The following is a 144,179-nucleotide window of genomic DNA, read 5'->3' as shown; positions in this document are numbered from 1 at the left end:
TAGAGCACTCATCATAGCTAAGTGCTTAGGTCAGACCGATCTTCCATACGTACTTGTATAATGCTGAATTTGATTGACTACAAATCCCCCTTCAAGGAACAGGAATGACTGAAAAGTTCAGGGAGCACAGTCCTACCTGAATGCTTCCTTACCCGACCCAGCTGGGCAGAGAGAAGAAAGGCTTGGTTTGGTCTTTTTTAGTTTATAAGAAGCCTTATCTAATGGGGCTGAGTGGACATTTTACAGATGAAATAGGAAAATTAATTTACTTAATTTTATCATCAATATCCTTGAAAAAGCTCAAGAGAATTGCAATGCCAGACTCTAGATAGAAAATTATTTCTGCAAGAAAACAGATGCTGAGCTGCAAAACTGGGCCCTGGAAGATTAGCCCAGGTCCTCATAAAGCAGGCTGGGACTTCTTTTAAAGAAATCTTCCAAATGTAATTTGAACAATTAGCTCACCTCTGGTATTTCTAGATCCCTAGACAGTCCCTGTGAAAGAAAAAAAATAGGCCAGCCAATGTTTTGGCCCTACAAAGAAGCCATATTAGCGACACTGTGACAGCCGCTAATGAGACAGCTATTACTGCTATTGATTTTCTGTGGAAAATTGACAGAATTGTGTAGCCAAGCCTGATAAAAGGGATATAAGATTGATTTTTATACCAACTGTCTGTGTACCTTGGTCAGTCATTTATACTGGCAGATTGATGGTAAGTGGAATAGTGATCATTTTGGAAATCTGACTATCAGCAATTTATAAATTCCAATTAAAGACTTCTATTACAAGCTCTTAGTATGCAATAGCAACTACATATTAAATTGCAAAGTTCATTTTGTGAGGCTAATCTGCCTTTCTTGACACTGTCTTTCCCGTTCTTCTGGGGAGTAGATTCCAATGCTGATGACAAAAGACAAATTTCAAGATTTGCTAAAGCTTACGTGCCTCCTACTCAAATGGAAACCTTCTTCAGCAGAGAAGGGGGCCAGGTGAAGAAAACTGGCTAATGTCTACTCAACAGATGCCCCACTGTGAAGACTTTAAACGTCTGGTGACGTTGACCAAGGCTTACATGATAGGCAAAAGTGATACCCCAAAGCCCTAAAACTGTGAAGCCTTATTATTGTATCTGTACAAATGAAGTAGTGGTGTGCTTGAGCGTGTGATAGGCAAGCCATTAGATGTTATGTCTGTCTGTGATCCCTCAAAGAGCTGACAAAGGTTGAGGCGAGACAACTGTGGTACTGCCTCGAGCAGGACGTGCAAACCAGGAAACGGCTATGACTGGCATTAAAAGACTTGCAGCATGAACTGCACACACTGTTGTATAAATTTATTGAATAATCTTAATTATTCAGTATATTTCAATATTCAATATTATTGTGGGCCTTGGTATGTCAAATAGTGTAAAATAATCCAGAAGTAGTTTAAAGCAAGAGAGGTAGAAGAATGTGACTGAATGTTACCACAAGCCTCAGCCTGACTTCAGTCATGCTAATTTAGGTTAATAGGAAATAAAGTAACAGGAAAGCATTAGAGGCAAAGAGTGTCAGACGTGAACGATAAGCCATGATGCACTGGATTAACAGAAAGAAGCTGGACTGCAAACAGCAAGGAGGTATATCTGCTGACCTTAAAAAGACAGAGATAATTTCATATTAGAGATAAGCTATTAAAGGAAGAACTCAACCCATATCTGAGCTCATGTTCAAGGAAAGATTCCTATCTGCAGATGGCTTGGGAGCTTCCTTAGAGCTCAGGTAAGTTTAGGTAAGATTTCTCCCCTGCCAGAGAACTGCCCCCCTTATCAGCAAGTGATCTTTAAGGCAGGGCTCAGAGCTTTCAGCTGTAATTCCCACTCCTGTACCTGCTATCAGAAATTTAGTACCAAAGCCTTATAGAAACTCTTATGCCTTAGCAATATTGCATTGTCCTTTTTCTACTCTTTTTATCATGTGTTCAAAAACAAAAGTAAAACTCTTTTCCATCCACAACAGCGAGCGCATCGTTTCTGTGGAGTGCGTTCCTTGGACTTTCTTCCTTTCAGCTCAAGTTTACAGATCAACATCTGCTAATGACAGGACCCCACTTAGCACATGTTTAGCATATGGATAATACAATTAAGCCATTAGAAAAATGCATCGTGGGAATAGGAAAACTAATAAAAGAATGTATGCTGCAATGTATAGGGAAGCAACTGAATTGTGTAAAGGATGATCACCAGCTGCACCTCGTGGCTGATCAGCTTTCTGTTCGCACCAGGTAAACAAATCTGCATAACAAATCTGGTGTCAGGCTGAAGAGAGGAAGGCAGAGGGAGCATGGTCATAGAAAGAGGTGGCTTTAGAGCAGGCTCCAGCACAGCTGCCCATGCCTGTGGGTGAGCAGTGCTAATGGTGACCAGAGCTCACTGTCACCAGTGGCTGGTAGGAACCAGCCCTGGAAGGGGCATTTGACATTCAAGATGATGAAAGGAGCCTCCTTCACCTCCTCAGCTGGTAGCTGGCAGCCAGGTATGCATTTCCATTGACCCTGTGAAGACAAACTAAACCACCCAGAAGTTGGAGCTCTGGGAAGAGACGTGCCACGAAATGTGTGAGGTGGAGAGTCTGTCCCCTGCAAAGCTGCAGCCAGGCCAAGCAGACGTCAGGCTGGAGCTGCCCTGCTGGTGCAAGGAAGGCAAATCTCATTGTGAAACACAGCCATCAGGTCAGCATCTGCGCAGGGCGCTTAGAGAGGACCACTTGATGGTCTGCAAACCTCTGGTGGGTGCATGGGCATTGCTCCAGCATGCCCTGGAAAGCACTGCAGAAATCCCTGCGCCTATGGAGATCTGAGCAAGCGTTTCCAGCAGGCCTCTTGGTGGAATTTATTAGCTCAGATAAAGCCTGATGTCTGTGTTGGGGGACAGGGAGCAGGAGTTTGTCATTAAACACTGCTGGAGCACCCATCTAAAGGTGCACGCTCTGCATTAAGCTGCTTCCCAAATAACTGCTTTGGCCTGTCTGCAGTTGCGTGGCACAGCACGGCCACAGCTCGCCAACTGCCACGTCTGAGCCGGCTGCCTTGCCGAGATGGCTGCGGCTGCATGTCCTGTCTCTCTGCAGCAGTGCCCACAGGTTCATTGAATTTTGAACAGTCGGACAAACTCAGCCAGCCATGGTCCTTGTAGCTGTGGTCCTTGTTGTTGCAGGGGAAAGCTTTCGCATATGAATTGGGTGAATCCACAGCTTGTGAGACAAAAAAAAATAAACACAAACATATTACATAGAAAATCTTGTGATTTTTAAGTCAGTCTGTTCCCTGGGGATCAGGGCCAGTGGTATAAATACATCTAAATGAAGTTTACCTATCCTGAGTCTGGTCTATACAGCATCTACCTGCTTTTCACTGTATGACCTAAAAATCCAAGCAGGAGATTTTTCCCCAGCCATTAGCACTGGCCACCTCTCTGGCCAACTGCATGTTGCCATGCTAATGGTGCCACTGCCTTCTCCGCAGTCACAGCAACGACCTTCTGTGATTTTTACCCATCCTTTTTTTTTTTTTTTTTTTGTCTTTCCCAACCTCCCCTCTCTTGCTCACCCTTCTCAACAGCTCTGTCACGCTGGCATTATCTTACCATCTTGCTTGATTAGAAACCAGTTTGGTTAGGTTACATGAAGGATAGAGTCATGACAGGTCTTCTTTCCTTCTCCTGGAGTCTGCCTGCATACCACACCGAGCATCCAGCTTCCAGGCCCAATGTGCAGCTGGGCATCCCATCAGCTGCTGACAGTCACGTTTCTTCACTTGCAGTGAGGCTAGTTTCTGGCGATGTTGGAGCTGATTAAAACTCTTCACAAGATCAGCTGATTAATCGAGACAACAGAAACATTGATCAGCAGGAACCATCAAGTCATGAATATTCAGGAGGCCCTAAAGTAAAATTTCTTTAATAAATGACACCCCCTCTTTCATGACGTCTGGAAGTGTCTCATTCATGACTACTGAGCTAGCAGCTTCCCCTCCAGCCTCCTTGCACAGCAGAGTCTGTTCACTATCATGCTCAGGAAATACACTGCAAATACTCAAAAAGAGTGACAGAGATTTGTCATGCACTGATTACCTGTCCCAAGAGAAAGCAGTAACCTAACCTTGATAGAAGAAAATTGTTTTTTACAGTGAGAACCACCATTCACTGGAGCAACGTTCCCAAGGATGTAGCAGAGTCCTGTTCTGGTTTTGGCTGGGGTAGAGTTAATTTTCTTCATAGTAGCTAGTATGGGGCTATGGTTTGGATTTGTGCTGAAAACAGTGTTGATAACACAGGGATGTTTTCGTTACTGCTGAGCAGCGCTTACCCAGAGTCAAGGCCTTTTCTGCTTCTCACCCCACCCCACCAGCGAGCAGGCTGGGGCTGCACGAGAGGTTGGGAGGGGACACAGCTGGGACAGCTGACCCCCACTGACCAAAGGGCTATTCCAGACCATATGGCGTCATGCTCAGCATATACAGCTGGGGAAGAAGGAGGAAGGGGAGGGACGTTCAGAGTGATGGCGTTTGTCTTCCCAAGTCACCGTTACGCGTGATGGAGCCCTGCTTTCCTGGAGATGGCTGAACACCTGCCTGCCCATGGGAAGGAGTGAATGAATCCCTTGTTTTGCTTTGCTTGCCTGCAGCTTTTGCTTTCCCTATTAAACTGTCTTTATCTCAACCCACGAGTTTTCTCACTTTTACCCTTCCGATTCTCTCCCCATCCTGCTGTGGGGGAGTGAGCGAGTGGCTGCGTGGTGCTCAGTTGCCGGCTGGGGTTAAACCACAACAAGTCTCCATCACTGGAGGTGTTCAAGATGGGCCAATCCCAGGGTGCTAGATAATAGGCTCCCTTTCCCACAAAAGGCTGGACCAGATGATCTTTTGAGGTCCCTTCCGCCCTGGGCTGTTCTATGATTCTGTAATAAAAGTGGATGGGATCTCCTGAGTACATAAAGCAGGTGATCACGCTCCGCAGGTCTCTGTTTCTCTGTTGGCTTTGACCAACTGTACCTCTGAACCCACTGCAGCCTGGTAAAGTGAGCAAGGGCAACCTCAGAGCCCCCTTGGCCGCAGCGTCTCTCTCTTTCCCAAGCAGCAGCAGCAGCCAGGACTTTGCAGGAGCTGCGAGTTTTGCAGCATGCCGGCACCCCAGCCCCGTGCAGAGCAGCTCTGGCAGCAGAGGCAGGGGCAACGTCTCCGAGGCTGAAGTCCTCTTCTCTCCCCTTATCATGAGATTAGATACAGGTAGTTTGGCATATTTCTGTATACAGAGAAATCTAATTGGATTCATTATAGCAGCATTTGCATACATTAGCATCACCGCTGACACAGGGTGGAGTTATTATTATATAACTGTCCCCATTTTGCAGGGCCGTCAGTCAGCCACCTACGGCACTGGCAGGAGGCATTTTGTTGGTGGAGAGACTACTGCAACCTGCTGTCCCTGCCATTTGTTTGACAAAGAGTATTGTATCAGCCAGGAGACTTAGCTGTCTGTCACCATGATGACATATATCTGGTCTATCATTAAAAGGGAAATCTCTTTAAATGTATATGTGTGTAAATTAAAAAGGTATTGTTTCAGCAACTTCTTAGCCTAACTAAATTCTGAGCAAAGGGAATATAAATTTTCCATTACACTTTTTGTCCTGTTTTATAAATCATAATGGAAGCTGTGAGCCCTTTCATATATGACTTTAACCAGTCATATATGACTGGTCAAAATGACTTTAACCAGTCATTTTGCTTCAGCACATGCTGAAGCAAAATTTCTGATGTCATCAGTTATTCACAACGTTCTGTAATGTATCAAAAACTATAAGCTCTGTAGCACAATCAGTAAGTAGTTGGTGTATTCTGAATTAGAAGACTTTTCATAGAATCACAGAATCATTTAGGTTGGAAAAGACCTTTAAGATCATCAAGTCCAACTGTTAATCTAACACTGCCAAGTCCACCACTAAACCATGTCCCTGAGCACCACGTCTACACATCTTTTACATACCTCCTGGGATGGTGACTCCACCACTTCCCTGGGCAGCCTGTTCCAATGCTTGACCACCTTTTCAGTGAAGAAATTTTTCCTAATATCCAGTCTAAACCTCCCCTGGCGCAACTTGAGGCCATTTCCTCTTGTCCTATCACTTGTTACCTGGGAGAAGAGACTGACACCCACCTCGCTACAACCTCCTTTCAGGTAGTGGTAGAGAGCAATAACATCTCTCCTGAGCCTCCTTTTCTCCAGGCTAAACAACCCCCGTTCCCCCAGCCGCTCCTCATCAGACTTGTGCTCCAGACCCTTCACCAGCTTCGTTGCCCTTCTCTGGACACGCTCCAGCACCTCAATGTCTCTCTTGTAGTGAGGGGCTTGACGGGATTGGAGTAAATACTCTGACTTCTAAAAGGTTTTAATGCATTTTTTTCTGTTTTTCTTTCACTGGAAAATGAACATACAGGATGAACGTACGCTCTTAGGAACTTGATGTTAATCTCATCCCCTGACAATGACATCATCCCCTCTGTGTGCCCATATGAGGTCAATTCTGTTGATGGAAGAAGAAACAGAAAATTTGTGAAACAGAAATTGTAATTACTTTTTGATACAGATTTTGCCTGGAATGTTTTACAAACAAGACAGATATTAAATTTAAATTTTTTTTTTTTTGCAAATAATACTACGTATTTGGTATGTGAATACGTCTTATAAAGAAAACCAAAAACAGTATCAACCTGGGAGGTGCACTCTTTTATCACACGAGTTTCCTAACAAACAGGACTGAAGATCACAGATAAGGAGCAAAACCTGAGTTATTAATGCCTGTGTGTATAGTACCACTAATGAAAATCACAGAGCAGCTCTTCAACCTGCAGAAGCCAGGGCTTTGCAGAGACACGTCTTCCTGCTGCACCGGAGGACTTTGCTGATGATTAGAGTCCCACGGTCCTAGAGAGACTAATCAGTGACAGCCGCCTAAACTGGGTGCTGATGGGTCCTTCCAAGAAGATGGGGATAAGTATATTTGTGACAACCTCTGTGATAAGTGCAAAGCAGCCCCTATTCTCAGCCTCATTACGGATAAAACTTGTGATGGGGAACTAATGGGAAAGGTGGTGAGATACTGTCAAACACCTGTCAAGGCAAAAGCCAAATGTCATTTCCTAGACAATGCTGCTGTATTAAACAGGCGCTGTAACAGAGTGCATTATGCAAAGGAGGCGCAAGATGGACAGTCTGGCAGCAATTCAGTTACTTTGGACAGGCGGATCACTGCCAGTTTTTCTGGAGGACAAGCATTTTGCTAATTGATAGGAAATGCCAATGAAGGAACCTGTGAACCACAGACCAAAGTCAAAACTTTGTTTGATTGAAGAGATCTACCAGTTACACTGAAATATAAGATGACACTGTACTTTTTGCTGAGAGGTTTGGAGCAAGGCTGTTTTCTTCTTTCTGGAGATATAATGAGGATTAAAGAGAGAAGACACAGTGATGCTCTCACATTCCCATTTAGGACACCTCTTCTAACAAGACCGGTTTGGTACAGCCCTAGCCATTTCCCAACAGTGGATTGCACATCTGTGTAACATATAACATGTTCGATATGCTCTCTGGAGACTTCCTTATCACCACAGAAAAGGACGCACCACACAGTGAAGTGTGGAAAGAATGTGAGAAACCATATTAAAACCTGAGAGGAAGTGCTTCAGAGGGCGAAACGTGGCTACCAAAGTGAATTCGACCATGACGTTCTTCAAAATATGTTCTGGGCTCTGTCATGCCCACAAACAGAGAGGACCACGCTTTTGCAGAGAGGATATCTCCTGCCAGATATTTGGAGTCTGCTGCAAAGCTCCCTCAGACACAGAGCCGGATCATCCAGCAGGGGAAACACTGAGCTCCATCTACTTGCCAAAAAAAAAAAAAAAAAAGTGTCAGACATAATTAGAAAAATACAGGGGGGTTTATTAGTCACAACTTGTTAAAAATAAATAGCCTTTAAAAAAAACCCCATGATTTGGAGAGCATAGAGCTAGCACTTTAGAAACAAACTGTTCTGCCCTTTGCTCTCCTTGAAGGAAGGTAGATGGGAGACCCCACCGCAGAGCGTCCCCACAGCCCCGTCTCTGGAGAACATGGCACCGCAGAGGTAAAGAAGCTGTAAGAGCAGCCATCACTTCCCTCCAAGATAAGGATGCCTAATAACTCACTCAGCAGGCCCCTCTTTTTTGGAAGTGCCATTCTTAAAGGCTTACAATTAGTCAAGTCTGACTGAGGAAAATAACGTTTCCTGGGGAGTGGTAACCAGCTGAGAAAGCTGGTGGCCCAGGATGAATCAATTAATCCTCATCAGCCAGTCCCCAGAGCAGTAGATCGGCAGAGGTCACCAGGGCTTTGCATGAAAGCCCACTTCTACTGAAGCGTGAACCACTGTGCACTGCTACCCCGGGCATTTTTAGAGGATGGGTCCCCATCTGTCCACCAGCGTAAAATCCTGGCATGACTAACCTGCTTGCAAGAGAGACCACCGAGCTCGCTGAGCCCTAATGTGAGATTGTTTCGATGGGTGCCTCAGTCACATTTTTACTAAAAGCTAAACCTGCCGTTCGTGGGGCTCAACCGGAGGAACGCCGGCTGTCAGCAGCCAGAACCAGCATGCTCTTGGCAGAAGGGAGGGCAAAAGCATCTTCACCCCAGGGCCCACTGCCTAGAGCCTGGTACTAAAGAGAAGCAGCATCTCGGCTGCTGTCACTGATATTTCCCCAAATGTGTGTCTCATATAGCAAAATAGCTGCACTTTTTAACCCCTTGGTGCCTTCAGCTGCTGTTCCCCAGTGCTGCTGCTAATGCACATAATAGAGGAGGTTCGAGGACCCGGAGAAATCTCAGCAGCAAAGGCCAGGGTTGGGGATGCCTGTCAGGAGGAGAGCAGTGCTTTTCCCGTCACTGCAGAGAGCTCCTGCTGCGAGCAGATTCCTCAGGGAAGGGGTGCCAAAATCTAAAGGCACAAAAGCAAAGAGGGTTGTGCAACCATCAGGCAGTGTCGGATGTGTCTGCTAAAGAAAGCAGGACGGTACGGCTGCAGGCATGCTACCGAGGGGCCTCAGCTCTCCCACTGCAATGATCCGGGCACAGTCACTGCCGAACAAGAAGAGATAGGAGCAAGCACACCGTTCCCCGCGTGTCAGCAAAGGGAAACAACAGTCAGATTAAGCCCTGCAGACTTCAGTCAGCAACCGCTGCTTATGCTGAGAATTTCGGGCTGCAGATAGAGGTCGTGTAGATGTTTACATACAGCATTTTAAATCAGTTCCTGTGACTCATCATAATACAAATATTTTCCTCACTGGCATATAAAGATTACCTGCGGAACTGCAGCCACATTTAACTACTGCCAGGTTGTAAATATCAATAATTAAATAGTAACCATTCTGAAGATCACAGGAGGAGACAACAAACTAAACTTATGATGCTGTGAGAAAAGGATATTTTCCTAAAATAACTCTGAGAATGTCTTAAAAAAAATCTCATGAGACTGCGTGTTTTCCATAATGAATCTAGTAACTCTTCAGCTTTCGAGTGAAAGCAATATAAAGGATTAAACCAACTGTACGTTTAAAAATTCAATTAAGATAAAAAACCTCATGAAATGGCACTTTCATTCTGCAAATACCTGCTCTCTCCTGCTTTACCCAGCCACATTTCCCACCCAAAAAAATTGATTTGCCAGCTCCACAAAGGCAATAGCACAAGAGGAGTGCAGCAGAGTCTGTCTGCCCTTTGCATCATCGGGAGAACTGAATGCTGCCTTCTGCCTTTCAGCTATCGATGTGCACGCACTGCAGAAAACCAGCCTGGCTTTCCAGCATACAGGTTGTGTTTAAAAGGACTGGGATGAAAAAATGTCAATTGTAAGCCAAGCAAATAGTCTATGGCGTTTATTAAAAAGATAATAGGCCACCCCACAATTGATAACTACAGTTATGGCTCTAACGCTTCTTGTTTTACAGGACAGAAGGAGGATTGGAGAGTGTTCCTGAAACACAAAACCGGGCAGGCCACCATTTCAAGGCAGATTAGGTAGCTACATAATGATCTGTATGAAATGAGCTGGTAATATCACCCCACTTTTGGAGGCAGTAGATACTCCCATTAGAAAAATCATCATCAAAGCTATTGTCTTTCTTACCAGAGGCAGACAATTCAGTCCCAGGCCTCTGTCTGTTCCCAGAAATGGTCCCTCTGCGCAGCGTACGGACGGGCAGGGATGCGGATGCCCGGGCTGCGCTCCTCAGGTGCCGTCCCTGTGCCGCTCAGGCAGGCACAGGCGGTCGCCCTCCCGGGGTCTCGGGGCAGCACTTCTACCCAGGCAGCAGCTCTTGTAGGTGGAAGAGCTGTAGCGGCACACGCTAACCTGGCACCGCAAACCGTTAACAGCCATGTCGGTAAAACTCCCCCAGACATAGTCTTATTCCAGGATCAGGGTCTTTTTTCTTAACTTTACCACTGTGGACTAGAAATCAAAAATCCTCTGTTATTCCAAGGTGGGGTTTCCCATGGGGATTTATACCGTGCATCCATATTGGATTACATGTACTAGAATAAACATACTGGTAACTAGTAAATATCCCTAAGCTGTTCGGAAGTATAATGGAGACAAAAAAGCCTGGGGAAGGGGGAGAGAAAGGGAAGGAGGGAGAAGGAGAGGAGGCAAAGGGCTGGTCGGTTTAACTGCTCCCCAAACTAAGAAATCTTGGAGCTACGTCTTTCAAGTAAAGTTTTCAGGGGATGCAGACATCCCTTTCACATGTACTTTATCAGTTCTGGGAAATCTGATGAGACTCTCTTTCTGAGAAAGCAGGTGGCTCTGCTCCATCCAGCTCTTTGAAATCACCTAATGAGATCATTTCATCCAGGAGGCAACCGAAGAGCCCGTGCCACACAGCAGCCGCCGAATGGCAGAGCAGTCTGAGAGTGAAAGGCATTCAAGGTTTCAAAACCACATCCTCCCTCATCTCGACATGATTGAATCAGCGATGAGGCGGCACCTGCAAGAGCACTTGACAGCTCTGAAGACAGAGTGACCGGTCCCTTGGTCAGTGATCAGCGGGTGAAATGGAGAGCAGCTCCCGCGGTCCCAGGGAGAAAGTAATGAACCTGCCGTCTGCTCTGTGACAGATAAAAACTAGATTTCGCTGCTGAGTTCTCAGGTGATAAATTCAGGTTAGTTTAAGGCAGGAAATCTGGAAAACACTTATGACTTTTGTCGGCTGTGAGTGCACGCGGGGACGCTGGCAATGCCCCTCCTGTCCAACTGGAGCGACCTGAGAAATGGCCACACTGTAGAAGTGTAAAAGCCAAGTGGAGACCTCACACTTAATTATCTTAAAGGTCATGTAACGTCATACAGCAAATATCATCCCTATAGTGTCAGGAGATCTGTTCTTTTAGCCACTAATCTTTGTATGCCCTTAAAGAAGCAGCCCGTCTGTCTTCTCAGTCTGGCAGGATTTCTCGACAGTGTGTAGCTCCAGTACATCTCCCTGGCTCACGGGAAACCAGCCGGAGTTCAAACCCTTTTCCTAGTTCTTCACTTCCTACTCAGAAAGGAAGGAGTGCCGTCACTAGTAAAACAAGCTCAAAATTCAGGTGCTGGATTTACAGACCTTCCTTGGGGTTGGTCTTTGTCTTCTCCTGTTGTTAGCCCTTAGTAGATGACTTATGCCATGATCAGTGCTCTTGACAGAGCCCTCTTTTCTCCCCTCACCTCTACAGCAGGACTTTGGGGTTTGGAGAGCTGTTTTCTGTCCTCAGCTACAGCTTTTCCCAGCTGCCCGCAAGTGATCATCCAGGGCACAGAGGAGCTTGAGGTGGGAAGGGTGTCCCTGAGGCACCACCAAGCATCTTCAAAGCACAAGATCCTGGGTTGAATAAAAGCGGCTTAATACAGTAGCTGTTTCCCACTGAGCTACAAAACACCAAGATAACAAAAATAACAACTGTATAAGTCAGAGTTTAGGTTGCTGTGCTGCAGTGAGATATCAACTTATTTGGGTTTGATGAGGATAATGCTTTTGCTTGTTATACAGATAGTGTAGGATTTACATTCACTTGAGGATAAGCAAGTTTAGAAACGCTGAGTATTTGAAAATGCATTACTGGCGGGGCAGAGAGGGAAGCTCTCCTTGAAGGCAGAGAAGAACAGAGACCTAGAGCAGACAGCCAGGTCACTAAGTCCTGTCCCCTGCTGTCACACAGCCCAGATCGTGTCATCCCCTCCAGACGCTGGCCACTTTTCTTTGGCAAAATAGCAAAGCATTTGCTCTGTGAATAACTTGAAGGGCTTATTGCAAAACCTCAGTGTCCAGGTAGGGAGAAACTTTCCAATTTAGATCTACTCTACGTCCTCTCTGCATGCTGGTTTGTGGGCTGATACTGTCCTTTCAATAGATGGGTCTCTTCTTCTCCAGTGTTTCCCCTTTGGTGTATCGACAGGCAGGGACAGTGGTTTGCTGGACTCGTCCTGCAGCCACGCAGGAGGCTGGCAACCCCTAGGCAGGCTGGACACGTCCCTGAGATCACTGACAGAGCTCTGCAAGGAGCCTACACAGTCACCCCTCAAATGGCAGAGCATCCTTGCTCTCCAGCCCATACTGATGGGACAAAGTCTCTGGGTCTCTCTGATGAAATTGCCCTGGTGCAGAAGGGAAGAGAGCAGGAGCCAGAGGAAGGTCAGGACGGGGCATGTGAGCCTGCATGGCGGCTGAGGCAGCCTTTCCTTCTGCCCACCACTAAACTTAACTATGAGAAAAGAGTGAGTTTTCTATCATGATTTCTCCTTGTTGCCATTGTCTGTGCTGTGTTTAAAAGAGGTTCATACAAATATTTAGGTAACATGCTTTAAACATCACTGCATATTGTCCCAGTGTGAAGAAATAATGTCAGGGCTCTGACATTATTTCTGTCCTTGTGGGACACCTTCTACTGTTTGTTTGGGCCCTCCTATGTAGAAACCGTCCCAATTAGAACCACACTGTAGAGGTTTGTGACTATTCCTTCCCCTCTGAGAACAGCACCAAGGTAAAGACCTGTGCCATCTCTGAAGGGATGCAGTGACTCCATCCCTGTAACGTGTCCCCACATCATTGTGCCCAGGGGGAGGATCCTGCAAACTGGCAGCCTCACCCGGGAGGCACCAAGGGTTGGCACAAGTTTTTGTTGTTCCTGTTCTGCAAAGGTCCCCAAAGCGCTCAAGGACATTCTTTAAATTCCTTTCTCCCAGCCCGTTGTTTGATAGCCCATAAATAGCTCCTCTTCAAACATAATGCTGAAAGCCCCAAATAATGAGCCAACAGTGAAAATGTTTCAGTGTTTAAACACTTCATTGTATTTGTGGAGGCCAAAAGCTTCAGTGCTCTGTTCAGCTTTAAATTAAAAAAAAAAAACTTATTCAAGAAATGCTATCTCCTTCCTGAGATTCCCATAAAACAGGGCTGTTTTCCTTTAGTCATCAGAAATATATCTACAGAGCACAAAAGGTTGTGAAAATAGCAAGGATGAGCTGAGCTGCAGCAACTCTGTGTGCTTTCATGAAGTCGGCTTGGAGATCATGGCCAGGGTTTTCACATTCAGATACCTAAATATAGGGCTGCACATACTCACCATGGCTGGATTGCCAGGAGCCTTTATGTTCAGAGCTGGAACATGATCAACAATTTCTAAAAAATCAGTCTCTCTGTGATGTCTAATTTTGGGTACCAAAAAGCAAATTTACATTGGAACACAAGTTACTTATGGAAATATTGAGATTTATTTTCTTTCATGTGTCATTCATGGGATTACTTTGTTCCATAACTGTGAAGGCAAGACCAGGGAGCAGCAACCTGAGCTTTCTTAGTACTAATATCATATAATATTACTTTATAAATATCATACCAATACATACCAATAATAACCTGGTTATCCCATCCTGTTCACTTAGCACCTCCTCATAGCAACATGAAGTCAATTTTCTGGCTTTAAGGCAAAGCAGAGCTTTTGGAGAAAGCACTTTCCGAAGGGAAAGAAAAATGTTTTGCCTTCCTGAAGACTTTCCACCTGTGCCAGCATGTGTTGTGCTAACTGCCCCGTTCAGCACTAGTCCTGCAGTAGTCGCTGGGGTGCACTTCTGCTGTACACACATGCACAATGCAGCATTCTTGAACGCCATGCCACTGGTTAGCATTATTAGGAGTAATTTGATGTCATTAGGTGATAATCCACGGCTTATAACAGAGTAAAATGCCTGTTATCAACTTGCCTCTGGGATCTAGAAATGCTGGCTAGTCTTTTTTATCCTGCCAAACCTGACCCCTCTGTAACACAATTAACATTTCACGTTAAACGGCCCTTAGTATCAGGGATGTTTATTTAGCCCCTAACCTAGCCTTACTCTGAAGCATGTGTTTACCTTTCCACCTGGGAGTATTCCTTTTCAATGATACGACCTGTGTGATTAGTCTCAGCACATGCTAAATTGCTGCAGTAGACGAGGGTCTCCAGGAGAACCCCCCTCCCCTTCCCTGCTTCGCTGCCAAGGGCCTCTGCATCCCTCCCATCCTGGAGCAGACTAAGAGACTGAAGACATATTGCACTCATTTTGGTGATAGCTGCTATAAATGTTAAGTGGACTGTGAGGCTGGGAATATCCTGCGGAAAGCAGCCATGATAATAAGTCATGATAAAAGTATTAGAAATGCCTCATGGTTTGTCAGCTAATGTATCTTTGCAGAGGAAATAAGCAGAAGAAGCAGAAAACTCGCCTCCAGTCTGGTCACTCTCACATAACTTTCTTGCATTGAGAGGAGGTGGTTGAAGGTGCAATTAGGTCTCGTTGTGATCGTTTGGCTCCCTGTCCCTGGTACTAACCCCTGCAGTCCACTGAAACGCAGCCCGGGAATTCAGAGGTGGGACGCTCCAGTCCCCACTTTGCAGAAAAAACACCGTCTGTCTCCCCTGCTCAGGCTGCTGCCGTCACTCCTGCTTCCCAGCCGGGGAGAGACTTGTGCTTCCCAAGGTCTCCGCTCCCACTTGCCCCAGCAGTGCTGCATGGTCATGGACCGATGCATGGAGGAGCTTGTTATTCTCCTGGACTGGCTCTGTCTCCTGGTTCTCCCCTAATAAAATGACTTGTTGGTTTAAGATGAAGCTGTCTCTCAAGTCCTATTCCGATTTTAGGAAATTAGAGGATTTGGTTTTCAACTTAAACTGTAACTCTGACAGTTTGACCAGTTACTCGATCAAATGCAAGACCAAACACTTTTCTTCCTTCTGTAGGGTGTAGATTCAACTTTTTCCAAACATCTTGCTACTTTTATCTAATCATTGACTCACACATGATGCAGGAAACAAAATGGGCAGGAGCAGTGAAAGATGTGGCCCCTAAAGATTTGAGGAAGACCTTCAGCTGGTACAGATGGCATTTCTCCAGCTGGACAGTGGAGCGCTGCAGCTGTAGAGCAGCCAGGCAGCCAGCCCTCATGGTGCCTGGACCGGGGGGACCTGGCACGGTGCATATCACAGCACCCAGGCTGGAGAGGGAGGCAGTGGAGGCATCCTCAGCCAGAGGAATCCAGAGTCGAAACAAACCCAGGCTCACCCTGCTTTGAAGGAATGCCAAAAACTACTCCTAACACAGAAAAATGGATGCCCCTTAATCCACTTTGCAACATTAGGTCCATAAACACAAGAAAACTGCAGGTCCTTTTATAAGCAACAGGGCAGACAAACTTCACAAAGACCACAGACAAACTCCATAAAGACCACTAGGCGCCTCCCTGTTGCTGAACTGGTTACTCGGGAGGTGGTCTTTGGCTACAGTGATGGGATCTGTCAAGTATCTAATCACAGTTGCACACATTCCTAAGTAATGCAAATGAAGGTGGGTTTGGTTTAATATGTAAAACTACTTCTGCCTCCTGCTCACAAACTGTATCTGGTGATACCCAAACCTAAGAGCCAAGTAAGGATTTAGATTCATTTCTAGACTAATATTAAGGAGTTGGAGATAAAAGATATGTTTTCCCTTCTTTTGGGATAAAATCTGTTATAAGACAGTCTCATCTTCAGAAGTAAGATTGCTCTCGTATAGCAGTCAGAAGTAGATCAGGCTTACAGACATAAAGCTCCAGCTGTACTGAAAGGGGAAAATGATGCTGCCAACTATTTGACTATCAGTTCAGGAAAGGGAATCCCCTCCAGGCCAATGTGGAAATGATGGGTGAAGAGAGAGTATCTTTGCTGTGGTGATATTAATAGTTCATTTGCAAATTTTTACTCAAATCTATTCACTTCAAAAGCTCAGCTTGGGGACTGTGAGAGAGATTTTTCAACAAAACATTAGTCTCAATTAACTAAATGTAACTAAGATAAATGAGCTGAAAAAAAAATGAAGCAGATAAAACTGGTGAGGCCATTAAATCCATAAAGGGAAGATGCTGAAACTTGGAAGGCACCTGAATATAACCCTGCAAGTATTCCAAGGCAGGGTCAGAAAGGGATAACGGGGCCCTCCCAGGCCGGAGATGCTGAGCGGCCAGACGGTATTGACACAGACAGTCAAATAACAGAAGAGCCCACAGCAAACACTGTGCACTAAGGTGGGAAAGAATTTTAATGAGCAATTTCAGTCTCATACATGCTATAAAAAAAGGACTTGGCATCGTTCCCAATGACAGTGCCCTCCAGATTAGAGGCTAAGTCACAGCATCCTCAAGGGAGGATGAAAAGAGACAGCAGTAGACTTTCTTTCTTTCGTTCTTTGATCCTGATATACTAATAGTAACGTGTGCATAAGAGCTATGTTGGAGCAAAAAGAGCAAGCTGAAGAACAAAAAAGAATAGAATAGAATAGAACCACAATAAAATAATGTTAACTGATTTTAAGGCATTAATCCAAAGTTTTATGAACACCTATAGCAGGTTGTGCACTCTTAGGTAAACGGTAACTTATTTAACCAATAGTGCCCCTTTAAAAGACTATTTTCTGATGTCTTCAGAAGGACCAACATCCCAATTCTCTCAGACTAGGCAGATGTACAAAAGCAAGCAATATCTTGTGGGATGACAGGTTCTGCCCTCAAAAACACAATGGAGGAAGCGGCGTGTACAGTGAAGGCAAAAGGAACAAAATGCTCTTCAGGCATCAGGGGGCATCAAAAAGCTCAGCTGCCTTCTGCAAAATATCTGCAACATGTTATTAGCCCAGGGTAAAAGAGTCAGATGCTTCCCCTAGGAGCCATTACACCCCGGCTGGGCCGGGGGCGGGGGGCTGGCAGATGGCTGCTGGGGACGCCTTTCTGTCCGGAAAACCGGGAATGAAAAGAGTGTGCCCCTGAGCACAGCTGATCTCTTAATGACAGACTCATCGCCGCTCCGTCCCCAAGCCCGGCGTGCTGCGGGAGCCCTCCCACCCCGGGCAGTGTCAGCGCTAGAGCTGTCTTTGCTCTCCCGAGCAGAACACAGGCTGCCGCAGCGTCTTCATGGCTTTGATCCTGCTTTAGGCTAAAAAAGTATGATATGATAAGTCAGCAAAACTCATGAAAAAGCCTATTAATACCATTGTAAGGCTGAAAGAGCAATGTGCATGTTATTTCCCCAGCTCTGCACCACGATGTGCCATGCAAGCCCTCCAGGAAAGCAGCATTTTTAGTTTTTTCAGCGACTGTGCTGCCATGCTATTGTGGGCTCGGCCCCCTCGTGAGAGCAATTTCCCAGCCAAGCTGCGGAGCCAGGGAAGGCCAGTTTGCTTCATCTGTTACTGCCACCACTTGTTAAAAGGACAGATCCTCTCACCGCCGTGCTGTTCATTTCCATTTGATCCTGTTCATTATTTCTAACCAGCTTTTTATAAACCGGTGTCCTGCAAGAAACCCCAAGATTGAGCATAATGGAGACCTAGGCACGTATGGTGCTTATAACCAGATAAAGAAATACCAGTTAAACTGCGGATGGCTCTGTGGGATGCCAAATGTGCAACCTCGCTGCTATTGAAGTGGCTTGAAATATAGGTCTTCAACAATCCTGAGCCAGCACACGCAGCCAGGACCACCCTGAGTGTCACCTGGACTTCGGACAGACACATTCATCCTTTCAAACTTTCCCTTTGAAATAATTGGGAACTAGAACACTGGAAAGCAATTAAATGTTTGAAAGGAAAGATATGCAAGCTCTTTGTTCCCCCACAAACTTGTGAGTAGTGACATTTTTCTACCTATTTGGAGAAGTTATTGTTACTTTTGAAAACATAAGGTAAATCTTTTACAGAAAAGGCTTTAAACTATTGGGTTTTTTCCTTTTCTTTTTCCCTAGGTAGAGCCAAAAATCTTCAGTGTTTTCTACATCAGTAGCTTCCCTCAGGTTTTTCACTTAAAGGTACAATTTTGCCTCGGTAGATTATTTCTATTATTTATTTGTGCATTTTCCTGTAAACAAGACTGACTGCTTAATGGAAAGTCATCTCCCGTGTTTCTCAAATGAGAAAGTAGCTGCTGTCCCAGAGGCAGACATGAGTAATTGCTTGGTAACAGCCAGTGCAGGGCTTTGCTTTTCACCACGAACCTATCCCCTACACAGAGACTAATTAGCTACTGCCGAAAGGAAAGGGAGACTTGCAGAGCTGCCCCGCCACTCTCGTTCCCAGTGATTTGCAAGGTGTTTCCTTACACCTCCTGGTCTCAGACCAGCCATGGCCCAAGTCCAAAACCCTCCTTAGCATGTTTGGCCACCTGCTCTATACCCTTCCTCTGTGATAGGCTTTAAAAGCACACTGCATTTTTCCTGTCTCTGGAGCGAAATAAAATCCTCAACCCTCAACTAGCAAGGATGAGCTCTTCCAACTGGGCGAGGGGCTTTTGGTTAATCAGCGAGCAGTGGGGCAATATTGCTGGGGAGGCACTGGACCATCACTTTGGTCACTGTATTTCCAGCAAAATATAAGGGAGAAGTGGATAGGACAAACAGACACGTGGCTCCACTCTCTCCTTTGTGGGCCCCCCATGCCTATCCTCACCCAAGCTGTCATGCCAGGTTGACTTTGCCTTTGAAACTTTAGGAAATCAAGAGTTTAGATCAAATCTCTCTCTGCTGGGTTCTAATGCAATGCCCTCTGTGAGACAGGAAGACCCAGCTTATAGGGCTACGTAAATACACGTATGCTCAGAGTAGATATTAGGTGGAAATTTCAGGAGGAAATTATCTGTGACGATGTAACTAAATACTGTGTTGTAAAGGGTATATATGGGGCAACTGAGCTCAGGCTGCCTGGGAAGTTATGACTTGGTTATTTCCTAGCAGCTGCATGTTTGACCTTGGAACTGTAGCATTTCTTTACCCAAGTTTTCACATCATATTAATAGGGAACTTCAGTAGCTTCAGTCACAGACTTGACAAGTATCTCCAGTGACCATGTCCCTTGTCTTTCAGCTTCATTACACACGGCAAGCATGAGGGAGATGGAAAAAGTGAATGAGGTTTTTAATTGCTTTGGAAAGAATGATGTCTGTTCATGTTCGAATTTATAGAGAGTCACTTGTTGGGGTATCTGGCATTTAGCCTGTGTAAAACAATAATGAAAGGGTTAACTGGGAACATCATGGATAATTATTTTAAAATTAATAAATATGTAATTAATTTCCAGTCTGCACTTTGCAGTAATCCAATCTTGCTCCCACTGAACACCATGGTAGTTTTGTGATTCACTTTGAATGATTCAGGCTGCAGAGCTATCATGTAAGGTAAAATCCAGCAATTAAATAAACTCTTTATTCTGAAATACCAGGGACCTCTCCAAAGATGCATAGTACTGTTACTCCCATGATACAGATGTAGATGCTGATGTTATGGAGTCACCCAGACGGTCAGGTGATGGACAAGAAAAGAATAATTCATAGCCTGCTTAAATAAATGAGCTTCAGTGAAGCTACAGATTGCATTTCCAATTAATAACTTATCATTTTTATAATTTACAAGGGAAATTCAGCTGCTTCTTGCAATCAATTTTTAAATGCAGTTTGGAAACTGTATTCCAAATATTTATTCCAAAATGAAATATTACCTTATCTCTTAACTGTTAAGATATCTGTTACTGTCTTCCCTAAATCCCCAAATTAGCTCAAGGGCTCTCAGCAGCACAGGTAAAGCCATCCACTGCGGGGAAGGGCAGTGGCACCAGGCAGCTGCAGTACTGCAGCAAGGGGAGAGGGCGAAGGGGGCCAGGACGGGATGGGGCAGCCGGCACCGGCAGCGCTGGGGGGCAGGACGGGATGGGGATGGGGCAGCCGGCACCAGCAGCGCTGGGGGGCAGGACCCAGCCCTGCACTCGCCCCAGGCCTGATCCCCACCTGCTCCTCACAGCAGGGCACTGGGGTTCCCCAGTTCCCGCATCAGAGATGCTCTGAGGAGGCCGCATTAGTTCTGCTGCTGCAACAGCCTCTATGGGCGGCACATGGCCTCTCCTAGACCAGGCTTGGCATCTGTAGATTTGTGAAAGCCCTGATGAATCAGGAGTGAATCTTCCCGATTTTCTCTAAAAGTGCCTGGCAAACACAGAAAGCGCATTCACAGCTGCATCTTCCAACACAGCCTCGGAGCTACTGTTTGTTGGGTCTTTTTCCCATCAGGGCACCTATACCAGCAGTTTGAGTTGAGGCATCTTCCCAGCCCTCTAACACGCTCTCATTCCCCTTGGACAGGCTGTATAAAGCCATGGGCATTTGCTTTGCATCATTGTTTTGGGTCCTGGTTCCCAGCTGAACATCGCTTGGACTTCTTGTGGCATAAAGGCACCCGGACTCCTTCCGAGAGCAAGATGCAGGTTTCTGGTAGTTACTCCGTAGTAGGGACTGCTGATTTTGTCTCACAGCAATTACTTATTTCCCCTTTGTCTGATAACTCAAAGTGGTTCTGTCGGAAATTATGTATTAAAAGCTCAGCAAACTGAAAATTAGCAGTGATTTTCTTTTTTTTTAATAATAAAAGCAACCAGAATTTCCAAAAATACTCTTCTCATTTATGTATCAATTACAAGGCAGAAACTGCTCTTGAATTATCATTGCTTGTAGGAAACTGCCTTAACTTTACAGATAGCAGAACAAAGTGCTTATTTTTGTTATCATGAAAGAAAAACTCCGCTGTTCTTCAGCCTGCCTGTATTTCAAAGCCCATCTGAAGCAGAGCAGGAGGTGCAGCAGTTTCTCCCCGTCAGTTGAAAATACTGATGATGAATTGCATATATGCCCCCAGATCTCTGCCCCTCCTCCAAAAGCCAATCTCTTGGACCAGGCTGAACGCAAACAGGGCTGCAGAGGACCACCTGCTCTCCCTTGTGCTACATAATATCTTCTCCAAGCCCAGATGCATCTGGAAATTTAGTGAATCCAAGTTCAGAGGAGGCAACTAAGGACAGTGGGGTATAATGGAGTGGGCTGCAGAAGAGGATCATTTATTTTCCAGTTGCTAGACTGCTGCGAGTCTCTCTCCAAAATGCGCCTTTTGCCTGTTTAGCAAATGCCCCAAAGTAAATGCTATTGTGCGCTGTGCAACAACCTTTCTGGCTTCAGCTTACACCAGACACAGACTGATTTGCTTAGAGGAGCTTGGGCAGCAGCAGGTGCTACAGAGCAGGAGCTCTCAGGGTGACTAGGAAGCCTTTCTTCCTGAGCACCTTCATCTCTTCCTTCTGTATGAAGTCCCACTTCTCCAGGTTCGTGAGCGATTTAATCAAGTTGGCAGGTTAGTTCATGGGATATATTTTCCCATCTTTCGCCTAAATCTAGTTCACGCTTTGTAGCTCTGGAGACCTCTCACCAATATCACGTCTCACTGCTACTTTGCAGCTAATGTTCATGGGTTTTTGTTGTACGGCTGCAGAGGGAAAACTATCCAAGACCAAAGTTTATAGGCCAAACTGAGGTCACATCTTTCTCTGTAATAAACAGCCTTCCAACATGACTGCCCAATTTCTTCCCAGAGTAAAAAAGCTCCTTTCTACAGCTACCTTTTGTTTCCTGCTTTTTGCCCAATTATCAACCTAATGAGCTTTCCACTTATTCCATTACTCTGCATCACAGACTTTGTACTCTGATCTGAAATTTTGCCAAATGCTCTAAAAAGCTATTGCACTCCCCTTGTACACCATAACGTTAAGATCTTCAAACAATTCCACTACATTAATGAGTTATGACCTTTCTTCCTAACACTACAATCACTTTCCCATCTTCTGCCCCTGCCTCTTGGTTGGTTTTCCATCACCTGTTTATTCTCTTTAGTTAAGAAAACGCTGAAGGAATTTCTTAACCACTTCATGTACCAATTAATATCTCTAATTTCCCTGAATGTTTCTATTTTCCAACCTTTAAGGTTTTTCTTTAAATATCAGTTGGCAAGTAGCAAGCATCGTTCATGCATTTGAAGTTTCAGCTGAAATCCACACAACGTCATTATATACTATAACAAAAATGTATCGATTGGTCTGATTGAAACTAGTGAATCAAATGTAACTTTCACTGTATGCCAAAATGGATACTCTAAGCCAAATCAGAGATAAATCCCATTTCAGACCTGGTCCTCAGAACTGACATTTCAGGGGCAGCTAAATTGCCAACCATTTTGTGTTTGTATCTTCATTTAAAAACAAAAACAAAACCAACCAAACAAAAAACCCATAAAAATTAAAATGGATGGAACCAGTGTATATTTGCAGTCCAGCTTAAATTATCGAGGTAGTCCCTTTTAGTCCAATGCCCGTCTGGTTGCTTAATCACCTGGTTTGAGAAGTGAGATGGAGAGATTGGCAACAAGAAAATATGGTGCTGGCAGGAATGAGCCTGTTATGAAAGATGTGCAGAGACAGGGAGACCCAGCATCTCCAGTTAGGTTTGAGTGGCTGCAGAGCACGTGCCAGATGGCACACACATTTCTTCCATGTCTGAACCGAATGAAAACCAACACAAGTTCAATAAGGCTTTGCTGCATCTGAATGCCATCTATTTATACGCATAGTACATCCAAGCATTAAGCCGATAAAGGCTACTAGACACTCCCAAAATGACATGATTTCGTTTATCAGAGGGATCCAAAGGCAGCTGAGAGTCTACTTCTGCCGTATATGAAACGTGGTGTGCTTCTGGAGACAGCTGCTGGCTTTGGCTGTGGCAGCAAGGGGGGACCTATGCAAGGGCCCAGCAGCCCAGTGACCCCTGTGAAGGGAAAACAAAGTTATTTTCATCTGGGCGCTTGCGTAAGCAATAGCGCAGAGTCCCTTTTGCCCTTGGTCCCTATCCCAACCCTGAATACCCACATCTGGGCTGGGAATGTTGTTCTTGCTCCTCCAGCCCTGATGCTAAGCTGGGCACCCACATGGGTGGCCAGAGGGCCGGCTGGTCACTGCAGCGCTCCAGGGCCACCACACCGTGCCAGCATGGACAGCGGGGTCAAGAGCAGTGAGAGCAGAGTACCGCTTGCCAAGTGTGCCTTGGGGGTTATATGATTCAAGTGTTTTCACTGAGTGAAATGAGAGCAAAGAGGTAAAGGGTATCAAGAGGCACTTTTGACCAGAGGCTGATTGGAGAAGCATCGCTCAGACAGGTCAGGAGGGAGCAGAAAGAGGAAATAAGGAACAGTGCAGAAAAAATGTGGAAAAGAAAAAGGGAGAGGGGAAAAGAAGAGAAAAGCATATGAGGTGGTTTCTGTTGCTTTTTATTAGTGTTGCAGACTTTATATTTCATAAGAAAGGTATCTCAGTCATGTTACAATACCCCAGTAAATCAGTACACGTCCTCACGGTTGCAGAGATGCCATCTTCTAAGTCTCTGCTTTCTCCCTCAGGTTTTGTAGATTCCATGTCAGTATTTTGTCCCCAATTCCTGAGACACTCTTACCAGCTCAGCACTTCCAGTTCTGCCTGTTTTTACTCTTCTTATCTGGCATGGTTTCAGTTTACATACTCTCACAGCTCAGCAGCAGCTTTCTTGGTAACAGCGAACCAAGGTCAGGCGGCGATGCCGCACAAAACCAGCCAAGGGTCATGGCCAGCCCGAGTCCTGTGCCGTGGACCATGCTGCGTTCCTGAGCCTGACTGCATGGCTCAGGAAGGTCGTGTGGTCCCTCTGCGACACTTCACACACGTCGCATAGGAGGGAAAACTGCATGGGCCAGATCCCACCTGGACTGGCTGATGCAGCAGACTGGTACCCGTGGGGATGCACATCTCTTTCTACACATGTCTTGAGATGCATCAGTCAAGATGACTTTCACAATGATCTTATGAGCATGATATTCTGTGCACACAATAAACTGAAATACAATCTATATGCATATACTTTATATATACATCTGTATATATGTAAATTCTCTCACATTTTCTGTCTCAAAACATACAGTGTTTGTTTTGATCTGAACAAGATACCCTGGGAACCTTTATAATCAGGAAGAAGTCATACAGCTTCAGTTAGACTGCTAAAGTATAAATGCTCATCCCGTGTTAAACACAGTTTTTGAGGTTTACAAAAAATAATTCAATGCTTTCTTCTTCCTTTATGTCAGAATTATTGCCAGACAAAAAGTAGAACCACGCCCCCCACCCCAAAAAAGCTGTTTCCCTGGTATCTAGCCTCACTGCAGATCTCTCAAGAAAACCACAGCTCCACTTTTATAGTAAGATTTTAAGGCTAGAGCTGGCCTGTTTTAGTCATGGCCATGTTGAAAGGAATTGTTTAAGGGGTCAGAATTTCAATCTTGGGCATTAATTCACAGACACTCGGCAGAACTGTGTCCAGCTTCTTACTATTCACTGGATCTGATTTTTGCTGCTGTTCCCCCCCCCCCTTTTTAATTTCTACATATTGAAGTCTGATTTTAAAAATAGTTCTTCATTTTTGTGTCATTCATTTATGAATTTGGGGAGGAGGAAGGCAGGAAAAAAACCCCAACATCCTCTAACCAATTTGAACAAAATGAAACATTGCAAAAATTACCACTTTCAAGCTTTCTGAGTGTCATGGTTTAGACACTGAGAAAGATATCAGCTTATCAAATATCAGCACACTCATGCATATTCGCCTCTTGCCTCTTAGGTCAAGTTACAATAACAAAATAATGTCTTCTGGTTTTCCTCCCCACTGAAAATTGTTGCATACATACCCTTTTCCTTCCATTCAGAAATCATGGCAATCTGTAAAATCCTGCCGTCTGATAGCCATCAGAAGTATAGTTAATGACAACACCATTCACAGAACTTAAGTACGAACATTTCAAAGGGTACCTGATTCCAGAAGGGAAATAAAACTCTTGATTTGCAGTCCAAGCATGAGCCTGAACAGAACTTAATTACATTAACTACAAAATGCTTATTACAAGATTATTATTTGTTTAATTTTAATATTCTGGTATTTTTTAGTTGTAATATAGAGTTAAATTTACAAAGACTGATTTTAAATTATCCTGTGAAAAGGATTAGAAAATTAAAAAATAGTTATGCTAAAATGACTTTATGATAATGGGTGATGGTGAAGAATTTGAGTGCATTACACAGCCATTTGCTTTGCAAACCCCAAAAAATTACCAAGGTGGTCTCAATGACACTCCAAATGCTACTGTTATGTGGCTTATTTCTTGTGTTTACCCTGTAAAAACAGATCTACAAACCGCATCGTCACTTACAACATCTATTGCAGCTGTCAAAAAAGGAAAAAAAAGGAAAGGCAAAGGAAACACAGTGCATCCAGAAGGGAATTTAGGAACACTGGACTGGGCCATTGTTTCTGGGGAATGGGAGACAACCACATAATAAAATTGCTTTCATAAGTTGATCAAAAAACATCTTTAATTTAAGTGACAGGAAAATCATCGGGGGAAAATTAAGGGACATTGGAGGTTAAAGAGACCAATTTTTGTCTTTTTGGTCCTTACCCACACAGCCACAGTAGCCATAAGGCACAATAACTCGTCAGCCTCTCAGCTGCACAATTACTTTTAAGCTGTTCCATTTATATGTAATTTGATTTATGGAGCAGATCATGCAATTAATACAAGGAACGAAAACTAATCACTAAAGAAGATGATGCTTCTGCTGCCCCTGAACTGACTGAACAGCCACCACCGCGGGAGGTGGGAGATCCACTCTTCACCCCGTAGGCTTAGCACAACAAGCTAAGTGCTCACAGAAGGCAAATTTTATTTTGGATAGATTTAAAAAAAAAAACGTAGTTTGTATTTCTTCATTTCCCCCTGTCAGCTGTCAGCTGTGCCTTGCGGAAATGAGTAACAATCTGTGATGTTGGGCACTACAGAGATCTTAGTAGTTTGTGAAGTAGTTTTCCATCTAGCTTTTGTACCGGCTCTATACAGCGTTAGAAAGTTCACTTTGCACTCAAGATCTTCCGGCTCAGCTTCGCCACTCTGCCTTTTGAAAAGGGGTTGACGGTGTATTAGGTTTGATTCGTCTTTAGTAAAGTAATTCTAGTGTCAGGCAAAAGTAACAGTGGCTAATTGTGTCTATTTTATATTCAGATGCCTTTGAGAAGGAAGGGACCTGTACTTGTAACCATTTCTTTTCACAATAATATAATGAATAAGAAAGTAAGAGCTTTACCATCAGTGACCTAGGAGCACCAAGGACAGAGATGCTGGCAATTCAGGTGCTGCACACATCCTGGAATCTGGACTTAAAAGCTAATTTTAACAGTTTGAAAATGTACCATCCTTTTGCTTTTTGTAAAGGAAGTGAGAGCTGTTTTCCTGTTTTCAGCAATCATCAGTGTATCTTCAGCATTCAGGATAAATTCAGAGAATCCAACATACTGCTTTGATCACAGATAAAGTACAATCATACAATTTGGAAGTATATTAAATATTTAAGCATCTGATAATTTTCTAAAATGCGTATTTCTAGATTTCTGAGACTGAGGAAATGAAAGGAAGAGAGTGGAAGAGATTAATTATGTTACTAGCTTGGGGAAGCAAATCTCCATGTTGCATAATGACCCTTTGTATCCCACGTATTTAAAAACCTCATGGAAGTGCTTTATAAATCTAACTTCTTTTCAATAGGCAAACCTGGTCATCTATTGAAGGTAAACAACTAATATTCTTTGGAGTACAATTATTCCAGAAAAATCTTTCATCAAAAAATGTAATCCAGAGTGATAAATCATTTAGAACAATAAAATCACTTGCATGAACAAACACAGCTTCTGTCAGTAATTGTGCTTGCTTGCCCTAGGCATAAGTTTGTTACATATGGGAAGTGATAATACTTGTGGTTACAGTTCCCAGTATCACATTTTCCTTTCCCAGTTCACACTTACTCACAGCTATGCTTATCCAGTAGCAGCTAGATAAGATGCAATTCCAAACATTTATAATCCATCTCTTGCAAACAATAAACCACATCAAATTAGCCCCTGACGTGCTTTGTACTAGCAAAGCAATTTGCAGATCTGTCATGAAGTATCAGTACTGTCATTTGTCAGCAGTCAGTATGGCCATTTTTTCTGACAGTGGTACCTGCAAGGGCTTGGTTATGTGAACTTATAGTGGCTGTCATGTAACTGAGACACCCTCAGGCAAAAAGACAAATTCAGTGTCACTTATTTCCCCCATTTCTGAGAGCTGGAGTACATATCCATCTGATTCGACATCATGAGACGTCCCGGAAGCAACATCAGGAATGGTTGAGACCACTGATTTCCACTGGTGGTGTCCATTGCACCCTACTCATTATGGCATTTTGGGGGACCCTGAACCCAGCCGTGGCCTTGAGTAGCCTGTTTCACTTGTTTAGCTGTGTATATTTCTACTTACAGACTACCCTTCAGGACAAGACCTCTCCACATGCCAACCATCAGCCCTTGAGAGCAGAGTATGTTTCTTTCCTCGGTACATTTGTTTTTCCTTTTTTTAAACCTCCTCCATGGGACAGGCTTCTTGCTCTTAGTGGGATCCTGTCCCCATCTACTCACCTAGTGCTATGCCTAATTACTACAAAGAAAATTCAGTGTGTCACTTAACTTGAAAGGTAACAGCAACAAATCATTTACTTCCTCATCAACATTTCATAATTACTACGTATAACTTTCTTTGTACTGTCATTTCCACATCCTTGAAACAGTCATTTTCACTTCACATTTCTTTAAAATTTTTAGCAAGTTGGAGATGTTCAGGCCCTCAAATTTTACGGGTAGTCAACACGAGATACTATTAACTCAGATTTGCCTCTGCAGTCCATGTGCCAGATTCAACCAGCAGGTAGGTTCTACCAACGTGATCATTCTGAAAGGTTTTTTTGCCTGACAATCGTTTTCAGCGAATAAAAATTCATATTCTGTTTTGCATAGCCACCTTTGAGAGATGACAGAGGTATAACAGCATGTTAGGAAAAAGAACATCTGCTTAATGTCAAAGTAGTACCCACTCACTTGGCAAAGACTGTCATTAGTATCAGCGGTGGATGCAGCCACTACTCTGTCCTCTCAGCCGTGTTAAATGATAGGAACCAAAACCAGAGGGCTGAGGCAGTGGCGGGCAGCGGCACATGGAGCAGAAGGATTAGCAGGAAACGTACACATGCATTAGAAAAGATGCCATGAAATTTTTGCTATCACAAAACAAACAAAAACAACAAAAAAAAGAAAATTAGTCTATCATAATCTTTTCTGTTGACTTGAAATAGACTTGAAAAAAATTCCACAACTCACATTGGATTCCAGTTTAAGCACAAACTGGTAATATACTTTTTTCCAAACTAAAATACAACTAGGGCACTAGCTAGAATAGAAATATAAATGATTACTTAGCTCAGGTCTGATCTTACAGAGTCAGCAAAAATAAGCCAAGTAAGATCAGGACCTTAACCATGGGGGGAAAAAAAAGCAAGTATAATATGCACATCTCTATGTTATATAAAATCTAGCGCACCTGTATTGGCTTAGTAGGTTGTATTATGCTCCCTTCATGCTTGTATTTAAGGAAAAAGAATAACAAGATATTTGATTTTAGCATGCAAAGATTACAAGAAACTGAAAAGATACAAAAGCCTGAAAGAAAGCAGGGCTGCCTGTGGGCTCTGTTACCAACCTGGATGACAGGCATTTGAAAATATGTTGCTTGGTCATTTTAACATTAAGATGTGAAATATCCTCCCCTGCACAGGAAGACATATTATTTATACTGTTCTTTCCTGCAAATATGTTATCCACTCTTTTTTATCCCAAAACTCACTACAAGCCCCATATGCTGCATCATATTCAAAACCCCAAACACTTGGGTTTTGCATATAAAGCCATGGTATTATTTGTGCTTTTGATTTAAATATTAAAGAATTGAGGGGGTTTTATTTTAGATTCTTATAGTAAAGCAAAATTTATTCAAGATTTACAGTTGAAAAGTCTCTAGCGGCATATAATGCCATTAATTAATGTGGTGTTTCTCTGACCTGGAACCATCACATATTTCTAGGTACTTCACATATCAATGAAGTAACCTATCACATATCAATGAAGTATCAACTAACCTAATTATCATTAAGGTTTCTTACTTAAATCTATGTTAATTACGTTTTAGAAAAATGAAAATATAAAAAGCTCATATAACATGACAGATGCTTACATTACAAATGCCTTTCACTTAGAGCCCTTCAAAAACTGCAAGAAATTATCATGCCTAGCAAACTTGTTAGGAATGCCATCTTGTGGTTAAAAGCTGTATATAACAACGATTCGAGGTAATCAACTAAATTTTTACTTGCAAAATACTGTTTTTGCAGAAATGAGCTATTCATGTATGACGTTTCAGAACTGTATAGTATTCTTTTATTAATCATTCAGGATGAAAACGGCTGTGAATATGGCTTTCCCGTCCTCATCTGTATGCAATGATAATTAATTATGCAGGGAGCACTAGTTTCATTAGGAGATGGGATGCATTTATTAGCATTTTAAACAGAACCAGATTGACACATATACTTAATAAAAAAGTCCACTAAATGCCTACTCTATTTAGATATAATTTAGTGAATTAGTCTAAAATGTACAGAAAATACATACATTTTTCTCAAAAGATGTTTCCAGAGCAGAACCCTATGAGCACACTTTACCTTCTCTAAACTTTATGGAGCATCTTTGGTTGGTACATAAAAGGTCAGGTTGAACTGTAAAAAGGAAGCATTGGATTTTTCAATTTGTCTTACACAGATCTTATTGTGAGCTGAAAATGAATCGAAAATGGCCGTTGGATCACAACTTGCTCATGAAAGCAGAGAGAAATAACAGGTAAACAAGGATGGAAAGAAGGGGTCCAAAAGCATCTAATAAGCTTTAAAAGATCTCTAACTTTTAAAAGCTTAGAAACATGAGTAATAATTAGCTACATTCAATACAGCTTACATTTGCATAGGCACTTTCCTACTATGTATGTTCACCTCATTTTCATATTGAAAGTATATCTCGCCCAAACCATCACAACACATATTGTATAACGAAATTTAAAACTAATGAGCCATATCCTAATAGCCATGAGTCAAGTCAGGGTGTGCATTAGTAGTCCATTTGCAATTCTCTAGAGACAGAAAGAACAAGGCTAAACATACCCAGTAGCCTATTTAGCGCACAACTTGTTCTGTGTACTGGTAACACTATAGCAGAACTGCAACAAGTTCACAATCTCGAGCACTCAAACCTCCGTGAAATACTGCTTATACTTTTGTTAGCATGCAAGTTACTCCTGGGGCAGCCAAATAGGACTGCTGTGATTATTTAGTTTGACGTCTTGCATAACATGGATCTGACTTGCCTGAATTAGTCCTCTATCAAATCACATCTTTTCAGGAAATCATCTAACACATCCAGACTAGAGAAATCTTTACCATTCTGCGACGTGCCTTTATTTCTCCTTGCAAGGTGTCCAACTTCTACTTAAAATCACTGGATCACTCTTTCTCTGCTAGATGGAACAGACCTTTATTTTATTAACAAATTTTTGCTCCAAAGATGGTTCTTTTAGGCTAACTCCCCTTTCACTGAACTAAGTAGATTCTGCTTATTGAGACTCTCATGCCAGTGCTTCTCTTTAATCCTTTTATTGCTCTCATGACTCTCTTCTGCCCAATTTTCCAGCATTACTGGAAATTGTGACTATTGGAGTTGGGCATAGCATTCTTCTAAAAGGTTACGCCAAAGTAAAATATAGACAGCAGTATTACTTCCCTGACAGTATATCCATTTCTAAACCTGAGGATCTCACTAGTCCTTTTGGCCACGAGGCATGCTGAAAATTCATGTTCAGTTGAGCATGCACATCATCTCCAGACACTGTTGAAAGTTAGCATTTCCTACAGCAAATTGTTCTATTTGGTAAGTATGTCCTCAAACCTCTGCTCCTAGAGACACAGGTCTACTTTAGGTCGCAGTGAAATGCAGATTGCTTACAGCTCCCAACCAAGTAATTCATCTTACTTTGTTTAAGTGGCTCCTTAGTATTTAAGTTTTGTGGCATCCATAGATTTGAGCAGTCATTATTATATTTCCTTCTGTGTTCTTAACAAACTCATGATTAAGAGCCAAATTGTGTGTGAACTCATGTAACATACCTGTTCAGTCACAGCTGTCCTTTCAGATTTACATTTTGAGATCTTTCAGGTTTGGACTCAATTAGTGTTATGATGAATTTTAAATTTGGGGGTGATACTTTGCATATTTCTGTAGCAGTAAGTTATTTAAAATAAAAGAAACTATTTGAAAATCTAAGGGTATTCCAAATAGCAGTGATGAAATATCTAAATAAAATGCTAGAGCAACAATTTGTGTACTATGTAACTAATTTTGTAAAGTTTGAGACACACTTTTTAAGAAAAATGTGTTCCTATGTTGCACAGGGAAAACACTGTGGTTTCTCTACTTGGTTAAATTTTATAAGATATTGTACATAAGCAAGTAAATCAGGTGTTTTCTTGATTCTGCTAAACAATTTTCCTATTAAACATTTTATGTCCTGTGCTGTCAAGAAAGTAGCCAGAGCCATCTTAAACAGCTACCAGGGAAGAAAGTCTTCTCGAGTAAAAGGCACAAACAGCTTAGATCTGCCTCCATGCTGGGAAACCTTCAAAAGTTATATGTAAGTTGGAGAGCAAGACCAAGATTGATGTCTTTTAGATTGCTGCATTCTGAAAAATTGTGGAAGCAACAGCTTCCCAGTTCTGATATGTGTGCTGTGCACATTTATGACTACTATGAAAAAACACAGTAACATTTCAATCCTCCTCAAGCTGCTAATATATGTTCAGAATTAACTGGTTGTTCATGTTAACTCACTGAAATGTACTCATTTCTTGTTGCTGTTTTAACTACTCCAGTAATTTTTAAGCCCGTGATCCTGAAATCATATTCCAAGTGAACCAAAGTTGCTCCACAACTGTTAACAGACAACCAGTTCAACCCTCCACTGAACTAAGCATGAATAAGAAAGATTAAACTGTCATGGATTTCCTTTGCCATATTAATTCCTCAGAATACAGACTTTCCAGGCAGCACCAGACAAGTCTGTGGTGCAACGTAAACAGAATGTTTAGACATTTGTTATTTTTGATGTGGGTTTATTTTTTTATACATACTTTCCTTCCAGGATGATGCAAATTATCTCACTAACATCTGTCAATCTCAGCAAAGTGAATTACTAGATCATTTACTATACATGTAACTTTCAAGTAAACACAGGACAGAACATGTCTTTCAAGATTTAAGAATATCAAATTCTGCAACCACTTCTTTTAGTGGATTTTCTTTACATCACATTGATAAGGATTTAAGAACATATTTGCAAAGAAAATGTGACAGTGGATCCCGCAGTATTTATTTAGAAAAAATATAGTGGATACAAATTACTAACGCATATTTCAGCCATGCCAAACATGATATACTTAATAACAATGTGTGTTCTTGATATCTTTGAAGAGCAAAGTTGACCTCTTGAAAAACAAGAATCTTCCCTTTAGAGTTCCATCTGCTAAAATATTCCATCACCTCAAAAACATAAATAGCTATTCTTTCTCAATCGTAAGATACTAAGAAAACATAATTATCTTCTGAAGTCATCCCTAACTGCTCTATTCACCCTTTACCTCAAATCACTGTCACCCTGAGAAGCAGGACTGTGACTAAAGGCAAATAATGAGCAGCTGCTAAGTCTGTAAGCAAACCAAAGTATTTTCAATATAAATATTCTTATAATAAAAAGTATAAATACAGACATTACATTTGTCCTTAAGGTTTTTCATGTAGTATCAGTGTTCAGCAAAGATTTAGCTATACAGAAGAATAATAGCTTAACTAAAGCTATGCTATTACTCCAGGTCAACAAAGCTAGTGGAAATGTGTATATATGCATGCTCACGCTCTCTGTAAACCTGGCTTATATTGATTTAGACTGCAACACCCCATCTTTAGACAAATAAGAGCAAACTGTGTATACACCAAGCCTAAATAGCTTAAAGAATCCTGCTAACCATCACAATGTAGATTTGCTTTTGTGCATCATTAGCACACCATTTTTGCCTTAAGAAGTTAACAGAAGATATTGCATGACAACATTCAGTGCACACAATGTCTGCAAAAGACAAAAACCCAGCACTTGTGCCCACTCTTAATCATTAATTCCCTTTGAATCTTTCATAATACTGATAGTGGGAAAAAAGTGCAGTAACAGTAGCACAATGTTTGTTGAACCACAGTATTTTTCTGACTGACATTTAGAAAAGCTGGGCTGGGAAGGCAGAAGGATTGCTTCCCTCACTATCCTATCCCCCCGCAGCCAGCTATAGCAACAAGTACGCTGGAAATTTCTTCTCTTCCATTCCTCCAGGCCGAGCAGGACCAGGCAAGCCAGAAGACTGCACATTATGGCTACCACAACACAGCATCAGCACCTGATCACAAATACTGTGTACATCCAGGATCAGGACGCTACTGCAGCATTTTATAGTGCCTGTTGCTGGAATCCACAAGATGTGGTGCACAAAAATAGTTCACTGAAGTTATAAGAAAGTCCAAAAATTAATTATTTTTAAAAATTAGTAAATACTGTATTGTAAAAGCCTTTAGAAATTCTGAGAAATGTACTAATACCATACATGCTCTTTAACCACTGCCTTTATACACCTTAACTTCACATTGAAAGCCCACAACTAAGTACAACTGCTCATTTTTTTTTACTTATTCAATTCATATAATCATATCAACTGTTATAATGGCTCATGTGATATGAAAATAGCAATCAGGAATTTTACTAATACTTTCTCCTTCAAATCAAGCTTGAGTTACTGCCATGAACTTTGAAATATTCATTGTTTGAGTCATGCCAAAATAAATCCTCTGTTAGTTTACTTCTGACGGTTTTATCTAATGATCAGCTAATTCAAGGTAGGACATTGGCTTCTCGCCTAACCTTGTTTAGAACCTCAGCTTTTCTCTTTTAGGTGCTTTCTATGAAAACAAGCTCTTTTTTGTAGACATTTCTATAAAGTATAGAATAGCATGTGACAAACTGTAACAGCGTGTGACAAACAGCGTGTAACAAACTGCCCTGGGATGTCAAATGGCATTAACCCCCATGGAACCAGGTACTGCAGGATTTCCACAGAGTCCTTATGCTGAAACCAATTCCCGTTCCAGTAATTCAATCCAGGCAGTTGGGTTTGTTTGGAGTTTTTTGGGTTTGGGTTTTTTTTTTTTTAAGATTTAGAATTCTGGTTTTGTACTGAGCACATCCAGTGAAAGCATTTCATTTTTTTCCACTTGGAACTACTGTGAGAATCAGACTGAAACATACAGAAATACAAGGTGGAAGTGCACTTACCCCCTACACAAGCATGCTTCTTTTTTGGCAATATGCTTATGCAACTTTTTCTTACAGAACTTGGACTATTTTTTTTAATTACATATTTATGGTCTTTCTCATGTTGTGTCTGGAAAATGATGAAAATTCCTCTGCCCTATGAGAAGAGACTGAATGAGTTAGGTCTTTTCACCCTGGAGAAGAGGAAGCTCAGGGGCACCTCATCACAGTTTTCCAGTACTTAAATGGCAGCTAGAAATAGGACAGAGGCTCTCTCTTCACAAGGAGCCACGACAAGGGGAAATGGGTACAAGCTGCACCAGGAGAAGTTTCACCTTGATATAAGAAAGAAATCTTTCACAGTGAGAACACTCAATCACTGGAACAACCTCCCCAGGGATATGGTAGAGTACCCATCGCTGGAAGTTTTACTGCAGAGATAGTGAACGAGGACTGAGCAGAGAAAAGAACCAGGAAGGTCCTAAAAAGGCATCCAAAAATGACAGAATCTATAAAGCTATTGTGTCACACCTTTGTTATCAGCTACATTTAATTTTATTGTATAATGTATTCACTGTGGCAAATGCACATCATTCATGGGTCTTTTACCTTACACTGGAAGAAATGACAATTTTTAAAAATAGTTTGCTAGTTCTTCAGCTCTAATGTGGCAAAAAGTACAAGCAGACACACAGAGGAAGCTGGGAGAGATGGGAACAGTTCAAAGTCCCAAATGAGTCCTGACATCTAGGAGATGTTGCCTCTCAAAGAAGCAAAAAACGTTATCAATCATCACCTCTCTTGCCAATACTTTCCCTATTTGAATCTTGGTGGGAACCACAACCTCCCATAGCTATTCATCTTCACATCTTAGCTCTTCACCTGTAACTGCATGCCACTCAAAACTTGTCAATACATCATTTTACCATTTCTCTTAGTATGAAATGTAGTTATAGTTTATGTCCTTGCCAAATATAATCTACAGTTAGCAGAATAAGTTTGTCCATAACCACATGATCTCCTAGGGCAACCTGCTCTGTTTTTTTTTTTTAATGCAAAAAAACAATAAACAGCCTGTCATTAGCAAAAACAGGTTGCTAAGATAGATCTGTTCTGGGTTACACAATGAATACCTCTGATGCTATCACATCTTCCAGACACTGGAATTCATCCTTCACTTTCCTTGATGAGATACCAAGCACTTTGGGAAGCACTTTTCTTACATTAATTCATGCAAAGCATGAATAGAATAGAATAGAATGTCAAGGTAATTAATTTAAGAAAAATATAAAAACAGAAGTAATTAGAACAAGAAAGCTATATGACCTCTAAGATAAAAATTATATTCTGAAAACTTAGAATACAAAAAATAAATGTAAATAAATGGTGAAGTCTAGTTCTTATTTAAGGAGACTGCTGCTACTACTAGCAAATTCTTCTATAGCATTAAAAAAGGATTCTAAAGTTGAAAGCTCAAATAGAAAAGATCTAGGAAAAAGACTACAACGTACTGGAGGAAGAGTCACATCTCAAAAATTATTAAAAATATCAAATGAAGGATTCTATTTTACACAGGAAAATATCTGGGTGGAAAAAAACATCTGAAAAACAAAATAACCAGATCTTTTTACATAAATGCTGGCCTCACAATACATAAAAAATATTATACAAGAAGATAACATACCACCAAACTGAATGGTTCAAGGATTAACAATACAAGAATACTTCAAACTTTGTAGTGAAATCAACCCTCATTAGTAACATATGAACATCATTACAATATCTTATGATGTTTCAGTGCCCGAAGTGAAGTGAGTTAAAGTTTAACTAATCACCTACTGACCAAATGATCACATAATTCTTGCAACAAAACAAGAGCTATTAGTTTCAGAAAGGTCAAACTTCATTATCTTCCTCCTTCCATGGAGAACGCTTCAGGCTTGTGAAGGAGACAGCACTGCCAAGGAAAGCTGGCACTACTGCTATCTCTACTATGTATGATCTGCAAAAAAGTATTCCAATCTTTTATATTCCATACTTTTATATTCAAAAAATATTCCATACTTTTATACTTTTAATTCACCACCTTTCTACACCACTAGAAATCTCACACGCACTACTTACAAATACTGTTGAAAACTTGACAACTGAGTATAAAACTGCAGACGTTATGCTGTGGACTAGACACGGGCGAGACGAATCATGGCTTTATTGAAACATGCAGCTTGTTAAGGTATCACAATTGACACAGTGGACGTGTGATCAGTTACTCAGAAAACTTTCATAAAATGATTTTGAATTAAGGTTTCTATACGGGACATCAGCATACTCATGTCAGCAGCACAGACCTGGTGATCCTCATTCCCCTTCTTTTTCAGGGTCTCTAATAGGCCCCAGTGGACAGGAGGCAGAGGGCTGTAAGAACTCAGCAAGTGAAGCTGACTTAATGGATTCTGGTTTATTTCTGCAATCCTCAAGGCCCTCAAGATAGCAGGTGCAAACTTAGAATAATGAGCTGTAGATGAAATAATAATTGGGCAAGTTCTATCTTGTAATCGATCTGCAACTACTTTAGCAACAGCTGTGTGTGTATCCAAAATATATCCTGTAGTACTGTATACAGAGTGAATGGCAGCTAGACAGTCCTCCTCAGAGCACCATCCAGCCACCAAGTCCTGCTGAAGCTTTTCAAGTAGATCCTTCCGTAGCTGGAAGTGACCCTGATTTTCCAGCTGGTTATATAATTGTGTCACCAGTTGTCCATCCTCATTAGCAATCAGGTGCAAGTACCGCTCAAGATTGGAGGACTTCAAAATATCTACTGCTGGTGAAAAAGTGGGAATTAATTTTCTTCCCCTCAAATCATAAACACCTGTTCTTATGAAGTCAGTCAAAACATTGTTTTCATTGGAAGCACAAATACATTTTCTAATAGGAATTCCCATCATTTTAGCATACAAAGCAGCTAATATGTTGCCAAAGTTTCCTGTTGGAATGCAAACATCTACAGGGCTTCCAAACGGAATAATATCTTGATGAACAAGATCAAGGTATGCAGAGGCATGATAAACTATCTGAGGAAGCAGTCGTGCCCAGTTTATGGAGTTTGCTGCAGCCAAAGCTGTTCCATATTCTACTGTAAGAAAGCCAGTATAATCAGAATTAGTGAAGATTTGCTTTATAGCTGTCTGGCAAAAATCAAAATCAGATTTGACACCTACTGACCAGGCATTTTCTTTCTGACAGCCAATCATCTGTGATTTTTGAATTGGGCTTACTCCATCCTCAGGAAAAAAATTCATCACCGCAATTCTCTGTTTATCAGTGTCATGGAGACGACTAAAGCCATCTAGGACGGCACTCCCTGTGTCACCAGAAGTAGCTACCAGAACCAAGTAATTGCAGTTTCTGGGAATGCAGTATGCAAATATATGTGGCACCATCTGTAATGCAAAATCTTTAAATGATGCTGTTGGTCCATGAAATAACTCAAGGAGAAACTGATTGCCTGCCAGATGTCTAACTGGGGCAATTTTAGAACAAGTAAAGTTTTCTCCATAAGCAGTTCCAATAATTTCTGCAAGCTTAGAAGCAGGAACATCAGCAGGATGTATGCATCTTTCTAATATCACCTGGGCTCTTTCAATATAAGTTGCTTCTACAAGGCTTTGCCATTCTCCAGTAGTGAATTTTAGGAGTCCTCCCTCAGGAACAAAGAGTCCTCCATCAGGGGCTAAGCCTTCAGTAACAACATCACTGAAATATTTATGAGAGTCTTTTTCCATACTCCTTCCAGATCTACTAGACCTAGTTGAAATGAAAGTTTCCAGTTCTGAGTTTTGGTATCTCTTCACAGCATCAAGTACCTTTTCTGCTACAACCTCTGCTGCAATATCCCCTCCACACAGAACACGGATGTCGTACCACCTTTTGTAGAATTGCTTCCTAAACTGAAGTATGTCCTTGAGAGAAATACCAGGTGCCTGGCCCACGATGCGATCCACTTTCATTGACTTCAGCCTGCTCATAATGACTGTTGTGGGCACATCCAGATATACAACTATTCCACTTCTCTTCATATGCTGCATGCCAGCAGAATGCATTGGATTGGACCCAGTAAGGGAAATGACACTTCCAGATGCTGAAAACTTCAACAGGGCTTTTCCTTCCTCCTCTAAAAATTGCTCATTACCAACATCCTGCAGTTTTTCCGACACGCTCATATTCCAAGTTGTTTCAAGGACATCATCATCTATGTCTATGACAGGGCAATCTAGTTTCTGACCTACTATTCTCCCAACCGTTGTTTTCCCAGCACCCGGAGGTCCCATCAGGATAATATTTTTGTTTCCAACAAGAGAATGGCTTGAGAACCATGACTTCCATATCTGTGCAAATACAACAGGTCTTGAAGGCATGAGTTTAAAACACATGCCAGAAAGACTGTTTTGGGTTATTAGTCTTAAACACTGATACCGAACAACATGAAACATCTTCTGCTGGGTTGTTGGGTTTTTTTTTTTTCAAGCCAACTTGACAATCCACTTAACTGCTTCAAAAAGAAAAAAACAGTAATTAGTCCTTCAGCAAACATCTAGGAAAAAACCTAAAGGATAAGAAATTCAGAACAACAAGAATTCAAACTAAATCCAGTTATGACTTCATCAGCGCCAGGGAGGTATTTTTCAGAATAAGACTCATTCCCTTCTCTCGCATAGCTCCAGCTCACTTCCACTGACAAATCCAACTGCAAACAGTCCAGTTTACCTCAGGGTAAAAAAAGACATCCAAATCTAAAACTACAATATTATTTGCAAATAATATTGTTTATAGGAATTCAAAACCAATTAGTTTTTCCTCTAGTAGACTCACTTTTAAGTATGCATTTACAAATAATGAAGATTAACTAAATTACCTTCTTGTAATAAAAATGTTAACAAAATAAGCATTTTTCCCACCTCCCAAGATGCCTTTGATTTCTTATATTGTCTTTCTTAAAAAAAGAATGCAAGGCCAACTTCAATACACAGAAAACTCACAGACTTGTGCAACAGCAAGGCTGGAAGAGTTGCATCCAATTCTCCTCTGAAGGGATGGCAAACCAAGCAAGTGATTTGTGAAGAACTCCTATAAAAGAATTGTATTGAGTGTAGTCTGTGTAAAGTAAGAGAGAGAGAAAACACGTCATGAAGACACTCTACCCTCAAAAAAAAAAAAATCACTAGGAAAGTTGCATCTCCAACAAAGGTTAAGCAAGAATCTCTCAACATGATGTTCTGTTTGCTTAGAGAAATCAACACCAGCATCAGCGTGAATTGCAGCACATGATTTGTGTGTGTTTATGGCAAAGGGGGAAGAACTCTCAAAATCTCCATAAAGGGGCAAGGAAGGGGCAGAAATCAGCACAAATTTGCACAGAAAATCCCTACAGAGTAATTTTTCTTTTTAGATAGGCAAACAAGTATCACTTTGTTATTGTTATTCATTCTTCATGACTAAAAATGCTTAACAAAAAGCAACACTGAACTTCCTTTTAGGAAATTAATGAAATTTTAGATGTAAAAATCCAGCTCGGTGCTTACTCATCAATTCTAAAAAAAACAATATATATTTGCAATATATATAAAATCAGCATTTTAAAAGAAATTATTACTTTTAGTTGCTATAGTATGCAGTACAAAGAGATGGTTGACTAAGCTGCAAGTTGTACTTTTCTTTTTTCTCCTGGCACTGTAACACATAACCAAAATGGCAATCAGCAACTTCTAATAACTACATTTTAAAGACTCAATCGAGCTGCTAGCACCCCAGCATTTGCTTTGCAATGTTTATTAATTTTCTTTTTTTTTAGTTTATGTACTAGCTACTTTTACCAGTGAAAAAAATTTAATGAGAAAGTGTTTTCCCACATTAATCAAGACAGACTAAACAAAACAATTAAAGGAATTCACTAAAGACTAAGTTTCCAAATCCTTCAATTGTTCAGTGCCTTTTCTCTAGATGCTCTCGAGTCCAACAGCCTCTCTGTGGAGAGCAGAAGGCCTGGAATTGCAGTAGAAGGCAGGTGAGTACCAAATGGGAACTGCATCATCTTCCAAAGACCTACTCATGATTAAACCATGTTTACAGTTATCACACCAGTCCTTTAAGACCCTGCTGTTCCCCATCAGTGTGCATAATATCAAATGACTCCAGAGACACAGGTCACAAACTTAAAAAAAGACACAGAAGCTCAAGCTTTGTAAGAGCAAACCACAAAAACAAAGACCCTTCACTTCCAGATGCTCCTTGCTCTAGATTCTGCTGTGTTCCCCGCTCTGTCTTTTACACTCTACTTTCTTTACCAAACTATTAGCATGCGTTACAAAGTAATTCTAATTATTCAAATCTTTGCATTTGCTCATTTCTGTAAGGAGAGATGAGCTTGCAAACAGTAAGTCCCTGTGTTTGCACCCAGTGCTGTGACATGATTTACATGCTGTAATTACAAGGCATAGATCAGAGTAAAGATGGGCATATCATACTGTACAGTTATTTCCCAATCCTTGTAAAGTAGAAGGGAACGGTAATGTGTAGATGCAATATAAGGTTTTTGTAACAGTTATTAAAAAGAAAAAACAATCTTTGAAGAGTAGTTGTAATATTCAGTATCATTATAAAGCTGTACTGTACTAGTAATGCACTCTCATGAATACAAACATACAGAGCTACAGGGCCAGAAAGAGATATTTGTATAAATGTACAGATGTAAATAAGTCATGTTCAGGATTTTAAAAAAATTAGAGACAATATTTTAGCGGTTTTATTTCCTGAAGGTAAGAATCACTTCAAGTGTTATGTATGAACTAAGGGAGTACAAACCATGCCAAGCATAATGGCCTGTCTACCAGGTCTAGTTGCACTACAGATTCACTTTGAGGTGCAGTCACTCAGTACACACTACACAGCTGCTGGACAAAACATCTGGACTGCTTTATGAATCTAGGCCACAGGGGCTTAAATCTCCCCAAATTACAGGTGTAGACAAGGACAGAACTAGACCCAGATTTCTCTAATTATAAGCTTACCATGTTTACATGAAGTTATAAGCAGCCTATGGTATTGTTTGAAATCAACTTGGTTAATCTGGTGTAAAAATTTGCAGGGAATTTCTTTATTCAGCTGCTCAATAGATTTAATCTATTCCAGTGTAGTCCAATTTTGCACCCATATAAAGTACATTTACACAGAAGCTTGCAACCATTAAATTCAACTGTTTCTTCGAAACCATTTTTTATTCAATTGGCAAAACCTTCCTGTAAAAACAGCTCAAATTAGACTTTATATCTCATAAAGCTTACCAGTCTAGTTAGACCAAACCATCCAACTTTAGATATAGCTAATTCTCCCAAGAGTGGGGGATTTTTTGAAGGACAGCTTACATCCGTACCTCCAGTGAAATTCTAAAGTGTTGACAATACACCTCGACCCTTCACTTGGACTGCTGACAGCACCTACATGTCATCAGCAAATATCCAGAATTTTAGCACCCATTGCTGATGACAAGAGTTACAGTGAAGACTGAACTTTGTTATTGGTACAGCCAAATTTTGCAACAACATAACATACGGTTAAAATTCAGTAACCAAACACGTCAGTGGCAGTTTGCAGCTGTCAAAGACCTCAAGGCAGGTCAAGACTGATAATTATCATATTTCAAAACCGTTAACACAGGACAACTTCCATTTGACTTTGCTCAGAGCTTTTATGCAGAGAAAAAAAAAATAATCCCACACTAAACCATTCAGCTTCAACTGTCCCACGATCATCCCACAGACCAACATCCTGCAAAGGTTCCCGCCTCACCGCCGCGCTCCCGCCTCACCGTTTCGACGCCCCGAAGGTGTCAAAGCTCGGGTGGGAGGCGGGGGCCGGCCGGGCCGGGCCGGGCCGCGCCGCGCGGCACCGGGGCAACGCGACACCACAGAGCCAGGTCAGTCGCGCCCGCCCACCCGGCCAGCGCAGCCCCAGGCTCCCACCTCCACTCGGGACCGGCGGCGGCGCCCCTGCCCTGCCCTGCCCGGTCCCCGTGGCTCGGCTCGGCTCGGCTCGGTTCCGTTCGGCGCGGCTCCCGGCGCCCTCAGGCGCCCTCAGGGCGGCGCGCGCGCACGTACCGGCGGGGGCGGGGACAGCTGCCACAGGTAGCCCGCGCGCCCCACGCGCCCCCAGCCTCACCCACATCTCCCACCGCGCACGCGCAGCCACCTGCTCGCCCCCCCGTCCCCTCACGACTCCGCCCAGAGCCGCGACGCGCGCGCAGTCAAGCCGCCCAGCGCTCCCTGACTCGGCCGTGACGGCTTCACCTCCGCGAAGTGCGCCTGCGCGGCTCCTAGCGCCTGCCCACAGTGGCCTTCCGCCGGAGGGGGGCGGTGGCGGGATGGCGTAGGTTCCGCCCCCTCACGGCGCTGTTACCTAGCAACGGGTTTCCCTAGTAACTGCGGAGACAACACTGTGCGGGCCCGCGCCTGCCTCGGCGGCGGCGCCCTGAGGGGGCGGGCGGCTCAGCGCCGGGACGGAGGCGTTCGCTGAAGTGGGCCGAGGGCGAGGAGGGGCCGGGGGAGCTGCGAAGAGGGAGGAAACGCGAGGCCCCCTCAGCGAGGTGGTCGCTTCCCCGTGTCCAGGGCCCCTCGGCCGGAGGATGACGGCGCAGTGTGCCCAGGAGAGCATCTATAACCTCCTGCCCCGCCTGGAGGAGAAGCCTGTCAAACCTCCCAGGTACGTGGGTGTGACAGTACCACTTGCAGACACGGTGACTGGTTCCGGCAAGGCAATACATCTTACAGGTAACAGGTATTAAAAAAAAAAAAATCTAGTTTTTGCATAGTTATTGCTCCTCCTAATGAGTCACTAACTAACATCCGAGGGCTTACAGCCTGCTCCATGAGCTGATGATTCAGTTTGGTATCTTCAATGCCATCTTGTTCATTGACAAAGAATTTACAAAGCACTCTTTCCACGCAGAGGAATTACATGACATCTTTGTTATTTGCACTTAGAACAAATTTTCAGCGAGCAGCTGACAAGTTGAGGATTTTTAAAATTTTTCTCAGTGCCACACTTCCATTCTTTTCATGTGTCAGGTATGTCTTCTGACATTGTTTCTTTTGCTCCTCTTTCTCACCCCTTACCTTAAAAACACCTTTTGCCCCCTAGCATTAATTCCTTTGAGAGTTTTTGTAAAGTTCTTATTTGATAATTATGCAAACATATGTTGTTTTTTCAGGTCCCTATTATTTTGTATGAAAGAAAGCTGTTACTATTAGCACTTTCAGTGAAAAGTTAACATAGGTCATAACTCAATAGCTTTAAAATGAGTAGAAATATCAGTGACACTCATTAGAAGAAAGACAGTTATCCCTTTTCAGGTAAAAACGTTCGGACTTGTGAGATTCCTAGTTCTGAATGTTTTCCATGCAAAAATAGATAATACATCTTTTTTTGTTTCCAAGGTGAATGAAAGATACTTTTGGCAGACAGAGGAAAGTGAAATGACAGTATGGCAAGGCACGCAGCACACTAAATCCATTCCTGTCTTAATACCATTCAGGGATTTGGATACTGCGTGACCATCAGGTTCAGTTTAGGCAATGGATTCCTTAGGTTGGATGCAATCTGCTAAATCCCCTTCCGATCTTATTGGCTTCTGTTGTCACCCCACTTCCTGCTTTGGTTCGCAATGTGCTAGATATCCAGCTGGTAACAACAGCGTCGAACCTGGTTAATAGCATGATCTGACCAGTTTTAACTAATGCATACAACATCTAGGGTCTTTTTTTCCGAATGAAATCATACGTAGTTCACTCTCAACTGACCAGGTACTACTCATGAAACCAAGGCAAGTATCCTCATTTTCCCCAACTTTGATGTCCCAAGATGACACCTAAGGAATACTAACTGTCTTCTTACAAATGTATTGTCTTTTCTCCCCTTGCCAAATAATGAATGGATTAAGATTCTCAAGTCCCCCATAACCATGTTTTCTTCCTTGCAACCCTCTCTAACCCTATGTTATTGGTGTGTGACAGCATTTAGCCACTTTCTTGGCCTGAAAAGTCACTGAAAAAATACAGCTGCCACATCTCTCTGTCCAAAGGAATGCCTATAGCTGTCTACAAAGACATCTTTAAAAGACAGCTTTAAACCTTATGCCAATATGTAATAAACTCAGTACCTTCTCCTTCACTTTCTCCTTCCAAGACTGCATGAACACTACTAGGCCAAACTCCTCATAAAGTCACTACCTTTCTGTACTGTGTGGCTACAATGCCATTCCTAGCAAATGGTGAGGAACGCAATAATTTATGAATGTGGTGGGTTTGTGCCTATGTCTATGGCTGTTTACCATTAATTTAACAGAAAAAATAAATAAAACCTCATTTCTTATAATTAGAGGTATTTCTGGAATTATATGTAATCTTATGTACATAATCCTCTTTCTGATTTTGGAGACTAAATCTCCAGAAGACAAAATAACTCCACATTTTAATGAAGTCCTCTTGCATTTTCTAATGTTATGATCAAGTACAAATTCATGTATTGGACATTTGCAGCTCATATACAAAAGCTTTTATCAGTATTGCTACTATGACTCCCATTCACTGGCCCAGCATTACATCATTTCTTTTATCCTATTTCAGTATTTCTGTAAAATAGGTTGCATTATATGTAATCATTTTGTTCTTTTTTTCCTTACGTGGAAACATGGTATACTTTTTTCATAAACACTTCTGTTTTTTCTGTGAAAGAAAAGCGCAACCGTTCATCAGCTTTTATCTACCGTAAATTAGTATGACATGTTTCCTAAAGATGGGCAGATTTTAAAAGGTACAATGAGGTAGCCTTAGCTTCAGGAGCAGGGAGTTCTGCTCCTTCAGGAAAACATCTGACAGCTCAGTCCTTCAGATAGAGTCAAGATGCTGCTAATCAGCTAATGATTGGAGAACATGTTTGCATGCTTTTGATTAAAGCAGAAGTTACAGTGCCATATGCAACATTACACCAAAACAGCAGTGTGTGCGTAGCGGGTGCATACAGCTTTTCATATCTGAGTCCTTACTGATTTTCATATTAGCCGTTTCAGTTAGTGCCAAAACCACCACTGATTGCAATAGTTCAGGATCATAGTTTGGATCTGTGTGATATAAGGAATATACAGTTTGCTGTGCTATTTCAGAGCAGTCATCCATCTCATCTAATCTCTATTTTAAGAGATGTCTGTAACAGATGGTTCAACAGGAACACTGAGACAACGATACAGTGGACAGTAATAAGATAAACTGATGATCAAGGATGTTCTGTCCAACTCTCGACTACATTTGAGATGTTTTCTGAAGCACGAGGTTTTACATACCTCTAAAATATGTTTCATCCCATAGAATGAAGCAGCGAATGTCCTCATCAATACAGGTCTCATCTTTTTTGAAGCCAGCTGGGCTCTTCCTTAGATATGTTTGATTGCTCTGTTATGTAAGGCCCTACAATGTACTGCAGCTGCAGCTTCTGAAATGGCCAAGATACATTGGCATTTGCATCTTTCCCATACTACAGGCTTTCAAATACAGAAAATCCAGCAAAGCAGGTTCATGATTACTATTTTCCTGTAGATGCACAACAGCTGCGTATTCTGGATGCATTTTGGAACAAAAGAAATAGCCCTAAAAAAATCTTTTCAAAGTGGAGTTAGTTAAAAAATAAAGACCAAAGTGTGTAATGCATAACCTCATAAAAATAATAAATTCACGTTTCTGTCAGACTTCTAGTAAGCAACACTCAAAGCAGTTTATTTCCAAAGTTTAGGTTTTGTTGTGTTTCAAAATACCTGCTTTCAGTGTTTATATGAACAGTGCATACAGGAACCATTTCCCAAAGTGTGATAATACTGACCTTGGAGACCCAAGAGAAGAAGGAAGCAGCAAGCTAACTTCAGAATCAGAAGTACAACTTGTCATTGTAATGCTGACCTTAGCCTTAGTATGGAGGTTGTATGAATGATGGCCTTTATTTGGGAGAGAGAACAAAACAAAATAGCTTAGGCTTTTGACATGAACTACTGCAAAAATGTATATTCTTTGAAGAAGTATTTTTAATAATTTTCTGACCTTTAACTTCTTTATGGCTATCTTTTAATGTCTAAGGTATATATCCACATTTAGACCATCTGTGAAATGTGAAGTAGCAAAAAATAAAGCTCAGTGGAAAACTATGGGACCAGCAAAAATTGCAATACCATCTCCAAAAAACTTTCTGCAGAAACATTCAAAGGAACCCAAGCTACCAGCAAGTAAGCATAGACATGAAATATATGAAATGTAATGTATTTTTTTAATTTTAAAATTGATAATATTAATGTTGAAAGCAACAGTTAGTTACGGAGAAACAAATTTTTAAAAATTTTAAAATCATTTTTGTATGCTGGGGCAGTTTCCATTGTTCCTTTTATAGTATCTATGATACCAAAATTATTTCTCTATTTTACAAAAATGTTTCTTATTTATTGTGTAAAATACTGAAACAAGCAACAAGGAAATTAGATATGTGATCAGAAAATACAGTAAGCATTTACTGTCATGTGGTATAAAACCAGGTGAAATACAAAGAAAAATTATCTCTCTTTTGGCTGCAGCTATTCAGATGTTGAAGATGTGTTGATGATATGTTCTATCCTGCTGATATTTCAATTTGTAATTATGTAGTTTAGATTTGTACGCCATTCTTTTCTGCAACTGATCATTAATATTAAAGTAAATAATATGAATGGGGGTATTAAAAGTGAACTAATTGTTTTCAGTGCTTGAAGAGATATGGGAAAAGTATGTGTGCCTTGATGTTATAAGCAACATACAGGTTTTACTCTTCAGCACTCCTTGTCAGCTCTTAATCCCATAGCATTAAACTGGCTGGTGGTGTTCAAAGCATAGAATTTTTTGGAGAGCTGCATGTCACAGAAATAAGAAAATTGGAATATTTTGTTGCAAAATGCATTCTATCTTTAAGCAAAAACCATAATTCTGGGTATAAGGAGTTGACAGTTCTAATGTTCAGCCTCATAGCCAGTTCTGCAAGGGTGGAGTGACCTTCTTAGTGCTGCTGGAGTTCTAAGTACATTGCTGTCAGTTTGTAATTGAGTTATAAAGTTTCAGCTTGAAATTGTTTTTAGCCTGGAAAAATAGAAAAGCTTAACATACAGTATATATAAAAAAAAAAAAAGCTGTCTAAGAGAATGTAGGAGTCCAGCGCCCAAATTTGCATGGCACACGCAAACAGCTTTAGCACTGAAAATACAGGCTGTCCCAAGAGGCTTTGGAGGCTTAATGCGTCAGGCAATATGGATTATTAGAACCTTAAGGTAAGCTTTGGTCCCAGAGGTCCTGTAGGCATCCTGGGTCATTTTTTAATAAAGTCTTCATTTTTTCAGGAAATCTGAATAGCGTTCAGTATACTGGAATGTAATACTGCATGACATCTGAACATGAATGCTTCCAAGCTCAAGACTGTGTTAAATTACCACACTAGTGTTTTAGATGGGCATAGGAAAGAAGGTTGATTCACCAATAATTTGGAGCAGTCCGTAAGATCCCTTTTCAAGTATTGGTATTATAAAATTAGTGTTATCTACTTCAAATTTGCTATATATTGAGATATAGCACTCTGACCCATTTTTCTCAGACAAGCAGCTCACAATATTTCTATTTCAACTTGTTGATTCAGGGCTTCATAATAGCAATATGTGCTTGGGTGTTTGCATTGGGAGTCAATGGGAGTCAATGTACCAGAACCTCAAAATTACTATGACACATCATAATATCGATCCAGACTAGTAATTTCATTGCCACGATTAGATCCTAACAGATCTTGAGAAGGAACTGTATCATTAACTCAGAAAGTTCTTGTACCTTTGTTGGATGGAATTTCATACCTACGTCAGAGAAGTTACACTGGTTAATCACCTCTTTTAAAGCATTGCACTTTCATCACTTGGAATTTAACCAGTTATCAGTTGTCTGCATGGGATTATGGCATTGTCTTTATGGTATCTGTGCTGTCTTCAAAACTGGGTTTGATCCAACTAGTTAAAAAATAGATTGCAAGGACAGAACAGAAAGATTAAATTTTTTTCCCTAAAGTCTGGGATAGTGTCATTCTTTTAGAGTCTGATTACTTACCACTTCCTTACAAAAGGTGTGTTCCTTAACTTTCATCTGAATCTTGTTGTATTACTGGACTCTGGCATCCATTTTAACCAAGCTCTGTTGCTGGCCCCAGAAGAAGTGGGGGCTCCTAAAGCAGCAAGCGTGCACCAGTGTACTGCAGATAAGGGTGAGCCAGTGCTCACTGAGAAGCTTCAGAGATCTTGTTTCCAAAAGGACATCCTAAGAGAAACAGAGATTTAAGTCTGTGTGTCCTACAGTACTAAGTTATGGCAAGCTATCAGGTTGTAAAAACAAAACCCAGGAAAGCACTGGTTCATGGGGTCAGTATCAGGAAACCAGCTGTTGTAGGAATGAGCTCTGTCACGTGTGACATTACAGTTATTTTCTGCCAAAGAAGAACACGAACTCAGACAACCTGAATCAAATCATTATCTCTGATAATGACTGTGAGTTAGAGTTATATCTAGTGGCAAATATGGTAGGAAATGAATTGTCTCTCATCACTCACCTGAACAGACTACTCAGGAGACTACTGACTTTCTGTTGGTGCCTTGGAGAAAAGATTACACTAAAAAGGAAGAGTTTCTATATTCTCTGGAGAAAGGAGTGTGAGAAGTTGTTTACGAGTGTTAGGGAGCAGCAAGAGCAGGGCTTTTCCCTAAGGGGAAGTGAGGCAGAAACTGAGGACAACCACAATGCAGGCTGGGCAGTGACCTCACCAACAGGGTGCAGTCCCACCACACCAGAAGCAGGCAAGCAGAGCAGGTGGTGATGAAAATGTGTCCTATCAATGGCCTAGTAACCATCAGGAAGGATGGGATAACGGCCCAAGTCCATCCACTGATTCCACACAGCTCTTCAGGAATAGGACTAGGGGCAGGCATGGCTGAGACAGCTCAGCCAGGCGCTGACAGCCCAGGGCTGAGCTGAAATGGGGTTCCTGAGCCCAAGCGTGTGGAGTGGATGCCCCAGGTGAGGCTGGGCAGGGCCATTAGTGCCTAAGGGCCCCGACAACGAGCACCTCTAGTAAAAGTAGTTTTAAATACATTTGAAAGAAGTCCTGTACTACTGCAGTTAAGAGGAAATGAGTGGCATTTTATAAGGCAAACCCATCTAAAACAACATAGTATTTCCTAGGTTATGAAACTTCTGTTATGCCAAACAAGCATACTCATTTTCATCATAGTACATTCCCAGTCAATTCTTTCATTGTAGATACAGTTGGTTTCTATTTTTATGCAATTTTGTACATAATTTTTCCCTTTTGAAAAATGTAATAACATTAAATTGCAAAGCTCTTCATGGTTATTGCTGAGAATATTTACATGCTCAATTCACAGGAAAAAAAGAACAGGATAGTAAGAAATTGCCTGCATTATCAGTGCCACGGAGGACAGATCACCCATTTACGGGAATTCAGAGTAAAAAGAATTTTATAAATACAAATGCAGTTGCTGCTATCACGGGATTGCCTAAAAAGCCTCAACCTATTTATGTTGATAGAAGACAGGGAGATAAATATCTGCTTGAAACTTCAGGACTTGTTCCAAAATATATTAAAAAAAAGGTAAGTTTAATTAAATTATAGTGGAAATACTAGTAGCAATGCCTATTTTATGTTCTCTATTGTATTCTCCTATGAAATGTTTATGATTCTTTTTGAGATGTTTAGATACCACTGCTGTTTGTGGTAGACCTTTGAAATTCATCAAGGAGAAATCACTGGCACTAGAGTTGTGCCTTGCCTTTGCTCTGTATTCACTTGCTTATGCTGTCAGCAAAGAATGGGCAGAATGGTGCTGCTAAAGCAATAGCACGTGTTGTATTGGGAACCCAGGGAGTATCTAATGGGGAGACAAATGGAGTTCTGTGATGAATGAATGCTGGCTCTTTAGGAAAGACAGGCAGGGAAGAAGAGGAGGGGTTGCCCTTTGGATGAAGAAGCTGTTCAAATATATGGAGCTCTTCTATGGAACTGGCAACAGGATAGCTGAGCTTGTGGGTCAGGATCAGAGGAAAGGCCAGTAAGTGTCAAAAGTGTGTTTGTTATGGACCATCCAATCAGGTGAGGAACTGGATGAAATCTCTAAGCAACTTGAGTAAATCTTCAGATCACAGTGCAGCTTCTTACAGAAGACTTCATCCTCCTTGATATCTGCTGAAAGGACAACACAATGGGATGAAAGCAATCCAAAAAGGTTCCTGGAGCATGTCAGCAACAGCTTCTTAACACAGATGGTGGATGAGCCAACCAGTGATCATGCTCTTATGGTTCTGCTACTTACAAATGAGAAAGAACTGGTTAGAGGTGTGATAATCAATAGTTGTCTTGGTTGCACAGGCCATGAAGTAGTTCAAGATCCCCTCTTCCTCAGGGAGGCAGGTGGTAGTGTACAGACCCTGTACTTCAGGAGAGCAAACATCAGCTTATTCAGGGAACTAGTAGGTACGACCCTGTGGGAGACAGCTCTGAAAAGCAAAGGAGCTTGACAGAGCTGGCATGCCTTTAAGGGCAACCTCCTCCAAGCACAAGAACAGTCCATTCCACTACTCAGGAAAACAAGATGTATCAGGAGTCTGGCTTATCTAAACAGGTAACTCATGACAGAGCATCATGCAAAAAGAGACATGATATATGACATAACTCATGACAGAGAAAATGAAAAACGTGAACCTGCAGCCCTTGCAGTACCTTTGTATAGCTAAACATATATATAAACAATGCTAGTCATAGTGCTACCCAACCGATTTGTGAATCATTTAGCATTTGGTAGAAAGAAGGTAGACTCCAGTACCTTCTGGCAGAGCTAGATAGGCTTCATTTTACAAAGGATAAGGCAAAATAGATGTGTTCCCCCAATATTCCACATCTGGAATATTCAGAAATTATTTTTCCTCCCAGAAACACAATTCTGCCACATCCAGTATGGGATAGTTTACCATTCCTAACTAGTCCAATTTTCGTGTATGTGTTAACACTATTCGCTCTTTTCTGTGGCATGCAATGTTCAGCAAAAATCAGGATACATTAAGACCTTTCAAAGAAAGTATCTAAGGGATGTCTTTCAGAACCTAGAATCTGACACCATATAAAAATGTAAAATAGCTTATAGTCATAAACAGGTTTCAAACTCCTCACTCAATCATCAGTTCTTATAAATAGACATTTTTGTTTCTGGATTCTGTTGTCTTCCAAGGTTGCAAAAAGAAATTGAAGGGAATTGTTTATACATTTTGCTCAGGCTACAAAGACAATCACGTTTGATACTTCTAAGAACACAGTGATTTAAGATTTTATTGCTCAGTGGCACAAAATTCCATTTCAAGCTGTCTTTGCAAATCTAATATACTATGAATGATAGGTATGTCTTTGTTTCCTTCTTAAAAGCACATAAGAAAATTCTTCCTTACCGTTATAGGATTATGGTGTTACACCAAAATATGTAACTCAGAGAAAGGAAGAAATGAAGAGAGCTCAGAAAGAATATGAGGGCGGTATCTTGGAGCATCTCAAGAAGAGAGCCATGAAACGGCTATCTGATGAAGAAAGGAGAAGTCTTCTGCAGGTGCATATTTTGATTTAGTGTAATTAGTAATGTGTACAAAAGATTAATAAGGTAATGTAAGTCCATATAAATAATAAAAGTACACTAGATTTTTTCAAGCAAGGCAAATGAGTTAGCTACTTTTTCACTAGATGGAGCTGTAGAACAGTTGTAAACTGAACTGAAGTGAGCTGATTTAGCTACAATTTTAGTCCAGTTTTACAAGTACTTCAATTCTGTTAGACTCCTATCCCCCTTAGTATGGATTTAGTGACAGTTCTGACTCTCTACTTGTGAATCATGGAAAAATACAAATCTTTTTTTTTTTTCCTGATGCATAACATTGCCACTTTTATTGGCAGTTTCTATTTTCATATTGTGACCTCACTGACTAAAGCACAAGGTCATGCTTTAAAATGTGGCAAAAACAGAAAACAGAATTGAATTGCAATATATTTGTAGAACTATGACTGGAAAAATTGTATTTTGTCAAGCTGTTTTGGATACTGTCTTTCATACAGTTTTTATTGCACAAGATTTTCTAAAGAGAAATAATACCATAAAAGAAGCAGAGTGGAAAAGAGACATTTTAAAAGTACATCCAATCCTTGAACTGGAATTTCTCATGACCACATTTTAGCCAAATATCTTATGAAAATGAGGCTTACATTACTGTGATATCTGTTTATCATTTACCCTTAATAACTTGATCTTAGCAGCCACCTGAAACAAATTAGCAGATGGATGGACATCTCCAAAATGCTAAATTCCCACCAAAAAAAGCCAGCAGAATATCTAGAGAGAAAACACAGTGTCTAACTCACTTGCAAAGATTAACTGGTTAATCAGCAAGATCCAAAATAGCTAGCACAATGGTGCCTCCTGCGTATGCAGCAAGCAGTAGAAGCTAGGAAGGAGTATGGGTGAGAGGTGACGGTATTGCGTTGACAGCAATATAAGGAACGTAACAACAAGGGTGAAGATTAAGATATTTTTATGGTGGGAAAGGCATGGGACAAGCCGATGGTCCAGGAAGTTAACTATGCAGCAAAAATATATGTGCAAAAAGGCATGTGAGTTCAGCTGCTCACAGTTCTGCATTTAGTTTGATTAAAATTACATTCTATATTTTAAAAATACAAGAGTGCACTGAAATATTTTTTAATTGAAAAGTTTTTAGATTGTTTTTATTAACTCAGTATTTTCTTTTAGATTTTAAAAAAAAGTTTGCTCTTTAAGGGGTAGATTACTTATACAGTTACATTGTAAGGAGGAATTAGTGTCCCCAGGGTATGTGGCTTCTGCCCAGTGCTCAGCCATAGACATATGGGAATTCCTGTCTTTTAAAATAATTGACATTGCTAGTGAACACATGTGCACTATCTGATTTGAAAGAATATGTGGCAATAGATGTCTGAGAACAAAATCAAGCCTCATGAACTTACAAAAATAAAGGGAAATAATTTGTGCCAACATTTTTTGAACTCTCTCTCCATTATGCTTACTTTGGTTGGGATTTTATGAGAATAAAGGAGTATGTTGATAAATGCAGTACATATTTCTCACTGCTCCAGCATGTATTAGAATTCCTTATATAGAGTTAGATACTCAGTTTGTGATCTAGGCCATAGCATTAGTGGTCAGCATATTACATTGCTGTCGGAGGAGCTGTGAGGGAGATTTTTATGTAGGGAGTCATGATCTTCTTTTGATCTCTCCACTCTGTAGGGGTAGAGTAAATTGTGATGAGTGCATGCTCTAATGTGTTTTAAAACTCACTGTTTTCAATTATTTCCAAACCAGTTTTTACTAATGTACATAAAGAAGAATTATTTAAAAGAAGCTATGAATTACTATTCTATGAAAGTTTTGGAAATACTGTATTTATTTTCATGACTATATATTTGTAAACTATACCTTACGCCTGGTAGACTAGGAGTTTTATGTAAGTACTTTACAGCCTTGGATTGCAAAGACAAGTAGCATTACAAGACAGTAAATAAATAGGCTTGTTGCTCTTAGTTTCACATGTTGAGGTAGGGTTTTTAAATATATGTAGATATTTGAATATGAAGATTGTTGGAATAACTTTTATGGACAACACAGATGCTTAATATGGATATGCAAAAAGCATGAATTGCTATGCAATAAATACACTGCTTTGAACCAGTAAAATATTACTTCATATTAGAAAGTATGTTTTTCTTAGGATTGGCAGGGAGAGGTCATTTTTTTCTGTTAAATCAATTCATACAGTGGACAAAATTAGGCAAGTTTTTAAGCACAGGAGTCCTTGGGTTCTGAAATAGAAGCAATAATCTTCAAAGCTAAATATGTATTAAGAATAATTCCTCTAAATTTAACTTCCATATGTTAATCAATTAGCCAATCTGGGAGAAAAAGTGCTTACCAATAATGGAGAAGAAGGACATGAGGCTGGAAGTCACAACATGCCATAAAATCAGTGTGTCTGCTGAATCCGGTTTTAGTTATTGAGGGGAGTTGAAAACTTTAGTTCCCAAGAGAGTAATTTCAGTTCTTAATTTTTGAAGATGCTTTGTGATCTCTAAGGAAACAGAACTGAGAGCCAAAAACATTTTGGGAAAGTGTTTTCTCACTGGTAGCCATATTGTATTATTTACTGATTGCTGTACGAGTTCCTTGTAGTAGGTGTGATTATTAAGTTCACCCATATAGTTTTCATGAGGACATTTGATGCACTGAATAAACTCTACTAAATCCTCATACATGCCTGTATAGGATGTATAGACTTTGATTATCCTTTTGAGGAGAGAAAGTAAGAGCAATCGTTGCAGTAATTGTGAGGATGTAAAGACAAGTTTTAAATTTTATTTTTCTACCACAGTCTGGTTCCCTTCAGCATATATTGGTGGATAAAAGATTAGCTTTGATGTTGAATTAACAGGTTTATGAGTACGTTTCAGATTATTGCATGGGTTTTTTTCGGCAGGGTTTTAGTCTTGGGCTTTTATATATGGAAGATACAGTTCACTTTACCTAGTAAGGTAATTCTTTGTATAGCAGCATTCAAGAGAGGTAGCAGTTACTGAAATTATTGTTGATACGGTCAGTGACAGCTAGGTTTTTTAGTCCAGATGATAAATAAGTTGTCTATAGATGTTATTGTAAATGTAGATTAGGAAGGGAATGCAATTATTTAGAATTTTTTCAAAGTAGTTCATAGAAGTTAAAATATTGTGGGATCAGTTTGGTGTCCATGGTCTGAGCAAAGTCTCAATTATGGAAAATGAAGCTGGTGGTGAGATGAGCTGAAACTGGTGCTGAATTTTGGCTGGAGTTCCAAGTATTGGTACTCTTGTGATTACTTAAGGTAGATAACACCACTGTGTGTGACGTGGTGGTATCTATGGTAGCCAGGTTGCTGTTTATGGGGAAGTGGTTTCTTCAGTGCAGTTTGTAAGATATTTCCTGTTGCATTTTGGAGAAAAGGAGGCATTTGAGTGATATGAGTTTTGAGGCAGCTTTTATGAATCCTAGTAGCTTCTCAGTGAGCATACTAGCATTAGATACAATGGAGCAAAGTTGCCTACCTGTAGATCATTGAAAGCATAGAAAGTCTCTTATATAGAATAAGGAAGAGTCATTCTTCGTTTACCTTGTGCAGTTTTTCTTGAAGATACTGACTGGAAATGAAATGTACAGGCTTCCTCAAGTTCCTGGTAGGCTACAGAGTTGACTGTTAGTCACATTGACATACTTTTTTTCAGTTTAGCATTTTTGTAGCTCGCCCTTAATTGGCTATTTTAATTATTGTTTTGCTGCCTCTTAAAAACTGTAATTTCTTCTCTCCAAGGCACAGAGTTTTTTAAAGACCATTCCTTATATTGCATCAGAATGAGTCAAAATTATTTCTGTTGCAACTACTTTGACTTTTAAGCATTTAATTAATTTGGTCCAATTAAGATGATTAAACATTATCCATATATTTATTATTTTAACATGGCAGTGACACTTATCAAATGCAATATTAACAAAACCCCCTAAGTAGTTTATGTGCATATTATTCTTAATGAAGTTTTTCTCATATATTTCCTTTTCATGTAATGGCACTAGGGGCTGAAAAAGAACTGGGAGGAAGTGTATCGTGAATTTCAGGGTCTTTCAGTAGAAATAGACACCATACCCAAGAAGATATATAAAGAAAAGCTGGAATCACAGATGAAACAACTGGAGCATGACATAGAAGTAATTGAGAAGCACAAAGTTATCTACATTGCAAATGAGTAACGATTGTTTTTCAGATATTGCCTCTTTCCTCCTTTTCTTTTTCTCTATCCCTACATCTCCAAGAACCACCCCCCTAAATTCTCAGAAGAAATTGACACCGCCAACTATTCACAAGGAAATATTAAACTAATATAAGTATGTAGTTTCTTAGAAAAGTTGTTACATATAGCTCTCCTCTGTATCATTCACAAAATGTTTTGAAATAAAATTCTTAATTAAACTTTGAGTATAAAAATGTGAATTTAATCTATTATTATTTGTAATTTTTATTAACTACTAAGATTTCTATAAACATCATACAAAAAGCATAAAAAATACTGTTTCATATGTTTGGAGCACTTCTTTCCTTGCATAGCCAAAACAAAGTGAAATAATTGGCTGATGAAGACAGCTTGGTAAATACAACTTCAGGGTGGGATGGCTTCTGGACTAGTTATTAAAGAGCTGTTGCACTTTACTTAAAAGCTTGAGCAATTGTATTTCTAAACAGCTTGGCTTCTGCATAATATTTTGTGTACTCATTTTTTGTTACCAAAACCAATTTTTATAGTGGAAGCCCATAATAATATAGACTTCACACAATACAGATACCACATGTAGCTTGCTGTGTGTACTTATGTATAAATAATTCTGTAATACTATAGTAAATCTACAACTAAAGTAGAAAAATGTTTGGATTGCTATTATGTGTGTAATGTTAGAATGAAAGTGATATACTAGCATGTGAGTCAAGACCTAGGCAGAAATTATATCGGCACACTATACTGCAATTATCTGCATAAAAAGAAAAATTGTTTTTCTTTCCTACTGCTTAACCTTTGCTTCAGAACACAGCTTTTTCTGTATGGTATCAATCATTACCACCAGCAGCTGTTGTGACATCATAGTATCTGACATCAGCAGAGGATGAAGTAAAAAATTTCAAATGAACTATTAAAAGCCAAGTTTTCACATACATTAAGTTCCTTTCATAAACTTGTCAGGGAATGGCTTTGAATGGCTTCACAGTGATTCTAGGCTATATTTCTTGTGCATCTTAAACTTGTCTATGACATACACTAGGAAAGTGTGGGTGAGCAGGAATGTGTATTTTATCCTTTGTAACTTACTGTTAACCAATCATGTTTATTTTTGAAAGATATAAGCTGGAAGAAAGCTGTGGTTTTGTAAAATATCAATTTCATTTACTGTTTATTCAAAAGAATTACTTATACTGTATATTTTAACAATACCACACCAATTATAAGCACTTAGTAACATGTCACATTATCTCCTGGCAAAGTGCAAGATGCCTTTCTTAAGAAATGCAATATAATCAAACATGGCTGTTTCTTGTAGCTTAAAATAAAAAACTAGATTTGACTCCGAAACAGCGTGCATTCCCACTGCCTCAGTCTCAGCTTCTAGTTACTCGTAGACCATTCGGCTGCGTTAGGTTGAGGAGCTGGATTTGGTTCTTCCATTTATCATCAGTGCTAACTTTATGGAAATGCAAAGTAGGTGATGGCCTATCCCAAAGTTTGGGACAAGCAATTAGGCCACACTTGGAAGCATTCATCATTCACCAGTAATAATGACTTCTTTCTAAAATTGCCAGAAGGATATTAGTATATTATTGGGAAGTTAGGAAGTGAATGGGAAGGGATGCAAAAAGTATTCCTGCTTAACAGGAGAGGCAGAGACTAAAGCCAGTACACTTCTGTAGCTGAGTGGGCTGTCACTAGTGCCTTTCAACACTAGTACTGTGGGGTTGTTTTTGCATAAACCTCATGTAGCACTTTGCAGGTAGCTGCTGCGACATGGGATGTTCCCCTCTTGCTACATCTGAATAGCTTCTGCCACCCTATGGGAAGGTTATAACTCCTTCCATCTATTTTGATGTGTATTCCATGCGACCTACCAACACTTCTGATACGGAAAAAATATATTATAATGAAAACCATTGAAAATACACACAGAAGGATAACATTCTTACCCTTTAACTCCCTCTGGGAAGTTTGACAAAATAAATTTACAGAATCCAAAGAAGGTAACTCCGTATTTATATGTTCAGGAAATGTCAATAATTGAAGGTGTAATGTTCATGAATCAACTAATATGTACCATCAGTATAAGTAAAGCAAAAAGTTGGGTAAACTCAATTGTTCTGATAGAATTGTTCCTTCATAAAAGATATTAAATATTAACAGAAACAAGTCTCAAATTGTTTTTATTGGGCAGCTTTTCTCCAACCTGTATCTTCAGAACTGTAAGTCCTGAATATGATAATCCGTTTCTGGAACTCCCTAGAGTCAAGTCAGGTTGAGACCCAGTGTGCCGACCTGAGAGCAGAACTTGTGCTCTGATATTTTGAAAGAAAATAAAATCATAATGTTCTTCAGTTTAAAAAATGTTTTAAGCTGTCTTCTTGGTTAAAAAAACCCACTGATGTATAAAAACATAGCATCTTGGACATTTTTTAACATCTCATTTTAACATTAAAATGTCTTGTGTGACTTCAATTTTACTTACAGATTAATTAGTTTTCATCAGCAGGAGCTTCCAACCTCCATCATCTTTACTACGGCATTTCCACTGTGATGCACGCTGCTGGAACTTTTACTGGGGTCTTCAAATATATGCTGAGCACTCGCTGAGGGTTCCAGTTGTGTAACTAAGCACATGTGTTAAGTGTGTAATTCAAAGTTACTGGTGCCAATGGTAAACTTTCTACTGACTGTGACCAGCTGCACATGAGTAAAGAAAAGTAAAAAACCTCAAGACTGATCAAATGCTTTCCTACAAACAACTGTGTTCAGAATAGATGAAAAACTTTTATTTTTCCACACTTGGTCTTTCCAAATCATAATTTCCAGGTGTTTCACCTTCACAGATAGACCATAGAATTATACCAGCCCTAGCTGGAATGGGGTTTAGTCTTCAGAAATTCAATACATTTTTGCAAATATAAAAGTGAAATTTCAATAATTTTTTTATTGTGGGCTATCACTAAAACAGATCCAAATCACACAAGCTGTGGGACTTAACACTTTTCTGTAGCGAAGCTTGAACTTCACTCTGCAAAACCAGCCACCGCTATGGGAGTTCTGTCCACAGGCTAAAAAGTAGCAATAGCAGTTGAAATGTTCTCTAAATTCATTAGTCAATTACTGATAATCAATGAAATAATGAGAAAGAAAATCATCAAAAGGCTTCTAGTACTTCATAATTATTTTATCAAACTGGTATTTTTAAATGGTCCATATTAAATTGGATAACATCACAAAACACATGCTAAACGCGGGATGAATGCTCTATTGGTCAGTAAGAGTTGTGTTGCCACAAACTGAAAATATTTCCTGTTGGAAGTTGCGCATGACAAAACCGTGTATCTATTTTTTAAAAATAGCAACATGAAATTATGATAAATATCTCACTGGTTGTTCTTCAGAATGAAACTATTTATATCCAGGAAGGAAGGGATCAGATACGGCATCGTCACAAACACAGGGAGTTCCTGATTGTACGGCTCCGATAGAGCTGCCTCGAGTGAGCATCAGGTCTGACAGGAGCATATGGGCTCCATGTGGCTGGTCTCAAAGCACGGTGGTTTCTTGGGCTCTGCATGCATTCCTGGGGACTAAGTCTGGGACAGTTCCTCAAAATCTTCCTTGCTGAGGGGTAACCTCATTCCCCTCACGAAACAGTGAGGGCAAAATTCTGTGGGAGAAATAATATGGGAGAAATTCCTCACCAATTTCATTTTCCTTAGTCTCTGTAGGTGGGTTTTATTATAGGAGGGCATGTCTGGCCCTTTGTATATTTTTGTGAAAAACTGGCGTCACAAACTGCTGCTGAGATCACTCTGCCACAAAGCTAAAATCTAGCCCTTTCACTGGCATATGTTTCAGGGAAAACAACATATCCAACAATTTCAGCCCTAATGAAGGCAGACAGCTTTCAGATAAGAAAACTTCACATATATGTAGATTAATGGGAGTCCTAGATAAATGCTAGTTCTAGTCAGTTCTTTCATCCTTGGCTTTATGATGCTTCTAATATTAATAATATAATTACAGGAAAGACAGGCAACAAAACCTATTATTAAGGTTGCCCGACATTTCCCATAGCCAGGGAAGCCAGCTGCTGAGCTCTGCAGCTGATGGGGATCACCACCCCAGTAACTAGAGGCATATTAAGCCTGACCAAGCTAAGGAGGACCGGCTATTTCTCCCCATGAGTGGACATCTGAGGTAGCCATGTATACTTGACTGCGGAATGCCTAGATTGTAATTTTTTTTCATTCTGACTTGATCTTGCTCCAGCTCCTTTTTGTTATGTAACAACATGCAAACAAAATGTGAGTAAATTCAGGGTTTTCATCCTCCAGGCTAAGCAGTGGCATTATGGTAGGAATCCAAGGTGAGATGAGTTTCTTCTTCATGTTTTTTTCTTTACTGTTTAAAGGGTGCTGAGATAAATGTGACTTCCATTTCCCCAAGTTATAAAAAACATACTTTTTTTTCTAGATTGTACCTCCAACAAATGGTTGTAGATGAGCAGACATAGCCAAATAGTAGATTATATTTATGTCACCTAGTCTTGTGGATGTTGCTGTGAGGATGAACTTCTGTTCCGTCACAATAGTAGCCTGTGTTGTTAATTCGTTATTCCATGCCTGCCTCCACCCTGACTCCACAGCAGGGAGAAATTCATACAAACATGCAAACACTGGAATAACTTTGTCTTCAAATCCTTCCTCAAATGTTCTTTGCCATGGTACCCACCAAAAATTTAACATCAGCTGAGCTGCTGATGAACTGAGATTAGGGCTTATCTCGCTGACTTCGGCAGTTTCCTTGAACTCCCCTGGCACTGTAGCCAGCTTCTTCTTGTTTTAGGCTTAGACTGTAAGTTATCATCTGTCGTGTGGATCATCTTTTTCTCTCTTTGCTTCGTGTCTGACACAATAAAATTTTTGTCTGTAAGTAGAGCTCCTATGTGCTTATAATAATAATAATAAATATGATCACCTGGGGATGAATTAAGACCATGCAATAAAGGGAATGGATTCAAGTTGTTTACTAAAAGGATCTGTTTTCCAAGAACTCTCATCTCATTTGTTTCAGCAACTGGAAAGTAGGAGTTGAAGGAAGAGAAATGAGATTTAAAGCACTTAACTTATTCCCTGGAGCAATATGATTTATTCATGTCTTCGTCATAGAATGTTTTTGAAGTGCAATGGTAAATGACTTATACCTGGCTTTTTCACTGGTAGCCATTAATATTGCATTTCTCATTTTTGGGGTTCCTGACTTCTGCAATTTGAGCCCATATGTTTTAAATACAGGATATGTGTGCCTAAAGTTAGAAGCTATGCTTTGAACCTAGACAGCACTATATAACAGTTTGAAAGCTATTGTCTCAAACTAGTCACTCAAAATTAATGGAATTAATGTTTAATTTGCTCTTGCTAGGTGAGAGCACCCATATGGAAAATTCAGATGACTCAACCCTCTAATTCCCAGAGCTGCTGTAAAGATAGACAAGTACCTCTAAAACTGTTCTCATATTGCTTCCAGGGCTGTATTTAAGCTGAGGAAAAAATGTAATAATTCTGTCTTCAGAGGAAAAAAATTCAGTAGTGTTCAACATGTGGCCCCAAGCACTGCACAATGCAGAAACGACCACGTTTTGCTGTTTGCTGAAGAGAATGGTCTGTCTTTTACACAAACGATAAAATTAGCAAATGGTCTAAATCCAGCATTCCAGCACCCTCAGGGAGCGGGTCATTCTGTGCAGCAACAGAGCTCAGGGGCTGGCCAGCCATGAACATTTAGCATGCCTATGCCACAGGAGAACTTGCTGGACCAGGTTCTGCTTTTCAATACACTTTTGTTACTGCACTGTTTATTCTAGGCAAGCTGTGAAGTACACAAAATTACATCAAAGACGACTGAGCTATTTTGGGGAAAAAAAAAAAGTCCTTAAACTGTTATTTGTTTACTTGTTTAAAACACTCAGAATTCTTTTGTTTTGCAGATTTTCCCAAATTTGCTGTAGTTCATTAAAAAAAAAAAAAAAAAGAAAAAAGAGGAATTAAGCCAAGTGAACAACCTCCTTTAAAAAGAAAACAAACTCTAACAGTTAAATTAATTACATTGGGTGTGACTTACTATATACTTACAATTCCCTGACTAGTTTTCATGGCCATGCGTGATGAATTTGTCATAGGATATGATGTGAGCAGCATTTCTTGAAAATAATGCTTTATCATTCAAACGTCAATACTTCTCAATAGCTGGTTAGGGGAAATATTTGCATAATATTATGAGGGAAGTAAAGTTTATTCTAGTACTAAAGGACAAAAGGAAATTTTTGTTTGTGTTTATTTCAGCTATAAAGAATTCCATATTAATAACATGAACCTGAAAAGCAGGAAGAGTATCTGCAGCAGCCAGGAAATTGCAAAGTGAAGCTCTCGCTGCTCCAGTCTGGCACAGTGAGATTGATAACAAACAAAAATGTAGTTTTGTATTAAAGATGTTTATCATGGACCAAATAAGTCAAAGCCCAAAATTCTGTCAAGCAGTGCCTAGCACTGATTTAAAGATCATAAAAAATTAAAAACCAGACTAACATCTTGAATGGCACCTTTTAGGCATTTTCTTGATATCAAAGTTATCATAGTTGATTTTCAAAGCCTAACTCAGTCTCGTAGACTCAGTACAGGTTAACTGTGACAGCTAAATGCTCTGAGTTTCCCTCGTGAATCTTAGATGCTGCAATTGCTTTAAACCTGAACTTTCCAATTCCCCAAGGTGCTAATTCTGCTGAAATTGAAGGTGGACGGAAGCTAGATTCCAGCTTGCAGTGCCACTCCATCACCTGCACAGTACAGTAGTCACAAAGGGGAAGTATAGCATCTATACTACTGTATATCTTAGGATGCTACCTAGCGCTGCCTAATTGGCCAGCTTTTCCTATGGTCTCCCTAGGTTCTTGAATGTAGGCGAATGGTTTGAAAAACTGCTTCATGTTCTCCCAGATGTCTGTAACACTGTCTGGCAAATATGTTCTGCTGCACTCAGGGTCTTCAGCAGCCACCCTATGGACTGGGTAACTGCCGCAGGTAATGCAAAAGAACGCAAAATTCTGCACTATATTCAAGCTGGATAGGAAAGGAATTTAGAATTGCTTTCAACATGTCTTAAAGTACTGTATCTGCTAGACTTCTGTTTTTAATATTCTCTTTACTGATCATTTTACCCAAAAATGTCTTTCTCTGCAACAACTAGGGGGGTTCGCTTACCTTGTAACCACTAAGAAAGGCAGGTTTATGCTTGATAAGATTGTTTACAGTTCTGCTCTTCACATATCAGCTGCAGCAACAGGCAGAACCAGAATAAGAGCTCTTACTTCATCCTCTAATTGGCAAGCTTCTACCTAGGTAAGCCATACCTCTTGAAATATTCTGGATTTTCATGCTTTTCTATTTTTGGTGTTTACGTATTAAACCAAATTGTCGAATGTTTGTTATAACTTCTTGGGAGGAGAATACATAATGGAGTTGCAAAGGCTAACAGGTAACTCCATGACAATGTTTGTCTTAGACTGCTTTCTTGATATATCCCTGCCCCCAACCTTCTATTTTCAATATTTCTTTACATGAGAGTTGTGAAAGGGTGGATACTACATGTCCTGCTTTTATCGGTAACAGGGTAAGAGATGAAAAGATAAGTAAGTGAAATGATAAAGTTTGTTCTGTAAAGGCCCAAGGTATAAATACATTCACAAGGGATTTGCAAATAAGTCTTAACTCTGCTTTGTTTCTCTGTGTGTCGCTTCTTCCATCTGCTCCTTTATGTCTTTTGGCTATGTGTCCAGACCTACTCGGACCTACTTGTATGATCTACCCTATTTCCTTTGTTCTTTCCCCCTTTGATCATTTCCCATGGTTGTGTATCTAAAAGTGTTTATTCTTTTCCTCTTATTTTTAGTTGATAAACAAACAGCTAAACAAAGATAATAGGAAAGTTTTTCAGAATGCTCACAGTCTTTTTCACAGTTAGGACTCTGATATCATGTTTTAAATAATCATATTTTGGCCCTAGTTAAAAAAGATTTTGAAAATCTACTCTAAATTCATTCATTCTATACCAGTTCATACTGTAAAAAACCAATGTAAACACTCAGTAAGTGCATGTACCTCCACAGCAAAATCCTTGACAGCTTCATTTCCATCACGCACAAAGAACTTCAGTAATTCTAGTTTCTATTAATTCTGTGGGTTTCCAGAACCATGAATTTGTCTCATTTGCAAAAAAAACCTAAAAAATGTATTACATTTTATGCCACTGAAAAAATCTTACATGGAGAAGAGAAACTTTGTGGATTGGACCGGTGGCTGCTGATAGCAACACTACCATTCAGACTGTACCCCAGCTAAATTTATCTAGTTTTTCATTTCCATATTCTTATTTATTGTTATTAGCAAGACGTGACACTTCATTAAACTTCTTAAGTGAGCCCTGTAAAATTGTTAGAAGAGAAGAATACCAAAAGGAAGACTTGACAAAACACAGTTGTCCAACCTTGACGGGAAGAACAAACATTTCCTGCTTACATTTTTCAGCACAGTGCCAGAGGAATTTATTTTTTAGTATCTTGTTCACGTTAATCTTTTCCAAATCGTTAAGCTTCTGTCTGTGGTGTAGTTAGAACAATCTCTTGTATTCCAGTGGTCTGATAAAGAATGTGGATAAAAAAGGCAGAAAACTCTGTAATAGTAACCCAACTAGTCCAAAAGGTAGAAGAAACCAGTACTCAATATAGCAGTGGCAAAATTAATCTGAGTTTCTAGCTGTAATCCAAAGAGCTTCAGAACTATAGAGCCCAGTTCTGTGATGTTTATGCAACAGCAGCTTTATCTGTAACGTGGTGGTAACTGAATCAGATTGCATTAGCTTTAGGGTGAATGTGGGCTTTAGGAGTTCTTGCCCACCTCCAAGCACAAGAATCTTTAAATCTTGAAAAGTGACTGTGGGTACAAATCAGTAGCATTTAATCCCAAAGTTCAGATGAAACATCAGACTTTCTTTCTCAATAGTTGTATGAAATGTTGACATGCAATTGAAATGCAACAGTATTTAGGGATTTTGCCCATTATGAAAATCTGCTATGTATTTTACAAAAATATTTTTATTTACTTTATGTAAATAAAGTTTGTACAAATCTGTATATGCTGTTTATCAAATTCACTACTTTTTATTAAGTTTATTTTAAAGCACTGTGAACAGGAACTTTTTTTTTTCCAGCATACCTCAGTCTTCATACACAGGCATCACTTCCAAGGCAGACATATTCTGGAGTCGGCCTCTGCCACTTTGTAAACCTGGCCTTCAGTTCTTTCAGACATGTTGTCAATTGTAGAGATAGTTCTAAGAGTAGTTCCTTAACCCACCAAAAGGCAAGCAGATCTGGCTTCATAAAAGCAACAAAGCATTTATCACAAGATAATTTTCAATTGCTTTAGTACTTAGCTAGACTTTAATTGGTGATTCATTTATAGAAACCTTCTTAACACCAGATTCCTAAGCTATTCACTGTCCTATCAGTAAGTCCACTAACAGGACACACCTAAAAAACAGCCCACAGTGGACACCAAACTCCTAGTGTAGACACACCCATGGTGCTCTCTGGATTCATCTGACTTGTGACCTGCAAGTCTCAATGACTAGAAAGCAGTGTACCAAATTGAAATGTCTTCCTATTTGGTCTACAGGAGCCCCTCGGGTATCACTAAGCATACTTCATTATGCCCAGGTCTCTCCTAAAACCAACCTTTTATTCCTCTAATAATTTCTAGTATAGGAATGGCAGAATTCTACCGGTTGTATATTTAACAGATAAATATCGTAAACTATTACCAACTTTCACTTTCACAAAGTGGAATACTTTCCTAAAAGCTGTAATTTTACCCACAGTGGACTGAGAGATTTTTCCCAAAAGATAGCATACAAAAAGGATAGAGCGAGTCCAAATTTGAACTTCTTATAAGGATATATAAAGGCAGACAATTATCAGAGCAACCCAAGAGAAGAAGCAAGCTCCATCTGCAAGGCTGTGAAGGCAAAATATTAATAATAATTTTTACAGAATTGGAACGAGGATGTCACAAGGCAGTGTGGTTCCTGATCTGTTCTCCTACTGGACAGACAGCATGCGAAACATGGATGAGGGCTGGAGGCACTGGGAACACACCACTTGTTCCAGCACGTACACAGTGGTTGGGAAGAAGGAGCACCAGTTCAGAAGTCAGCAAAGATGCAAAGCAAGATTAATGAATTATTGGAAGTTTGCTTTCTGGCATCCTATTACCCCTCCCCCCAAGGAGTATAAGCAAAAACCTGCTAAAACGTCTATTTAAACCACACCAGCTTAATCTAATCTGCTCATTCATTACCTCTGTCCAAACCTTCCCACCAGGATGCCCCCATCCTGCCAGTCTGCCGCTAGTGCTGGCTTCCGCAAGCCGTACCTCCGTCTGTAACCGCTTCCATCCCGTATCTCCTTTCGCAGACAAGGCTAACCCGCCTGCAGACACCGCTGTGCCCTGTGCACTGCTTTCCGAACACCTACCCCATGACTTTGCATACAGTTTAGCTTATGCGTTACAGTCCGTATTTCCCCTCCTAATTAGAGACCTTTCGCAATTAAGCTTATTTTGTCAAGGCCTAAGAAAAGCTGATGAGTGCCTGTTTGGTGGGCCCCGGCCGCCGGCGGGCACCCCGCAGGCTCTGTTCCCTAGGCGGGGGGGGGACCGGCCCCAAACACAGGGGTGCGGTCCCCCGCCCGGGGGGCAGCCCCCGCGGGCACTCCGCAGCCGGGCGGGCGCCAGGCCCCCCGCCACCACCCTGCGCCGCAGCCCGCCAGGCAGCAGCTGCCGGCGCAGCCCGGCCCCCGGCGCGGCTCCAGCCCCGCTCCCCCGGCCGGCCCGGCCCCGCCCCGCCCCGCCCCACCGCAGCCCCTCGGGCGGGCGCCGAGGAAGATGGCCGGGCAAGGCGGGAGCAGCGCGGCGGCGCGGAGCAGTGGAGGCCGCGGCGTTGTGGTAAATGCAAGCGTCGCCCGGCCCGCCCCGGCCGCTCGCCCCCGCGGTGCGCGATCCTCCCCCGCTCCCGCTTCCCCCGCTCCTTCCCGCCCTCCGCCGCCATGCGCTGCCGCAGATCCCGCGCCGCCCACCCCTCAGCGCGGCTCCCCCGCGGCTGTCGCTCCCCCGGCGCTTTGTGATTGTTCCCCCGCGCCTGCCCGGCCCTTCCCTGCGGGGCCCCGGCACCGCTCCGCTCCCTGCCTTGCCCCTCTGCCTGGCCCCCAACCCGAGGCCGCCGCCAGCCCCCGCCAGTCCCTTCACGTCCTTCCCTCCCGCGGAGCCGCCCTGTGAGGGTCCCCGCTTACTCCGGGCTCCCCCGCCCGGCACTTGGGCCGCGTCCCCTCACCCTGCTCTCGTCCCCGCGCTTGCGTTGCCTCACGCCGCAGCCCGCCGTCCGCAGCCCTGCTGGGGCTGCCGGAGGGGGACGGAGCCTGGCCCGGCCCGCGGGCTGCGGCGGGAAGGTGCGCGTTGGGCTCCCCGGGCTAGAGGCAGGCAGGCCGGCCGGCTCCGTAGGCTTCACCGGGCTTTTGGCTTCCACCGTGAAAATACAGCCCTGAATTATCCCGAGCGGCGGCTGTGGCTGTGCGTTTCACCAGGTTGCTTGTGTAATTGAGACCAGGATCCCCAGGGATCCCGACGTGTGCTCGGAGGATCCCGACGGGATCCTCCCACCGAAATGCTTAGAGGCCTTTGAGGATCTGGGAGCGCTGTCAAAGCACACTGTTAGGCTGCCCCTTATTCCTCCGTGCTGGGAAAAAGCCCGAACTTTGGCAGCGAGTTTTGAGTACCTGTGGGGCTGAATAAATTATGCAAAAATGAGGGAGTATGCTCCTTATTCTGAGGGACAAACCAGATTCTCCTGTGAAGCAAATACCATCACTGCCACCGCCTTAGGTATGTTCTTACTTTATTGTGGCATTGTGATTTCAACCGAGTTGCACAACGGCCGTGGCCCAGAGGTGAGGGCTCTGTGTAGGCAGCGGTTACACCCCATCCACGCCAGCATCCCCTCCATCCCCCTTCCAAAGAAAGCTGTCGCTGAATGTTCGAGTGCTGTCTGAAACCACCGTGCATCAACCAGCTCTTCTGACACCTGTGTAATAAATTACATTTTTAAAGTGGGTGACTGTTTACCGCCAAAGTAATGTGAGGCTGTTGCAAAGGAGGAGATGAATGCTCATAACCATGTTCTGCTGGACTGATTTCATTTCTTCTGCTTGCTACACACAAATGTGTGCATGCGCTCCCCAGCCCCCCCAGAAAACAACCAAAAGTAAGGCCAGTGCAGTATGATTGAAGTTTACAAAAGCTAGACTTAGCTTGATGCTTGCTCCCTTGTTTTATACCAAAGCGGAATCCAGATCGTTGTTGCTTTGAAGCAAGTACTGTGCTCAAACCTCATGTGTACCCACTTTGCCAGACAACAAAACTAGCAATGTTCTTCCAAAGGTTTTGCAATTGAATGGCTCCAGCTTCTCTCTTAGCTTCAAGGGAATGCTTTTGGGTATTGCCATGTATTTGTATTCCTTTTTGTATACATTTACATCAACTTTTTAAAGAGCTACTGAAGAATATCTGCTGGGCTGCTTGAACATGCCAAGCCTGAACAAGCCTGACAAATAGCTCTTTCTTTCACTGTAGGACTTTTTTACACACTTGTGTACCAGTATATTTAGTAGATATATTTATTTATCCAGTTGAATACTGTCTTTTATTGAAACAATCACAAATATTTCCTTCATATTTTCAAGTACTAAAGCCAGAAGTGAATAGAAGTTGAGTTTAATTCGAGGTGGATATTTTTTGATACTTAGCTATTAAACTGAAGATAATCGCACTTTTTTTTTTAAATTCACAAGCAGAATACTCCTAAAAATTTACAGTTACTTGAAAATTGTCCTGTAGCATAATGCTGTGAATAGCTTTAGGGTAAATGAGAATTTCTAAGCCTTATTGTTGGGAAGTACCTGTTTAAGAGAAAGAAGAATATTAAATAGGCTTCTTATATTAGAAAAATAATTAATTAGAAAGCACACATGAATTTAATCTTATTTGTCAAATGCCAGTGAGCACTTTTAAATGAGAACTTCTATATTATTGCAAAGTGATGCAGTTTATGTTCTTTTATTCAAGGGAAACCAGAAGTATAGATAGGACGATCAGAATTTCATCCTGATCCTGTTGCATAAAGGCCTTACTGTAACCTAAGTAAAAGCTATTGGTTTGTATGAATTCTGAAGAAGTTTCCATCCATTTAGTTTGATCTTCTGCATCACACTAAAAACATGCAATTTTACGAGAATGCATAAGTAAGCAGTACTGACAGGGTTTCTTAGCAGTGTTTATAGTACTTATGCAATTTAAAGCACTATCTGAAATTGTTTCATTTTATGTTAAAATGCTTTTGAACAAAACCATGCCAGACAGTTCATTGCCATAAAATGTTTAAAAAGTGTCAGCCACCCCTATGTACTGAAAATGAAGATGGGAAAATAGGCTTCCCAGGCCTTCTGCAGCAGTGTTTTCGGAGCAGGATTTGCCTCTAATTAACAAACTCGCCAAGGAGGATATTTATAATCTCCTGTTTCTATGGAAATGAGGAACATACCTAAGTAACTTTTTTCTTTTGTGTAGTTTCAAGGGTTGTGTAAGTCAAGCGAAAAGCTTTAATTTATTCCAGTGATCTCCAAATCGTGCTCTTGATGGGCAAATATTCAGTAGTAGTTACCAACAAATAACTTTTTTTGATACTGAAACTGTTGGGCAGAGTTAAGAAAACACGACAGTCGAGATGTCTGTAGCTGTCAATGAATATGCAAAAAAACCCCAACCAAACAAAAATCCATGAGGCAGAACACTGTTTCAGTACAGCATGAGGCAGGGCTACGCCTAAGTTCAAGAAGACTAGATGTGGAGGAACAGCTCAACATCGAATATGTTGTGTTAGCCTAGATATGTTTGAGACATGGTTTATTGCTCTATTACATAAAATTGTAAGCAGGGCTTAGTTGCAGTGATGGTCCTTTAAAGGCTATATTTAGCAGAAATGCCATTAAGACGTGCACTTCACAAAGGCAACTTTCTCACCATTTATCCTTCTACTCAAGGTTCATGTGGCCAAGCTGTAGAAAGAAGAAAGACAATATGTGACTTGAGGAACATGATTGTAAAGAAAACCTATTAGGTGTTGCTTTTTATCCTGAACCAATATTGAAGCAAAGCTTTGTAATGATTCCAAGATACCTTGTGAACCTGCAGGTCTTGTCTTTCATAAGGAATTGTGAAAACTGTTGGTTTGGAGTTTGTTTAGTTCTTGTGCTGATGACTTTGCATCTTCATAGCTTTCTGAAGCCTTTACCTGTTGGCTGATTTTTGCCCTACTTAACCTCTACTACCGTTGTATGCTGTGGGATCTCCTAATTGTTGTATTCTGATAGTTGTGAAACTAATTTATATTAAATATGTAAAATATTTTTTCTGTAAATGTATAGGAAAGCTGATAGTGCAGTGAGGTGTGAACATTTTATAATCGCTTATCTCTGATGACTTACCTAAATTAAGAACCTCACCTTTGGCAAGAAGTACAGTCTTCCACTGATTTGTACAGATACCGTCCACGAACCACGTAATTTATTGTCCCTATGTGCTGTTTCATCTGTTGAATACTTATTTATTTATGTGCGACTTTAAAATACCTCTGAACCAGAAATGTACAATTTTGATATATGATTTTATGACTTTTAATCCCACTGTCTGAATCTCCCATTGGAGAATCCCTTCTTACTGGTAATCTTACATTTGCATTTCGAGTTTGAAAGTAGTAAAAAACTTAAACTTACCAGTAGTTTAGTATTAAATATTTCCTCTTTCTATCCAGTTGTTTGTAATTTCAGGTGAAATTTCCCACGTTCTGTGGGGAGAAAACTGTAGCATTTGATTTCTGAGATATACTGAGAAGCAGAATAACCAATAGGAAAAGTGAGATAGTAAATTATAACTGGAAGAGATGTCATACGATTAATTCAGCCAATAGAGTGTACTAGAACACTGATTTTATATCAGTTAGATATTGTCAAACACCATGAAGTATTCTTAACAGTACTGTTTGATGTTCAGATTTCAGACAATTGGCCTGGATACAGTCTGGATTTGTTCACTTATCCTCAGCACTACTACGGAGATCTGGAATATGTGCTCATACCTCACGGCATTATTGTTGACAGGTATGTGTAGTTTGAATATTACTAAATAAATTCTTTGGTCAGTATTATTCTTTTTTATAAGGCCTGTCATCCACAGGCAGTGTGTATATAACATTTGTCCTAAAATATTATATTAGCAATTATAAAAATACTGGTATTTATTTAATTTGGAAAGTAAAAAAATGCTTGAAGATTAGGAAATACTAGACTTGTAGTTGCCTTTGCAACTCCCTGTCTAATTTCTTTCATCTAATTTCTGATTTGGGCATTGAATGAGACGGGGTCCCACAAAAAGCAGAGTGTGATCATATAGTGAAATTGGCATTGGAATGTAAATTACAAAAGAGCTGAACTGAATGTGAAAGGGCAAGTACAAAGCTTTCTATATAGTTATACTTGAATGTCCCACTTGCACTCTAACCATCCTGCATTTTTAATACAAAAAGGAGAAAATACTACATTCAGTTATGTCATGGTTTAACCCTAGTAGGCAACTAAGCACCACACAGCCGCTTGCTCACCCTCCCCCCGCCCCGGTGGGATGAGGGGGAGAATCGGAAAAAAGAAAAAAAGAAAACAAACCCGTGGGTTGAGATAAAGACAGTTTAATAGGACAGCAAAGGAAAATAATAATAATAATAATAATAATAATAATAATAATAATAATAATAATAATAATAATAATAGAATATACAAAACAAGTGATGCACAATGCCATTGCTCACCACCCACTGACCGATGCCCAGTCCACCCCTGAGCAGCGATTGCTGCCCCCCGGCCAACTCCTCTCAGTTTATATACTGAGCCTGACGTCATATGGTATGGAATAGCCCTTTGGCCAGTTTGGGTCAGCTGTCCTGGCTGTGTCCACTCCCAGCTTCTCGCTGGCAGAGCATAAGAAGCTGAGAAGTCCTTGACTAGTGTAAGCACTACTTAGCAACAACTAAAAGATCAGTGTGTTATCAACATTATTCTCATACTAAATCCAAAACACAGCACTATAGCAGCTACTAGGAAGAAAATTAACTTTATCCTAGCCGAAACCAGGGCAAATTATGTACAACTTTGGCAACTCTCTAGTACAAATCATTAACGCCAATTAACCTACTGGTTCCCGACTGCACCATTGACTTTGGCCATTCAGCACAACTGAAAAGTGTGTTGTTGACTGTTTGGGTCCAGATGCTAGGTTTGGAGGGTGGCAGTGGGAACGCTTCATCATCCCTCATTCCTTACCTTGTAGTAGTTCCCATGTGTTCTCCGTCTAGGCATTTGATGATGCTTTGGTATTTGTGGTAGTCCAGCTCAGTGTTCATGCTCAGTTATTATTTTGACATGCTGTTAAAAATCTGACAAAAAAGTTACAAAATGGAAATGGTAATTTTCAGCAGTGTTGAAAATTATTTGGAATATCTGAATGGAATTTCATGGGACATTTTCAGCCTGCAGCTTTTTACCTACCACATTTAAACAGCTGGTTGCAAGTACTGAAATTGTTGGAACTCCTTGAAAGAAGATTGTAAACATCCATCATAAGGAAGAGTTATGACTCCTGTATTTGTTTTTAAACACAAGCTTTCTTCCATTGCCTTTTCAGTTACCATTGTGTTGAATTTTTCATCTCTCTTAGTTAGGGTCAACTGACTGTTAATTTCTCTTTTTAAAATAAATATGTTACAACTTCAGTTCTCATAGAATTCAATATAAATTTGGTTGAAGTAAGTATTGAGCTCCACTGTTCTTTCTTACTCCAGCAGAAAAGACTGATTCTGTTCTAATGGAAAAGGACACAGAACTGCATATATTGTGATCATGCAAAATTTTCATGTAGGAAGAAGGCTCAGCATTTGAGAAAATTCTCTTGTCAGTTGGTAGCAATTAAATATAGGTTAAAAAACTGGTATGCTTTTATTTAGAAATTGAAATTAGTACATTTTTGTCTATGCTAGAGTTCATACGCTTTTAAAATACCAAGTGGTCTTTGGAATTTTTGGAAATTTCAGCTCCTCAATCAATCTGAGGAAGAATATGAAAAAAATGCAAACCACCAGAGAAATGTTTTTTCTTAATGAGAGGTTTTCACCATTATGCTCAGACTTGATAAAAGATGATAAAGACTGTTTTACTAATCTTCAGTAAAGTGAAAGTCTTTTACTAATCTTCATTCTTACATCAGTAAAAGGAATTATATATCTGAGGTCAGAGAAGATGATCAAATGATATCTTCTATTTTTCAAATCTAAAAAATACTAATTGCTGCTATATGGAATTTACTTGAGCATTACAAATACAAAGATGTGAAAATGAAGTGACAGCTTTTGCTCCTAACTAGTATATTATCTGCAATTTAAAGCTTATTCTTCTCTGGCACGTGCACACATGTAAATTCACTAGAGTTCAATGTATCTATGTAGTGGCAAATGGATTCCCATATTACAGTGGGTAGAGAAAAAAATATGAAAAATGTAATCATGAATGACATGGGATAAATTACAGGATTATTTAATAAATTGCATCCTGTCAAGAAGTCCACTCTCATTGAAACTGCTGATCTAATTCTGAGAGCTATCAAAGAACTTTCCAGCAAAAGCATTTACAGAAAATAATGCACTGAGCTGTTTTTCCTCAAAACATCAAACGACATTGTTCAGTTTTCTATTGATACCTGCTTTACATCTAGAAATGACCTGGTACCCTGTTCTAGGTCTAGAAATGCCATCTTCCTTGTTCTTTGGAAAGCAAAGCTACTTAAGATAAGCATTCATGTTTATTATTTTTATCTTGAAAATTTATGTAATATTGTATGGCAGAAATGTGTATCTTTTGGTTTCAATCATCTGCACATTGTGTTTGCAATGCAGAATTGTCAGAGAGAAGACAGATATGGGAACCCTGGAATTCCAGGTTAACTGGAGCATAACCTTGATTATCCTCATAAGTTCCATCCTTGTTCAAGTGTGACCTTGAACAAGTCACTTAAGCTCTTTGCACTCTTCTTTTTTGCTGTGTGAAATAGTGATAATGAAATCTATAAAATTTTGATCGATGCTGTATTTCTTTCTAGTATTTGTGTATATTTTTATTAAAATTGTAGGGGTAGCGTCTTCCAAAGCCTATCAGTGTGAAATATTTCTCATAATTCTCTTCCCTATCTTTCACTTAATTTATTGTTCTTGCATAGTAACTAACATAACAAGTTAGGGGATTGTACAGGAATATTTTATATTGATGTTTCCTGTGAGATAAAACTGAAGGCTAAGTTGCATTCTTTACTCCAAAGTCTCTGAAATGCTTATGAATTCAACATATGCTGAGATGTGTTACGCCCTTTTCTATAACTGGGGAATTTATGCATTTAAGGTTAACGGGTTTGATTCACATGCTTTGCATCTTGTGTTCATCACTCTATATCTGCCTACTGTGAACTTGATCCAAAGCCAGTCAAGTCAACAGACTGTAAGTCAAGCTATATACTCACCATAGTGTTTCTTTGTAACCACATGGAAAGCATACCATGAACTTAGAGAATCTGCATCTAATGTTATTTTATCCTTAACTTTTTTGCCCCAGGACAGAACGATTGGCCAAAGATATTATGCAAGACATTGGAGACAATGATATTGTGGTTCTCTGTGTCCTCAAAGGTGGCTACAAGTTCTGTGCTGACCTTGTGGAGCACATTAAAAATCTCAGCAGAAATTCAGAAAGGTTCATCTCCATGAAAGTCGATTTTGTTAGACTGAAAAGTTACCACGTAAGTCAACAACTTATTTATGTAGATTCTGGTTGTATGTTCATAATAAATAGTGGACTTTTGTATTTTGTCAATGGGAAATTTATTTTTTTCCCTCCAAATTATAAGAAAAACAGTGTGAAAAATACTTTTGTTTGAAAAACCTGTGAGGTTTTCTTTCAAAATATTTGCTCATGTCCCTTTATACTTTATGGATAGTATGAATGAGGATATGAAGCATTCTCAAGCTGTATTTTTTTATTTAGTCTGTCTTTACTTTTGGACAGAAAATTATTCAAGTTTCTGTCATGTAAAATGTCGACGTGTTGTTTGTTCTCAAAATCCTCAACAGTTCTGCCAAGCTTATTTCATGTTACTTCATTTTTCACCCCCACCTCCACATAGTTTGGCATAACTGCAAGATGATAAATCTATGCCTTATTCTAAATGTTTAATGCTAAGTAAATGAAATGCTTTCATCTTCATAACATGCAGTTTACATAGTAGCAAAATATACCACTAGATGATGATAGTGTTTTGTAAGAAAATTAAATAAGCCATTGAACCAAATCCAGTGTTGAAGTAAGGATCAAGACTTCCTGTTATCTTCAGAGGAAATTATGCAATAATGATTAATTTGTTTCAGTGAGGCAACGATAGTGAGATGACCAGCCTTTTTTTAGAATGAGTGATTACAATTTCTGTTTGCATAAGCTATACATTTATATTCCACCTTGTAGTTCACACTCCATAGTGAGGGAGCATTTCTAGAAGTAAGTTGTCCTAGAAAGTCCAAGTGAGTACACTAAATAAATGGAGCAATAATACAGTTGCTCTCTAAGCACAAATGCAACTTGCTGAGTCCAATAGGTCCCACAGTAATGCTACATCCTTTCCACAGGCAGAGGTTGGTTGGTTGGCATTTTGCTCTGACCCCAGTGACTATAAACTTTTCCTAACTTTCACAAATCCAGTCTGAATTTTTTCCACCATGGAAGAGAAGTGGATGAGAGCCTTTTGTAGCCATTTGGTTAGGATTTGGTCCTGGGACTTCACTATCAAGAATTAGTCAGGTCTATGAAGGACATGTACAATACTAATATTGTACAATTTCTAGCTATTTAGCAGTATTACAGAACTAATTAATAAAGTAAAATATAATGTTTGTCTCGCATAAAGGCACATGGAAATTATACTGAATTTTTTTTGGTGTAGTAATGATAGCACTTCAATAATGCTGCTTGGCGAATAGTAGAATTACTTAAATTGGTTTTTTATTTTGCACCTGGCATATAGGTAATGCACATGCTTTTCCTATTGGATTATCTCTTATCCAGTATGAAGATACCCTGGTTCTAAAATTTCTTTCCTTGGTGACAAGTCAACTCTTATTAGCCATATTAACCCATAACCAATGAGTGTCAGGAGATGTATACTGCAAAAGTGTGGGAATCTCCACATCATTGTTTAGGAAATAAAATAAAAGCATGTTATATCAAGCTGAAACTGCAATACAAATTTTGTTATGCAAGGATGCAGTTATCAAGACTCAGTCCTGGATGATCCTAGCATTTAGTGGCTATGCATATTTTGGATCTTAGCCTCATGCTTTAGCATGTAGCGCCTGCCCTAGAACTAGTACTTGCATCTAGTTTTCACAAAATAAATCATTTTTTTTCTTATAAGTGCTTCCAAACAGGTGTCATGTATTTAGAGCCTGAAACTGTGCTTGATTTAGTGCTTGGAACAGTGCTTGATATCTGCCTGGTCTTGAGAAGCTGAATGGCACTGCAGTATAAATTTGAAATGACATTAATATTGGCAGATTCATTCCATGAGATATGCATAAATGTAATGCTGACTAAAGTACCAGTACCACTACCTGCCATCCTTTGCATTTTGAGTTATCGTTGCGTCCTGTCCAGTCGCAGGTTTTAGAGAATGTACCCTTGTCCACATAGCTGTGGTCAGAACACTTGAGGAACTAGCTGTTACTCGTTTGAGTGACTCTTTATCCCAGCCTTATATGAGACTCCCAAATCCCCCTTGTCAGTTTATTTGGTAATAAGATACCTCTCACAGTGTTTTACACTTTAAGCAGAGGCAAATAATTACAGTTTTAGAGGTAAGACTTCTTTGTTTCCCTTTGCCTTTTCTGTTCCACTTTCTATTAAGACTTACTACTGCTCTCAACACATTTTTCTCTCTTTGTATCCCTTTATCATTTTATAGACACTGTTCTTCTCACGTTATTTATCCTGCTTCCTTTTACTAACTGTTCTCTGTTTCTCTCCCAAAGGGAGTCCTGCTGCTCTCAATATACTTCCTTCAGATATGTCTCCCTTCCCCCCTCCAGCTGTTTAAATCCAACAACTAATTTCAGCTCAAACTCATGGGATTTTTGAATTGTCTCATTCCAACTTCAATACTGAAAGGTTAGTCGGTTTTTAGAGGTTGTAATTTAAAGTGGGATTTCTTGGTTTAATGATGTAGCAAAAATGGCCTGTAATTGTGACCCAAAGTCAGATCTTGGCATCAGTGAAAGTGCATCTTAACTGCAAAGTATCAGCAGAAAATGTTGTATTTTGGTGTCTGGCACACGGGTGTGATTACCTTTCAAATAAAAGGAGATTGCAAATATGGCCAGCTTTACATAGCTTTGTTTTTCAAACCTGTCATCATATTCCAGAATTTAGACACTTAATTAGGATGTTAAGATCTGCTTTCATATTAAGTAGCTGAAAGTTGGGCATGTAAATTCTTTTTTAGACTTCTTCATACAAATGAATTGATTTTTTTTAAAAAGCATAGTACATTTAGATTCTCTGGATATTAATGAGATGAGGGGCTGTTTGTAATTCCAGAATCAGGATGGTTTTATCTGGTTTGCAAAGTATTGACATATGTGCCTAAGCCTGGACATTTTTATGAGAATACCTCCTGTGTTTTTCAAATGGTGTCTTAGTTTCATTATCTCAAATTGGCATGTCAGATTACTGAATTTAGTATATATACAGGTAAAGTGGGAAAATACCATTTGTTTATTATTTTCAGAGGAAGCAAAGTGGAATCCAACTTAGGAAACCGTAGCTTAAAAATAACATGGTTATAGTGTTTATACTCTACAGACATCAGTATTAGTTCTTAGACCTTTAATAGAATTCCTGCAACTGAAACTGGAGGTGCAGCATTGTCTGAAAGCATGTTTTTACTTCCTCTAAAGATCAAACTATGTTTTTCCATTTCTTGAGCTTTTTTTTTTTTCACTAGAATGCTAAAATGATACGGTAGAGAAGTTTATACATGTGGACAGAAATTTATAGGCTTAGGTCTAGATCAATAAATAAAAAATTAGGTGTGCTTAATTGTAAACAAAGTTTATATCTGTAAATCCATAAATATATGATTTACAAAGAAACACTTGATAACGTAGTTATAACTCAGATTTTGAAGGCTTCTTAATCAGTAAGAATGGTATTAAAAATAATTATGAAAAGGAAAAGAATGGTGATTGAAAGATACGTGCATAGTTTTCCTCCATAGAAATACGATAAACTCCTTGGAGAATGCCATTTCTTGTAGGCTTACAAGTGATACGATATACTTGTTCTCATTTTAATTTTGTGTATTTAAATGAGCTCAAAATAAGGAGATTGTTTAAGTGAGGATTTGATTAGAGGCTGTATGGTGACTTCACAAGCTTCTAGCATGGCAGGCAAATTAAAAGAAAGCACCAAGGTGAGAGTTAGAAAATATGATATCAGAAATAAACAGACGTGGAAGTATCATGTAGACTTAAGGGTAAAAGTCAGGAAGTAGACAGAGAGGAAAATAAAATCCAGTGATCGAAATTTGAATGAGAAGCAGCATCTCTGAGTTTTAAGAGGTAGAGAGGAGCAAACATACACTTTTTTGAATGAACTCAAAAGTAGTGAGGCAGTAAGTATAGTGGGTAGACACGGAAGTACTAAATAGTCCTCACATGAAATGGAAAGCTGCATGCCAAGTTTTAGGGGAAAACAATGTATTTTGGAAACACTGATGTAAGAACTGATAGAATTTGGCAGCTTCTTGGATACTAAGTTCTAAGACATTGGATTTTAATGTAACATAAGTTAGGAACAGTGGAATTGACTGCAGAGGCTTTTGAGTTTAAAACTGGATTAATAAAATTTAATATATTCAGTTTTCACCATACTGATTTTTTTCCTGAGTGATTGGTCCTCCACAGGAAATCAGAGCTCTGAAGTTGAAAAGAGGTGAGAGTTTCAGATTGATAGAAGAATTCAAAATTATTTTCAGAAACATGATCGGTTGAAGTCAAGGATTAAAAGTAATGGAGGAAAAAGTTAGGCTTGGGAATGTCATCCAAGGAGAATGACACCAGCAGGAGAGGTAAGAAACATGGATCCAGAAATTCTTTAATATGTTTGTGATACTGATAACTTTAGCAGATTAAAGAACTAATTAGGAAGAATCCAGAGGGAAGTACAACAGAGGAAGCAGGAAGGTGTTTTACTAGGGTGTTTACAAATTAATGGATAGAACTAGACAAGAAAGAATGCTTAAGGATGAACAAAAAGAGAGAGTGAACAAAGGAATAGAAGGATGTGGATGTCACGAAGAGAAAGGCTGAATGGCATATGTTTTGGTAAAAACCAATAGCATGAGAACCATACCAAAAGAGTAGACTGTGCATGAACAATAATTAGAACTTCTCTTTGTTCAGTGTGGAAGAGACAATTTAGGACAGGCTGATAAAGGTAAAGGTTGAATTAGAGTTTGAGACAGAAGAGGATGTTCTGGCTCATCAAGTTTAATCCCCTACTAAGAGATGCAACAGCATCACCTAATCCTGTTCCATGGGTATGCCAAATGCAATCTTTAAACCAAATCTCAATTTTGAAATGGAATTGGAAAAATTAAGTGGAGAAGTAGAGGAACTATGCAGAGTCTGTAGACTTTCTTGAGAAGGTCTCAGCAGCCTGTCAGCAGAAGAGAAAGTAAATGCGTGCAAATTAAGACTTCTTTAGTGGACAGATGATGGAAGCTAAAAATTGAAAGAATCATGCTAAAAGTCGTTGTTGAAACTGGTGGTGGGGGCTGGTGGAAGAGAGATAAAACACCACATACTTTTATTAGGCAGACCAGTGAGCTTCTACAGGCATTGCTACCTGTTCTTATGAAGAGTTTAGTATTCCCATATCATTATCCATAGCTGTCTATTTAATTATTTTAATTATTATATTTTACAAAGTAAGTATGATAGTAAACCTCATGTTTTGGGGAAGGGCAAGTGAATCTTGGTGGCATAGCTTTTTTTCAGTGAAAACCATGGTAAGCTAAACTAGGAGTGAGATTGGGATTTCTCAGCTTTCGTGATTTCTTTGGTTATTCCTGTGTGGACTAAAGTGACAGATCAATCCTCTCTGTTATTTTGAAACTGTGCAATGCACTTCTGAAAGAGGATAGTAGATGAATTCTTGATAATCGGATTATACATCATAGTTGTTAAATCCATTTTGAGCACAGATTATTACAGAATATTGATCTGTTTCCATATAGTATCTGAATTGCGGATTCTAGAAGTGCATTTTTCAACTTCTAGTGTCAAGAAGATATTGTTGAAAATCATCCTGAAAAATATGAATGAACTTCAGAGGAATGTTGCTTGCTAGTCACTTGGAGGAAACTTCTAGAGGATTATTTGGATTTGGTCGATTTATGTAATTCTTTAAAATGAATACATTATTTATGGTTTCCAGAACATAACTAATAAAAAAATGTGACCTCTGAATTGTAATCCATGCACAATGGTTCCATTGAAGTCTGTTCACAAACAAATCCATTGATATGATCTGTTTCCTCCTCAGCCTCCAGTTGTTTGAAATATATTTACAACTGTTGGTTATTAATCTTGGCATAAACAGGACCATTAGTGCTGCAAAATTCCAAAAGCAGGCAACAAAACAAGCATTGTTTGGTAGAAATCTGAATATTTTTGCTATATGAAGCCATCTCAGTAAATAGTTTTGCTAAATCTCTCTACTGTAGGAGTAAGGAAACAGAGGGATTTTATAATGAGTAAGTTGAAAGCTGGTTGGTAAATGTAGTAAAATTAATGTATTTTTCTGCCATGTAGCTTTACTTCTCATACACCATTACTAAATACTTACATCGTAAAAAACACAACAGCATGAGGCATCAGACTATAATCAGAGCAGAGAACGGTGTAAAATGTACATTCCTGCTTTGCATAATAACTTATTCAGTATAATTTTACTGTATGGAACTTGTTTTTTTAAGATCAGTATGAACTTCACATCTGAAAACAATATGTTGTAAGCCTGACCCTGAAAAGCCAGTAATTTCAAAATGGTTTTATTCATTTAACAACACAAAAGAAAGAACTAAGTGTATTGCTCGCATTTAATGCGCACCCTGAGATGAAAGAGAATCCACATTAGCTTTTGTACTTACAGGTTTTCTCTTGGGCAGGTTGTGAGTTCCCGTTATTTTGCTTCATGGAAACAGTTTAGGTGATGACCATCTCATCTTCTTGATGCTGAGTAGCCATGGAAGAATTACAAATTGGAGCCTACCTGGTAGAATGAATTCCTATCAACTTTAAGGCCAAATTCTGCAATAATTTCACAGGATTGAACTCCAAATTATCTGTGAATTATCAGTTTGACATGCAAATAAATAGCTTCAGTGTAGGCAAAATGTGGCTTATTTATTTAATTTGGAGAGAGGTTGTGCGTGTACTAGACATTCAAAAACAATAATATACTCTTTTAACCTTTTTCAGATGCATGGCTTGCAGTCAGCACTGTAGACAGTGAACACCTGTACAGAGAATATTGCAGCATGATATACTTTTTAGAAGCTAATGAGCAACAAAAATATTACATTAATTTAGTCCACAGAAGCTACCATTGTCAAGGATATAGACCTAAAAGTTGTTGCTGTTCTGAGAAATATGTTCTAGTGATTGTAGACGGTGCTGCCAAATAGATGTCTTACAGGCAAGCTAAACATGAGAGATTTGGGACTAGAAATCTACTCCTAGAATTGCCAAAGGGATTTTGTCTCTGTGTACTTTTCCATGTCTATGAATTGATAAAATGGCATTTGCATCCTAAAGTAGTAGTATCTTTTTGAGTGAAAGCTCTGTGAAATGCTCAAACCTGCTAAAAGTAGTGAGTAAAAGGTCCTTTATAGTTCCAAGCCAAAGATACTCCCAAGTCTTAAGCAGGCACTGATGCTATCTCTGTATCTCTGATGCTTCAGTCACTTCCTGAAACTTAATAAGACCTGAGATGGTTAAGAAGGTGAGGAACAGTGGAAACAGATCATATTTTGTGTGGATAGAATGTTTGGAGATGCTACAATTCACAGTCCTCCTAAATGTGTCCAAATGTTCATTTTCCAAGTGTTAAGACTTGTTTAAAAATAGAATATTTTTCATGAAAGAGACAAAAAACACTTCTACATGCAGCAGTGTCTTACTGCAAAATGTCAGCCTCAGAGACACTAAAGCTTTTCAGAGAAATAGCTGAAAATGTGTTAGTAGCGGAAGTTGTCCCAAAAGCTTATTCTTGCAACTAGCTGATGAATTTTTTAAAGAAATTTGCAAAAATGTAATGGGAAGAACAGCAGCCTCATTGGTTAAATTGTGGCTGGTGTTATTAGAGTAACAGCATGATTTAGGCAACTTTGAGAATAAACTCTCCTGCCAGATTCATCTGTACATCAGGTACAGATAGTGGTTTGGTGTGAAAACTAAGACACTGGAAATGGGTCTCTCTTCTGATTGCATGTGCGCTGGCTAGAATGATGACAGGCTCTGGTTCATTCCTCAGTGACTGCAGTGCCCTCCTGCCAGTCACACTTGCCAGCTCAGCTGCTTCTGAGCGCTTCCTAACCCGTCTCAGCCGGTTACCAGAGACTTCCTATTTGAATGGCTTCAGCTTGCTGGATTCATTTTTTCTGACCCAGATGCACGCATGCATCTCAGCCTGCCAGTAGCCCCTGCCAGAGGGAGAGTTACAAGCAGCTGGGGACAGCTTGTGGGCAGTAACTTCTTTAGTCAGCACAGCTCCTGCTGGAAAAAGAAGTCTGCCCATAGTCAAGGGATCCTCATCACCAAGGGTGCAGCACGGCAAGCCTCAGATCCCCCTCTTCTTTATGTGAGAGATGTGCCTCAGAGGTGTCAGAAGGAGCATGAATATTTCAACCCTAATTATTTTTGAGAACCAACCTACTTTTCATAGTGTTCTAAGGCAAACCGGAGAAGGCTATACTGTATGTAATAAAATGTGACCTTAAAATTCAGTGTCATGGAACTTCTCAGGTCTGGAGGCAGATGCTCTCCTTTCTAGGCATCTACAGCTTCCATTTAACATGATGGCAGAGTTGTGAGATATGAGAGCTTAAATTCATCACTCACTCAAGGCTGTCTTGAGTGTAAGGAGGAAGAAAGTGTTTCTGATTTAAGTTATTTTAATTAAAACGTACAGTATTTTCCTGTTGGACACCGCTTAAGGGCTTGGAGTGTTACTAAATGTAAGTAGGCGTTAATTTGTGGGCATAGTTCAGGAAAGGTCAGAATAAGCCTATCATACAGTCAGTTTATCAAGTTTATCTGTAATGTAGAACTTACTCATAGAGGGATGATCTCTGTAACTGTATGCATCAGATAACACACCTACACACCACTTAAATATGTTAGCACCATCTGAATTCTTAGTGATTTTTTTTAAGTATGAGTAAGTGTTACAGTGACTCACATATAAAAGATTTGGGGGAACCAAACAGCTCAGCCCGGGGGAGAACTGAGTAGGAAGCGGCCTGATTGCCATGGGGACAGAATGAGAACAGACGTGGCAGTGAAGGCAGAGTGGTACTGAGCTGTGCTACAGCTCTCCAGCAATATCAAAATATTGTTTTAAGGCATTTATGGGGCATATTAAGGCAAGTAATTACTTGCCTTGTCAAGATACTTTTCATTTTTATCTATTGTTCCCTGCTTAGGTGTTACCTTCCTTTATACTGATTTGTGTTTTTTAGCTGTGGAATTCTTTTTTCTAACCAAAAAAATTTTACAGTTTTCCTGTATTGTGGGTTGGTACTCTGGTCTTCTGGACTTCAGATCTAATGCAAATTCCACAAGTGGTATTTTCTAATCTTTTGGGAAAAAATTGTATCCCCAAGGGTCACATTTTTTCTAAAAAGCTGTAATATTTTCTCTTGAAAAATGTTTTCTGATTTGAAATAAATGTTTTAGATTACAGTATGTTACAGAGGGTACAGCTACTATGTATAAATGGAGTTTTAGATCTGAAGTTCATTTTTCTTAAGTTTTTAAAATATTTTTTTTTGTGAACTTAAATCTTTGGTATTTTTAAGCAATCCAGGTTTCTGGAACATTATAACATTTGAGACCGTGGATTTTTTAAAATTGGTCAGTTTTAGAACAGATTTAAAGCATCAAGGGATTTCATTAAAAGCATCCAAGAGGTCATATTTTCATCTTTTCAAAGAGTTAGATTCTAAAGTTCCCCTGGATACAATATCTGTTGTAAAGAAGTTGTTTGTTACAAAGCCTAAAAAACTGAAGTTTAGTCTTAGAAAATATTTTGTTTCATATTCCGCCAAAAATACAGCAAGCTACTACTAAATTATGAGATTTGCAGCAATACTATATGTCATCATTAGGAGAGACTATAGTCTGTGCTTTCAGTCTGCTTCACAGATTTTTACAGTGTCAGGGAGGTAGACCCTTACATATAAGAAAGGTCCAGAACATAATGGTTGCTAATCCTGTTGTACAAATGAGATCTGACGAGTTTGAAAGTACCGTGACATCTTTATGCATTGGAAAAATATCACCTTGATTACTTATTTGGATGCTAATAATACCATTTAGTGTGTGGTTTTTTATATTAAGATCTGAAATGGGGCAAAATTAATTAAAAGAAGCCAGAGGGTTCTAATTTTCCCAAGGAAATCTATGACTCTCTTTTACTGGCATCTCTTTGGCATCTCTTAAATGCTGTTTCTTAAAACAGATCATAGCGTGTGCAATATTCATGCAGTGCCACACCCCAGGGGTGCTGTAAGGCATAAACCAAAAAGGTTACTTTAAAGGAATATAGCAATAACAAGAAGTACTGTATTATTGTAGTACTTATCTGTGTGACAAATACAAAATTATTTTCCCTCCTCATTGGATAGACGGAAGTTAGAATATTTAAATAGAGAAGGGATACTATGAAATAACCTTGCAAGAGAACTCACAAAGGATATGTGCGTTGTCAAAAGCTTCCAAGTTGTCACTAGCCAAGGGACTAAACATAGTGGTATGAAAGAGAGCGCTACTGAGTTGTGAGAGTCAATGATAGACTAGACTCCAGGTTGCTGGAAGGGACTAAGCATTCGAGGTTTTTATCAGTCTCATCTGTTGTGAATTTACTTACACCTATCTATCTGTTTTCTCAGCCTGTGGCTATTTAACAGATTTGAAGATTCTTCTCCTACCTTCCTTTTATCACCAAATCCTAGGAACTGCTGATAGTCAGGGTCAGAAGGTTAGTACTTTGTTCTTAGTCTAGAGAAAGCTGTTTTCTCTTGTGCTTGCAGAACCCCCAAGGGACGGGGTTTTTAGTGTGGAGCTACAAATTCACTATACGATTTTTCACAATGTTCATTTACTTTTGTTCGTTACTTTATAACACAATTAAAAAAATGGGGTAAATGGTACATATGGATCTAGTAGACTCCCAACTGGTATGCTGAGACCCTCTGTTGATGCTGGGAAACATGACTTCCGGTTACGCTGCTGTAATCTTCATGCATTTAATGCTAAACAATAATTGGTTAAAAGACAGATACTCCAGTTAATGTGGACTTGAACCCAAACTGACCTTTTCCTAGCTGAGTCCAGTATAGCTGGCCATAGCATGCTTGATGTCCTTTATGATTTTTGCATTACCATAGCATAGTAACAGGAGGAAGATTTTCCCTACACTCTTTAGCTTATGGTGGTCTTCTGAGAGCTGAGGAAGAAAAGGCCAAGTCTTCTGTTCCAAGAGTGTGGGCTTGTATTACATTATTATCACAAAAGGTGGGCACCCTTAGTTATGCCTTCTGGCAGTCCAGAATGAGTACCTGAGTAGGATTATGGCAGTTCTGTATAGTACGCTTCCTAAATTGTTCTTTTGCCTGTAAGTTTTAAATTTTATTTGCCTCCCATCTCTGGAGACAAAGTATGTGGTCTGAACCTCACTTCACACGACTCAACAGCCCTATGAAATTGTTAGTACCTTTTCTTATCCTGGAACATATGCAGATTTTATTTCTATGTTTTAAATATTATTTTACAGAATAAAAAGAAGTTATAGTACAAGGAAACCTCAGACTACACGCTGTGGAAACTAACCTCAGTTTTGCGGATATATTGTTTCTGATTTATATACGATTCAAAACATTTGGTATCATAAGTTCTTGATTTCAGTTCTTGCTGATCTTTTTAAGTGTAGAGGTGCTGTTTGTGCTGTTTGTGCCATTGTATGTGGTGCTGCAGTCTTACTGCCTCATTCTTAAACAAAATAACCCATTGAACCAATACCAAGCAAATATTTAAAACTTAATTGCTAAACCAGAAAGGAAAATGTGAAATAATTTATTGTCTATAATCCTTATTAGCCAAGTTAACTGGTCTAAATTCTGCTGCAATTTACAACAGTTTGGCCCTTTTCCTGTAGAGTTACTTCATGTTTATGCCAATAAAACAGAAATCATATCTCTGTTTAGACATTTTAAGGAAAGTTTTACCCGTAATAAAACTACAGGAGTAGATCATGTATGCAGTCATGTTTTTAGAAAATTTTCTTTATTTGAAAATATTTGAAATATTTTTATTCTGTATATCTACAGAACTTATTAATAGGTGGAAGTATAGTGTTGAACACATGCTTCCAGCAAAATAAAAGACTGTGAAGAATTTACAGCTTTTTAATATTTGCCCCTAGCAAATATGTTCTTGGTTGCAGGTATAATCTGTATTAACCTGTGTTAACTGCATTAACATTACATGTGTGTTCACCTTTGTTGATGTCTGAGAGTACACACAGGAGAGATCAGTTCCAAATGTCTTGACCAGGAAGGGAGAAGCTTCAATGGCAGTTCATGCTTCATTAGATACCAGAGAATCTCCATGGAAGCAACTCCTATAGGAGATGAATTTTCTAGTATCTATTTCAAGATACTTTACCTTCTTTGGATTAAATACAGAGAAGGCATGCAGGAGCCCTGGTACACAAGAAATTACCAAATGTGTGAACAGATGATTGTAAACAATCTAATTTATTAAGTTTAATAACTTACTGTTGCCCTGCGAGTTGTTTAAGCTGAATGATCTGCCTTGCTTTTACAGCAGGGAAGAAACATACACATGTTACCACAGGTCAGCTGATAAGGAGTACCTTGCTGTCAGTAAGTTCGTTGTTTGTCTTTCTCTGTCCAAAGCCAACTTCCTCATTGCAGAACTCTGGCCTTCCCTGGAACTGGATAGACTAGCCTGAATTTGAAGCACTTCCAAACCTGTGTGATGGAGCTTTTAGTTAAGGAATAACAACAAGGAAGAAAAAGAATAAAAAAATAAGTGAAATCTTCAAAGTAGTTATATTGTAGATCTAACCATAGAGAAGTAAAGTATGTCTTACACTGTAGTAACCAGAGCTCTGGTAGATATAACTACACCAGTTTAAAATTTACTATTGCAGGTTATCCTGGCAATAGCAGTAAGGCAGATCTCAGTGTAGCATAGTCAGTGGTGTGGTTACTAAGCAGCTCAGGAAGGCAGCTTTAAAGCTAACAGAGATACACGAAATTGTCAGTGCTTCAGTGCAAATGTATCTTTACTGTTCCTGCAGGGTAGGGGTAGGTCATGTTCTGACAGTGGGTGTATGCCAGTCTACTGTATTTGATTTCCAGTTGTTTCAGCATTGTTGGCTTGTTTGCAAGGTATCCAAAGCAGCTCCTACAAATGTATCAGTGACCTGGCACTTGATTATTTTGAATGTGGGTGCGCCCTGGAGGTTGCAGTCTGCCCTTTGGTATACATTTGATTCTGGGGAAGGGAAGGCATGCTTTCCCGTCTTTACTGGGAAGCAATCCATGTCATTCCCGCTCATTTGCACAAGTCTCCAGCTTAACAGTACTTACTAGTTGTCCTCCGAATGTTGCTACTTAAGCCTGGATAGTCCTTCTAGTTGCCTGTTATGAAAACCATGACAGTCCGTGTTCTGACCTCCACTCTTGAGGTCCTTTGTTCTTAGCTGTTTTTCTTTAGAGAAATAACCCAAAATGGTCAATCAGTTCAAGTGTATGTTGCTTGTAAGTACAGCATCTTACGTATTACCACTCCACTGATGTTCTTCTTACTTCTGCTGATACACAGAGGATAATTTCATAGCCTATACTTTATATATCAGTTTGACTTTACCTAGTAGTCAGAATAGGTTAACAGATGATGTAGATGCCATACTGACACTTCCCTGACCAACATATTCATATATTGAAGTACTTCTCAGGAGGCAGGCTGCAAAGCAATTAAGTTTCATACTAGGGTGTCAGCATCCAAACTGGAACATGAAAATTTTCATTTTAATTATTATTTTCATGACTGAGATGCTAGAGCATGGTCACATAGCAAAAGGTATCATAATTATTCAACAGTATATAATTTCAAAGCAGAAGTCTTTATAATTGCAGATACATCTATCTAAACTCTGCCAACACCTGCAATTAATTTCTGCAATGCTATTTTTTAGGTGCAGAAAGCTTGGTTATATTACGAATCAGTTTGCTGCAGCTAAGTCATATAGAAGTAATAATTTTCTATTTCAAAGTTGTGTGAGAGACATTGTTTCTTTGGTTTCATTTTTGAAAGATATTAACTGGAAAGTAATTTCATGTCACATCTGCTCTCTTTTCTTCTGAGCATTATGTTTTTTCCTAACTGAAAAACATATCTGTAATATGTGTTAATTTGTATGCCAGAATATACAGTTTGCTTGGGTTTTCTGTCATTTTCAATTTCTGTTGCAGCAACATATTGTAGCCATGTCTCTGAAAACATATATCTATTTCATAAGTCAGTTGTGTCCATGTGATGTTTCAAAGTCTCAGCTTTTCTTTACTGTATGAACTACCAAGAATTTTGTTCAAATCGTCGTCATTCATTAACTTGGTAAATGTCTTCTGCCCTCTGGCTTTAATGCCATCCACGTTGTTCCCTCAGTACCATTCAAAATGTAGCTGTTCAGATCAACTTCAAAGTTACTCTTAGTATAGCCTACCCAGTTGCTATCCTTCCTCCAGTATCAAATGCAAGTTATTGTTTTATTGAGGTTCGTTAAGACTCCATTCTTGATGATCATGAACACCACACACATGAAATTCAATTGTTTTCATTATTCAGGGGGTAAACCCTATAGGTAAATTTATATTTCTGCTCCAAGAAGTTTAGAGTGTAGAGCCCTATTAATCATCCAGTGTAATGTTTTTGTAAAAAATCTGCAAAGACTGGTTGCTAATATTTTTTTCATGACATAAATTGGAAGAAATATTAGATTGGTTGTATCTTTTGAAATCTCTCCTCAAATATATTTCACCTTTGAGTGAAATTCACCTAAAATGAAACCTTTGAGTAAGCATGAAAGCAAATTATCCTGGAGTGGTACCAAGGAGAATTGTGTTAAACGTTTGTGTGAGACAGAGCCTGAGTAGATAGTTCAGGATGTTACTAATGGAAAATAGTCAAGATCATTGTTCCTTGTGTGCGTGTGGTAAATGTGATTGAAAATAATTTCTTTCTGACTGCTCAGTGAGGTTTTTAGGAAGAAAATATTGATCTCATCTCTTAAGCTGGGATTCATCTCACCTAACTTCAGATTTCTCACAATTACATGTCTAGGTGTAAGTTATTTGCTGTAGATTTCCCATATGGTGAAAGAGATGATTTACATGATCTATCTTTTTTTTTCCATTGATTATGAAGGGAGCCCAGGATGCATAGATTTTGATGTCTTAAGTTTCAGATACCTAAATTAGGAACAGAGTAATCCTGTCTTTAATGAAGACATTTCAAGGTCATGGGTCACCCTATGAGAACAGAAGCAGCATAGATCACGTGCAGTTAATAGAGTCTTAATGGAAAATAAAAAGGTAAGGCCAAAGCGAATGTGGAGACTGAACTCTACTCTGCTTTAGTGGACATGTCACACCAAACCTATTGGTGAAGTGGTGCTTGACTCTTGCTTTTCAAACTCTGCCAATTGTGCATATAAGTCAGAAACCTTACAGGCAGTAATTCTGTCCTAACCATTTCACTTACTTAGCCATTAGGGAAGAATAACAGAAGCCTTAGAGATGCTCTGTGTTCAGTGGCTCGAGGTTCCAAGGGACAACTGAAAGTGATGGTCTGTCAGTCACTTCTTTTTGGTCAAAACCTTCCTGGAAAACCCGGTTGTAGGAGATAGGATGATGGTACAAAGTGAGAGAGCTGTCCTCATGGGAATCCTTAGGTTGGCAGATCTGCTATATCACCCAAGTGGGAGAAGGCAAAGTAGAACAGGCCTGATGGTCACATCCTTCTTTGTTAAGAGTTTCCCCAATGAATTTTGGGAGAAAAAGATAATCACATTTTTTCGAATAAATTCCATATGAACTCTGCAGACTGTAGTAAACTAGATGTGTGATAATGACCTGGTGTCCATATTTCATAATTTAGTCATGCATTTAAACTGTTATGTTAGAGCTACTTTTTTAGCATGATTAAAGAATCTTTGTTTCACTGAGCCCAGTATTAATGTACTCCAGATTCTATTTCTTTAGAAGAGTAACAGATGTTCACAGTTTGGTGCAATTTTCAGATGAGCAATGCTGTTTATAATAAATTTTCCTGAGACCACCCAACTCATTTCACTTGTAACTTGAACTATGTCCAAGTGTTGATCTCAGGAGATGTAAAAGAGATGTGCCCCACCCAGTTCAAAAAACATGACTTAGTATAGATGGAATTTAAATATCTATACTTCCAGTCAGCATAGGAAGTCAAAGTTTTATCTTGCATGCCGTGAAGAATGGAGGTGGAAATAGCAACATTCTCACTTGCATTCATCAAGTATTCATAGGATCTGAAGATGTATATTGACAAGGTCTGAATGAAATAAAATTATAAAACAAAGATGAACAGGTGAAAAAGCACAACACAGCAAATAAAAACAAAGAAACTGAGATTTATCCTGGAAAATGCAGATTTATTAAACACAGAAAAAATCAGAAATGCAATATTAAATATAGCTTGGAGTGAGGTGTAGGGATGCGACACAATGCATCACATCTTCTTAGAAACAGCTGCAATAAATTTTGTGCTGCATTAACGAAAGCATAGTGTGATTTTGATATGTCTCTATCTGGGACATTATATTTAGTGTCAAGCATTTAACAGCAAAAATTGTGTTGATAGGGTTTAGGGATGTTAGAAAGCAAGTATTGAGGAACTTCGGGTGACGGAAAGTGAACCTTTAATTCATGTCTCTGCATTTATAAGAATTCCTAGAGACTCAATCATATCAGTTTTGTCACGGTATGGAGCAACTCCCAAAGGAAAAAAGAAGCTCTGAATGACTTGAGACCATGAAAATTAAACAAACAGTTCTGAATTGACAGTAATTGGTACTGAATGAAACAGATTTTTTTTCTTTCCTGACATTTATTGTACTTTATACTTAACATTTAGTGCAGTGTTATTTTGAGATTATAAACTGACAACTCAGAAAAAAGCATTGAGAGGTTCCTATGGCAACCATAGTGTGCACATTATCTGTATGAACGTTATGATTACGGTAATGTGACATCGTGGTATTGAGTCTTGCTGTTTGGCAGGTATGTGTTTTACAATATGAGTTAATTGATGAATGTAGAGATAGTTACAAATGGCATTAAAATCAATGATCTGGAATTTTTTTTGCAAGAGAATTGCTCTTACTGCGTGATGCAAGTAATTTCTTTAAATTTCTTGAAAGCACCTTGGCTGGAGGGTTCTGAGCTTCATTTTTCTATATGGGTTTTAGGCACAGTGAATACTCAACCCTGTCCTCTGACAGCGATCGTTCTCCAGTCAGAACACGAGGATTTTCATAATTGTGTGCAGTTCTGTCACAACAGCCAATGTGTGAATATGCAGATTGACGGGATGCTGTCATCCCCTGGCTCTCAATGGCTTTTGTGTTTGCTTAACTGCTTGCCAGCAATGGAGATGCTATTTCAGCATCTTCCTTTCAGCTGGAGCCAGAAATACCGAATGCAAAGGAAACAGTGCTGCTGTGAAGACTGCTGAGAAAGATTTTTCTTTAGTTAAAAATAAATAAATTCATTAATCATTGCACCTCACTGTTACCTTTTTCCCCCTCTCTTTTTCAAGTAGCAACTAAAGGTAAACTGCCTTTTCAGTAATTCTTGTGTGTTGGTTTTAATGAAATTCCAGACTTTCTCATTTGGAAATGAAAAAATATTTTGTCACTGCCTTGGTTACACATGCCATGGCAGATATTAGAAGCTATCTGCTTTTTATAGTCTTATAATAGTCTTGACCTGAATATGTCCCTGGCTTTTGAAGAGTGACCTGTCTTGCTCTACAACAAAAGGCTTATGCTTCTAAGCCTGAACTTAAAATCTTCTCTATCTCCACTTTTTATTTAGTTTTAAAATAATCATCTGAGGAAATCAGTTGCTTGCTTGGTTTGTTTTTTTTTCTTTCTGTTTTTCTTTACAAAAGTAAGAGAAATGTTGAAACTTATATTAGAAAACGTATGCGATGTAACCTTCATTCCTGCTCTAGCTCTGTTTCCCAGGAAACGAATAAGAGAAGCATGAAAAGGATCTAAAGCTCCTAGATCCGGTGTGGAAAAAGTGAAGGCAGGTCTAAAAACTGTCTTTTAAGGCAATGACTGCTAAGGACCTCTTAAAAAGCTGTGGTGTGAGAGTTTTTTGAGGAGTGGAGTCTGAGTGAAACGGGAGCCTTTGAGTGGCTCTGCAGTATGCAAACCTGGAGAAATTGTCATCTGGGCAATTCTGCAACCTTTACTTACAGTTACTCAGGAAGGCTGTATTAATTTCAACAATCCATTCCCATGAGGACTGCGAATAATTCCTGGGATTGTCAGATCGCTTGTGATCAAGTGGCTGCAAAGGTGCCTTGGAAGTCCCTGGACTTCTGCCACCTGGGCTGTGAGCGTGGGCAGATGTAGTTTCCATCTGCACAGGCGTGCAGCTGTAACCGTGCCGCATGGTAGGCACATGTGTGCTACCTCTGCTGGTGCTGCTTTTTGACGGGAAGAAGATCTATAAACCCCTTAGTTCAATATATCCTCACCTACCTTATAAGTCCTTCTGTCCCATTATTTATTTGTGGAAACACATTTGACTTCAGAGCACTGGATTTATGAAATAAAAGCAAAGTATTCAAGTATTGTATTTTTGTCAGTTGTTTGTAATGATCAAGTTTCCTGATGTTACTAGTAAACAACAGTGTCACGTTGTGGTACTGCAGCTATCATTAAAGTTGGACCAACGCTGTCTTCCTATGGGTACGGAGATCAGATTAGCACATGCACCAATTTGGCAAAAACCCCACATTAACTATCCTTAGTTTTGGTCTTGCTTTCTCTGGAAAGTTCATGTAGTCTGGCCATGACTGTATATTTTTTAATTTGCTACCTTCTTTAAGGCCTCTTTTGTCTTCCCTTAAAAGTAGGGCTTCCGTATATCTCCCATATGTGATCTTAACTTTGCATGCTGCTGATAATGAATTTGAACTAGAGCTGGTTGAGAATTTTTGATCAGAATGAATTTCAACTAGAAATGTCTGTAAAACAAATTTATTTTTAAAAGTTTTACTGATTTTTCTGAAAAAATACCTTTTCTAATAGGAAAATCAAAGCATGCTATTCTGTTGCATTTAGTTAGACCTCATTGGCAGTATTTTATTTTACAAAATTGACCTCAAGGATTTTATCTTTGAGTTAGCTGAAAAAGCAAAACCAAAACTCTTGAAACTGTATGGCACACTGAAACTATTCTTTATAATAAGTGATAATTTTTGCAAAAATTTTTTCCCCTGAAAAAATACTGAGTGAATTTCTTCAAAAATAGCTGGTTCTCTGTGTGAGTGACAGATGTAAGCACATTTTGCCTGTGTTTCTAAAGACTGTTCCAAAAAAAGAATGTGCTTGCAGGTGTTTGGTCAAGTGTTGAGATGTTCCTGTCCTCCCGTTGTGAAAGGGACAAATACATTATTCAACACTTGTCATATTAAGAAATAGCAAGCAAGGGAACATTATCTGTTTTAAAAAGAAGGATGCCATTTTTTCTAGTGCAGTAAAGTCTGGAGCTTGATGTTAGCTTAAATACAACCAGGAGATGTTAGAAGCCACAGGAACAAGTGAGAGTGTGGTTTTGTCATACACCAATACTAACAAGCATATTGGTAAGCAAGACTGTGAAAGATCAAAAAAAAGTTAACATGTTTATACTTTTTTTTTATACAGTTATATCCAATGTCAAAGTTTTGTCTTTCTTCTTTCAGAATGATCAGTCTATGCAAGATATGCAGATAATGGGAGGAGATGATCTTTCAAAGCTGACTGGGAAGGTTTGTTAATTTTAAATTTAAGAAAGAAAATATATCCAAAAACACTTGAGAAAAGCTGTGTACTTTTGCACATGGACTGTCAGGTACTAATACTGGAATCAAAGAAATTTATTAATCTCTATTAAATTGCTGTAATGCCATTGCTTTCAGATTGCAGATGCCCAAAAAGGTCAGAATGTAGCCCCTCCATCCTAGTGCAGGGATTTCCCAATAGTTACACATGTACCATCAGTGAGATTGTAGGCAAAATTTGTGCTGGAAAGCTTCCCCTGAGCTTGTTTATGTCTTAGAGCCTTGTTTTTTCTGCCTTCAATGGGTGCATGCAAGCAAACTCTACGTTGAGTATCCCTGTTGAATTCAGCATATGAGGAGTTTAATACAATTTTGCCTACCGCACAAAGTTCAGTTGTGGAACCTTTCACTCAGATAATCAAATGGGATTTTTTTTAGTTCAACATCAGGCTGGCTGTATGACTGAATTTGCTTTGCACTATGCTTGAACATTGTGGTAATGAAAGAGAGTGGTTTGAGTCAGTGAAAAGGCTATTTTCATCCAGCCATGGTAATACAAAGCAGTACTTTGAAGAGGAAGGAAGGCTGATTTCATTAGGCAAATGGTCTATGTGGAAAATGGTCAGAAATGGATTCTTTACTTATGCATTAAGGCAACATAATACTTATCTTGTTATTTGTACTGTATGTGCAGTTACTCTTTTATTAGCTGGTACTAAATAATACCAGTTTCTTCAAAGCACTCAAATGTAGCACTGGCAAACTCATTTGTTTTGTTGTACTATAGCAGACAAGAAAAAGAAGATAAAAACTTAATTTTAAATATTTCATTAATATGAAATAGGTTTTGATGCAACTAGAACTTAAATGAAAAAAATGCTGTTATACTCAGAATATTTTAGTGATACATACGTCCGCAATTTGCACTTCTAAATACTCCTGCTGGGTGTTTGTTACCAAATTATCACTAAAGCATGAATCATGTTCTTAGGAAATATTAATTCATTTGCTACTTTCTAATATTCAAACAGTGGAGCTACCTGTTTTTCTATGATGATTTTGCATGTGTTTCTCTACCTCACAGGCAGAACTGGCAGTGCACCTATTCATCTTACCTAACATTTCTCTCTCCCACGTAGTCCAAACACTTTCTAAGGTTCCAGGCCCAGCTCCCCTTCCCCATCTTCCAATCCCAAATTTTCTTGATGAATGGTTTCAGTTATTAATATCTTTTCCAGACATAATCTTTCTAGTATCATTTGAATTCACTGGGGCAAAACGTTATTTTATTTCACAGGACTTTTGTGTGTGTCCACATATGTATGAGAGAGAAGGAAAATTTCACCTCAAGTAGTTCTTCTCTTTCCAAAAATGAAGTAAATTGTTTTCTTACCCTGAAAATCCCAATGACCTTTTTCTCATTGACACAGCCCTCCTGTTCCCAGGTATGGAACAGGACATAAAATTTGGCTGTTGGGAGGCTAGATACTTGGGGAGAAGACTGAACAGCAATATAATTTAAGATTGCTGAGTAAGGAGGCTGGGATCTTGGGTAGGCGTGAAGGGGCTGGTTTGGGAACGAAGGCAGTTGTTGACCAGGTAGGGAGCCCAGTGCTGGAAGCTGGGTGTGGAGAGGCTGAAGCGGAGCAGGAAGGGAGGGCTGGGACTGCCTGGGGAGCAGACTTGCTGGAAGGGCATGTTTGGCGGTTGTTTGTATATGTGGTTGTCTGTGACACAGCTGATGTATGAATAATTAAATAGCATTTTCACTATAATACATGAGAATGGGGTTTCCTTAAGACTTATTTTACTGATTGAAAAGCTGGGACGCAAAGCTTGAGCTCAGATGTTCATACTTACACGTCTAAAGTTGGATATCTGAAGGAGTGGCCTTATGTCCACGGATGCCAACTCCTCCATCTGTTGTTGACTTAAGCAATTAGTGCAAGTATTCAGCACATTTTACTAATCAGCCATTTGCAAACTGATTCAGAGCCTCCTACAGTCAATGTAAATCTTTCCTTGAAGTGTTTTTTAGTACCTTAGTTTAGCTGCTGGCTTTTAAAACTGCTGGCTTTAGTAACCATTCTAGGTCACTGAGTGAATTAGTGGGGAAGACTTACTGATACAATTCAACTTCCCTGCTTTTAAGTGAGCTGGGTGTTTCTTCTGCCTGCTTGGAGTACTTATTAAGAAAAGATTGTCATTATATTGAAAAATTAATCCACCAGATTAAATCCCATAGTGATCATGGAAGGTGTTTTCAAAAGTGTTTTCAAAAGTTTTCAAAAAGCAAGGGTTCGGAATGTAAGTTCCATTAAGTTTCTGTAAAGTTCAAAAGCATCAATAACATAAACCGTTTTGAAACCTGCAGACAAAAGATTCTGAGATTTTGATCTTAAAGTGCTCTTCATTAAGTAATAATACCTGGAACCTCGGCTAGCCTATAATCTTAGTGAACAAATAAATAATTTCCATGCATTGCTTATTATTGGAAAAAAAGATTACTGAGTATATTCATGAACATGCTGTTCTATAACAATGTTTTTTTCTGAGAAAGCTTAAAGAAAGCAAAAAATTTTAAAAGCTAATTAAAAAGAGGCTGTTAAGGATAATAGCTCTTCAGAAGGAAAATATCTCCTCTGTACTTCTCTACAATATGCTTTTGTTTATAAAAATATTATAAGCCTGGGAAAAATGTATAATGACCCAAACCACGAAAAACAGAAATATTCTGAGGGAGAGGAGAGTTAACACACAGACCCAAACTGTTACCTGAAGAAAATCATCCACAATTTGAAATTATTCTTCTGTGAAGAAGGTCACAGAAGCAAGAATTAATATTTCCATGGCATGAATCATTAATAACGGTACTTGAATTATGAGTCCTGATATAGCTTAAGGCTAATGCTTTGTAACTATTCATTTCTATGCAGAAAAAATATAATTTCAAAATCTCTCCTTTAATGATGTAAGTGGTGAACATAAAATTTCTCAGTAGCTGATTTCATAGTTAAGTAGCTGCTTAGTTTTCAATTATTTTAAAGCTGAAATGCTCATTTGGGTAAAAATTATCATTAATGTTTGTAAAGAGGAATAAATTTTGAAAATGGGGAGATAATTAATAACTGTCCAGAAAACTAGAGGCACTGTTTCAAAGCAAGATGGCTATGAAAATTTATGAGATGAGGTGAAAGAACAAATAAATAACCCTGTTTAGTATTAATACTGTAATCATACTGTATAATACTGTAAAAATTCGTAACATATTTTAAAGTATTTGTGGCATTTAAACAAAGTAAATTTTAAAACATCTAGAAACTTCAGTAGATTCAGCTGTACCAGAGTTGTGAGTTATCACTGCTGTTTACCTCTTACACTTGTATGTGTGTATGTTTTGTCCCAAGAGCTTCGGAGCTGGTCACGTAGTCCAGAGTTTCTACTGACAGGAATCAATCTGTGTATCACTCCATGTGTAATATGTCCTGTAACCTTTCAAAAAAGCTCCCATACCACTTTGACTTGTCTCCTTGCGAATGAGACAAGTTAGACAAAATCATAAACTTGATATAATTTTGCAATTAAATACTTATTACAGTTGTGTAATGTATTTGATGTAAAAATTAGATCCATATATTTTTGTCATTATCACTATTTCTACATAACATAGAACGTGAACAAAATTAATCATTCTTATTTGTTAGGTTAATAAGAACTTCTAATAACTAAAGTAGTTATGTAGTTAGTATGATACAATTATGGGTCCAGTGAATTTCTGATATTCCATCTGTCTGTAATATGGATCAATGCCCATGTTCTTTATGAAAGACTATTCGCCTTGTTCATATTAAGTACATCTTGTTGACAGCCAGTGGTTTTGGCATTTTCAGAGAAGTGTAGAAGGTAATAAATAGCAATCAAGAAAAAAAGAAAGTGAATGTCTTGTATTCTCTCTGCACTTCATTGTGTTAGTTTGAGCACTCCATCACTACTGTGATGCTCTCCTAAGACGACTGATCAGCTCATATCAAAAAGAAGTTTCACTCAGAGGAAGATATCCACCATGCAGCACTTACTTCCTTCTGGCAGGATTTGTGCTATAAAATCTCCAAATTTCCTTTATATGTCTCACCTAAATCAATTTATCCCCTATCTACCATTTTCTTGCCCCATTTGTCATATGGGAAGATGTTCCAGGAACATAATGCAATCTCACTTTCTTTTCTTATGCCTCTCATTTCTTCTTTTATTTTACTGAACCATTTTCTCTGCATGTCATAGGTTCTAACAACAGTTCTGAGAGCTGTTTCTCTAGCATTCTCCTAAATATGTTAGCATTTCAGTATTTAATAAACCATACATGTGGCAGCTGTGTAACACAAAGTTTTATTCTCTAGATTTAAAATATCTATTATCCTCTACTTCACCATTCCAAGTTTGTTTCTCAGAATTCTGTTGCTTCTATACTTACTATTTTTTTCTCCTTCAGTATTCACTGCCTTGACTAATGTTGTGCTTTCTCTCCCTCTGTGCATTCCTTTCTGGAATAATGCCCATAAATTTGCAGAAAAATTAATGGTATTCTCTTTAGAACATTATGTACATGAGAGACTATTTATATGACAGTAAAAGTATACAAAATCCACTATACATTTCTGCAATAGTCATGTCCCCCACTCATCTCTACATCTTACTGTATTCCTATCATCAGACATGCAGCCTTGCCTTTTTCATCTTTTCAGCAGTTGATTTCATGTGTCTTGAAGCATTCCACATCTTCAGTACCTCTACTTAACTGCCATCTTTAGTCATGTTTGTTGTTCTGCGTTTTTTCTTAATTAAATTTTATACTGTCTACTCTTCTGACAGTTGCCATCCTTAGCTGCCTTTTCCACAGCAAAAGACACTATTTTTTTTTCTTCCCCAAAGTCAATCACCTTTCTTTGCACTTCCTTCTGTTCTACTATTCATCATTATTTTCTTTTTTTGTTGCTGTTCTGGAGGAAGGAAAGTACAAAGAAAACTTCCCAGCCTTCCTATCTCATTTTTCACATGGGATCTGCTCACCCAGTCTACCTGCTTCTGCATCATACGTGTTCATAATTCTGTTGATTTCGCCTGTGTCCAGAAAATCCTCTTCCAATTCCAGATGATCAGAAAATTATACTTTTTCCTTCAAATAAGAGAATGGAGACAGTGATCCATTCCTGCATTACCTTTAGATTGATTATGGTAATTTGCTCTACTTCTTGTGCACAACAGAAGCATGCTGTAAAGATGGCTGCAAGCAGAACACGTGCATGTACAGCATTCAACACAGTGCTCTCTAAGAACGAAATGTCAGTGAGAGCATATCATCATGCCCTCCGTTATGTCCCTCACTCTGTTAACTCAGAGATACTGAACTAGTTTTACAGACTTTTAAGTAGCTGGAGTCTGTATAAGTAGACTCTTAATGCACTAACCAAGTTGCTCCCATCAGTAGTTGACACTGACTAAACTGAGTGTCTAAAAAAATAACGTTCTTGAGATATGGTATCTGTCCTTTCAGGAATGCCGTAAGATGTGGATCAGCCCAGCAGAAAAGACTAAAATCAGACATGCATGACCTTTTTTTAGAACCCTGTGAAAGCTCCTACTTAGATGTCTAATTTCTCAAAAGTATTTCATATTATTTTCTAACATCTTGGTGAAGTGTTAGTATATGTGGATTTCATTCCTGTGCATACCACAAAATGATTTCACTTCTAACAGCAGTCCTTGTATCTTCCTTTGGACCTCTTCACTGAAACTCGATGCGTTATTGTTTAAATTCTGTTTGCTGATGATTCTTCAGCCCTATGTCACTGCTTCTTCAAGCCTAACTTAAATTGTCATAAAATGTCTTGTTTAACCAGTCGTACCTGAGGTTCCCCAAATACAATGCTAAGAAAGCAAGTACTCTAGGCATGATGAATAAGCTGATAATCCGTTAACAATTCAGTTTGAAGAATCACATTATCAATTTACGTGTTTCTGATGATATGGAGTACACATGAAAAGAAGGTGTCTTTAGAAATAATCTAACTGAAAATGCAGACTTCTGAATGGAAATTAAACTAAAGGGAATGAAAATACTCTATTTTGTAGCCTTCCACCTCCCCCCCCAAAAAAAAGAAATAGAGATAGGTAAAAAGGAGCTGTATCTTTTTTTTTAGGCTTTTGTATTTTTTACTTATATGCCTTCATCTGTGGAACTGGATGTCTAAAAGAACTCACCTTTTCCAGCAAATGTGTATTCATGCATACTTTATAAGCTGGTATAACTAACAATATGTTACATGTATTCCCAAATAGATTAAGAATAGTTTTATCCAAGAAGGAGAGAGGAGGGAACTCAGGACACCAATGGGGACTCGAAGATAAAAGTATTTCCATCATTCCCAATTTCCATGTATTTTCTCCACTTGTAAGACCACCATTACCACCATACTAAATAGGATGAAAGGTCTGTCTAGGCTTGTATCATGTCTTCAACAGCAGGCAACTGGAATTTTATTAGGGAAAAGATATATGAAACACAGCAAGAGCAGAGACTTCCAAAATCCAAATTACATCTGGACTATCATTTTGAATACATCCAGTGCTAGAACTGTTATCCATATCTGTGTCATCTCTTTGTAACTCCAGTTACACCTCTAGTCCCACAAGATCCTATAGCAAGGAGTTTCATATTTAAGTAGCATGTGAAAAAGTTCTTCTTCTTTCTTTTAACCTTGCTACCTGCTTACCTTTAATAAGCTTTACAAGACTTAGGTAAATCTGCCTTTTTTAATTGCTTCCTAAAACATTTCTGCAAATCTTGCCACATTAAAGTTAATTTTCCTTTTTTTTTTTTTTGCAGTACAGTTATTTGGCCTGATGACAAACAGGGCTTTGTTTAGAGAATTCCTATAGTTTAAGGTCCAAAAGCACCATTATATTCTTGTCTGAACTTCTGGGTAATTAGATTGAACGGTCCCAAAAGATAATTTCTTCACTGTGCCTACAGTTTCTCTTTTGAACTACTAACTATTTTGATTTGAAGACTTGATGGAGAAGCCTCCATACTTCAGGCATGTTTTACCAACAGTCAACTGTCATCACCGTTAAAATGGTGAACCTAATTTTCTCTTCTGAATTTGGATAGCTTTTTGCCTTTCACAGTTGCCTTTTTTAATACCTTTGCCTACTAGATTGAGTAGCTTGCCATCATCAAATTTATATTGCCATATGGTTGCATATTTGCCTATCATCCAGTCATTACTTAAGCTTCTTTTAGATAAACTAATACATTGGGAGCCTGCTGTAAAGTACTGGCATACTGTAGGATGTAGATGAGACAAGGTTTGAAGGTAGAATTAATAACAGGAAATTAATACTAGGCAATTGATATAGTTGGACGAAACAAAATTTCAAGCATGCAGATCCTTCTGTTGGTCTGAACAGAATCAGCAACCTTCAAGCTAAGTACAGATTGGGAGAAACTCTTAATTTTAACCTAATGTGGTAATCAGACAATTTGGGAGAAAAAAGTGATTGCCCTACATGATCACCTACCGTATGACCAAAGGGGCAGATAAAAATGTTAAGAATTCCTCTGAGCTAAAATAAGAGAGCAAATTATCAGCTGTGGAACACTGATAAATGAGTTGGAGGTCAGCTGCAGTGGAAGATTATAATGTGCCGTAAAGCCAGTATTTTATTGAGTCCATGATTTCTAGTGCATACAGCAGTTCTGAATTTTTGTTCCCAGGCTCAGCTGTTGAAGGTATTTTGTGGTCTCTTTGAGGTTGTGGGCTGAAAGGTCAAAGTTCTTTTGTGAAAAATGTTCTCCCACTGGGAACTGGGCTGTTAATTAAATAAAAACTATTACTTCCTGCTACAAACATTACTTCACTGTAAGGTGTTTTTTCCAGGTCTCACATCATTCTTCTTTTCTCAGTCTTAAGTTCTTTCTGGTTTTTTTTTTAACAGCTTTTTAAAAAAAATGTATGTGCATGTTATTCTGCTGATTTTATGCTGAAACATTTAAGGAGAAAATACCGTCTTTGTGTACCTACCTGATTTTCTTGCTATACATGCAAGGGCTGTGTTTGTCCTCTTAGCTGTAGTATTGCATTAAGTATGGTTGTTTATTTGATTACTTAAGTAGAGTTTCTGCTTTGCAGGAAATACGCCCCCTTTCTAAATTTGCAACTTAGCATTTTACCTTGTTAAAATTTTACATTTTATGTGAATTCAAAGACAGCCTTTCCCTCAAACTCTTACTCAGTGCTAATTTCAAAGCACTGCTATTTCATAGCAATTTGTCCTTTCAAATCAGTCTTCTAAATGGAACATAAAATCAAAATCTATAAAAAATTGTTATTGTTTCCAGGAAGGTGAAAAATAGTTTTCATAGCACTTACTACTGTCAGGCAGGAGGCATACATGATCTCATTACTCTGCTTGGTCTTGTTAGCTGACATTGTTCCATTTATTACTGACCTGTGGGAAGGTAAACGATAGAAATGTATTGACTCAGTGCCAGAGTATTTTTCAGCTTATTACAAGTCAGGATTTTTCTTACGTGTATTATAATAACAACCTACTTTCTTGCCATGTATAAGCTCATGTGGCTTTGAAAAGCAGTAAACTACAGATTTTCAATTTTTGCAGGTTTCCGGTCCATTATTAAAAATTTTAAAATTCACAGATACATTTACATTTACTATAAAAGTGAAAATGTGTCTCTAACATGAGAGACAAATTCACATGGAATGCAGGGATTAGAAATTATTTCTTCTTCATTTTACATAGTACTAATCTTGTCAAAAACCTGCTTTTTCCAGATGTCCCAAGACATGCTTCTATGAACCATTTCTACTACTGTCTAAAAAAGGATATGAGAGCACAAATTTTATTTTTGTGTAGATCCAGTTCACACCACAAATACTATTTCTGCTCAGTGCAAATGTCCATGTGCAGAGTCACAAGTTGTGTGCACCCTGATCACTCAAAACTGGGGAATTTTAAACTTCGCAGCACCCTTTTGCATTTAAAAACACAGTTAGAGTACAATTGTAGGGCCAGTGCTCTTTAATGTTTTTATAAATGCAGGAATCGAATGTACATTAAGTAACTTTGCCAATGACGCTAAACCAGGAGGAGCTGTGGACTCCCTCGAGGGTAGAAGGGCCTTACAGAGAGATCTGGATAGGCTAGAGAGCTGGGCAATCACCAACCGTATGAAATTTAACAAGAGCAAGTGCCGGATTCTCCACCTGGGACGGGGTAATCCTGGTTATACGTACAAACTGGGGGAGGAGAGGCTGGAAAGCAGCCCCGCAGAAAGAGATCTGGGGGTTTGGGTTGATGGCAAGTTGAGTATGAGTCAACAGTGTGCCCTGGCAGCCAAAAGGGCCAACCATGTCCTGGGGTGCATCGAGCACAGCATAGCTAGCTGGTCGAGGGAGGTGATTGTCCCACTCTACAGTGCGCTGGTGCGTACTGTGTACAGTTTTGGGCACCTCAATATAAGAAGGATATCGAACTACTGGAGTGTGTCCAGAGGAGGGCGACCAAGATGGTGAAAGGTCTTGAGGGCAAGACTTATGAGGAGCAGCTGAGGTCACTTGGTTCGTTCAGCTTGGAGAAGAGAAGGCTGAGGGGTGCCCTCATCGCAGTCTACACCTTCCTCAAGGCGGGCAGTGGAGGGGGAGGTGCTGATCTCCTCTCTCTGGTGACCAGCGATAGGACACGAGGAAATGGAATGAAGCTGCATCAGGGGAAGTTCAGATTGGATATTAGAAAAAGGTTCTTCACTGAGAGGGTGGTCGGTCACTGGAACAGACTCCCCAGGGCATGGCACCAAGCCTGTCAGAATTCAAGGGGCATCTGGACGACGCTCTTAGTCATATGATTTAGTTTTAGGTAGTCCTGTGAGGAGCAGGGAGTTGGACTCGATGATCCTTATGGGTCCCTTCCAACTTGAGATATTCTATGATTCTGTATTGCACCAGCCTACTTCCTGCCAGCTACCTGGTAGAAACAGCTGTAAACACAGGATGAATCACAGTCATCCATATCTATCAGCTCCCAACCATCCCTCTGATCCATCAGGAATGAAAGCTGCTGATTCTCTTGCAACAACTCAGTAGAAAGGTGCTTCAGTCTCTGAGAGTTGAGCCATCGCCCCTTCTTTATTTGGACCATGTAAGAAATCTTTCCAGGACATATTTTAGAAAACTGACTGTTCTCTGTGTCTCACTGTAAGATCTATTAGCACTGTTATTAGATTTCTGGACATACTTCACAGATTGTATTGGTGAAGATGGCTCTACTCAGAAATTTAGCCATCTTCAGTCTAGTCAACATGTCAGTAAATATTCCTATTTCCTGTTCTCCAAGCTCCAAAAATAGACAGAAAATATCAAGTGCATGCCAGAAGGCCGGATCACTTCTCTTTTCTTGTGGTTTCCTCCTCTTCAATTGCTTCAGATATATCTGAAAGGACAGAACAGTTTTGGTCTATGTTCCAGGAGCTTCCAACACATATACTTGAAAAAAGATATTTTCTTCAGCGTCCTTTAGCTTCCTATTGTTTGTCCAGCTATCAGTTACTGCTGTAGCACCACAAGCTGGTGAGTTTCATCAGTCTCCTGCCCACCAGCTCACCGGTGGATTTCATGGTGAAGCTGAGTAAGGTCTTTCACCTAACTGTGACCTTTCACAAGATATGCTGGATGCAGCCAGCTGGGCTTTTAGGATGATGGTGACATTACTGATAATGTACCAATTTGTTGTATCCATTGCATTCTTCTTTTATCTCCTTCTATCCATCTGCTCAAGGATAAGCTAATTTATTTCAACCAGTTTTAGTTACACATCACCACTATCTAGTCTTGGATATTGTATATCAAAACATTTCTTGGCAGTTTGTTCCTTTACTACTCTGCTATGCCATCCCTTTTCTGTCAGTAGCCTGCTTCAACAGGAGAAAGGTAGGGGATAGGTAGCAATACAGTTTCCCAGCACATCATTTCGTTTTTGTAGGAGATGGTTTCTGGTACCAGAGGATGGCAAACCATTTTGAATGCCTTCAGTCATAAGCAAAACTATGATGACTTTAGTCACAGTAACCCTGCCTAATCAAAACAGGGATTAATGCATAACTCTCAATGATCAGGATGCCTGCTTATTTATATATACAGAATGTTTTCATATCTAAATATTTTATAGTCGCTTTTCCACTACAAAGTCCTTACATACAAGATTTCTCCATGGCACAGAAAATCCTCATCCATGTTTTGGAAATAATGAGAATGTGCATAATACAAAGCAGAATCTGTGTTTCCTGACCTAGACAACTGCCTGATTAAAGGGACCTTCAAAGGACCAAATATCCCAATGCATATCATTTGCAACTGTGGGACTCCTTGACTCTGAGGAGAAGAGGAAAGAATAACAGAATGCTGGTCAGACAATTTCAGGGTCCACCAATATTCTTCCTTCTCAAGTTAGTCAATAAATATGAGATCTTACATTTCAGCTGAAGTCACGCGCAGGTGACTATCAGTCTTGTGGCCAGACAAACCCTTCAGGCATGTCTGGATCCATGTTAATCTTCTTCCTTCATATGAGTCATTTGTGATAAGGAAATGTAGACAAGATTAAATTTCTATTAGACAGTATAACTGGTTGGAAAGCTGTTCTCAAGAAACAGTTAATTATGTTTCACTGTCAGACTGGATGCATTAAAGGACATTCTCCAGGGACTATACAATATTTAATTCATTATTTTAAAGATGGCATTAGCATTTAATGCTAGTGATACTACCTGGAAAAATACTACAAGATAGTATTATGATCTTAAGAAATTATTTTAAGAATTTGGTTCAAAGAATGACATGTAATGACAATAAAGATGTATACTAACTTCTGTGTTTATATAGAAAGTAATCTTTCGCATAAGTGCAAGTGAGGAAGGACTGACTAAGCAACAGTTCTGACCTGGAGACGATAGGTGGATCACAAGTTGCACATGAGACAACAGCATACCTTTATAAAAGATGTAACTGTTGTACTGGAATATATAGAAAGGAGGATTATTTGTAGAGCATACAAAGTGGTTCTTTTATTCTTCTTGACACTGGAAAGGGCTTCTCTCCGGTTTGGGGCACCACAACTGGAGAAGGATTCTGACCAACCTGACAGGTTCCAGAGGAGAACAAAAGAATGATCAGAAAGATAGAAAATATAACTTGTGAGAAAATGTTGAATAAATAGGTGTTGGTTAATCTGAAGAAGAGGAAACTGAGGAAATACATCTGTCTTCAAATATAGAAGAAGTTAAAAAGAGAAGAAAATAAAGCTTTTTCTATGTCCACTGCAAAACAAGTTCAGGTCAAATAGCAACAGAATTTTTCTAACTGTATTTTTGCTCTTAGATAATGAGGCACTGAGACACATTGCCTGGGGAGGTTCTGAAGTCCTCATCATGTTCAAGAACAGGTAAATCAGGTATCTGTGAGGGATAGTTTTAAGTTGATTCTTCGGGCCAACAGAATAGTCTTGATAACCTTTCATGGTATCCTCAGCCCCATTTTCTATTAATGTATACGATTTTTTTCTCACAAGTTAATTAGTAAGGTCTGCTCCTCCCTATTGGTTTAATTCCGATTCCATGGCTAGGGAGGCTGCTGTCCCCTCATTCTGTCTAATTTTATGATTTCCACTTGTGAGTAAGCAAGAGAATCCCTATTGCTGCTCATGATAGGATAGCTGAAACAGCTGTCGTAGCAAAGAAACGTATTTGTCTATCAACGAAATGTCCCAGGACTATGCTTTTCTCAATCTGTTACAGCCCTGTGTGCATTCATAGGCCTTAATGGCCATGACCTGTGTCACTTGGGGCCCCTACCCACACCTGTGGGCACAGGAGCCTCAGTTCAGCTCAGCCCTGGGCTTTTAGTCTATGCCTGAGCTATGCTGTATGGGTACCAATCTTCAGCTCAGCTACAGCCATGCCTGTACGTTACTACAGATGTTGATCCAGACCCTAACTCACGGCCTGACTTCGCAGTTTAACCTCAGACCTGTCTCATCACTACGGACCTGCCTGGAGATCAGTGGGCTGTGTTTGATCATGGTTACTCTCACTGGACCTGATCCCAACCTGTGGATTGACATCCCAGCTTGACCTCAGATCTGCCTCGTCACCATGAACTCACCTGATGATAGGCACTCTTGGTTGAACAAGTCTCGGGTCTGCCCGCTCGCCTCGTTGGGGCACTGTGGGGCTGGGCCCTGGCTGGCGAGGCCCCTGCACTGCCAGCTGTGTTATTGCACTCGGCTCATGGCTGCCCTTCACTCCGGGAGCAACCGGCCTTTGCTGCACCCTGACACAGTCTGCTAATGCAAGACTTTGCAGCCCTCTGCCATGTCAGTTTTGGTATGTCCCATCTCATGCCATAGGGGCTGGATAGCTCTTGTCACTAGAAGATCTGTGCTTTTCCTTTGGGAGGAAAGTTCTTGTCAACAGTATGAAGAGCAGCAAGAGATGCACGAAACTGGCAGAACAGGGCAGGATGTCAGGCTGATGTCAGGTCAGCCTCTCTTACCAGGTGCCACTTGCAGTCATCCTGGACTCTTTGCTGGTACTAAAGGAGTTCATTTTCGTCTTTAGTTCTGGTGCGGTTCTTTCCTTGTCAACTCTTCTGCTCTCTCCCTATATCATATATATTTATATGTATGGGTGTGTATGTATATATACACACAAAAATATTTACATATATCACAAGCTGTGCAAGTTCCCTGGGGGATGGTTAAACCATTACTCCTGCACATAATCTTCAGGTGTCCACTGACTGAATCAAGTGATTTGCTTATGCCTCAGACCCAGGTGTCCTGGGCTAGTCTTTGGAAATGTTTTTCCTAATTATGACTTCATCCAAAGCCAGATGAGAGCCAAACTCTTTTTCGATCCAAATGGCTTCCTTCAAGAAAATGTATCCTTGCACACCTGTCATAAGCTTCTCCTGAAAATGGTTTTGGTCTCTTCATCTTATCTAGAAGACTGACATACTTCCATTCTTTCTTGAAGGAAGACATTTCTAGAGGCAGGGTGTCTTTGGACTTTTGTTGTTAAGACGCCTTTGACTTTTTACCTCCACAGGACTAGGTCTTTCAGATCCAGAGTTGTCTGTGTCAGCAGCTGAGAGTTGGAAAGTCAGGAGTGCCAAGCAGGATAACCACCAGTGAAACCTGTTATGAAAACACCAAAAAGGAGCCACCCTCCAAGATTAATATGCATTCCACTGGAGCTCAGTCTAAATTAGTGGCTTTCTTGAGTGATATCTCCATTGCTGACATCTGCTGAACTACTACCAGGAGTTCCCTCCACACCTTTACCAAGTGTTTTGCCATTTCAGAAGCACCCAGGTATAATACAGTGTGTGGTAACATGTTTCTGCAGTGGTTGATGCAGGAAGCATGCTATGTCTCCCTACCAAGCACTGTGATTGTTGGGAGGAACTGCAGTATGAATATAAATATGGATAATCTATATTAATAATTTCTGTTTTGAAGATTAAAAAAAGAATTACATATCAGTTAATGAAACTGTCAAAGGTGTGCTGTTTATGAGCACACTCTCTTCACACACTCCTTCTCCATGGTGTTTGGGTCTTTCTCGGAACTCTCAACCTTGCGATTCTGTGACGGAAAAAGAAGTTAGACAGTCTCCACGTTATGTATGTAGCAAAGCCAACAAGCCTGATAGAAAGGAAGTGAAATGTAAGCTAGTGTGGTGAATACTGCATGGATATGAAACTATCTGTCTTAGCGTTTTGTGGGACGTACAATGTGCACATGCATGTAAGATACATACATAGATAGATGGATAGATTTGTGTATTTGTGAAATAACTTTCCTCCTGCTATTGCAGGTTTCACCTCAGAAAGTAGATCTTAATGCAAGATTGTAAGAGTCCATCCCTTTGAACATGCATGTGATGATGCCCACTAATAAATACATTTTTATTTCTTCTAATAAGGACATTACTTCTTATTATTGCTTTTAATAGAAGAACAGAAGTCACCTTAGATATTGTGATTCCTGGAACAGTGATGAACCATTTCAGCAAAAAGATCTGCCTGTGTGATCATGCTCTCATAAGGCTTGACATCACTGCTCTTGACTGGACCATTCCCCTTCTCCTCAAGTAATACTACTGATTTCAGCAGCAGTATTTGAAGAGAAAGAGGGTGCTTCACAGTACGAGAATGGGTGGTACAACTTGGCCTGTAATCCTTTACCGTGAAGTTTCTGGGGGGCGGGGGCAAGGAGCATTTATTTCAGAGTAACAATATTATTGCTGTAGTCTCATATTAACATCAGAAATAGTATTTTAGTGGACTACAGAGTACACTGTAGTACATGGCTAGACACACTGAAATGAAGCTCATCCCTTTTGGATTTCTTCCATCTAATTTTATTTTCTGAAGCTACATCCGTTGGTGCACAAAGAGGATAATCTAGACAGAGCTCAGTAAAGTCATAGCCCCTGACTGCAGGGCTTTCTCTTATGGCTGGCTCTTTTTCAGGGCACAGAAATGAAACAGGAAACTCCTTGTGTCCTACTGTGTTGTACGTATGCACACAGACCTATCTATCTTAGTTTCACTTTTTCAAACGTTTGTTTATTTTAGTTTGTGAATATTGTGTAATTCTATTCCTTTTTGTTTGTTTTTTTTCAGAATGTTCTAATTGTGGAGGTAAGTTGGGTGTTTATGTCATATTGTACTTAGATGAAGTCACAGAGTCAAGTCGGAATTGTGTTTTCAGTTTCTAAAACCCGTCTGTGTTTACACTTCTTCAGCTGGGAGGTGGTGAAGAGGGAGATGGCTTGATTTGCTTAATGACCTCTGAGTCTTTTTGCAATTGCATGACGGATCAAACTACATTGCTGCCGCTCTAATTGGTACTCTGCCTTGTGATACCAAGGAGTCTTTGTTTCTGCGTCATTTGATTTGTTCTTTCTGTGGTTTCAACTCCTGTTCTGCAAGTTGTTCTGTTCCTTGGAGGACAATGAATCAACTGCAGTGATGCCCTGCGCTTCTCAGTTGCATGACTTTGAAATAGTAGCATAGCCCTGCACATGCTGTACAACTTCAGGGTTGTTCACATGCTGGTTGAGAATGTCAGTCATTCTCTCAAGTTCCTGCTCATTAGCATTGCATCCTGCAGTGTCCCCTGGGGAGGGCCCATCACAGATACGTTGCTGATGTAAATTGACAGTGTTCAGCTGTAGAGGAAAAGAATGTGTCACCTCACTGGTGCTGCAGATTCTCTCTTAATTAACGTAGGTGATTCTCTTCTAAAATGGAAATGCAACTGGGACAGTTAGAGAGCACGTGAGGATCTGACTGGCATTTCAGGCCCCGTCTGCTTGTGTGGGAAGTAAGCTGGACAGTGTAATGAAGGAAATGTATAAATGTTGGAATGTCTTTTCTTAGCAAAGGAGGGAAAAAAGTCATCAGCCACAGAGATGGCTTCTTACCTGAATAGCTGCTAGGAGCTCCGTATTTGCTAATGCTAACCGCTGTAACAGAAATGAAAAATGTCCGCAGCAAATTTTGTTAATGCTATTAGATAGCTGGGGAGCAGAGACAAGGTGTTGCTAATGAAAAATGCACACCCACAGAGTTCAGGATCAACAGCTGCTCTCCATGTCACGGTCAGTTTTGTAGCAGGGTATCTACTGGTCTCATTCAGATCAGGTTGGGTACAGCAGCTCTGGAGAATACTCATTTGTACTGGACCAATAAAACAACAAATAGGGCAGATTTAGCCCTGACATGGAGAGATGCTGACATACTGTAGTCTTGAGCATAATATGAAAAGTAGGATCCCTGCATCCTTGCAGTGCCCAGTAGAGTCATCTCCAGTCCCGTGTTACATCCCAAGTACTAGAAACAGCTATTTTCAAGAGGAAGTGGATAGTACTTTAACTGATTATTTTATGAGTAGAAAGTGCTTGCTTCAAAGAGCGTGAGCTCAGTTATAACCTTTTTTGAATGTAGCTTACAATACACTGGGAAAAACACATCATTTCCACAAAATAAGAAGGTGGAACGGCTCAGTCATTGCCCAGATTTCCTCTTTCAGCTTTCTTTTGTTTTTTACTTATTCTGTTTTTCATGTTTTGTAAGGATATTGTTGGAACTGGAAGGACTATGAAGGTTCTGCTTAATAATATAGAAAAATACAAGCCAAAAATGATTAAAGTGGCAAGGTGAGTAAAACGATCACAAAACTTAGTAATTAACTAGTCTAGCCCAACATATTTTCCAGTGGAGGTTCCCATTCCGAGATCCTGCTTTAATTCGATGCTGCAGTATCGCATGGGGAGCTCTGCAGAGGAGCTGCCTGAGTCCCTAAGAGGAGGGTGGAGGGAAGGAGAGGAAATGCTTTTGTATTGTTCTGCAGTGGCAATGACCCTTCAGCCATTTCAAGACTGGCACTGATGGACTTTGAAGGGGAACACACCCATCTCTTCCCTGCCATCAGGAGGTTGTTGGGAGGAGAAGCAGAACGAGAACAGTGATTCACATGTCTCGGAAGTTTTTTGATAAAGGGAATAGGTTTTTTGCATGTTATTCAGGTAAATATCTAGATTTACATGGAGTTTATTTTGTTTTTAATTACAGTTTGTTGGTGAAAAGAACATCTCGGCCTGATGGGTACAGACCAGATTGTAAGTGTTGTTGTGAAAATCTGTACATGACAGTATAAGAAGTTACCACTATTCTACCACTTGCCTTTCACATCATTCTATGGACTGCTAGAAGCATTGCAAAATATCAGTTGTCAATGGGACTATGGGATGCAATGGAAGGATTTCTATAATTGTGGTTTGGAAAGCCTAGCCTCCTTATAGTATGATGGTTTCTGCAGAGTACTAACTTTATAGGGAAGTTATGAAAGGGTTTAATTTTATCCATGAAAGGTGAGTGTTTTATCTTCTGTCTCTGACAAACATACAGAAGAGAAAGTCCATTCCTTCCTTTTGTTTCTTCATTGCATCTCTCTGGAGGAGCTGCAGGATTCCATCTGAACCTGAAAGGTGTTTTATTGTAACCTAGTTATTCACAAGTTTTACATTTTTATAACAGAATAACACTTTTTCTTATTTTTTGAAAAGTATTGTTGTTTAAAGGGTAAACAATGATACTATAATTAAATCCCACCCCCCAAAAAGCAAAAGATAAATTGGGCTTTTTAAACTTCCTCCTGCTGCTCTGTTTGTGTCACACCAGCACCACTTCTGTCTGAATTATTGGTACTTGTACTGTGCTATGATGAAGCCATAAATGGAGCTATACCAAGCTATTGTCATGTTAGACTTATTAGAATAAATGATGTAATAACAGGTATGTGGCTAAATACTGAAAAGAATAGATCCATCTAGAAGAGATCGACCAGTATTTGCTACTGAAGAAGGCTCTGGTCAGCTGAGCTGGGAGGAGGGTAGAAGGAGAGTAGGCAGGTGAGTACCAGGAGGCAGCATGAAGGGTCTTGATTTGGGATGTGGGAGAGAGGGAAACTTCATGAAGCAAAAGTTACTCCGTGTTGAGCATGGCCCTGCGGTTTTAGCCTAATAATCTGAACTGTGACCCAAACATTTCGTTGTACAACTTTTTATACAGTGGTATTTTTAACATTTAGAATTTAATCCAGTAAATTAAAGTATATATTCAACTGCATTCACTAATGTTAAACATATAAAAAATACAACAAAATTACTTCACGAAGGGTAGCTTAATATTTTTATGTAACAACTTGTAAAATGAAACTGGTTTTATCCTTGTTTATTCATACTGTGATGAATTTTATAAAACATCAGAGATCACTCTTGTAAATCACTGACAGTGCTGTGTCATTTGCTAACTTACCCAAATTTATGATTCCAAAGTGTCGATTACCCACAATTTTTAACAATTGAATAAATTCCTTGAATACCTGTAAAATTTTTTATGCTGACCTATTTTTGTGCCCATAAGGTTGTGTTTTTCTCTAGTTACTTAGTGAACAATTCAGAAAGAGTCTTAACTTGTTTCATATAGTGCTGATACTGCACAGACCTTCACACTCAAAAAGATACAGGCCTATGCTTAGCTTGAAGTGTGTGAGTTGTATGATTCAGCTACACTGCGTGCATTTACTTTGTTAAGTATGTGCATGAGTCTTCATAAGGTTGGGGCTTTAATTTAAGAAGCATTTGACATGTTTTGGTAGCATAATATGCAAAATAGTTTTTGCTCTTCTCAGAAGAAAATATATAAATCTCTGACAGTTACTTCTGAATTAAAATCATACCTTTTTTTCATCGTTAGTGTGATACTGGACAGTTGTCATCACACACGTATACCAATGGAGCTTCCAAATGTAGGCAGAATTTTTCAGCTCTGATTTTGGCTTCCTTCCGCAATATATCCATTGTGCCACTGATAATTGTACACAACTCTCCTGCACTCCACTGACTATTCACATGCCTGTCACAAATAGTCTGTGAGCGGGAACTGGGTATCAGGCTACTGCTGACCTTGATGTCTCAGAGTCAAAAGTACCATAACCTCAACTGACTACGTATATCTATAGTTTGCTTGTCAGAGAACCAACACATGAATTTAAGGGCTATATAATTGCCACTGATCTTGTATTGATGGTGTTTGTTATTTGTCTCAATACAGATTACGGATTTGAAATTCCAGATTTATTTGTGGTAGGTTATGCCTTAGACTACAACGAGCACTTCAGAGATCTAAACGTAAGTTTCTTAAAAAAAAATAGTTAAAAAAGTTACTGTTTTACTTTTCCAGGGCTTCTTAAATACCCCATAATTTGCCTCCTCCCTGGGGCCTTAATGTCATGGTTGGGATCCTTTCAGTGAGTGTAGAATTCCCTGCAAAACCTCAAATAATCCAAAGGAGTCACTGCTCAGCGCTGTGAACGGTTCCTCCCCATCTCTTCCCCCTAAGAGCAGAAGTTGTACCTCTGCTATGCTTCCATCTTCTGTGAGCCTAGGACTTCACAGGTCCACCATTCCCAGTGTGTGCAGAGGCAGCAGTAAAAAGTGAAACACAGCTACAGTTCAGAGAAGTTTGGACTTTGCTGCCATGTTGCCTGCCCCTTTTTTCAGCGAGATAATGATGGAAAAAAGGTGCAAGCTTTGCCTTTGCTTCCTGTGGTACTCCCAGGGGTGGACCTCAAAGCTGGGAATTGCAAGTGGGAAAACTTGCTGTAGCTAGAAAGTGAAATCAGAATTCAGTTCGAGGTCTCTGGAAAGGAAGGGTTAATTACAAGATCACTAGATCGGTCAAGCAAAAGTATTTCTGAACAATTTGTTAATAATTAATGATGTAATCAACTATGCTGTTGCAATCAGTGTTATATTTTTTTCAGCACATATGTGTTATCAATGATCATGGCAAAGCAAAATACAGGGTCTGAAGCAATAACATCCTCACCTGAAGATTTGTAAGCTCAGTGAAGCAGAAATTTGACTACACTCCCTCAAGCATCTCCCAGAAGAGCGGTTCAACTGACTTGTGTTTCTGTCAACTCAGTATAATAAGGGGTTTACTCTAGAGATACTGATTAAAATTTACAGAAGTGAGAGCTCCTATCTAAAATGTGAAGTAGAGGGCTTTGAAATATCCTACCTTTTTTAAGTATTAAAATTACCGCATAAGATGCCTTTTGACAAATAATTTGTCTGCCTCAAGTCTCATTGTGAATGCATCTTTTCTTCATTCAGTCCATCATTCTACCCATTACAATTCATGTATTTCACTGTGTTGTGTGAGATCATTCAAAAGTGCCATTCTGTGCGTGAAGTTTATTTTATAGAATTTTATTGACTTCAGCATCCCTTTAGTCTTGGTCAGATATGCTGCTGCCAAATTGAAAACATTATTTTGATTTAATTCCACAACTCAAAAGTTTCAGCTGAAGCTGTATGTTGTATGGTAATACATTTCTGGCAGTTCATTACTGCCTCTTCCAAACAGACGTTTTAACTCTCAGAATGCACTGAACTAGAGTGCTGGTACAAAACGAACCTTTGCAAGACACTGGTGATCTGAACTTGGAAGATGTCATGGTTTTGGTATGTCATGTAGCCATAGATCTAACCTATTTAACATGCTGAATTTTAATCGAGAAAACAATGCTAGGCAGGTTTCAATTTCTGCATGGTATCCTTTTACTTCTTTAGGACACAAACAAGTAAAAAAATTAACAGTGTTCTCCTGTGCGTATATTCTTAATTAAACCTCATTAAGAACAAAAGTTTAATGCTAGTCAGGCAATTACTCAGTTATGATTTGATTTTTGTAGCATGTCTGAGTTGAGACTTTTTGTAACCATTTGTCATCTTTAAGAATACAGCTCTGAGAATGTTGGAGAAGACTTGTATAAAAAAAAGAAAAAAATGTATAGGAAAAACATAGAAAACAAGTTAACCCATGAATACGGTAGACTCTAGAGATTCCTTCCTTCCCTTATACATCATGTTTGAAGAAGTTTGTTAATTTACATGCTGTATTAAGTGTGAAAAATGTAATTCTGTACTGTATGTAACTGTTCTCAACAACTTCCCGAGGGAAGCCAATGCGAAGTAGGTAGCTGTGTATCAATAGCTTTGCTCTGAACTGTAAGAGGCAGATTGTTATTAGCTTCGGGTTCCTTTAAACTAATAAAGAAATGGTAAGAACAAGTGTTACATTGGACAGTTGTTTATTTTCCTGCTTCAGCATATTTCGCACATCCCGTAAAAGCTCTTCAAAAATACGCATTTAACTGGTAATCTAAACATACCTTATGCATGTATCCTGTGGCTCATAAGCTATTGTTATTTGCATAAAATCCATGATGTTAATGGCATGAAGAAGTAAGATCAAAGAATTATTGTGGTTGCTAGAGAAATGCTTTAGCCCTCTCTTCTTTACTCTTTTAACCTATATTTTTAAAGATTTCTGTTGAAAAGCTTTCCCTCATAGAAAAACTTTCTTCTGTTTTAGAGAAGAAAGCACACCCATACAGCCCCTGGAAGAAGCTGGGGAAAAGAGTTCCATCTCTTTTTCTTTTATGAGAGTGTTAAAGTTTTTCTTAATGCTTCTGATTTCTCTGGATTTAGTAGTATTGACACATTGCATAGGCAGACATGCTTAGGCTTAGGCTTAGTCCAGGAGACCCATTAGGTTATTTCCTTTTTTCCTCTCTTCTTAAAAACGCACAATCCATTTCGCCTTGCTACTATGATCAGCCTTCAGCAACAACAAAAATGTAACAAGTGAATTAGTGTGAAAATATGAAGTAATATAGATGCACATAATTCAGACTGTGTTAAAGTTGTTTCACTGGAAGATTCAGATTACTAAAATCTACATACTTAATAGAAAAGACCAGAGTTATAGAAAGGATAAGAAGAACTGGAATGTTTCTTCAAACTAATTTTATTTCCTCCTGCGATCATATTTTTAACATTGTGATAAAGCACCATGCAGATTTCACTAGTGAATTTGCATGTGCAATTATAATGTGAATAAGAGGTGGTTTTCTCTTCTAATGTCGTATTTGAATTTTGTGCCTTTATATATCTGAGCATGTCCAGATGCCTCAGTTGCCATCCACGTTACCCTTTGCTTGAAGCACTTCCATCTGCAAAATTCGTTTTCAATTACTTTAATAATCAGATTCCAAAATATCATTAGTGTAACTGAGGGAACTGGTAATTATGCATATATGGCTGATTAATATTGGGTCTAGTTTCTTCAGTGTGCTCAGATAGTTTAAAAACATCATACCTTTTTTTCTGTAGCTGTCTCCTGGTTCATTAATAGTGTTGATTCCATTCCTTTGACTAAACGGCCACTAAACATTTTTTCAGTTGCGGTTGCACCCTATGACCCACAAAGCAATGTATTTTTTTTTTAAATCAGTTCAGCTATATCTCTTACTGAAGAAGTGAGGATGTTCTTTACAATCTGTTATTTTTCTGGACATCATGTTTATGTGTTTGGTGGGCATCCGTTTTTATCTCCGTTTTTCTTCTCATGCACTCTTAGCACCAGCATCCTTTCCCTACCTGTTGAATACAAATTAACATGGGCAGTAATTTGGTTTAAAGTTACATAAATGTTTAGCAGCCGGCAGGGTTTAGACTTTATTCAGTTCATTCACGCTTACATCTGGTCCAATTCCAAAATATCTGAAAGTGATTTTCTGGAGAGAAAGCCAAAGTAGGAAGAATAATTCCTGCAACTTGGTTAACTGACTATCATTTAGGATTTCGTGTTACAAACTATAGATATGGTCTGAATATCTAGTAGTTTCTGCTTAAACAATAGAATTTAACTAGTCTAAAAGGTCTGTAATTAAAATATTTTTTCAATTCAATTAGCTGCTGCATTCTTGTCTTTATAGTTGAACAAAGTAGAAAATAGTGTCTGGTTTTTTGATTGCTTATTGTTAGTGTTATATTTCCTGACCATATTATGTTAATCCTCCAAGTTTTACTAATGAATCTCCATAATGTAAAATTCCAACGTTTCCCCCCAAAATACAATATTAACTGTATGTGATATTCAGCTGCAGAACAGTTTCTGATCTGTGAAAGAGTCAAATCATCACAGTTTATACACAGTAAAATGCTTAACTTGGAGATGTACTTCTAGCATGAGCCAACATTAGTGCTCTGTGGTGAGAATAATATTTATTTCAATAAAAATATTGGAGTTTTAAATTTTAATATTTCTTTATGCTGAAGAAGATAAAGGCCAAATCAGCTTCTCTGCATATGTTTGCATTTTGATTTTCTCAGATAAAATAGCAGTGAAAACCCCTATTTTAATCAAATTTGTTACACATGCAGACTGTAATTGATTCTAGCTACCTAGAAAACTTTAATTTTTAGTTTCAGTTAAAAATGAGAATCTCAAAAGAAAAACATTACAGGGTAGCACAGCAAGAGATAGAGGGATCCTTGCCCTCTTGTAAAACCATCACATTTGGGAATGTTTTTCCCTTCTTTTACTTTTTTAAACGTTTTCCAAAAACTCTGATAGTCTACATACAAAGACCTGAGATGAATGCAATATCTCAGTATACTGTGAAAGGTATCTTAAATTATTTTTCTCCTTAGATTGGAGGGAGAAATTTACACAGGTAAGTTAATGTAGAGGGGGGGGGGTGTGTGTGGCCTCAGTTCAGTCTTCTAAAAGTTCACTCTGGCAGTACTCGCTGGAGAGCACAAGATAACTGAAGAGGGTGAGTCCTGACCTCTTTCTGTGCTTAGATCAGCGGTCCCCATTTGAAACCTGGTAGGTGAGAGCAGCAGAGCGTCAGGTACTTTACCCATCCTCTCAACAAAATGAAAATAAAGTGGAAGGAAAATAAAAGCTTTCACCCTAATTTCATACACCTTTCACAGTTATTCATTTAATGCTATATGCCTTCCTCTGGGAAGTCAGCCACATCCAGCTCTCTCAGTACCTGGACTAGTAGCGTTTGTACCACCAGGGAATGGCTGCTGTGTTTGCCAGGGATATTCCGAGCAGCGAGGAACACCGCAACAACACATGGCAGCTAGAAAAGGTGATCAGAAGCCATAAACTATACCGTGGGATTATTTTGTGGTGTTAAAAGGATAATTCTTTGTTAAGAAAGAGCAATGTTCTGCCCTTATCATAAGTTACAGAAGGGGAAAGATAACCAAACTAGAGAAGGGAGTGCTAACATACTGAAGAAAGGTTGTCATTTATTTTGCAGAAAACACAGAGAACACCTGGTATTTTTTAGAAGGGAAAAAGGAGACATCAGTTGTGGGTGAGGCTCTGTAAGCCCCTTGAAGGTTGTCATCTGTAGTTCAGATACTTGTGCTCTGCCATGAAGTACTGGCTGACACCACCTTCCTTTCTGTCGATTAACTAGTGCTTGGTTTCTTTGTACCCTCACAGGAACACACGTGTGTCCACAGCTCAACTTTTCACTGTTGCCAGTGGTTGGTTTGGAACACAAAGGGGGTTCCAAATCTGCTGAAACTTAGACTCAATTAGTTAAATACTTTGCTGTCATGCCTTCTTCCTTCTGCTGCTGCACAGAGCAATGAACTACTGACAAACTACTGGAGTTTGGAGTACAGCAATTTATTTGTAGTACTAAGAGAGAAGAAGGTTTGGATGCCATTCAAAGGCTGACCTTTAGGTTGTTTCAGGAGTGGCATGAAAGATTTCCCCTTTTTTTCTGTAGCAGAAAGAGACAAAAATGACTTGTAGTATTGTGATCTAGCAGTCTATCTTAGATCTGTGTGATTAGGCCTCTGATACTGGTAAAATCTCATTTCTAATCATGACGTAAAAATTCATTACATTAAATCATTACTACACATCTTCCAAAATCCATTGGTCCTACTGTTAGTAAAGCTTTGTACATTTGTCAGCACTGTTAAGTCTTGAGGTTATACAAGGGACAACTCTATTGCTGGAAGATACATGTTATGTCTTCATAGCTATTGAATTTGCATAGAAAAACATTGGAATTCAGCTAAGATGTTTTGGAAGCAATGCCAGAAAAGTGTTATCTTGAAGTGCCTTTTGTCAGTAATTTTCCATTTTCCTAAACTATTAGAAGTATTAATCTCTCTTCTTCAGATTGCTTTTCTCCAGTTACACCCTATTTTTATGTTGTGTTCTATCCTGGTGTCTTTTAACCAAATTCTTGCCAGTCCTGTAGTTTTTAATGACACTCACAAACATTTGTTGTTTTCCAGGAAAGAGAAGTCCTTATTCTGAAACATTCAGGGGCAGATTTTCGAAGGTGCTTAAGCATCCAAGAAAATTTTATGGGATTTCACCTGTTTGGGTGGGTGCCTAGCTGCATCCTTCAGTGATTATGTAGCTTTGAAAATATGTTTCTTGCCTAATGTGGACAGACTGGGAAAACATGCAATAATATAACTTGGAATGAAAACAGGAGGTACCAGAATAAAAGGGAGAGGCAAGTACAATTGTGCCATTCTTTGATGTGGGCATGAACATCTCTTTGTCTTTCTGAATCGTGCAAGTGTTGTTTAATTGATTTATTTGTTTGGGTTTTCATAAGAATTATTAAAGTAGTGTTTCTGCTTTTTCTTAGGGAATTTGGAATGAGGCTCAAAATTTAGCTTTTGGAAATAATAGCTCAGCATAAAAAATAGCACAGAGAGACAAAGAGCAGACCAGATACAAAGGAATATTCAACAGTAGCATGAGCAGCAGAAGAGTCAAGGAGGGTAAAAAATGAAGTGTCATTAAAAACTTTAACTGTAGAGTATTGATTGGAATGGATCCATCAGTGAGTGTACAGGAAGGGTATTAAAATTGGTTAAATATGACCTGCTGAATGAGTGCAGAGATGGAAGGATTTCTGCCGAGAGCCAGTTTGGTCCTGGGCCCATTTGTGCCATATGGGAGAGAAAACCATAATAAACTGAAATTGTTTATCTTCCTCCAGAAGGCATTTCACATAGTAACGTGATGCTATTAACTGCATTCAAGCTTTTAACTACAAACACCCAATTTAAACTTCCAGTACTATTTTGCCTAGCTGTGTATGAGGCAATCTCAGCTCTGTAAAGTCAATCTGAATCTCTCTGCGTCTTAATCAACCACATTAGACACCTATGTTACTCCATCTGAATGGATCTCAGTGTTGTTACTAACAGTCTCTCTGTCTTATTTTCTGAAGTTTTTAGGTCTTCCCATCTCAGGCTTTGCCCTATTCTTTAGATCTTTATTTCCATTTCTCCCAGTTCCTCTTAGTCCCTGTTGGGCAGGAACCAATTTACAAGCTCAGCAGGTGCTGGGAGCAAGGTGAAGGATGATCTGGAGACATGGCACAAACACCAGTGAGTTTGCAACCCTGAGAGAAAACAAACCCCATGAACCGCTGAGACACTCTATTGGGTGGCAGTTACTGGTCTTTCATGGGAGATTTTAAGAAAAGTAGCAAATATGTAATTTAAAGGGAAAAAAAATCTCTGGTTTGTGTCCAAAAGTATCAGAGTGGAGAAGCTAGCTGGCTTGCGAGGCATGGAGAGAGGACTCCGTGTGCCACCACCATCGCCCAACGTGGTTTCATTTGCTCCCGGAGCTTAGGCAGCAGTTGCGGCTGGAGGAGGAATCCGGCTATTGAGACGCAAATCAGCACAACAAGCATCCTGCTTTGCTGCAGTATTTCTAGCTCCAGTGCTCAGACAAGCACAGAAGAGGGTTTATCCAGGTCAGGTCTGGCACACAGTTGATTCTGTCAGGCCTCAGCCATATCTCGCAGCAGCCTAGCCAAAATATGCCTCAAAATATTTTGGTATTTTCCCCACATGGGTCACAAGCTGGAGTCCAAAGCTAGCAAGTGTTTTCCTGATTATGTTCCATTTATTTATAGAAAAAAGAGTCACATAGAAGAACACATTTCCTGTGCAGAAGGGAAGAAGGAAGTCAAGGCACGTCATGGCACTGCCCCAGGCTGATCTGAAGTCTTTGGTCGGGCGCAGACTTACTGGGGTTATTTTCCATCCCTTAAACTGTGTTTAGACTGTCTCAACTTCAGCAGTCTCTGAGACATAAATTATTTTATGCAGAAGGACAACAGCGTTTTGTGAAGTCAAAATAGGTTGTGAAAACTGTATACAAAGCTACTCAAGAAGGAGTGTGCGTTCTCTGTGTTTGAATAGCAAACTAACGCCATAGCGTACGGGCCCCATTCGTACAGAGAAACACAGACCAACTGAACATAACTGCTCACACGCCCCGAGTTAAGCCCCTACCAAGTCTTAGCAAGATCGGAGCCACAGTTTTAGTTAGTATAGGTGTACGCATGAAAATAGTATCATTTTCAATGTGAATGGTATTCCAAACAGTCCTTTAGCCTCTTTTAGTATAACGGCATCAGCCTAAAAATAGGAATGCTCATTGTTGTAGTTAACAATGAGCATTGTTAACTACAAGAAGTTAAATTTTTGGTACAACATTTAATACATTACTAAATAGTGTGGAAATGCAGTTGTGCAGTTCGTGGTAAGGCTCACCAAACCTTCATTCACCAATGTGGAGTCATGGCTGTTGAGGTAAATCTTCATTACCTGAGGAGAGAAAGGCATGCCATAACTGTTCTCAGCCATCATTACATAGACTTTCCAAAGTTCATAATAAAAACTTACAAGTCCCATTTCTAGTAAGAAAAAAAGAGTAGAATATAAAATCTTGTTTATGGTTCATAACAATCAACACGGAGCACAGCTGCTTGCTTCTGCTGTGTAGTTCACCTGCTCATAAACGCCAGAGCTTTCTTCCTTGAGGCTCTTCAGGGCCAAACCTGGTCTGCCTAAAGCCGTAGTTTCATCCATGTCTGAACGCAGCCATTATCCTGACAGAGCAGACAGAACCTCTGCATCATCCACCCCAATTTGCTAAGAGAAACCCTTCCCCAGCCGAAGCACTAAACGATGTAAAATTATTATGTGTATTGCAGGAGTGGCCACAAAGTACTAGGTATCGGCTAGGCCTATGGGGTAACACACCTGGGCTGAACCGGGACAGGGACAGTGGCGTTCTACCCTGCTGTTTTTGGAAGGGCTGGGAGGATGAGGACTATCATCGTCTCTGGTTTACGCAGCAGCCCAAGCGCCTCGCCAGAAGCACAGTGCTCCCGCAGGACTGGGAGGCTCTCCAGGCAGAGAAGAGATGGCGACGCAGCTACCAATGTCATCTTCAGCATCCTGCCGAGGTCTCCTGGTATTTTCCGAGCTCAGATTTCAGTGTTAGAGCAGATGGGAGCACAGTTTAAAACTGTAAAGGTGTAGGAGTTAGCTTTTCACCGAGAACAAGCTCTATAAAAAAAAGTCATCAAGTTAACTTCTTTAAACATCCCTGTCTTTCTCCAGAGTTTGTGCTGCCCTCCCTGACTGCCGGTGCTATCTTTACTCAGCTTCTTTCCAGAACCAGTTTTTCTCATCCTCTGCTGGCTCTCGCTCTTGCCCGCAGACTGCTCTATAAATGTGTATTTTACAGTCCAAAAATACCATCCCTGACTTACCATTCCCTTGGCAGCCCATGGCTCCAACTGAAATAATTGGGTGGGTTGGAAGTATTTTGAAGATCAAGGAAGTAGGTGATTTCCATGTGTAGGTTTAATCAAAACTGTAGTACCAAGATACTTGAAACACTAAGGCAACAAGGCCTGGCTAATGTCCTCTGCTGCTGTTGAAAGGAGCCGCTGCTTTCACTCCTTCAGGCAGTTTTGATATATAGGGAAATGTAGTGTCCCAGTAGATAGTACCGTGTTTATCTGAAAGATAACTAATAGCTAACAGATAGAGCTGCAAACTCATAAACAATTATTTAAGAATTTAGGGTTTGGAGGGGTTTTGGCTTTTTTTTTTTAAATTTTCCTCTGCCCTGACACACTTTGCAAAAGTCCTTTGCCAGCATATTTTCAAAGGTCTTCTAATTAGCCATTCCAGGAAAACAAGCATTTATGATTTGATCCTTTGTCTAGAGGTTCATCTAAGGTGAAAAATCCTGGGAAGTTGCCATCGCTCTTCTGAGTTAATTCAATGCAAAGTCATCATACCAAAATTGCTCTAAAAGTTAAAATATGCAATTAAGCATTCATGTTTCACTATCTGCATTAATTGCTTTGTGAAAGACAAAAAGTAGTTCTTACTTATGTAAAATATTCCTATAATAATGATTGTTAGGAGAAATGTGGACATAGAACAACAGTTCAGAATAAAAATCAGTATTTTTATCCCTGTTTGCAATAAAGTCTCAGCTAAAAGGTATTTTTCTACTTCCCATATTCTGTTATTTTCCAGAGCTCTACCAGAATTTCTGTGTTCAGCATTTTAAGCCAGTCACAGGATTCCTGCTTGATTGCCTATTGAGTGTACTTCGTTAGCTCTACCTTGTTGACTTTAGAAATTATGGTTAAGGGAACCCTCACAAGTTTGGTTTTAACTAAGGATGCTCACTTTCCCTCCTCCCAGCCAGTATGTTTCAAAGGTGGCATCCAGATTGCTCATCTGAATCATATTTCTTTTTACTCTCCTTTGTGCTTTCCGCAGCAGGTTCACTCGCCTTTTCCGATACATCTTGTGTGTGTTGATAGCGCGTCGCAGCGCTCCCATTTAAATGCTGAATTATTCCAGCAACCAGGAAATTGTTTTCTCTTGCTCCAGTGACATTTTATGGCACAATAAGGCAGCCTTAAAGTGAGAACAACTGGCTTGAGGGAATCTCCTTCATCATTTGAGCCCTTCTGGCCATGACAATAGCATAAAATATACGCTGGGCCTCATCTTAGTTCCTGGCCTAGATTTTTGTGGCCACGCCAGAGCTTGCCGATCTGCTTTTCCCCGTGCATTGCAATTGACAGTTACCTCAGCAACCCCGGGTTTGCTTTCCCCGACCCTCTGAAGTGGGCAGGCTCCTGCACAAGCCTTATGCGGTGCCGAGGTGCCAGAACCCCACCTCGCTCCCACCCTCGGTACTTGTTTCGCACAGAGGCGCAGCGTGATGCAGGATTACGGGCTGATGCCTTGTGCCTCTCCTACTGTTCTTAATTATTTGCAGCACCTGGAGAAACTTCTGGAAGTCCTGCTTCTGGTTTTAGTCTTCTTCACCTGTGTGCCAGCTCGCTCCTCTTTGTCTTGAGAGATCTGTCAGTCTTTTAAAAAACAAGAACTTTTTTTCCTGACAAAGCCAGATTCTTGGCACATTCTTCCAGCATTCCTTTGAACAGCCAGTCAGCAAACAACAGCGCAAACACTCGCCTGCCCTCTCATTGTTTCCTGACCCTGATTTACGAGAGGTCAGCATGATAGATGTTTAAACTAACCACAGGCTCGGTTTATGCCAGGCCACTCCATCTGAGCTTTCGTGTCATATTAATTACAATTCCTTTAAATTCCATTGCAATCAACATCGAAGCAACAGTTGTATGCTTTCAGCACCTCCCACCCAAATATTGCGTATCGCTAGAGGCCAGATTCTACCCCTCTCCTTCTTTCTGGATATCATCTTCCCTTCTATGACTCGTACTTTCAAATCACTCTTGAAAACGTGGAGGTTCATCTAGTCGAGTGGACAGCCAAGTGTAGTGACATCCAAGAGCAAAGTGCTACTTTAGAGAAGAGTGTTACAAGCCGGCCCTTTGCAGACATTTCTAAGCTGGCTTTCACAACATAAATATGTGATGTGGGCAAGCGTACGGTCTTAGATTTTCTGTTTCGAAAATCGAGAAGTTACAGCCCTGATTTTAGAGATACCTATCAGCTCTACTTTCAAGCTATTAGGGAGCGTGCCACAACAAATGAACAGAAACCGCTGTAGGAGCCGTAGTATTACTGCTTTTTCATATCCAGCAGTGGCACTGCACATGGCAAAGCGTCCTATTTAGCAGCAGCAGCATCTTGAGGGGTGGCCCATGTCACAGCATCAGCCAGTTGCGCTGGGGTTTAGCCACTCGACCCCTTGCCCGGTAGATCAACTGCTAGTTCATACTCTGCTTGCTGCACCTTGGCCGCTTCCTAATACCACCCCCTTTTCCCTCGCTGCGTTTCTTTTACTGTCTCCATCTTTTGTTGTATTTTTAATTCTGCTTTGTCTTAATTTCACTAGAACTAGCAACCTTCCCTGGGCTCTCAGACTCTGAAGGATCTGCTGTACTTCCTTTCTGGTCTCACAGGACTGCTGCTGAAGCTTCTGGCAGAATTTCTTTCTTGTAGCTTTTTTTCCCCCCTGAACTCTACTGGAATAGCTGTTTGACTTTCCAGTAAGAGATGCTGCATTACTACCAGGAGCAGGTGGTTCTCATTTCAGAAATTTCAGTCAAGAAACCGAAGCATGTGACATCTTGTGAATCACAGATTCTTGCTTTTTGTCCTGACATTTCTCTTACCTTTTTGAGTTGAAGGCTGATCCTTCAAATGGATAACTAAGTGAAACTGCATACCACACCACTACAGCCCAGCCAAATAATATCTAGACAACTGGCTTAGGCGGAGTCACTGCAAAATGCAGAATTAAAAGAGATCACTAGATTTTGGCCTATACAATATTTTTGTATTTGTACTATTACTTTCCAGCTGAAATAAAAATGACATAGCCTGACAACTCCTAATTCAGTGTTTAAAATCTCCCTATGTCTTATCTATCAGCATAACCCCATATTTATTTTCTTTTTCCAAAAGTTCAACCTGAGATCCTATTTGCCATTTTGCAGCCTTTCTTCACTCCTGCCTGAGAACTGGAGTGCCAGCAACCCCGGCCAGCCACCAGGCGCTTCAGCTTGTTCCATGCTGTAGGAAGTCAAACTGAAAATGTACCATCTTAAACCTTACAGTCTGTCCAATGAGAAAAAACGTGTAAGGAAAAAAAGCAGGAGGTCATAGAGAAAATTATTTTTTAAACATACATTACAAAAGGTTATCTATGGCAAGAGAGGATATCGGGTTTAAACATCTAAAATTCAAAATCTGAATGTCTTACACATTTGAAAATATATCTCTGGGCTTAGAGGTCTCTGGCTAGGGTCTGTCTCTCTACTTGGTGTTACCTGAATTGAGCTAGTTGAAAGGAGATTCTGCTGTCTCCAGATGAGTTCATCCAGTTTCTATCACTAGCCCATCACATAACAATAATAACTTTACACTTAGCTCATGAAGATATGCCAGAGAATCTTCTTCCACACCTCGCTGCAGTCCAGACGGACTGCAAGGCAATCCAGTGTCCCGGGAGTAGCTGTGCTTGAGCCCATAATAACTGGCTTTTTGTCCTGCTTAGTATCTGAATGTTCTTTATGTTTTCAGTTGTGTGCGAAGGACAAGAGCCCGGAGCTTGTGCACATCCTATTCGAGCGGCCCTTGATAATGTCAGTGCCGCAGAGTTACAGTCATTATCCCTGATAAAAGTAATGTTCTCTTGCTGCCTCCTCAGTGGATTCACTGTGAAAGAGGAAATAGCGTATCTGCAGGTGCAAGGAGCAATGCTTCCCAAGGATACTTTAGTCTCTCCCACCTTAAGAAACCTGTCCTTGACTCCTGTTGCCTGTCCAGGTGCTCTCTCCTCCTTGCTGTGGGTCTGCTCCTTGAGCAGCACATCTACAATCATTGCTCATAGTTTTCTTCTTCAGTTCTGACCTAGATCTTCCCTGATTTGGCTTCTGCCACCTGAGCTCCACTGAATCAGAGTGCTTAGCTCATGACTTCCATAAAGTTCAGAACTGGAGGTAAGGTGAGTCTTTCATTCTAATTTTAAACTGTCACTTTAAAAACATTTTAAAGCTGTTTACTTGTAAAACTCCAATATTTTAAAGACAGGAGCTTGTGGGGGAAGAGGAAGGAATAGTGCATCTCTCTCAGCAGCTTCCTTACGATGAAGGCTAACAAGGAACAGACTGTTCTATTGATGCTGCATTTCAGCCCAAGCTTCCGGAAAGCCCAGTTATCCCTTAAGGGTCCCACAAAAGCCTCTATTGATTTATTTCCAGCTAACACTACTGCTCCCTCCTCTGATCTGTCTCCTACTTTCAAGAGATTTGCTCAGGTTACTCTTCATGCTTTCATTTGGCTTACACAATTCTATTTCAGCTTCCGTGTCTTTAATCTTTCTTACAAGGTGTTAAGGGATCCTCATTCTCTTTTCAGCATTTTCTGCAAATTCAAGAAATAGCTGTTTTCAATCACCTTTTCCTCCCTCTCTGTACTTTGCCTCTGAAGGATCTCACCACAAATACCATTTCAGCAGCTGTCTTCATGCTTATGATTCACCAGCCTTTCTACTTCAGATTTGTCATATCCTTCCCAAGCGAAAATTTTGATTTGTCTCTCTGGCATTAATTGCCACGCTACTGTCTGGTATTTCCTAAGCTGAGCTAGTGCAGCACCCACATTGAGATATTTTCGGTGATCTTTTTTAACGCTACTCCACTAAACACATTTTCTTGCAACTCTTTAGCTTCTGTGTCCTCTTATTATAGAAACCTGATTTTGGCTTCCCACATCCGTTACTCCCACCTTGTATAACATGTTCCCATAGTTCTGACACAGGTAGGAAAGAGGCAGTAGGTTTGCATTGGGTCACGAGCCACTGTATCCTAAAAAACATGAGCAGGTCTCAGCTAGGTTTGGTGAATGGAAGTCTTGAAAACAGATTAAGTGTTGAAAACATCCTTTAAGACTAACTTGTACTATCCTTTGCTCATATTTTTGGTTTTATCTCTGCATTTGAAAGGGTGAATAATATGTAATCAAGCCTACCAGATTTTTCTAAAGACAACTGTATCCAACTGTGAAGGTGTAAACACAAAAGAGAGGGACTGAGTGCTTAGCACTGACCGATGGGGAATAACTGGGAGTAATGAGATTAAACTGAACAAAGGAAACCCACTGAAGGTTGAACATCAGGAGAATATCCTGGCCGTGTCTATCAGACCGTGGGCTAATTTCCCACGGGAAGTGGTGGAAACTCCATCTCTTGAGTCCTTTAAAATTAGACCAGATAAATCGCTAAAAAACAGAGGGCTGGGAACAACCAGGTTGGAATTGGAAGGGGATGAGCTAGATGGTTTCAAAAGACGGTTTTAGTCTCAGTTTCTCTTATTCTGAAATTAAATAACATGCCTTGTTTAGGGTCTGTTCACACGGGACTGCCAAACCTGCAGCTGCACTGTGTTCTCCTCATTATGGTCAGGCTGAAATGCTAATGTGACTCTAACTGATCATCTTTCTGTGTTGTGGCTCAGCTCAAGCCTGCTAGCGTTGTTACAGCTCAGCGTTACAGCTCAAGCTGGCCAATGTTACAGCTCAAGGTGGCCAATGTTACAGCTCAAGGTGGCTAGCGTAACCAGAGGAGTCCCCCACGGGCCCTCCTCCTCCCCACACTGCAGACCTGGTTGGGGGCTGTCATAGGATTTTTCTGCCAAAATGCTTCTTTGTTTTGGACCGATTCCTCATTATTTCCTCTACCACGTACCCTGTTGGGCTGAGCTCCCCTAGATGGCAGAGCTGAAGCAATTTAAAATGCAAAATGCTTTATGCAGGCTTGCTGTAACAAGGACTGCCATAGACAGCCCACTAATTTCTCGAGAGCTACTTGCTAGAAACAGCTTCTGTTGCCATGGTTCACCCTCTGCTGCATGTGAGAGATGGTCCAACTCCACGTACAGTTAATGCAGTTAGGATTTGGCCCCAAAAGGATATTGCTTCCCATAAACGATTCAAGTTTCCAATTCTCAAAAACAGCAGGCCAAGAAAATGGTTCATTTATGGTTGTGTCTTTAGCAAACCCGCATGGTCCAGCTGCACTGACTTTAAAAAAAAAAAAAAATCAGCTTTGATACAGTTATGCAAATGCTTGGGAAAGCAATGAACATGATGAGGCAAGTTAGAGAAGCTACAAGTGACCTTCTGGTCCATTGACACTTTTCAAGCCTTCTGTTATGTAAAACTACGGGTCATGCCATTAGCAGCGTTAGTCCACACTAACTAACACTACGCTAGTTAGTGTGGACTGAACACACTAACGCTAGTTTTTCTTTCTGTCCACACACAGATGTTTTTCCTACTAATTGAATTCTACTGCAACGTGGTTTTTTGCATTGAAGTGCAGAAGAAAGCTGAACCCAAACTGGGTCATGTTTTGAGGATTTCTTTTGAAATTACACACATAACTTTCTGTAAGTTTAAGGATCTGATAAAAATTATTTGACTTCTGTTATCTCCAGAACTGTTTTCATTTTCTACAGGTTGCAGAAGAGGACAACAGGTCAGGGGCTTTTTTTGTGTGTTATTTCTTTTTCAGCTGAGCAGCTCCACGTGGTGTGTTGCATTTCTCAGCTGGCAAAAGACTTTATTATTTTTGAACTATTGTTGGATTGGCACAAGGTGCCTGAGAGTTTCCCTTCTTACAGTCAGAGACAAAGAAAATAAACTGATAACGGCTGTGGTAGATATGTAGAGGGGAAAAAGGAAATTACTTGGGAAGCAAGAAGATTGATCTGAATTATTTCAAGAGTTTCCTTTTCTTACATATCTGAGTATGTAAGTTTAGGTAAGTAACGCAATCCAAATCAAGAGTTGTGAGTAGAGCATAGCAAAAAATATAAATTATTATTTATCTGTGTTGGTAAGTCATCAGTTCAGAAACAGACTAACCTTCTTAGCTCTGAATTTGTATAGCTTTACAGTTTATTCCTGAAGAATTTTCTTCTTATATCATGGTTATTCTGCTTGCACCCAGTTTTTACTGATCATTTCCTTATTATTCCTTGTATCTGTTATACTTTCTGTTATTTTCATCTCTTTTTTGCTAAGAGTTTTACCATTTCTAATTTCTTACTCATCTTTGATGATCCAGTTCATTTCACATTTACTTTACCTATTTTGTCAGCTTTTGCTTCCTCCCTTTATCTGTCTTATCTTTATAATTAATGTATATCTTTTTTGATTTTCCACAGTACAGCTTCACAGTATCAAATACTCATGTTGCAAAATTTCCCCTCATATAAAGATCAACAATAAGTTAGCTGGAAATCATCCGTATTTCATTGTATTTGGCACTGAGAAGTGCAGCTTTTAAAGAGCCTCCACCCTACAGCTGCATCTCATCATTGATCCATTTAAATGCACTAATCTAGCCAAAAAGCAAATGTTTCCCATTACAACCTGTCTCTAAGTGACATCTATGTGCTAGTTTCGGAATAGATCTTCATAACAGAACTACTTTGGAGGTAAAACAGGAAAAGATATTCTTCTGGTTCAGTGCTAAACACTTGCATGCTTTTAGCCTGAAATAAGTACAGAGCCATGTACTTCCATCCAGTTACATAGTGGGTAAAATAAACATTGTGAGCGTTGCTCACCGAATACAAATTCTGTAATTATGGGTTACGTGTATGACCAGCTAGGTGACTAGAAATTGGCTCCTATGTCTGTAGGGATTTCTCCACAGAAAAGGAAAATTATTAAAAACTCGGAAGTTCATAATGAACATAGGATAGGATATCTAACATGCTACTAACATCCCAAAGGCCCTTAGCTCTTTAAAATGGTGATCATATGACTATAGCTTCATGAAAGGTGTAATGAGGCCTGATCTGCCCACAGGCTAATACAAGAGTGTGTGAGATGGCTTATTAGTTTGTTTGACTTCATTGACATAGTTATACTACTGGAAATCCTGCTAATCAAGATGAAGTGTCTTAAAAAAAGAAAATGCGGGGTTTGCAGGTCCTGTGACACAGGAGCATTTTGATGTCAACGTCATACAAAGCTGAAAAAGGGGTTTCTTGCAATTAAGCAGGAAAATAAACAATATATTCAATAATATATTCATTAGTTCACATATGCATATGTTGAAATAACGATCAATATCCAGTGCAGATTATCTTTCAGTCCTCACGTTGCCTTCGTACTTCTCGGCTGTCGGGGGGCTGCAGGACCCATCCCCAGCGCTGCTCTGTTCCAACGGCTGTCGCAGGAGAACTGGAGGGTTTTATAATGAGAGAGTGGGTAGCTGTAATTTTGGTTCTCGGGAACTCGTGGGAGTCTGTTTGACACCAAAGGCGAGCAGATAAAGGAGAGCATACAGTGAGAGAGGCACAGGCTTTGGAGCACTTTGCAGGAGCTGCTACCAAGCAATCCACAGAGGCCTTACCCAGCTACTTACACGTTCTGGCACCTTTTGAAATACTATGGTTTCTCCTGAAGGCCCTTCTCACTGCCAAATGCTTTTTGCATGTGTTAGATGAGTCCCCGAATCATAGTTTCTGCAGTGCTAACGCTCACAAAACTAAGTCTATTTTTGATCACACTGGCATCTCCTTTCCAAAACTTCTTTTCTTCCCCTTTAATCCACAACTGTGGTCAACAGCACCTTTGACCTCTGGTGTACCTTCTCATACACTCAACCTTATGGTAGACATACTGTTAAAACCCTGAGTTATATTTGCTTTGTGAATTAACATCCTGGCTGTGATAAATGTGGCAGTTCTTGGATAACAAAGGTATTGTTTCATGCTCTTTGCTGGCAGCTTCAGGAGAATAATTGGAGTGGTCTCAGTTCAATCACACACCGAAGGCTGTCGTTACAGGACTGAAAAATAACCTGCTGTAGGGAGGCTTTGGTTCTCAGTCCCAGTTCCGTGACAGGGACACATCTCCAACTACTATCTTGTCCAACAGTGAACAAGATAAGGATTTAGTCACTCCTTGCTACAGAATGGTTTAGAGAATATCTGTACTGAAAATCTTTCTATGATGCTGACATACAGAACTGATCTCCAATGAACAAAAAAACCCCAACCCTTGTGAGAGTGTATACTGTGAAAAGACAAGATTTGAATTCAGTTTTAATGCATTTGGCACATAGTATATGATCCTTAACTCTTCACCTCAGTAGAGGTCAATTATATCATGTCTCAGTATTTTACTTTTCTCTAGACTTATACACAAGTCAGTTGTGAAACAGACCTTCTAATAATTTCTTATGGTAGTGGACACCACCGCTCAATTCTTTATTACTATTAAATGGACCCAGTTCCTATGTCAATAAAAATGACATGTACTAGGCATATTGTTTGCAGGGTCACAACCATTCCTGGTATAGTCCGTGACAGACAGACCGCTAAGTTTTGTAACATGATGAATGAAACTAAACTGAAAATCAGTATTTTCTTTTACAGAAGCTTTCAAAATACAAGTCCTGGTGCCTTGCTCAGAGTGAAAAAATCCTTCCTTACTAAAAGCAAACCTCCAGTAATACAGATCCTGCAGCACAGTCACACTGTTGCTCTCACTCCACAAAATGGCGTGACAATTTATAAAGTGATAAGCCAAAGAATTAGGAAATAACTGATTAACATAATTGAAATGTCTCACTTAATATACTTGGTTAACAGCAATGCTACCAGGAGAAAATTCCCCCTACACACTTGGATGAAAGCCTTACTGTTAACTCGTCATACTTATTTCTTAATATAGAAATAATTAATACTTGTATATGCGTGGTTATATAGAGCAGAATTGTGCAGCTGTCCCCTGCTACTCATCAAAGGGATGCTGTTTTATATACAGGAATAAAGTGTTACTTTTATTGTAATTCTCACAATACAAGGGTGGACAAAAAGGAAATGGGCTAATAATATGTCGTTACAGTTACAGTAGTCTGGGCTCTCCCAGAAGTCAGTGAAGAGAAGTAAGAACCCTAAGAAGCTGATGCAAGCCATCTTACATAGGGGTATGAACGTGTCCAGTCAGCTTCGGTGTCTCTTCACTGACTATTGAGAGAGCCTAGCTGATTAGTTCAGATCAAATGAATAATTTATAGATGGGTAAAATCAGGTGTCATGAATACCATCCTCAGTGTCTAGTGCACTTGGAGAGCACAAGGCAGGCAGAAGATTTCCTTTGCCTCAGGATGTTAGGGGGTTGTGTTATTAGGCTCCCTGTTTGCCCAGGAAGAGAGTCCTATTGCAGCCAATCTGTTAAGTACCTGGAGTTAGCAACAGTGGCCAAGCTGGAACGCCTTTATCCAGAAGAAGAGCCCCTCATTCTTGTCTTCACAGTGAGCTAAACTAAATGTGAATAAGACATTCATATTTTTGGAAGAGAGTACCCAGCATATGCTTTGCTAATCCATTAACGTTTTCAATATTTCGGCAGTGCTCCTGCTTTGAATTGGAACCAAAAGCAAGTCTTTTCATTAAAAGCCAGAAGGAGAGAGGGAGTATAAGATCCATTTAATTAAAACATTTCCAGACAATACGCTAAGGAATGTTTAGATTCTGCATGTATCTTATGCATAGTCAATGGAAATTGCACGAGCAGAGGCTGAAAAGGCTTGGAGGAAACCGATGTAAAATGAGCAAAGACTACAATAGTCTCAACTGTAGTTTACAAGAATAAGGCTCTGGCATTTATCAGAGAAGAACCAAAATATTTAGCTACGAACTGGACCCGCTGTCTATGGCAAGTGAGCCCTGACACAGTTTAGAGCAGCCTGCCAGCCTGCTCTGCACTGAGTGCCACGCTTGACAGTAATAAGGTGTTCCAGCAATGCTTCTGCAGAGGATGCTGCAAGGAGCAGTATCATGAACCAGCACAATCCCCTTGCCCAGAAGTGCCAGTTTCCCTATAGCAGATATATCCTCCGGCTGGGTCAGTTGTTTCTATACGCTCTTTCAGTGCAGAGTAGCATTAAAGGTGGGCCAGCATTTCATTAGTCCAGCAGTCTGTGAAATAACCATTTGGCTCTAGGTGTACCTAAAGTAAGCAGCTATTTGAGGTAGCTGTCTTCAAGAGACACCAACATGGACCATCCTTTCCCAGTGATCCAAGCAGCGTGCCTCACTCTCTGCCCTCATCTTTGTTCTTGTAAGAACAATATTGTCATGATCAAGAAGAGCATAATCCTCTGAGCCGGAGTCAGAAAACATCTTGCAGGAGGACAAGCCAAAAGATGACTGCTGCAGTGTTTCCACTCAGTTCACCCCCTTCGCTAAAGCAGCTAACTGTTGGAAGGGGACTTGAGCTCTGCACAGCTGTTATTTACCTCTGTTTTGAAATGCACAAAGTTGCAGTAATCTGTTTATTTTTCTTTAACTCTTTTGTGCCTCGGAAGTATCACACAGTTCAAAAGGCAATATGACTAAATTTTAAGAAAATTATTGTGCTGGCAGTTTTAACAACTGTTTCTTTGTAAAAGAAAAGCAATAAATAAGGGAAAGCAGATTAAATAAACATAGAAGTTATCAACAGCGCAAAAAAAGTCTTAGTGAATAGAGAAGATTGACAAATGATGACTGGTGCAAATCTTTGCTTTTTCTCTGGCTTTCATCAAGATTTCACTAAAACTTAAGGATGTCTCCAAAAGAGGAGCTTGACACATCGCAAAGGGAATGGAACCTGTTGCTCCTGTAGCTGGTCATACAGGTCTGGGAATGAGAAGAGCAAAGAGGAATCCCGCATATCAAGGAGCAGGGTATTCCCTTTAGATTTCTTTCTTATATTAATCAGACCCAGTTATTAAGGCTAATTACCTTTATAGAAGTTGTATAATACTTGTGGCCCTTACCTCAGGCAGTTGTATAGTCCTGAAATCTAACAGTCCATCCCCATCTAATCAAAAGGAAAAACCACTCTTACCGTATCAAAAAGATTGAGTCTTGTCCTTAGACTTTGGGGAAAAATGCTTTGCATTACTGTGCTCAGAGTTTGGTTTGTATTTTGCTTAGGGCTTAAGGACCGGCTTGAGACTTAAATTAACTTGGACTATTTTCCCTTGCCTCCCTTGTAACACTTTGGTCTAATCCTGCAAACGACCTTTGTGTGGACATACTTTGCATCCACATGGAGCCATTTGGAGCCTGGTGCATGTGAAACAGCACAAACTGCAGCGAAGAGTTCAAGTATATCTAATGAGTTAAAATATTTGGCTGCTGCTTCCTTCTGGGAAAGCAGTCCTGAAATGAACATCTGAGGGTGTCTCAGCAGAGGACTGGGCTGAAAATATTCTGTAAACGTGGCTTTGTTCCTTAGCTCATTATTTTCATTTCGACTTCTCCCAGCATTATGTTATTGCTGATCAGATTTCTGGATTGATTTTTGTCCAGATTTGCAACTCTAAGTCCATTGCTGAACAGGGACAAACTGGCGGAGGATGCTAACAATTAATTTAGTCACACTAGAAACATGTTATATTCAATGCTTTCTTCCGTCAGTTCAAAAGCATGTTTCTTCTTTATATACTACAGTTTGCATAGGCAGTCGACATAGCCTGTTTACAGAAAATTAATGAGCGTCTCTGTTCATTAGCTGCAATAATTTACATGGATGAGTTTCTATGGTTTCTTTTTCCGTACAGGCAGACAAGCCACTTGGAACCTGAACCCAACCCCAGGTGTCCCTAATTCCCACAGTTGTCTCTGTCGGTCTCTAAAACTAGAGCAGAATCACTCATTAGATAGTATCTCTAACTCTGACCAGCCAGCGTCTTCTGTAGCATTTGACATTTGTTCAAAGGGTTCATAAAACACTGAAAGAGAATGAATCCAGTATTTTCTTCTCCTTGAAAACAGCATTCATAGACAATCCTTTCTCTGGAAGTAGGATGTAGCTTGCTGGGGAATTTATAATACTTCTACTATAATATAATTCCAGGAAGCTATGGTGACAGTTTAGCTCTGTTAAAATACCAAACAAACATATTCCTAGTCCATCCTCTTCTGGAAAGTTCATACCATACAGCCATAAATACAATCCAGCTTGCCTCAGATTTTTTTTTTGGTGGGGGATGTCGTGCTTTCCTGTAGACTGTCTCCCCATTTTTTATCTCACTTTTTAAAAGCCAGAGCAGGAAGATGGGTGGTGGGAAAGCAGTGGGGAAAAAAAAAAAGAACAGTGTAATATCACTTTCAGAGCCTAGTCCCCATAAATAGTAATCAGCTTACAGGTTTAGAGACCTTCTGGCCTTTAGATGACTCCTGCTGTCCCAGAGAGCATCTCTTGTGTCTCTCTCCTGAGTGAAAAGAGAGCTGAGCAGCAGTCGGTCGGCATAAGTAGCAGCACATGGAGTCAGGTTCAGAAGCCAGTAAGAGCCGAGTACCTGGTTTCTACAGGGTATCTGGTAGTGAGGTTCTGATGAGCTCAAAATGAAGTAACAGCTCTTTGGACAGGGTAGGCAAAATAAGAAGCAGCAACTGATACATTGCCTTTGGGTGGAGCACGTCATTGTTGGAAGGAGGGAGGGTTCTGATGAAATCACTATATTCATATGATATAAATGTATCATTTTTACTCCTGAGCTTTTTCTCAATGCCTGAAAGCTATCTTGATCCAGCCTCAGCTATAGAGGAAGATCTGTTAAATGGCAGGGCTCAGGAGAAAGCTGTCGCACTTCGTCTGTCTAGCGGGAAGCTGTGGATAGTTGGAAGAAATACAAGATGGGTAGCCCGAATTTTGGAGATGGCTGTTAGCGCCTCTGTGCTACTAAAACACGGTTTCACTAATCAGCAGATCAAGCTGCTGATTATGTGATAAAGCAAGGAGAGAGTTATAACACTGTTGTCAATTCATCACCAGCTACTTCCACCTAAACTGTCAGTTCAGTAGTTAAACTAAACATTTTACAAAATAGGTCTGATTTATCACCTCCCAACCAACAGCACAGAACCAAACACAGAGCTGTTATTTCAGTAGAGGAGCTAAGGTAACCCAGATTGTCATTTCACTTTTCTCTGCCATTCGAGCACTTAAACCTTTTCTGTCACGGCCAATTTTAAATAGATTGGATATTTATTGTGTTGAACTCTTTTAAACTGTGTGTGTGTGGGAGGGCAGGGTTTCTGCAGGAAAATGCTGCACATCTAATAGTCCCTGCTGGCTTTCTAAAACAAGTTAACATTGTTTGACCTAAAGTGAATAAACCCTCAGCACAACTGAGGCTGATGACTTATCTGTTAGACTCTGGGTTCTCTAATTTAAAACAAATGAAAGAATGTAGATAGTTTAAGTGAATGCAGAAGAGACGGGAGTGCTTCTTTTTTCCCCTAGACCTTTACAAAATTAGGAAATCTTGCTGTAAACAACAGGCATGGCATTTTCAGAAACAAGTTGTTATTCCACAGTGACAGTTTCCAATAGCAGAACACAAAAAACAAGAGTTTTGCTTTGCTTATGGTTTCAGAGTGTTTCAGTAGATTTTCATTCAGTAGATTTCCAAGTTAAAAGTAAAGTGAGTTCTGCTGGGCTCCTCCTAGCCATAATCTTGCTTGCTCAAATTTTACACTGCAACTGATTCCCCTGGGCTCACTGAATTATACTTGAAATTGTTTTTGTCTCTGGCTGGATGATGGTAAATTCCTGCAGGCTTGAACAATTTCGTATTTCTTTACCGAGTACTAAGTTTGCTGTTGGAGCTGAAATACTAGTGCCACAACCCACCAAAATGTATCAAACCCCAGACTCAGAATAGCAGGGATGGTTGGTGTGAACAACTGAAGCTTATTGCTGTAAAAGTCATGCATCGGCCTGCCTTGGCACACATCAGTAGTCTCACACAAACACCTCCGGGTCCAGTTCAAGGAGACCATACGCGGGCACACACGGGAGCATGAATAAGTACCAAGTTAGGCTGTGAATTCACAAGACACCAGAAACTTTTCACCATCTCTGTTTTGGACACATTTCTCATGGAAGAATAACCTGCCTCACTACTTGGTCATCCTTGCTCTGAGGGGAAATGAAATACCATGAGCCTCTTACACGAACGCAGCTTCCTCTGTACTTGGCGATGGATCAGTGATGCTGGCCAGGAGGAACAGTCATCTCGCCATCATCTCCCAGCTTCTCTTTGTGCCTTGGACATTGTCACCCAGACTGCATGAGGAGCAGCATCCTGACAGAGACAGCGCTCCATTCACACCTCAGTTTTGTTATCTGAAAAGACTACACTGAAGAGTGGAAGACACATCAGCAGAGACATCGGTTTTCATAGGGTAGCTAGCTGGTTCCCAAAAGTAGACAATTGCCAGAAGACAAATGGCTCCTTTCTCCCTAAAATCCAACAGGGTAAGGACTAGATGCCCAGACATCCTCCCAAGCTATAACATTACTCTCTGTTGGTACCCTCAAACCCACAAAGTATTTTGAGAGTACGCAGTTCATTGCCTCCTCTTCTGAATCCGGGGGTTTAGTCTGTGCACAGACATACTCCTCTGTTGTTGTGGTCATGTCACACCTCCTCTTTGCAAAGGAGTTGGCAGCATATGTATGCACGCGTGCACACACGCACACACTCGCTCTGCCTCTAAGGAGAACATAAAGGGCCAGGAAACAATAGCAACACACAGCCTGCATTAAAAAAAAAATATCTCTTTCAGGAAGCACTGAAAGGCAAGACCCAGTTTCCTGCCTCAGAGAAAGCTGACCCAAAACCATGATGCCTGGCAAACCACCTCTCCCTCCATCTACCATCATCATCCCACAGCTGGTATGGGAGGAGATAGCCTGACCATTTCTACACACGTTTCAGGTCAGGACACCAGGGCTATTACTCTCCCTGTGGGATAAGTTCTGCGATCTCATGCTGCTACTGGAAAGATGCTAAGGTGTCCTCAAAGCAGTGGGTGGGGGAAGTTGTCCTGGTACAGGATAGGAAATAAGCCCAGGGAAGTCAGTTCCTGGTAGCTCCTGCACGGAAGGGGCAGTCATCTTCCCATGTGCATCTCTACTCAATGGCCACAGTCTCAGGACACGGGTCTTGAGAGCAGAGCCAGAAATATTCCTCACAGCTTCACTGAGCACACCCACTAGCGATCTTCACCTCATGGTCCTGGACCTGCCATGCATTTATGCAACATCACACTCGAGCTGTCTCATTGCCTCAAGTCATTTACAGCTATGCCAAGAGGAAGGATCACAGGGGAAGGCAAGAGGCTGCATTGCCCATCAGACTGGTTAAGTTAGTGCTGGAGAATATTTTGAGAACATAGGAGTCACCAGCAACACACTTCTGGTCTTACAGAGAATCCCTTTCTCTCCCCCTCACCTGTATTCAGCAAGCCTGGTGATGCTGGCTCTGGTCTGCTTCAGTGCCCAAGCGCTCACAGGAGACTACTTCCCCTCTGTGAAACCCAACACTTGCCTACAGGCTTGCCCCGTACCTGCTCTGCACATCTCATTATTCATGGGCACGGCTGGCAATCAACCTCATATCTCAGATTGGAGCCCCTGCTATACATTTTTTCCATGTCTTCAATACATTCTTCTTTTTGTAGTATATCAGTTTTCTTTTAACTTTATCCACCTGAGTTTTGCTCCAAATGGTTAATCCTTCTCTGGATGTCTGAAGTGTAGTCCTCTCATGTCCTACCTCATTTCTTGTGCCTTGATGGTCACCTCTTGTAAGGTCTGCTACCTTCTGTTGCTATCTCTCTGTTCATAGGATCTTCAGATGTCTCTCATCAGTGGTCCTAAGCTGGCCACTGTTCCAGCTCATAGATGACACCTTAACACTCTCAAGATGCACACCCCACCACACATCTTGAGCATCCTCCTAGGCTTTCCAGTAGGCAAATGCCTCCTTTTCACCACAACTTTAGATAGGCAGAGATTTTCCCTGAGGGCTAAGTCCTGCAGAATACTGTATGCACTTAAGATGGTGCTACTTCTAGGGGATATTGCCTAGCACCCCGTGACTGGTGGAGACAGCATGACTGAAGCTTCAGGATGCCAAAATCCTCTCTTACTATGGACCCAGTGGCAGGTCTGGCTGCAATTCTCTTTGGCAGTGCTCTAGAGCACTTGGAAAGCATCAGCATCCGGGGCCAAGTGAGGTAGGTGTGATCTCCTGTGAAAAGAAGATTGAAATAAAAGCAAGGAGACACTTTGGTCAGAGTTCAGTGTATACATGGGAGCCAAGACGTAGGTGCGGCAGTGATGACATTTATTTCTGTTGCCAGAGTGTAGGTGATAGGAACGTCCATAGAATGAGAGACGAATATTGTGGTACCAAGAAAACAGCCATCACCAGTGATATCTACAATGAATAATGTACTAGTGCTGGACAGGAAACAGATGCCTGTATCATGATTGAATCACAGGAATCTCAGTGCAGAAATCTGTAAAGCAAATACAGTTGCAGACAATGGTCCTATTACTGTGTAGCTCTAGTCATGATTTCATGGCTTTTACATGTCTAGGAAGGGACTGTCTACTAAGCTGCAGTATCTTGGAAATATCAATTAATGAAAAATGTGTGCGTCATCCACTTCTCGATCTCCCGTTCTGGGGAGAATCTAATGAATTGTTCTCATGCAGGGCACCTGCCAACATCCTCGGGAGCGGGGAAGCTGTTGGACTGATGCCAGTTGGTGCTCTGGCCATGCGCTGAAAAGTCTGTAGCCAGGGTGCTCACAGCGGTGCTTGCAAACACTTTCAGGGAGATAGTAGCATTCGTTACCTCCAAAAGAGAGATAGCAGAGGTGTCCATGTTCAGCCTGAACCTCTCAAAGCAGGCCCTGACCGTGAGATTTAAGCAGCTGGGGTCTACAGTGGAAAGTGTTATCAGAATGATCATTACCTCAGCAGCTACTGCAAGTGACAATTTCTGAGAGCGAACATCAGTACAAATATCTACTTGCTTAGAGGCCTATCTCCTCCCACTCACTCTTCCTTTCATCCCCAAACTCAGGCCCTGTTAAACTCGGACCTTTTCCTACTTAACTTTTCAGACTTTCTAGTCTTCTCCATATCCCAGCGCAAAATACCCAAGATTTACTGCTATCTAATCTACCCCACCCAGGTACTCCACACTAATCTAATCTAAAAAGTCCTGTAAGAAACCTGCTCTCACTTCAACTTCTGTTTCTCTCCACTTGTGTTGTTCTCTAACCCAAAGGTAGGGCATTTGGGACTGGCTATGGCTGAGCCCCCTCACTGCTCGTGGCACCTCAGGTCTGATATATCATGGTGGGCTGCAGGTGGTGAGAAAAGAGAGGGCCTTCAAGATGGCAGGCACAACATAACTGCTTGGGAAGTGAGTTGCTTCACAGTGGGCTGGGTGCAGGTTAGATGTCTAAACATGTTGCACATGCAAGAGAAAGGCATGCCCCTGGGCCCTGCTAGAGGCAGATGTTAAGGACCACGTGGGAAGGAGGCAGGTACCTAAAACATATGTAACGTAATGAATTTCAGTCCTCCAGTCTACCTGGCCAAGTGAATTCTGATGTCTGCAATTTAACCTCTACAATTTCTATATTCTCAAGATATCAACACGTTCATTCAGCAAATGATCGTTTAAGAAGTTAGAGTCCCATAAGTGTGCCACTACTGACCCAGCAGAACACACAGAACAGAATGAGCACACCTCAGCCCCTGGACTGCAGTGCAGGCTTAACTCTGCCTATCTCAGCAATTTAAATTCAGCTGCTAGACTTTGCACTGAAGTGGCTGAGATGTGCTCAAAGATGTCTGCACTAGCTCTCCTATGGGGATGATATTCTTTAGCAAGGAGTGATAATAAACAGTAGGATGGTGCTAACACTTTAAGCTGCTGCAGCTGTCTGCTAAGTGAATATGTGTCAACACCTTCAGACTGGAAGGTGAGAAAGTGAAATTATAGCTCTCAGTTACCCTAATTCTGCTTTTGCAACCTCTTTTTATTGAATCACTTTCAAGGGTGGTTAAGGGACTCTGAGGTTTTGCTTGCATGTTATGAACCAGAGATAACGAGCATGTTTCTGAAAGCTTGCCTCCTTCTTTAAGTTTTTTTGTTGTAACTATGACACCATATTTAGAATGAAAAATTACAGCAGCATCGCCTTATACATGCAAGTCCTAAAAACACCCCAGCATCTCAAACAAAAACATCTGCCACAAAAAAATAGAACACTGTGATTAAG

General features: G+C 40.0%; 3 protein-coding genes and 1 long non-coding RNA gene across 10 annotated transcripts in view; 2 read left to right on the top strand and 2 right to left on the bottom strand.

Moving 5' to 3' along the window:
* Positions 1 to 6,673, bottom strand: part of LOC140648461 (uncharacterized) — a 10,552-nt gene extending 3,879 nt beyond the window's left edge. The window contains exons 1-3 of the long non-coding RNA XR_012041223.1: positions 6,489 to 6,673; positions 3,627 to 3,855; positions 1 to 3,234 (exon numbers count right to left, since the gene is read on the bottom strand). The exon at positions 1 to 3,234 is cut by the window's left edge and continues 3,879 nt beyond it. This is a non-coding gene — a long non-coding RNA (uncharacterized lncRNA). The remainder of the gene's footprint in view (positions 3,235 to 3,626; positions 3,856 to 6,488) is intronic.
* Positions 6,674 to 37,069: 30,396 nt separating this feature from the next.
* On the bottom strand, positions 37,070 to 43,105 carry THNSL1 (threonine synthase like 1). The gene is given in 4 exon segments (XM_072854470.1): positions 37,070 to 39,382; positions 39,385 to 39,429; positions 39,917 to 40,004; positions 42,742 to 43,105. Coding segments are annotated over 4 exon segments (2,724 nt in total). The 5' UTR covers positions 43,098 to 43,105; the 3' UTR covers positions 37,070 to 37,147.
* Positions 43,106 to 43,329: 224 nt separating this feature from the next.
* On the top strand, positions 43,330 to 59,191 carry ENKUR (enkurin, TRPC channel interacting protein). 3 transcript variants are annotated; one of them, XM_072854468.1, is made up of 6 exons: positions 43,330 to 43,631; positions 43,913 to 43,996; positions 47,051 to 47,196; positions 50,407 to 50,633; positions 52,486 to 52,632; positions 56,707 to 59,191. In XM_072854468.1, the coding sequence occupies exons 1-6, from the start codon at positions 43,555 to 43,557 to the stop codon at positions 56,878 to 56,880; spliced, it is 855 nt and encodes a 284-aa protein (XP_072710569.1). In that variant the 5' UTR covers positions 43,330 to 43,554; the 3' UTR covers positions 56,881 to 59,191. The 3 variants fall into 3 exon arrangements, with proteins under 3 accessions (XP_072710569.1, XP_072710568.1, XP_072710570.1); XM_072854467.1 differs by having other exon boundaries at positions 43,330 to 43,706; XM_072854469.1 differs by lacking the exon at positions 43,913 to 43,996 and having other exon boundaries at positions 43,331 to 43,631; positions 56,707 to 59,188.
* An 8,680-nt stretch (positions 59,192 to 67,871) lies between these two features.
* PRTFDC1 (phosphoribosyl transferase domain containing 1) lies at positions 67,872 to 117,465 on the top strand. Of its 5 annotated transcripts, XR_012041222.1 has the most exons (10): positions 67,872 to 67,969; positions 72,125 to 72,231; positions 75,781 to 75,964; positions 95,601 to 95,666; positions 111,437 to 111,454; positions 112,892 to 112,974; positions 113,390 to 113,436; positions 114,113 to 114,228; positions 115,433 to 115,509; positions 116,145 to 117,465. XR_012041222.1 is itself a non-coding variant. In XM_072854463.1 (9 exons), exons 1-9 carry the CDS (start codon positions 67,910 to 67,912, stop codon positions 116,190 to 116,192), a joined length of 690 nt encoding a protein of 229 aa, XP_072710564.1. In that variant the 5' UTR covers positions 67,872 to 67,909; the 3' UTR covers positions 116,193 to 117,465. The 5 variants fall into 5 exon arrangements, 4 of the variants coding, with proteins under 4 accessions (XP_072710564.1, XP_072710566.1, XP_072710565.1 ...); XM_072854463.1 differs by lacking the exon at positions 114,113 to 114,228; XM_072854465.1 differs by lacking the exons at positions 95,601 to 95,666; positions 114,113 to 114,228.
* The last annotated feature ends 26,714 nt before the right edge of the window (positions 117,466 to 144,179 follow it).

This window comes from Ciconia boyciana, chromosome 2 (genome assembly GCF_034638445.1).
Source record: "Ciconia boyciana chromosome 2, ASM3463844v1, whole genome shotgun sequence".
Taxonomy (NCBI): Eukaryota; Metazoa; Chordata; class Aves; order Ciconiiformes; family Ciconiidae; genus Ciconia; species Ciconia boyciana.
This window is presented reverse-complemented; position numbering and strand designations above follow the sequence as displayed.

Coding starts and splice junctions, on each gene's coding strand:
- ENKUR (XM_072854467.1), top strand. CDS start 43,555: ATGACGGCGCAGTGTGCCCAGGAGAGCATCTATAACCTCCTGCCCCGC. Junction 50,634..52,485: donor CAAAATATATTAAAAAAAAG/GTAAGTTTAATT, acceptor TTACCGTTATAG/GATTATGGTGTTACACCAAA. Junction 52,633..56,706: donor AAAGGAGAAGTCTTCTGCAG/GTGCATATTTTG, acceptor TAATGGCACTAG/GGGCTGAAAAAGAACTGGGA.
- PRTFDC1 (XM_072854463.1), top strand. CDS start 67,910: ATGGCCGGGCAAGGCGGGAGCAGCGCGGCGGCGCGGAGCAGTGGAGGC. Junction 72,232..75,780: donor CACGGCATTATTGTTGACAG/GTATGTGTAGTT, acceptor TTTTTGCCCCAG/GACAGAACGATTGGCCAAAG. Junction 112,975..113,389: donor AAAATGATTAAAGTGGCAAG/GTGAGTAAAACG, acceptor TTTTAATTACAG/TTTGTTGGTGAAAAGAACAT.